The sequence below is a fragment of the Mobula birostris genome, chromosome 7 (genome assembly GCF_030028105.1).
Source record: "Mobula birostris isolate sMobBir1 chromosome 7, sMobBir1.hap1, whole genome shotgun sequence".
NCBI classification, from domain to species: domain Eukaryota; kingdom Metazoa; phylum Chordata; class Chondrichthyes; order Myliobatiformes; family Myliobatidae; genus Mobula; species Mobula birostris.
This window is the reverse complement of record NC_092376.1, coordinates 55,463,351-55,607,529: the sequence shown is the minus strand read 5'-3', so window position 1 is coordinate 55,607,529 and position 144,179 is coordinate 55,463,351. Positions and strand designations below refer to the sequence as shown.

Below are 144,179 nucleotides of genomic sequence, written 5' to 3'. Positions count from 1 at the left end.
GGAGGCCGTGGATAGGCATATCAGAATGGGAATGGGACGTGGAATTAAAATGTGTGGCCACTGGGAGATCTTGCTTTCTTTGGTGGACAGAGCGTAGGTGTTCGGCGAAACGGTCTCCCAGTCTGCGTCGGGTCTCGCTAATATATAGAAGGCGACATAAGGAGCACCGCACTCAGTATATCACCCCAGCTGTCTCACAGGTGAAGTGTCGCCTCACCTGGAAGGACTATCTGGGGCCCTGAATGGTGGTGAGGGAGGAAGTGTAAGGGCATGTGTAGCACTAGTTCCGCTTACAAGGATAAGTGCCGGGAGGGAGATCAGTGGGAAGCGATGGGGGGGCGGGGAACAAATGGACAAGGGAGTCGCATAGGGAGCGATCCCTGCAGGAAGCAGAGGGCGGGGGGAGGGAAAGATGTGCTTAGTGGTGGGATCCCGTTGGAGGTGGTAGAAGTTACGGAGAATTATATGTTGGACCCGGAGGGGTGGTTGGTGAGGACAAGGGGAACCCTATTCCTAGTGGGGTGGCAGGAGGATGGGGTGAGAGTAAGTGTGCTTGAAATGGGAGAGATGAGTTTAAGAGCAGGGTTGATGGTGGAGGAAGGGAAGCCCCTTTCTTTAAAAAAGGAGGACATCTCCTTCGTCCTGGAATAAAAAGCCTCATCCTGAGAGCAGATGCGGCGGAGACGGAGGAATTGCGAAAAGGAGATGGCATTTTTGCAAGAGACAGGGTGGGAAGAGATATTCCAGGTAGCTGTGAGAGTCCGTAGGCTTATAGTAGACATCAGTAGATAAGCTGTCTCCAGAGATAGAGACAGAAAGATCAAGAAAGGGGAGGGAGGTGTCGGAAATGGACCAGGTAAACTTGAGGGCAGGTTGAAAGCTGGAGGCAAAGTTAATGAAGTCAACGATCTCAGCATGCATGCAGGAAGCAGCACCAATGCAGTCGTCGATGTAGCGAAGGAAAAGTGGGGGACAGATACCAGTACAGGCTTGGAACATGGATTGTTCCACAAAGCCATCAAAAAGGCAGGCATAGTTGGGACCCATACGGGTGCCCATGGCTACACCTTTAGTTTGGAGGAAGTGGGAGGAGCCAAAGGAGAAATTATTAAGAGTAAGGACTAATTCCACTAGACAGAGCAGAGTGGTGGTAGAGGGCAACTGGTTAGGTCTGGAATCCAAAAAGAAGCGGAGAGCTTTGAGACCTTCCTGGTGGGGGATGGAGGTATATAGGGACTGGACATCCACCTGAATTGAATTGAATTGACTTTATTACTTGCATCCTTCACATACATGAGGAGTAAAAATCTTTACCTTACCTCTCCATCTAAATGTGCAATGTGCAATTTACAGTAATTTGTAATAAATAGTAAGTACAACAGGACAGTCAATAAAGCATAGCAATACAGTTGTATCAGTGTGAATTAAGCAGTCTGTTGACCTGGTGGAAGTAGCTGTCCAGGAGCCTGTTGCTCCTGGCTTTTATTCTGTGGTACCATTTCCCAGATGATAGCAGCTGGAACAATTTGTAGTTGGGGTGACTCGGGTCCCCAATGATCCTTTGGGCCCTTTTTACACACTTTGTAAATGTCCTGAATAGTGGGAAGTTCAAATGTACAGATGCGCTGGGCTGTACGCACCACTCTCTGCAGAGTCCTGAGATTGAGGCAGACATCCCACCTCTCCCGGAAGTTCCAGGAGTCTCCTGCATATTGGTAGCGGCTCCCTGATGCCCGCAAATTATATACAATATGCCAGAAATCAATTTTTTTGAGAGCAAGCGAGAGGGGGAGAGAGAGACAGACAGACAGACAGAGCAAGTGACAGACGTAGCGAGACAGTGACAGAGCGAGCATCCTGATTGGTCTCTCTTTGTGCTAAGTAGACCTATCAGTTTTCTCTGTGGGCGGGCTTTACAGTCGACCTCCCTCTCTCCTTCATTGTCCATCAGTCAGTTTAGTGCCCTGCAGCGCCATGGCAGAGTGTTCCAAAAAGAGAAAATATAAAACATACTTCAGCCCAGACTACACTAAAGTGTACCCCTGCCTAATAGGGGTCAAAAATAATGACAGTGTTGCTCGCTGCACTGTTTGCAACAGTGACTTTTCTATTGCCCATGGTGGATTAAATGACTGTAAAGTAAAAGACATGTTGCGATGTGTTTAACAGGTGTCATTCGTTCATTAGCATAGCTAATGTTTTTTTTTCTTCCAAAAATACTTTATTCAGAAATGTTACAAAATAAAAATAATTACATACAGGAAAAGAAAACCATTCGTTGACTGTGAGTCCTTATTCAATACAGTTATTAACAATAAAATTTTGCGTTGACTAATGTTATTTAAACTAGCTGGCTAGCTGCTAAGGAGCTACTCTATTGATGTCCTACGTGATGAGGCCAAACTCCCTGTAGACTTTCTTAAAGTTGTAATAGAATTTTTAAAAAATGACTCTATGATAATATAAGTACATATTTTAATGTCACATTTTCTGCAGAAGACAATATAATAAGGATACACCTTTTGCTTTTATTTCTTTTAGGGACCACAACATATTAGGGAGGCTAATTGCAGGGAAGGCTGCTCAAGTATCTCACAGTTCTTTTCAGCAGAAAACCAAAGTCTGACAAAGAAGGTCACGAGAGCTGAGGTGTACTTTACATCTTTCATCGTTGAGCATAACCTGCCATTCCAGGTGTGTAAGCACACAGACAAGCTATTCAGAAAAATGTTTCCTGATTCAGGAATAGCAAAAAACTATGCCTGCTCATCAAAAGAAATGCTGCCAACAAAATACTCAACAAGGAATTATATATATATATAGAGTTTCAATATGTGATCAAATAAATTGTCGTGTTCTTTCATAATCAAATGTCCTGTATACATACACCCTTGGAGTTTGACCTGGGGGGGGGGGACATGGGGTTGTAGGGGGCGGGGGTGGTGGTGCTACCTCCCTGAAATGAGTTTTTGCAGGGTGGGATGTCTGTTGACGGAAGTACAGTTCCCATAACAGGCAGTGATGCAGCCAGCCAGGATGCTCTCAATTGTGCCCCTGCAGAAAGTTATTCGGATTTTAAAATCAATTTTCATTTAATTTATGAGTAAGGCCTATTGTTGCAGCCAATTAAATGATTTTATCAATGTGTGCTCAGGATATTTGCATTTGCAATGCTAAGGATCTCTCATCTGTGTTTCAGTCTCCATCAAAGCCCAGTAGCAGACAAGAGGTTGTTTCTCAAATAGTCATAGTCATACTTTATTGATCCCGAGGGAAATTGGTTTTCGTTACAGTTGCACCATAAATAATTAAATAGTAATAAAATCATAAATAATTAAATAGTAATATGTAAATTATGCCAGGAAATAAGTCCAGGACCAGCCTTTTGGCTCAGGGTGTCTGACCCTCCGAGGGAGGAGTTGTAAAGTTTGATGGCCACAGGCAGGAATGACTTCCTATGACGCTCAGTGTTGCAAGTATCAGTGTATGCAGTGTATCAGGTGGCAGCATCGGGAAGCTTTGGGTAACAGAAACCCAGAGACATTTTCCTTCCTCCTTACTGCTGCCACAGGCTCCAGACAGCCACAACATCTTTAAAAGAAACTTGCAGTTCAAAGGGGAGGCCCTCTCGATGAGGAGATGGGTAAGGCCACAGTGATGGCCTCCTTTACAGCCTTAAAAGCTGACTGTTGCTCAGGACCCCACACAAAACTAAATTTCTTTCTGGTCACAGCGTACAGAAGTTGAAGGAACTTGGACAAGTGGGGTACATGGTGCCACAGGTATCCCAGAAGGCCAACAAAGATTGGGTTCTTGTTTGGTCATAAGGGGAACTATGTCTAGGATCTTATTTATGACACCAGGAATTGTCTTATTCTGTTCCCAGAAAATGAACGGCCATAGCTGGGCCCTGTATTTTATCAGAGTTAATTTCCCATTCCCTCAATTGCATATGATCAATCGAAGTATTAAGGGTGTCAGAAACCTCCTCTTTAGAGGATCCCCACAGTAGCACATCAACTATAGAGTGAGCTACTTTAATGATAGGACACATTCATGCAAATCCTGTGCCACCTCACTATGGCAAATAGTAGGTTTATGGACATATCCTCGTGGAAGCCCTGTAAAGGTGTGTTGAAGGCTATTCCATGTAAAGGCAAACTGATCTTGGAACCGCTCAGCAACAGGGATGCAGAAGAAAGCATTCACCAAATCAATAACAGCTAATAATGTCAGTCCTGCTAGAAAGATCCTCATTCAGGGTCACAACACCTGGACCAGCTATGGCCAGCTGAGGGACAAACCTATTTTCACTCCATCTTCACTTCAAACTTGATCCCTTAGAGGCAGTCACTTATGAGCTGCGACCTTCGCCAGACCTGGCATGTGTCCAGAGAATGCTTTAACTCTTTAGTTCTCAAACGCTCCTGCAACAGCCTCGCTTCATATTCTTCTGAGGCAGATCCAAATACTAGGAGATCATCCAAATACACCTAAACTCCAAACAATTCCACACCCCCTACCATCTTCCTCATGCCCTGCTGGAAAGTTGCAAGGGCTCCGGATATGCCCTGGGGCATCTTTTCGGACTGGAAGAATCCCAGGGGACTTATAACGGCCGTCTTCTCCTTGTCGGCCTCACTCATCGGGATCTGACAACATCCACTCCTCAGATCCCGCACATTAAACCACTTTGCACCACTCAGACAGACCAGCGTGTCTTCAACCCTCGGGACCGCATACTGGTCCGGTACAGTGCACCTGTTCAGGGTCCTATAACCCACACACACGCTGCCTGCGTCCTCTACATCTACAGAGGCCAATTGCCGCAACCCCTCTCTCACCAACGTGTCTTCAGCAGTCAACTCCCCTCCCTCATGGGACATCGGAGCATCCACTAAGAGGGTCTCACCCTCAGATACTTCCCCTGGGCCGTACCACCATGGGATTTCGTTTAAATTTGGTACCGGCCCAATGCTGCTACACACGTCTTCACAAGCAACTCAAAACACTGGGTGCACAGACAATGCCCCCAAACAGCTCTCACCCGCCTCCTCCTGGCAGGCCCCCATGCGCTTCGACGCCAGCAGGGTGTTGGTCCCCTCCAGAATCGAAATGCTGCCCGTCTCAACAGTGTGCAGACACATCAGCACTAATGATTCATGAACCTCAGACGCCCCCACCTTGGCCTCCAAGAACTCCAGTTTCACTGACCAATAATCAACTTCTGAATAATCCCCACCACTGATTGTATACACTGAAATTTAGAAGGATGAGAGGGGATCTGATTGAAACATATAAGATTATTAAGGGATTGGACACGCTAGAGGCAGGAAGCATGTTCCCGATGTTGGGGGAGTCCAGAACCAGAGGCCACAGTTTAAGAATAAGGGGTAGGCCATTTAGAACGGAGTTGAGGAGAAATTTTTTCACACAGAGGGTTGTGGTTCTGTGGAATGCTCTGCCTCAGAAGGCAGTAGAGGCCAATTCTCTGGATTCTTTCAAAAAAGAGTTAGATAGAGCTCTTAAAGATAGTGGAGTGAAGGGATATGGGGAGAAGGCAGGAAAAGGGTACTGATTGTGGATGATCAGCCATGATCACAGTGAATGGTGGTGCTGGCTCGAAGGGCTGAATGGCCTACTCCTGCACCTATTGTCTATTGTCTGATATTCCGAATGGTGTCAAGGGGAAATGCTTCAAATACCGATTGTAAAACAAACTGTACAACTGTACTGACCTGCGCCCCAGTGTCAAGGATTGCCTTAGCATTATTTCCCTCCATCTGTAAGGACTAATTACACTGCAGAGAACATTACCTCATCAGTTAACATGACAGAGAAGCCATTTCATTATTAGCCTTAGCAGGTAATATGAAAGAAGAAACGCTTAAATATTTAACTGGCAATAATCAATGGTCATATGCCATGAACCATCAGGTTTCTAAACTGGCCAGACAGGGCTATTATAAGGGGATGAGACAGGACAGAGAAGCCTCAGGTTTAAAAGGGACTCAACTGTCTCACTTACTTCCTTATGCCATTCCGGGATATGATATTGCTGGGTAGCTACAGGTTCCTATTTTGCCTTTCCAGCCAGAATAGATACCTTCCTAATTCCAAAAGCAAATCTGCCAAAGGGTGTCGTGATAGAAGTTCCTGTTAACAAACCAATTCCCAAGATGTTTTCAAGTATCTGGGAAATAAGTATGGGGACAGACTGAGGAAGTCCCTCGCCAATAGTGAGATGGACCTTTGTTCATACACCATCTGCAACTGATCCCCCATATCCTTGCATAAATACTCACTCCGCTGTATATAAATCCCATGTAATAAGGTAAGCTCAACCTCAGTGCCCACCAGGGCAATTCACTGCTGCTTATTGTCATGTGACTTCCAAAGGGTGCTCAGTACCCATGGCCTCAGGTCTCCCTCTAGAATGCTGGAAGTATGAATTGCCAAAGCAAGTTCTGGAGCCCTGGCCATACCCCTATGCAATAGGTTAACAAGGGTCCAATTCACCCAAGTCCGGATATAACCAGCGAACATCCTGCTTTTTGGGATTAACGTTACATTTCATTGTAGAGACTGGAAGGGTGACCAGTCCCTTTGTCTGGGCTATAGAATGCAACCCTCTTAAGGTATAACACATAAAGAACACCAGTAAGGACACTGTTATTTTTTTCATTATCCAACCCTGCCTTCAACAGGGACAGAAATATTTCCTTTCTATTAGAATGGGAAGAGGGGCTCTTTGATGCCAACTGTGGAAGCACAGTCATCGGGTGCTTTGGGACATTCCTAGTTCTGTACATCATCCATCCAGATTGCCCCTGCTGCTCCGGGATTTAAAAGCAGCCTTAACCTGCACCCATTCCCAATCTACATCTGATCCTTCAGGTCAGCCCAATAGACTTAAAGTCTCTGCAACAGTCCAACCCTCATCTGGCCCTAACAGAGCGAGCAGGACACCACTCCACTGTGAGGGTCCCTGTAGTGGTTAATTAAAAACAAACCAAAACCTCTCTAAGAATAAGCACTATATGACGCGCTATCCAGAATAACAAAGTTAAAACTTTACACGTTCGATCCTTTACTGAGAAACCTGTAAAGACAAACAACCTTGTAGTGATAAAAAACTAACAAAACTAAAACTAGCGATATAATGAAATAAACAGCCTAAGCAGTATTGTTAGCGACCTTAAGTTTAACAGAGAAATTAATGTTCTTACGTTTATTTATGCATCAGCATTAGGGTTCAACAAAATAATATCATTCCAGCTACCTCTCTATTTCTGTCTAGACTAAACTGACCTGAAACAAAGCATGAATACATAACTATACTCATTCGCTTCCACCACAGCCAAATTCGTATAACAATTACCCATAATAAACACACAACACACAATATAGACAGACAGAAAATACATACAGGATTCCTACATCCCAGCTCCCAATTATTACACTATAATAATTACAACTACATTCTACTAAAATTAGGAGACATGAAATCTTCAGGGATAAACATCTTAACGTTTAATTCAAATGTCCTCTTTCTTCTCTTTTCTTCCAGATAAGTCATGCAACAGTCATCTAGGCCAGATTACCAGCACTTAACCCAGTAAAGAGTGATCTTTACTACCACTCTCCATCAAGTCAGTACATCAATTCAAAGTCATAAAGCTTGTAGAGCTATAGCTCCTCAAACCTCTGCCTCCTGTAGAAGACAGGTCTTGGTTATAGGCCAGCCCAGACAGCTGGTCTTGGACTTGATGCATGCCTGCCGTACAAATCCTCTTCTGTCTGGAATTTCTGTTCCCATGTTCCATGAGTTTCGAGGTGTTGTGTCATCAACTATAAGCACAATGTCTCCTAGGAAGAAATTGCATTTTATACCTGACAATTTCTGACATTCCTTTCGCTCTGGTAAATACCCCTTGACTTCCAAAACAAGATTGATATGTATTGGACTTGCTTCCATCTACAATGAGCATAAATATCTTCCTTTTGGAATTCTCTTGGTGGTAAGGAAGTTGAAGTCTTCAGAAACAACAGATTGTTGGGTGTTAATGCTTCCAAATCACTGGGATTGGAAGATACTGTAGTAATTGAACGACCATTGATAATAGCCTCTACTTCACAGGGGACTGTATGGGAATCCATTTTGTCAATATTCTGTACCTTCATGGTGGAATTGAGGTCCTTTCGCACAGACCTGATCAAACTTTCCCATGTTCCTCCATAATGTGAACAGCCAGGTGGGTTAAAAATCTACTTAATTTCTTTCTGAAGAAGGACATCATTGATCCATGAATGATTCCACTTCTCAATGGCTTCTCTCAACTCATGCTCTGCTCTAACAAAGTTTGTTGGATTATCAGAGTGCAGTTCATCATCTTGCTATAAAGCATCAAAGTGCATTAACAAAGAAATCTGTGTCTAAAGAAGATGCCACTTCAATCTAAATGGCATTCATTGTAACATTCCTCTTGACTTCCAGATCATCTGCCAAAAGTTCTCCAGAACAATCGGGATTCACAGGCCATTCACTTTAAGGCTGAAGAAGATACTGAGGCCCTGACACCCATGTTTCGTTCTTCAGGAATACTTTCACCTTCAACCCTCTAGAGGCCATATCTGCTGGGTTGCTTGAAGTGTTTACATACCTCCGTTGAGATGCTTAAGAATTTCTTAAAGTCTGTTAGCAACAAAGGTTCAGAAGTTTCATTCTTGATATACTTCAGCACTTTAGTACGATCAGTCTAAAACATTGAGTCATGAAGCTGCATGTACAACTCCTTCCTCTACAATGTGTCCATATGACTCGCCATCGTAGCAGCGTTGAGCTCCATACGAGGGATGGAAACTGACTTCAATGGAGCTACCCTAGATTTTCTTAAGATAAGATCTCTGTGCACCTGAGAACATGTGTTTTGCAACAATAAGTAGGTCACTGCTCCATAGCCATCTTCGCTTGCATCTGTAAGGTGGTATAACTGTGCAGCAGCAACTTCTCCAAAATCCAAGGGTTTCAAATATCCATCAGCCTTGCAGTCTTCCAACTGATTGAGTTCTTCCAGCCAGCTTATCCACTCATGAGCAACTGATGTTGATATAGTGTAATCCCAGCCAAGTCCTTCCTTACATTGATCTTGTAGGATCTTCTTAGCAGGTTACACCACCGGATTCAAGATTTCTAAATGTTCATAGGTGAACTAACGATGGACAAGATACCCCTTCTGGTAAGTGGTCTATCTTGCATTGTAATCGTAAACTTGAAAGCTTCAGACTGAATGTAGCATTGCATAACCACTGAAGGAATATCTTGATCCAAATCCAAATCCTTCAAGGATTTATTCTTCTGGTATCACAGCTAGCACACTGTATCTGTTGCTTATCCACTCTGTGAGTCGAAAACTGCCTTTAGCACAGATGGATGCAAGATCATGATAGAGAGACACCACTTCTTCCTCAGAAGACACTGATACAAGCCTATCATCAACACAGAAGCAATGCAAAACCTTATCTGCCATCTTGAGGCTGAACTGTTCTTTATGGTCTTCTGCATGTTTCCTAAGAGTGAAATTGGCACAGCTCGGTAATGAAGTTGCTCCGAAGAGATGTACTACCATCCTAGTCCACCATATCTTGGCTGAGGTCACCTTCAAGCCACCCAAGAAACCTCAGCATATCTTCCACTGGTACTTTAACTTGATGAAACATTGATTCAATATCCACCATGATCACCACTGGCTCTTTTCTGAATCTGATTATGACATCAATCAGTGAGCTAGTAAGATCTGGTCCCTGTAAAAGCTGAGCATTAAGTGATATTCCCTGAAAAGTCACTCCACAGTCAAACAAAACATGAAGTTTCCCTTTTCTGGGGTGGTGAACACCATGATGTGGAATATATCAGACCTACCATCACTGTGTACGAGATCCTCTGCTGGTACTCTTTGAGCATAATCCTGGAGATAATATCCTTCACGAAAGCCTTGCTGTCAGTGTGAAATGATAAATCTTTCTTAAATCTCTTCCTTAGACTTAGAGCACGCTGTAATTTGATTTGACATGTTAACTTCCTTCTTTCTCAAAGGTAAACTAATCTGGTAGTGGCCATCCACCTGTTTTGCTGAATTTGCAACCAGCTCCATAAACTTGTGATCTTCTCTTGACAAACCAGGTTGTTCATCCCAAATGCATTCGGGGAAAACTGCCTTGAACTGTTGCTGCCAAAGCTCATCCAAGTTCAAAGCTGAGATCCTGTTAACTGTCATCTCAGGCTGAGCACCATTTCTCCCAACACCATGGTCTCCTTTCATTAGTCCTTTCACAGTCCAACCCAACATTGTTCTGATGTTAGGTAGTTCACTATAGTTTCCACTGTCTAAGCCAGCCACGTCCAATTCTGAAACAATGTAGTTACTCATGATCTTCTCCATTTAAATCCATATAGAGGGGGTATTAGATATGTAAGATCCTCTGCCTGAAGCAGAACTTGAAGTACAAACACTTGATGCACCGTCGCTTGGGTTTACATCATCCCGTGTGTTCTCCGCTTCATGCATAGTCAAAACATGCCTTGGAATTTGAGGAACATTTTCACTTGTTTCAACAACATGACCTTCAATATTGCTTGTTTGGTTTAACTATTGTTTAACATCCCCTATGTTAAAGGATTAACTGCACTAAGGCATTCAATGTTTACAAAACTTTCATATTGTACCTTGCTCGACCTCTGGGAATTAGAGACAACATGTGATGTTGCTTAGCAACAGCTTCACGGAGACTAGTCAAGTCCTCAAAATATTAATGCACTTGTAAGGCATTTTTCTTATTTCACATAAGATCCTTAATTGATGGTATTAAAATTTTAATTTTGTTCATATTTATCTTATATTCCTTTTGAAGACTTTCAATTCTACCCACTAAAGCTTTAAAAGTAAGTTTAACTTCTCTTTTGACAGTCCTGCTATGAGGGTTGCTGACATCAGTTCCAAAATTCGATTCACACGTGTAACTTTTTCTAACTGCGCCACTTGCATTAACTCAGTTGACCTGCAGCACCGACAATACTCCGACTCAATAAACATTGACAGACTGTCCACGCATCTACAGCGCTTAAACCAGACCAGACAAACAGTGTTTAGTTCAAATGCCGGCAACTGAAATACTTTGGCACTTCAATAAAACAAAGAGATGCACCCTCCGGCAAACTGATTGAGCAACAGTCCCCAATGGACAGGCAGTGCTGACCATTCCAAACTGTGTTCAGACCATAAACACACCGCATGAATCAACAAAAGGTTGTTACTTGTTGCAAACTACTCTGGCTTGCGCAGTGTTGCGATTCAATTTTGCCAACAGGTCCGAGGCAATCCTTAGACACGGACTAGAGTTCGTTTGGTACAACTAGTATTTTGTTGACAAAAATGCAGCGGTTACTTGAAAATGAACCAAAACTGTTCAGAGACAAAGCACGGAGGTTGACATTGTATGACACGCTATCCAAGTTCCAAAGTTCAAAGGGTACATACGATCCTTTATTAAGGAACTGGCAAAGACGAACAATCTCATAGCAATAAAAAAAACTAATTAAGCTAAAACTGGTAACACACACAAAATGCTGGCGGAACACAGCAAGCCAGACAGCATCCATAGGAAGAAGCACAATCGACATTCCAAGCCGAGACCCTTCGTCAGGACTAACTGAAAGAAGAGTTAGTAAGAGATTTGAAAGTGGGAGGGGGAGGGGAGATCTGAAATGATAGGAGAAGACAGGATGGGGAGGGATGGAGCTAAGAGCTGGACAGTTGATTGGCAAAAGGGATACAAGGCTGGAGAAGGGAGAGGATCATGGGACAGGAAGCCTAGGGAGAGAGAAAGGGGGATATTTTACGAAATAAGCTGTCTAAGCGGTAGCGTTAGTGATCTTAGCAACCTTAAGCGTTCTTAGGCGTATTTAAGCGCTAGCGTTCAACAAAAAATACCATACGAGCTTCCTCTCTGGTTCTATCTAGACTAAACTGACCTGAAACAAAACGTGAATACGTAAATATTCTCATTCGCTTCTATCAAGCCCCAACCCATGTGACAAATTACCCATAATAAACGTGTACTGTAACACAAAATACAATGCAGGCAGACAGAAAATAGATAGATGGCTCCCACAGTCCCCATTCCATCAATCGGGGGCACATACCAAGGGAAACACAGACAGCCTTGGGACTGTTAAAGGCATTATTATTATAAATAGCAGCTTGTGTTGCTGTATAACAGAGGTGTAAAATAGCCTCCGGGGGAGGGGGGGGGTCGAGTTCCGGGGATGAGGAGACTCATCCCATCCAAAGGGACAGGATAGCAAATACAGAATGCTTGTATGAGCACTCACACAGGGGGCATTCAGCTCTGTCAGCCTGACCGCCCATAATTCAGCCAGGACCAAAGGATCAGTTCATGCACATTAAAAAAATAACAGGTGGGAGGCTCCTAAATCCTACAGGCAGGTGAGCCAACTGGGCAAGGATTACCCTGGCCGCAGACGCAGCTTTTGGCTAAATCCTGTAATTCGGTGGGAGTGTAGTTATGGATAGTGTTCTGAGTGGTAGTAAGGACAGCCGCTGTACGTCAGCATTTCAGCGTTCCTCTTTAACTTTCACAAGTCTGAGGAAGCGAGCCTCGACTACCTTGTTTTTCGCCCCCATCCAAATCATCATCATACCAGATATCCCCGTAAACCGTAGCAACCTGTTTAGGCTCGAGTGTTCAGCGCACTCTGTTTCACTTAAAATAGTGTTCCGAGAACTCAAAGGGGCCTACTCATGTTGCAGTCACTTGTTTTGCTCAGAGAGTTCAGCTGTTTGGATACTCAACTGTTGAAATGCAGTCATAACTATCTACCTTTCTTGAGGCAGAGAATTTTTGTTAGAGGGGAAAGCTATATGTTTAAGGTGTTGAGATGCTACACATGGAAGCATAATGTTAGACAGTTCAGCAAATACCTTCTCTCAACTTCTGGGAAGATCCCATTTACTCAGAACATTACTCAGCAATCCAAAACCCTCAGAGTTATCCATCCTTCCAGAGAGCTGGTAAGTCTGGCGTATAGTATCACTCAACTTGCTTGTCCACTTCCACATTTTCCCAGTCCCTGCTTACAGCATCAAAGTGTAATGGGCTAGGTTGATCAGACTCAAACTTTTCAAGTGTCCAGAAGATGTGGCAATAAGTGTAAGCACACAACAAAATAACTTTAGCCTGATTTATTATCACAAAAAAAAGCACACACAAAATACTACGTAACAAGTCACAAAGATTTCAAGGATCACAATTCTCAGTTACCACCTGATTGTCGCAGTTGTCGGGGGAACTCCAAAGTCCAACTCGCTCATGAAACCACCCCTAGGGGCTAGGCACCGATTACAATTTGTTGAAGTCCAACGAGACCGAGAAAGGCACCACGATACAGTAAATACAAGTTTCACAAGCGCAGTGCAAGGCAACTATGAGACAGACAAACTCATTGATCTTTTGTCTCAACACAGCCTGTCCTTTTTTCAAACATATCCTGTGTCCATTAACACAATGTTCAGCATACCCCTGTAAATCTATTAGATATTGTAATGGTCACTCCTTATCCATTAATCCACCGATGTTTTAGACACATTCCTTGGACTCACAAAAGAATGTTAATATATAAGTGATAAGCCTGGATCCAAAAAAGAATTCATCAAAAACACGACAAAGTCTGCAGATGCTGTAAATCCAAAGCAACAAATGCAAAATATTGGAGGAACTCAGCAGGTCAGGCAGCATCTGTGGAGATGAATAAATAGTCAACGGTCGGGCTGAGATCCTTCTGACCTGAAGGGTCTTGGCCCAAAATCATCGACTGTTTATTCATTTCCATAGATGCAGCCTGACCTGCTGAGTTCCTCTCGCATTTTGTGCAGGCTGCTAAGAATTTATCAATTTTAATAGTACCTGAGATTAAGAAAGAATCCATCTACAGACACTAACTGACTTTAACAGTGTTTAATCTGTACAGACACTTCATAAACATCACTCACCAGTAGGCATACAGACCCCAGATGCTAAGGGCCCAGAAAGAGTTAAATTGTCATTTTGAACCATTCAGACATTCATTCAATGTTTTGCAAAATTTATTACAACAAAACATCCTTGAGAGGTAAAAACTTTTGTTCAAATACATAAGCAAAGAAAATGTACGTTAAGATAAATTCTTTCTCCATCCAAATTATGCTCCTTTCAACTACTGAATATGTTTTCTAATTCCACCAGAGGGCAGATATGTGAACTAAGAACAAAATATTGTTTTTATTGCTTTTCAAACCATGTGTTTACCAGGAACTTGTGAATGTTTATGCCCCGAAATTCTCTGCCTCTTGAAAGTCAGCTCTCAAAAGGGCATTAGCAATTTAACCAACGGAAAATAATTTATGCAGCAATGTGAGTGAAAAGCAGGGTGATGAGACCAAAATAGATTGCTCTGTAAGATTCTGGTAAAACCTAATGGCCCTAATGGGATGTTATAATTTTATGATTCTGTAAATGCAACTTAAGTTCAAAAACCTAGATTTCAAAGTTCGTGCTCTCCTTTTGTGCCTTATCGTGTAGGCTAGCACTTGTTTAATTTTATTTACCCAATACCTGGATAAATAAAAAAAACATACAGTATCACAAATTTATTTTAATAACCAATGCTCTAAAACAATTTTTTTTCTTAGCAAACATTTTTGATGCACAGGTTTGGAAATAGTGAAGTCATGAGAAGACCATAAGACCTGGAGCAGAATGAGGCCATTCATCCCATCAAACCTGTTCCCCATTCCGTCATGGCTGATCCCAGATCCCACTCAACCCCATTCACCTGTCTTCTCGCCATATCTTTTAATGCCTTGACCGATCAGGAAACGATCAACTTCCGCCTTAAGTATACACACGGACTTGGCCTCCACTGCAGTCTGTGGCAGAGCATTCCACAGATTTACTACTCTCTGGCTAAAAAAAAAATTCCTTCTTACCTTTGTTCTAAAGGGCTGGCCCTCAATTTTGAGGCTGTGCCCTCTTGTTCTGGATACCCCCACCATAGGAAACATCTTCTCCACATCCACCTTATCGAGTCCTTTCAACATTTGGTAGGTTTCAAAAAGGTCACACCCCACCTCCATTCTTCTAAATGCCAAAAATGCTATCAAATGCTCCTCATATGTTAACCCCTTCATTCCTGGAATCTTTAAGAACGATATCTTAATGTTGACTTTTGATTTTGTGTAAATATGAATCAAAGTCCCCAAAACCAAGGTTCAGCACTGTGACAGCTTTGAGGACCCAGCAGCCTAACAGCTTCAAATGGCAAAGCCCCAAAAATCTAAATACTATGGCCCTAAGAGGGGAAATTGCTTTGAGGCTCACAAAGCAATATGACTCTATGAATCCCTATAACATTGAGATCAGTGGGAACTTCCATGGAAATATAGACAGCTAAATACAAAATTATGGAAGCAGATCAAGTGAACCTTAATAGAATTTCCAATCACTGATTAAATTGGTCTCAGGCAGACTCTAGTAAAGGTGGCCTGATTAAAACTGATATAATTATATTTTGATATAAACTATTGCTGAGTCATTGCTAAAGCCTTGGTACATGCATATAAAACAATGTATAATTATGCAACAAATAATGCAAACATTGTATTAATAATCTTTGATAATTTCCGGGAACAAATAAAACAAACGGTACCCACAGAGAAATAACATTTACTTAAAAATAATAATGAAATTAAATTTTGTACTTTTGGGCTGAAGATATATCCCACTCCATCTTGGCTTTTCTCCCTCACTAAGTTAAACTATTGTGACAGTTGACATTTAAACAGTCAAAATATAAACTCAAAATTACTAATTGTTATATGTTTCATTCAAAATGTTGCCTATTTGATAGCAACATTGTACAACTGGTAGCATCAATATATGTGGGAGTAAAGTACAAATAACAAACTGTCATGCTGATGCTCAAAGCATCCGTCGTTAGTCCAACCTTGGCAAAATTTATCCCTGGCTGCCAGGCAGTAAATATAACCAGGATACCACAAAACATCAATTGGTATGATCAATGACAGATGGTCAGATTCCAGTGACTGGTTAGTAGGTTGGAATGGAAGCCCAGGCCAAAGGAATCATTTCTCTTTCTCCTGGCTCACGAAGAAACAAAACAAAAACACACGAAGTTTCAGCCCTGCGATCCAGCAATTTAGAATGATTACCTTCCTGATGTCTCTTGTGTTACAGATGTACCTGGGGTCTTCCAACCTGGTAGGTTGTGGCCATTATTCCACAGCAGAGCATGATAAAAGTCATAGGGCCATAGATCTGTACAACACCAAGATATGCCTTTTGATCCATCATGGCCATGATGACCTTTTAGACCGTCAACACAAAACTTATTTTACCTGCAATGGGATCATATTTCTACACCTTGGCTATTTAAGCATCTGTCTAAATGTCTCTTAAATATTGTGATTGTATCTGACTCCACTACCTCTTCAGGCAACAAGTTTCCAGATATCAACTGCCTTCTTTATACAAAGGTTTTCCCCTTAGATCTCCTTCAAAACTTGTACCTCTCACCGTAGACCTATGCCATCTTGTTTTTGATGCACCTCTCATGGGAAAAAAAGAGATTTGGACTGTCTGTCGAGAATCTTCCTCAGAAATATGCACAACTGGCATAGGGAACAGACAACCATGAAGGTTAATGCTCAGGATCAAATTTCAGGTCCAATGTAAAAGGTATCACAGCAGATTGGTCATTTGCCCTGTAATAGATTTCATGGCTACCCAGAGAAGAAGAATTTCAGAGTTGTATACTTTTATAACAAATGAACCTTTAAAACTTTGAATAGATTTCTGGATGGCTGAAGTCACCATCTCAGGTCAGGGATACTAGGTTGAAGAATTTCAGATGCAAACAGCACCTTCCCCTTACAGCTGCAACTCCACCAGTGTCCTTGATGTTCTCTATGACCCACTGGACTGGACAACAGATGCCCAGGCCATAAAGGTACAGTCTGTAACCCAGCACTAGATACTGTAATGAGCTGCTGAAGGTTGCAGTTCTCTCCATTGAAAGGCAAAGGCAATCCAGTTGCCACTTTTACTGTACTACACAAGAGTACAGGTACAAAGGCCTAAATTAAATATGCACTAAGTTCAATAAGAATGTTCAATGTGTTCAATAAGAATTTTTGTGGCAAGACTGAGCAGAAATTGGCTGACAAGGTTGCCCACCCCTCTACATTTCCCTCCTCCTTATTCTCCTTCTTTCAAAGACTGATCCCTCAGAATCTGAGGTTCAGCAGAGTATAATTGGAATATCACAAACCAGACAATGAACTGTCAACCTATAAAATAGTTTATTCATTATTACTTTTTGTACACTACATATAAAAGAGAATTTAAATCCTTTTATTTAAAAAAACAATATAATAAATTGAATCTCAAAGCTAGAATCCAAATGCCTAATTTGATGCTCAAAGGGCAAGAGATCTAAAGAAACTTTAGATCAATAAACTATACTTGGAGCAACATAGTAGTTGTCATAGCAGTCAATAATTTTGAAATAGTACAATTGTTTAAGCAATGTTGTGTAACCATTAGATGATAAAGAACACTTTGCACAGATGAACATCTACCCAAATCAATGATGGTTATTGGGTTCCTTCCTGATCTAAACTCACTGCACAGCATCAAAGCATTTTACTTCAATCGGCTGTAAAAGATGAGCTCAGTGCTCTGTCATATTTAATAAATAAAGCAATTTTTTTTCTGTGGTTTTCATTATAGAATTTTCAAGTCAAACAATTCAATCCACAAGTTACCATGAAGATGACTAACGCCTAATTTAAAAATATATTTTAATTCTATTTGTTGGTTTTCTTTGGCATTAGACTTTGATTTGAGAGTGTACCAAATAACTTGCCTTCAAGCTGGAACTGGCTCCTAGCCGCCTGGAATTTGCATTTAGCCTCTATTTGCCTCCGAATTACTGCAGGAATGAGCCGGAAATCTGCATTCACAAATTTAATTGAGGACAGGAATTCAGAAATCCCAGGCATCATGCCATGTAAAATTGTTCTTCACGGCCAAATGAAATCAAGACTTAAAGAGCTCATACAACTACAGATATGCAAAGATATGTGGGGAATGAAACTTCCAGCATTATAAAACAGACTCATGATAAGCTAACAGACTTCATGTCAGGCCTGCAGACATCCCACCCTGCAAAAACTCATTTCAGGGAGGTCTCAACCGGAAGTCTCAACCTCATAGCAGTCTGTGTCAATGAATTTGTTAATTTTGCAAGACATCAGATTCACAAGCGTTTTGTGAGACAGCTGACTTCTGAATTCTGTCTTAATGTGTCATGTTCACAATAGCTGCTGTCTTGGTTGATGAGCAGGCATAGTTTTTTGCTATTTCTGAATCAAGAAACATTTTCCTGAATAGCTTGTCTGTGTGCTTACACACCTGGAATGGCAGATTATGCTCAACAATGAAAGATGTAAAGTACACCTCAGCTCTCGTGACCTTCTCTGTCAACTTTGGTTTTCTGCTGAAAAGAACTGTGAAGTATTTGAGCAGCTTTCCCTGCCCTTAGCCTCCCTAATATGTTGTGGTCCCTAAAAGAAATAAAAGCATAAGGTGTATCATCATTACAGGTGTACGCCGCTTAATGTCCATTCAGACAACATCCGATCGCATATGTCCGTAGTCACACTCACACACATTGCCTGCAATAGCCGGGATCAGAACTTACTTTTTTACATCGAAATGGGGGATTTTAAATGAGTGATTTAGAAGTTCTGTATCTTCAAGTTCAAGTTTATTGTCATCTGGCTGATTGTCCACAAATGAAACAACCTCTGTCCGGACCACGGTGTAGCCACAATACATATATCACACACACCACATAAAACAATATATTATCATATTATTTAATAAAGAGTAATTCAAAATGCATATCAAGTGCGCAGCACAGGTAAACGGTTCGCTACGAGACCTCGGTGGGGGGGCGGGTATTTATTAAAATCGGTTTTCTTCTGAAAATGGCTGCGCTTAAACCCAGCCCATTGCGGGCTTCGATGTACCTGTAAGTGGAAGTGTTTCAGGAAAAAAAACCCGAAGAATTTGCTTGTTGCAAGTGCGTTTTTAAAGATGTCTTAGCGGACGATTTTGGAATTTCGCTCCAATTTAAACCCTGCTCTAATCCCCTTTAAGACGCCAATGCGCCCCGCCTATATAGGACAGCCTCGCGTAGTCAGGCTGTCACTGCCTGCCTTGGCAATTTCTTCGCCAGGCTTTTGTACTTCATCACCAAGTTGTCCGGATGATTTCAGCGTCATTATAGATGGCAGTAACTGAAATGATGGAATATGGGGGAGAGAGAGAGAAGTTGACTGTAAAGCCCGCGCACAGAGAAAACTGATATGTCTACTTAGCACAAAGAGAGATCAAGCAGGATTCACTCATTTTCTTTCTTTCATTTTTTCCCTCTCCCTCTCTAAAAAAATCGATTTCCGGGATGTTGTATATAATTTGCAGGCATCAGGGAGCCGCTATCGATATGCAGGAGATTCCCGGAACTCCCGGGAGAGGTGGGATGTCTGGGCCTGCACAGGCAGGCACCTCCCAGTCTTCACCCAGCTAACAGGAATCACCTGCTTCTTGTTTCTAACTCATCACCTACAGCCCATTTAAACCCAGCTCTCATCTACAATCCTTGATCACTCATACAAACCAGCCAGCCTCAACCAGTTGCTCCTAGGCTTCAGTTATCTTGTTCCCTTCTCGTGCTAAGTAAGCGTTCTCTCTTGTTTTGTGGCCTCTCGTGGCTTGTTATTTTGCTGTTTATTACGAAAGTAATCACTCGCTGCTAAATTGCATTTCTGTTCTGCATTTAGTTCAAGCCTCCTCTACATTTCCTGCCATGATGGGTGAACTAACAATTGATCAGCAAGGTTTACTCACCTAAAGGAAGTCATGCACTGACAGAAGCACATGACCTCAAAGCAGCAGGAAACCACTCTCAACCAACTCCCCGTCTTGATAAACCAACCCTGCGCCAGTCAGTCTCCTCTCTTAGAGCCCCTGATTCTGGTGCCTGAACAGTTTGGATGCCCCATGTGATGCCACAACTTCCTGTCCCAGTGCATCTTACACTTTAAGCTCCAGCCATCTCTGCATGTTATAGACTGAGCCTAAACTGCTTTCATCATTTCTCTCTTGACAGGGTGAGCTCTGATCTGGGCCGCCATTAAATGAGACAATAAAACCACCATTTGCGATAAATATGAAGACTTTACCACTGAGATGTGCCAAATTTTTGATCATCCAGGAAGTGGACGTGAGGGAGTGAATCAGGTATTTCAGGTGCATCAAGACTTACACTCAGAACTGGATTACACCATGGAATTGAAGACCATCATAGTCCAGTGCTGCGGGAATGCAGAAGCGCTGCTGGCCCATTATCATCACAACCTCTTGGAGTGTTTGGAAGACGAGCTGTCTACCTACAGGATACCCACTGACCTAGAAAGCCTCATCACTCTGGCCTTCTGCACTGACAAGCATTTTATGGAACAGCTCTCCAAATCATCAGCCTGAACCCCAGTTCCATTCCCAGAAGCATTCCACTGCAGGACCCTCATCACCAATGTTTCTGGAACCAGTGCAGTCAGGGGGAGCTCCCTTAACCACCCCCACCCCCCGCCGCAAGAGTGTGAGTGTCAGTGGAGAAACGACTTGTGTGCTTACTGTGGAGCAGCTGATCACCCACGCATCAAATTCCCATTGTGTCTGGGAAAACAGAACCACCAAGCAAAGATGAGGAGCCCTCTATCTGGTAAGCTCTCCCTGGCCTCTCGTCCAGCACCATACCCCAAGTCACTCTCTTTCTGTCCTCTTGCGCATCCTAATCACTCAATGACACAGGAGGCTCTGGTGGATTTGGCGCAGCAGACAACTTTCTGGACTCTGTGTGTGTGCAGCTTGGACTACCTACTGAGCCTATCTCTCACTCCCTCTGCATCAAGACCATTGACAGATATCCCTTAGAGTTAGGATGGTTACAGCATGCACATGGTCTGTGCACATGAGCATCAGGGAGCACCAGGAGTCCATCAGATTCCTTCTTATCGACTCATCCAACACTCCTCTCATTCTGGGTTTTCCCTGGCTCTCCACCCACGACCCACACTTCACCTGGTCGTCTAGGTCACTGCAGATTTGGGGATCCACCTGCCTGCAAATTCCGCTGACTTTCACCCTGTAAATCTGAGGAGACGGATGAATCTCTCAACATCACCAAACTCCCACAGAAATACCACAACTCAGCCCCTCCTTCAGGTAAACGGGAAGCCAGCACCCTACCGCCTCACAGACTAGACATTTATGCTATTGACCTCCTCCAAGGCACCAGCCCTTGGCAAGGTTCTCCCTGTCCCTCTCCTCAGACCCACACCATGAATGACTACATGGCCAAAGTGCTTCAGCATGCCTTCATTTGCCTGTTCCAGTCCCCAGCTGGTGCAGGACTCTTCTTTGTCAAAGAGAAAGACGCAGGTCTCCGTCCCTGCATTGACAACTGCGGACTGAACAAAATCACCATCTAGAACCACTACCCTCCCCCTTTGATGAGAGAAGTGGCTCAGAACACTGAGCGGGCTCCAGATGGTCACCCATACAACCTGACCTGCATCCACCAGGGGAATGAGTGGAAGACAGCACACTTAGCACCCACTGGCTACAACAATACCTAGTGATGCCTTTCACTTTTCAGCTGTGCTCCCTTAAACAGCTACAGCACTTCTTGGGCTTCTCCAACTTCTACTACTGTTTCATCTGGAACAACAACAACATCACTGCTCCTCTTACCTCTCTCATCAAATCATCTAACTCACAGATAACTTGGTCTGATAAGTAGACCATACTTTCAATGAGCTCAAGAGATGCTTCACCACAGCTCCTATTCTCCACTAGCCAAAACCCTCCGGATCTTTTATGGTAGAGGTGGATGCATTGGACATGGGCACCAGAGCCATCCTCAACCAGCAAGGACTGGATAGGAAGTCACACCCTTGTGCCTTCTTCTTACACATTTAATTCTACACAGTGCTGTTATGGAATAGGAGACAGGGAGCTACTTGTTATTAAATGGTCCTTGGAGGAATGGAGACATTGGCTGATGGATAACACTGAGCCCTTCCCGATCTGGACTGATGCCTAGAACCTCATATCCATACAACTGGTCTCAAGCCTTGAGCTCGCCTGCTGCTGCAGACCAGGTGAGAAGACGACGCAGAAGCATTAAAGCATGATGTCCACGTTCGGCTGGGGCCTGACCTCCCGTGTTCAAGCAATGGAATGACAGGCTGGATTCCATGCATCTGTACACTGCCGGGAGACTGTGTCATCCATTGTTGGACATTGTTGCTCTTGCTATTTTGAATGTATTGCACCTTTGCCCCAAAGGAACACTGTCTCGTTCAGTTGTATCTATGTATGGGTTGAATGATAATTAAACTTGATTTGATTTGATTTGATTTGACCTGACCCCCCACTCAACAACATCAGGTTTGCTGAGCCCTCCTCTTCGAGCAATTCAACTTCACCATCTCCTAGAATACTACAACAGACACCCTGTCACAACAGCTTGACCCAGCTGAAACGGAGATTGACCCTCAGCCCACCATTCCATCCTTGCAGGTCCTCGCTCCAATCATCTGGGATCTTGAGAGCCAGATGCACCAGGCCCTGCAGCACAAGCCTGCTCTGGCTGACACATTCTGTGCGCTCTGAAACACTCCAGGGAGCCCATTTCTGGTTATCCAGATGCACAATGGACCCTGGATTTTCTATACACTGGTTCTGGTGGTCCACCATGATCAAAAATGCAAGTCAGTTCGTTGCTGCCTGCCCTCAATGTGCCCAGTCCGATTCCTCCAATCAGTGGGCTCCTGTGGTCTCTACTGACCCCTTGATGACCGTGGTCCCACATGGCCATGATTTCATCACGTGTTTGCCACCTTCCAATGGGGCCACTGTGATCATGACAGTGGTGGACCAGTTCTCCAAAGTGACCCACTTAATAGCTCTCCCCAAACTTCTGTCAGCTGCTGAGATGGCAAACTTGGTTCTCCAACAAGTAATTCGCCTCCTCAGCTTACACCAGGTGTCGGACCGGGACCCACAATAGATCTCTCACTACTGGTGAGCCTTCTCCTCTCTCTTCCACACTTCAGTGAGTTTGTCCTCTGGCTTTCATCTGCAGACCAATGGTCAGTCGGTAAGAACAAATCAGCAAGTTGAGAAGTTTCTATGAACCTTCACCACTTCTAAACTTTCCACCTCATAGAAGAATTATCTGCTCTGGGCCGAATTTTCTACACACCTCCTCTGCCATAGGTATGTCACCCTTTGGAGTGCTTCATGGCTACCAACCCGTTGTTCCCCACGGAAGAGCAGCCAACGGTGGAGTTCCCATCTGCCAGCACCTTGGCTTGCTGATGCCAGAATGATTGGAAGAGGGGACGGAGGGCCATCATAGCTGCCAACCATGCCAACTACTGACAGGCTAACCGCTGTTGGTGCCCAACCAGACCACTCCGGCCCAGGGACCATGTCTGCCCATGCACACTGAATCCTGTAAGTTCTCACTCCTGGTGATTTGTCTCTTTAAGATCACCCATCACATCAAACCAGTCCCTTACTATCTCCAGCTGCCACCATATCTCAGAGCCACACAAAACTTCAACATGTCTTGCCTCAAACCTTTTGTCCACTCAACCCACCTGAGCCTGCACTTCTGGAGCCAAAGATAATGGCCGGTTGTCCAGTATACATGGTTCACTGGTTGATGGGTTTACACTCATCATAGATGGGGTGTGCAGTATCTGGTCGACAGGGAAGGGTACAGCCCAGAGGAGAGGTTTTAGGGGCCGTCGAGTTTCATCTTGGATCCATTGCTCATTGAGAAGTTCCACCAGACCCATCCGGATTGTCTTGGGCCATCAGATGCCAGCCATGGAGGGAAGGGGAGTAGGTGTCCTGTCAGGCCTGCACAGGCAGGCACCTCCCAGTCTCCACCCAACCAACAGGAGTCACCTGCCACTCGCTCACCTGCAGCCCATTTAAACCCAGCTCTCAGCCACAGTCCTTCTTCACCCATACAAACCAGCCACCCTCAACTGGTTGCTCCGAGCCTTCAGTTATTTGTTGCCTTCTCGTGCTAGGTATCTGTTCTCTCTTGTTTTGTCGCCTCTCCTGGCTTGATTATTAACGTTATCACTCAGCGTTAAATCGTCTCCCGTGCTCTGCATTTGGGTCATGTCTCTTCTGCATTTCCTGACACTTTGATTTTGCTTCTAATGAAATTTCTACATGTATTAGAAACACAGAAACATAGAAAAACTACAGCACAATACAGGCCCTTCGGCCCACAAAGCTGTGTCGAACATGTCATTACCTTAGAAATTACCCAGGGTTACACATTGCCCTCTATTTTTCTGAGCTCCATGTACCTGTCTAGGAGTTTTTTAAAAGACCCTATCGTATCCGCCTCCACCACCATCGCCAGCAGCCCATTCCATGCACTCACCACTCTCTGCGTGAAAAACTTACTCCTGATGTCTCCACTGTACCTACTTTTAAGCACCTTAAAATTGTGCCCTCTCGTGCTAACCATTCCATCCCTGGGAAAAAGCCTCCGACTATCCACACAATCAGCGGCTATTCCTGCTGTTCCCCACAGTTTAGATAATATGTACCAATGAAAGAAGCATACACAAGCTGCAATTGAACAAGGGGCTTGATTCTAAAGAAGTCAGAAGAGAACTCAAGAAGGAACTTAGGAGAGCCAGAAGGGGTAATGAAAAGTTCTTGGAGCATAAGATCAATAAGGATCGCAAAGCATTCTACACATGCAAAGAGCAAAGTAGGACAAAGGTAGGACTGCTGACGAGTAAAGGAGAGAGGTAGAGGATGCAGGTGAGATGAGTACACTGTGTCGGTATTTACCCAAGGAGAAGGATATAGAGGATAGTGAGATCAGAGTAGAGCATGCTATGATACCAGGACATTTTGAGATTAGGAAAGAGGTCATGTTAGGTCTCTTAAGAAAACATTAAGGTGGATAATAAACACAAGAGATTCTACAGATGCTGGAAATCCAAGCATCATCGATGGAAATGAATAAACAGTAGGCATTTATTCATTTGACAGTGTGAAATTAATAGTCAAATTTGGAAAACAGCAGCAGAATGACATTGGGCAGAGCTAAATCAATGGGACCTATTAACCCACCTATGCAATGCAAATACTGCTGCTCCCCTTACAATCTTAAACACTTATCTATAATTTTTTTCAAAAATAATGTTATTGCTTTCATTACAGCATTAAATTTATCAAAGTGTGTGATGACATTGTTCATATGTTCATATTCATTTTGGAAAATTTCACAATAAATTACATCATTTTAATGTTATTATTTCTAGTGTCAACTCAGGAGAATTCACATGTTTGCAGTGACAGCAAAACTCATTTCAGAACAGAATATACAGAATATTAAAGCAGCTGCACAGCTGAAAGAAAAGCAAATGAATATTTAACAAAAGACACTGCTGGAAAGAGATGCAGTATGTTTGTGTAAATACAATATTAAAAACACTTTGTCACTACCTGATGTTAGGGTATATTTTGGAGTTATGGAATATAGTAAATATTAATTTCCACAGATCTGAATGTGGACTGTAGATTGAATTTTAAATGCAGCTCAGAACAATGATAATGCTCCCGCTCTTTCCACCATTCCCCATCCCTTCTTCCCTTTCTCACCTTATCTCCTAGCCCGCCCATTGCCTCCCTCTGGTGCTCCTCCCAACTTTTCTTTCTTCCATGGCTTTCTGTTCTCTTTTATCAGACTTGCCCTTCTCCAGCCTTGTATCTCTTTCACCTCTTTCACCAATCAACTTCCCAGTTCTTTACTTCATCCCTCCCCTTTCAGGTTTTACCTATCACCTTGTGTTTCTCTCCCCCCCCCCATCTTTTACATCTACTCCTCAGCTTTTTCTCTCCAGTCCTGCCAAAGAGTCTCAGTCCAAAACATTGACTGTACCCTTTTCCACAGACGTTGCCTGGCCTGCTGAGTTCCTGCAGTATTTTGTGTGTGTTACTTGGATTTTCAGCAACTGAAGATTTTCGCTCCTTTGTGATCAGAACAATGGTCTTCCTAGAACTGCAGACTGGTTTTGTTTGCAAACCAGGAAACACACATTCACCTGAGATGTCTGCATATGCATGATGCAGCTCAGAAACAAGTGATTAACACTCATTTTGGGTGTGTCGGTGTGAAGATCTGGCGTTTCAAATTATATGCAAATCAAATGAAGCATTATGAATGCTGTTTAACTGTAGAAATCGTCCTGTTGTGACCTTTGTTTTTCAAGAGAGTTACCATTATGATGCCAGCTTGTTGTGCGAAATAAGGACTTCTATATATAGAAACCTGGACAACATACCGACGACATCTGAAGGCACTTGAAAAGTTCCATCAACGCTGTCTTCAAAACATCTTAAATATCAGCTGGGAAGATAGAAGAACCAACGTCAGTGTGCTAAATGAAGCAAAAACAACAAGCATTGAAGCCTACGTCATCAAGAACCAACTAAGATGGAGTGGTCATGTTGTTCGGATGAAAGACAAATGTCTGCCGAAACAAATCTTCTACTCCCATTTCACATTCAGAACTGAGATTGTCATTGAGGAAACTGTTAGTGGGATGAATACTTTGTGGTTTGAGACGATATAGTGCAGTATTGACTAATATTTGCAAGGCAGACTTTATGGGAGTATTTTTTTCTCTATATCTGTTTCCGAAACATTTGGTTGATTGGCAGTGCATTAATTCTGGCAGCTGTTTCCTGCTAAGCATCCAGGTCATTACTTCAAACCGGAGGGTGACATGTAGCTCCTCCTCCCAAACCACTCCAGCTCTAAAACTTTCTGAAACCCTGTACCTGCAGAAGATCTTTAAAAATACATTAGAAAATGGAGCAAGCCCCTTCACTTAGTTGTTGTTGATCTACTGTCCAGCCCATCCTGACCCAGTACTACTAAATTCCCTTTCATCTCTGGTAAGAAATTCAGGAGACCAATTTTGAAATTCTATTCAATATTTGTTTCAATACAGAGCATCTTTATTGTGATGGGAAATTTAGCCATTTCATATCTTAGATTCGGCTTCCAGAATTCTCTTTGTTAGGCTGATATGAAGTTCCTTATCTGCTGCAAATTGGAGAGGTGGTTCTGTGTCACAATGACAAACGTACTCTGACGCAAGAAACTGGTTTAAGCAACAGTACAAAGGTGATTTTGAAGAAGTTAAAATAGCATACCCAAATCAGTAGTAAAAATATTTCAAACACTTTGGCTGACCTTTACTCTCATCTGTGGTGTTACAATAAGCATTTGTGTTTTTTTAGTTCTCTAATCAGAAGTGTAGTTCCAGCACATTTGAAATGGACCTTCACAGCTTTAACTGAAAACAAGTCAGTGCTTCTGTGGCATAAAGTGGAAACACGGCTTCATAAATACAGTTGGAATATTTCTGTGGTTTTGCTTTGTTGTTTTCAGGACATTGTGATGCCTGTTTTTACGAGGGGTGATTGATAAGTTTGTGGCCTAAGGTAGAAGGAGTCAATTTTAGAAAACCTAGCACATTTATTTTTCAACATAGTCCCCCCCCCCCTTAGTCCAGTGGTCGTGGTGCATACAGATCCCTTCTTTGTAGAAGTGGTCCACAGCAGGGGTGATTGATATGTTCGTGGCCCACAGTAGAAGGAGATGAGTTATTAACTTCAAACTTTCCGCATTATCATTCAAAGAGCTGAACTGCACGTGCATGTAACGAGAGCGTCTTGGACCTCCCGGTGTCCATAGCAGGGGCGATTGTGGCCTAAGGTAGAAGGAGATGAGTTATACTCCCGTTACATGCACATGCAGTTCAACTCTGCGTGAAAATACAGAAAGTCTGAAATCTCATCTCCTCCTACCTTAAGCCACAAACTTATCAATCACCCCTGCTGTGGACCACTTTCTGGAGTTCCAAGACGCCGACTTCTACAAAGAAGGGATCCATATGTTCCACGACCGCTGGACTAAGTGTGCAAATGTAGAAAAAATAAATGTGCTAGGTTTTCTAAAATTGACTCCTTCCACCTTAGGCCACAAACTTATCAATCACCCCTCAGATGAAGAAAAATAACATTTGCAGAAGCAACCATGTGGACACAATTATTACCTTGCTACGTTCAAAATGCAAAGTTTTGTATCCAAATATTTGGTAGCTTATATATTGTACAGCTTGGTTAAAAATTATACAGGCAAAAGCCAGACATGTATTGTACACATTCAGTGGTTTATTGGTTCTGCAACACCTTCACAGCTCATGAACAGTTTGTGTTAACATAGCATTGTTCATATATTGAAGGCCTTCTACTTCTTTGAAAACAGAACCCATAATCTTCGCCGCAAGACACGGAAGAGCACTTACAGGACTGTCTTTAATCAGTGGAATGGATTGTATTCAGAGATTCATCTTCGGATCTGAATGACTATCTCTCACTTCCATGAGACCTGTGTGGACAATTGATAAAATTTCTAATCCTGAAGGCAGAGGTTCCGGATTCCTATGAAAATCTCTGAACAAGCGAAAAAGTTGAACTTCTCTCATGCTCACTGACATTTAATGCAAACCTTCTGTTGGGCTTGCAGTTTGCCAAAAATCTTCTTTGTATTACCAAATCTGGTCTCCTCCAATCTAGAACATGTGTTATCCATTCTATCTGCCCAGGCAGTTTTCTGTCGTTTTCCTGGTTGTAGTGTACATTCCACCACTGGCACTGGAGGAGCTGAGCACCCTGATCAGTAGTCATGAGACCATGCACCCTGATGCCTTCCCAATCAATGCAGAGGATTTCAAACAGGCCACCTCAAGGAAGTCTCTGACCAACTACCACCAACATCTCACCTATGGAACCAGAGGAGCCAACACACTGTTACAACACCATCAATAATGCTTACCATGCCATCCCACGCCTGAACTCTGGCTTTATTTCTATGCCCAACATACAGACAGAGTCTGAGGACCAGGGCAGCAGTGGTGAGGACTGTGAAGTTATGCTCAAGGGAGGCAGAAGAGCACTTACTTTGAATTGGTGGAATGGACCATATTTTGGGATCCATCTTCAGATTGGAATGAACATACCACAGTTGTCACTCACTTCACCACGATCTGTGTGGATGAGTGTGTGCCTTCAAGAACATACTGGACATACCCAAGCCAGAAACCATGGATGAACCAGGAGATTTTCAGTATGATGACAGTTAGACCTGTGGTGTTCAAGATCAGTTACCCAGAATTATACAAGAAGTCCATGTACGACCTACATAAGGCTTAAGAGTGAATTAGCAATTCTGAATGAAGCTAGAGATGGAATCAAATGCACATCAGCTATAGCAGATTTTGCAGGCTATTACTTCCAACAAGCAGAAACCTATCATCGTAAATTATTGTGATGCTTTAGTCCCTGATGAGCTGAATGCCTTTTATGCACACTTTGAAAGGGAGAATAAAATTATACCTGTGTGAAACCCTGCAGAATCTGGCAACCCTTTAATATCACTCTAAGGCTGAGATCAGAACATCTTTCAACAAAGTGAACCCTTGCAGGGCGTCATCTTCAACGGCATACATGGCGGGGCATTGAAAACCTATACCAACCAAGTGTTCAAGGACATCTTCAACCTCTCACTGCTACAGTCAGAGGTTCCCATATCTTTCAAAAGGTGATTAATCATACCAGAGTCCATGAGGAGCAGGGAGAGCTGCCTCAATGACTGTTGCTGAGTAGTACTCACATCTAACGTGACAAAGTGCTTTGAGAGGTTGGTCATGGTTAGAATTAACTCCTAGCTAAGCAACGATCCTGATCCACTACAATTTGCCTACCGCCACAATGAGTCTACAGTAGATGGAATCTCACCGGCTCTGCACTTGGCCTTGGATCACCTGGACAACAGCAATACCTATGTTAGGCTGATGTTCATTAATTTTAGCTCAGCATTCAACACCGTCGTCCCCTCGAACCAGTAACAAGCTTCAAAATCTGAGCATCTGTACCTCTCTCTGCAATGGATCTTTGGCTTCCTCATTGAGAGACTACAGCCAGTGCAAATCGGAAATAATATGTGTGCCTAGCCTTCTGCTCTGCCCTCTACACTCATGACTGGGTTGCAGGGCTCAAATGCCAATCATACGCAAATCTGCCAACCACAAAACTGCTGATTGCAGATTCCCAGATGGTGACAAGAAAGCATACAGGAGTGAGGTAGATCAGCTGGTTGAGTGGTACCGCAATAACAACCTTGCTCTCAATGTCAGCAAGACCAGGGAAATGATTGTGGGTTTCAGAAGGGGAATTTGGGACGACACGCACCAGTCTTCATTGAGAGGTCAGCAGTGGAAAGGGTGAGGAGCTTCAAGTCCTGGGTGTCAGTACCTCTTAATGATCTATCCTGGGGCCAACACAATGATGCAATTATGAAGAAGGCATGCCAGCAGATACATTTCTACAGATGTACTGAGGAAAGCATTGTAACTGGTTGTCTCATCATCTGATATGGAGGCACCAATGCACAGGACCTGAAAAAACTGCAGAGGGTTGTAAACTCAGCCAGCCCCATCATGAGTACTAGCCTCCGCACCATCAGCGTCATCTTCAATAAGTGTTATTTCAAAGAAGCATCAGTCATTAAGCACCCTCACCATCCAGGACATGCCCTCTTCTCATTACCACTATTGGGGAGGAGGTACAGGAGTCTGAAGACACACATTCAATGTTCTAGGAAGAATTTCTTCCTTTCCACCATCAGATTGCTGAATGGACCATGAATACTACCTCAATTTTTGCACGACGTATTTATTTATTTATTTGTTTGTTTAACTTATTGGTTTGTGTATTGCACTGACTGCTGCTAAAAAACTACAAATCTCACAACATATGTCAGTGATACAGTAATAAACTTGATTCTGATTCAGTCTGTTATCACAGAAACTTCTTGGGAAATGGAATTAATTGATAGGAGTCTTCCTTTCATTTAGAAAAGATATCAATAAGATTGAAAGAGTACAGGGAAAGTTTACAAGGACCTGAGTTATAGGGAAAGATTGAATAGGCTAGGACTTTATTCCTTGGAGTGTAGGAGAATAAGAGGAGATTTGATAAAGGTATATATAATTATGAGGGTTATAGATAAGGTAAATCCAAGCAGGGTTTTTCCACTGAGGCTGGGTGAGACTAAAACTAGAGGTCATGGGTTAAGGGTGGAAGGTGAAATATTTAAGGGGAATAGCACAGAGAGTACAAACCTTGTATAAACCCTGCACCAATTTAAAAGAGCAGAAATTATTTACTCATAATAATTCCAATGTATAATTTCCAGTATTAATCAATTTCTCCTCCTTAATCCTTGAAGGGGAATACCTCAGAGAATTTTTGAATTAATGTTATTGAGGTATTGATGAAAGAACTGCAGTGTATACCAAAAGTTTTTGCAATCTGTTTTGGGGGTTCTCTTCATAACTTCAACACTAACAAATGTGAAATGAGACATACAGATTATCGTTGAAATATGTCTGTAATCACCTACACAGCCCCCATATTTTAGTATCAGAAGCACACTGCTGTCAGTTTCAGAAATCCTGTTATCAAAGGAACTGAATTTGGAAGACAATTAAGATGTGCTTCTGCTGATTTTGTACATATGCCCAAGAATTAAGATTTACTCCAAAATTTCCAAAGAGTAAATGGCTTCTTTATTCTTCCTACTAAAATTGCACCATTTTACTGTCGGTTTTTAAGTCTAATGATTTACAATTATATGGAATTTCTTCAATTTATTATCGGCCTGCATTTTTCGAGTTAATGCCAATAGTCAAAATGGAACAGTAGGCTTTTAGTTGTTTAAGTGAGAAGAATCAAATAAAGAAGTCCATATGTACTGAGAACACAACACAAGATAATAAGAGTAAGAGTGGGCTACTCGAATACTCATGCCTGTTCCAGTATTCAATCTAACTATGGTTGATTTATGTCAACCTTAACTCCTGTGTCAGTTCCCAATAACTCCTCAAAAGTACATATTTATCTAACTCCATCAAAATATGTCTAACGATCTGGACACCGTCATCTTTAGAGACAGAGTTCCAGAAAATCTCTACTCTCTGAGACAAGAAATTTCAGTTTTAAATAAACAACCCTTTCATTTGCAGTTGGCCCCCTTGTTCTCATCAAGCTGAAGATATGAAAGTCTAAAAACAGATACCACCAGATGCAAGGACAGCTCTTATCCCATTGTTACAAGATGGAATGGAATCTAGACCTCACAATCCACCTCATCAGACTTGCACTTTATTGTCCATCTCTACTGCACTTTTTTTTTATAACTTTAACACTAGTCTCTCATTCTTTTGTTGCTTTCCCCTTGTACTACCTCGATGTACTGATGTTATAAAATGTTCTGTGATTTCACTGTACTGCAGTACATCTCATAATAATAAACCAACTACCAATAGCATACACCAGTGGAAATATTTCAACATCCACCCCGTCAAGCTCCCTTAGAGTATTATTAGATCACTCTTCATTCTTCTAAACACCAAGGAATACAAACCCAAACTGTTTAGTATCTCTTGATAGGGCATTCTCATACCAGGAAATTAACTTTGAACAAAGAAATTTGGAACACATGAATTTGTGAAATCTGCTGCTAGATTCCTCTCAAAATTCAACAAGGAGCTAGTAAATCAGTTATTGAATCCCTGGTGCAAGACCCAAGGCCCCATTGAATTCAATGGGATTTATAGAGTGGCATTGAAGAAACCAGAGATGGACATACAAATTTGGACCAGAAATAGGCCACTCAGCACCTCAGCCTACTATGCCTTTTATTTCGATCGCAGTTGATCTGATTGTAATATCTAAACCACATTCCTATCTTTTGTATGTGTGATAACATTTAATCTCCGGGCTTATCATGAATCTATCTATCTCTGCCTTAAAAACATCAAATGATTCTGCTCCTGCAACCCTGCCTACCTTTGTAGAAGATTTCCAAAGACATCAGAGAAAAAGAAATTGATCTCTTACATGCTTAATTACACAAACCCCTTAATTTTAAAAATACAAGAAAACTACAGATGCTGCATTGTCCAAGAGTCACTACTTAAAAATTAAGGCAACACACACAAAATGCTGGAGGAACTCAGTAGGCCAGGCAGCATCTCTGAAAAAGAATAAACAGTTGATGTTTTGGGCCGAGACCCTCCATCAGGTCCTGATGAAGGGTCTTGGCCTGAAACATTGACTGTTTACTCTTTTCCATAAATGTTGCTTGGTCTGCTGAGTTCCTTCAGCATTTTGTGTGTGTTGCCTTAATTTTTAAGTAGTGACTCTTGGACAATGCACATCACGACCTTTTACAGAAGCACAATTGAGAACATGCTGTATCACAGTGTGGTGCAGAAATTGCACTGTGTGGACAGGAGGGATCTACAATGGGTAGCTAAATCTGCCCAGTGCGTCACTGGGACCAGTCCACTCGCCAGCAAGGACACACATACAGAAAGGTGCTGAAAAAGGCCAGCGATATCATGAGGATTCCACCCATCCTGATTATGGACTGTTATCTATCTATTTATTTAGCAATACAGCACGAAACAGGCCGCTCCAGCCTAACAAATCATGCCACCTAGCGATCTACCAATTTAACACTAGCCAAATTACAGGACAACTTACAATGACCAACTTACCTACTAATCAGTACACCTCTGGACTGTGGGAGGAAATCGGACCACCCGGAAGAAACCCACATGGTCACTCCCTACAGATGCCACTGGAATTGATCAATGAACCCCAATGCCCTGACCTGTACTAGTACTACAGTGAATGCTACGTTACCACAGCACCCCATCTCACTCCCATCAAAGAGGCTACACAGCATCCATGCCAGAATCACTAGAGTCAAAAATAGTTACTTCTTCCAAGCCATTAGGCTGATCAACATTAACCCACACCTCCAACTCTACCACCACTGCATCCATATCAGCCCCTCAGCACCTTTCATCCCCCCACCCCATGCACTGCCACTTTACAGTTACTTGTACATTGTATTTTATAGGATTGCTTTTATACATTGTGTTTTTTATGCTGCTTAGGAACTGGCATAACAATCATTTCATTCTCCTTTGCACTTGTTACTGAAGAATGACAATAAACAATCTTGGTTCTAGATTCTCCTACAAGAGGAAACTTCTTTTCCAGAGCCATCCCATCAATACTCCTCAGGATCTTATATATTTCAATCAAGTTCTTTCACATTCTTCTTTAATCCAATGGATAGAAGACGAGCGTAGCTGAACTTTTCTCATAAGAAAGCCCGACTATTGCAGGTATTAGTTTAGTAAACCTTTTGACAGTTTTTAATGCCTACAGAGGAGAGGTTAACACCCTGACACAGTGCTACCAAGATAACAAGCTTTCCCTTAACGTCCAAAAAACAAAAGAGCTGATCTTGGATTACAGGAGGAGTGGAGACAGGCTCGGCCCAATCAACATCAATGGGTCTGCAGTTGAGAGGGTGAATAGTTTAAAGTTCCTCCGTATACACATCACCGAAGATCTCACCTGGACTGCACACAGCGGCTGTGTTGCAAAAAAAAAGCACAGCAGCCTCTCTTCCACCTCAGGCGACTGAAGATGTTCTGCATGAGCCCCTAAATCCTCAAGACCTTTTACAGGGGCACCAGTGAGACCATCCTGACTGGCTGTGTCACCGCCTGGTATGGGAACTGCACCAACCTTGATCGCTGGGCACTGCAGAGGGTGGTACGCATCTGTAGATGTGAACTTCCCTCTACTGAGAACGTTTACAGCAGCAGGTGCAGAAAGAAGGCCTGGAAGATCATCAGAGACACCAGTCATCCCAACCATAAACTGTTTCCGCTGCTTCTGTCTGGCAAACAGTACCACAGCATTAAAGTCAGGACCAACAGGCTATGGACAGCTTCTTTCTACAAGCCATTAGACTCAAGAATTCACGTGTCTGTACATTGCAACGGAGTCATAATGCAAAGATTTTTACTCCCTCTCCTTGTGGGACAGATGTAAGATTTAAACAAATTCAAATTCAAATTAATGTATTAACATTCCTTAAGTTGAGAAAACAATCTTAAATAAGGAGAATAAATAGTGATTTTTGCATCAGCAATGCACTACATGACTAAAGCAAAACTTCTTTATTTTTGTACTTTTCACTTTTCAATAAAGGACAAGATTCTGTTAGTTTTCCTAATTACTTGCTGTACCTGCATACAAGCCATTTGAGAACCAAGTGCTAAGATACCCAGATTCCTCTGCAGCTCAGAGATCTTGAAGTATTTCACTATTTACAAAATATGCTTTTCTTTTTGCTTTCTTTGCTAGTGTACATTTACATATTTCCCATATTTTATTACACTTGCCAGATATTTCCCATTTTCTTAACTTATCCCTTTGAAGCCTTCTTATGTCTGCTTAATCTCTTACTTTACGATCTATCTTGATGTCATCGGTGAACCACACTTTTATAATCAATTCTTTTACTTAAATTGTAAAATGCTGAGGCCCCTATAGCACGTCACTCACTGTGTCTGACTAGGAAGCAGAATTAGGCCATCCAGCCCATCGAGTCTGTTCTACCATTTCATCATAGGTGATCTATTTACCTCAACCCCATTCTCCTGCCTTGTCTCCATAACTTTTCACACCCCGACTAATCAAGAATCTATTAACGTCCAACTTAAGTACACCCAATTACCTGGCTTCCACAGCTGCTTATGGCAACGTATTCCACAGATTTGCCCCCTCTGGCTAAAGAAATTCCCCCTAATCTCTGCTCTAAATGGTTATCCTTCTATTTTGAGTACCCTCTGGTCCCAGACTCCCCCAGTGTAGGAGCCATCCTCTCCATACCCACTCTATCTAGACCTTTAAACATTCTATAGGTTTCAATGCAATCCCCCCCTCACTCTTCTAAATTCCATTGCTATCAAACACTCCTCATACCATAAGCCTTTCATTCCTGGAAGCATTCTTGTGAACCTCTTCTGAACTCTCCTCAATGTCAGCACATCCTTTCTTAAATAATAGGCTCAAAACTGCTTACAATATTCCAGGTGAGGCCTCACCAGTGTCTTATAAAGCCTGAGCACTACATGTTGGCTTGTATGTTCTCATCCTCTCAAAATGAATATTAATGTTGCATTTGCCTTCCTCACCACTGACTCAACCTGAAAATTAACTTTTAGTGAATCCTGCACAAGGACTCCTAAGTCCCTTTGCACCTTGGAATTTTGAGATTTCTCCGTTTAGAAAATAGTCTACACCTTCATTCCTTCTACCGAAGTGCATGACCATACACTTACCAACATTATATTCCATCTGCCACCTCTTTATTGATTCTCCTAATCTGTCTAAATCTTTCTGCAGCCTCCCTGTTTCCTCAACACTACCTGCCCCTCCACCTATCTTTGTATCGTCCGCAAACTTGGCCACAAAGTCATCAATTTTGTCATCCAAATCATTGACGTATACCAGATTATAAACCAATTGCCAATTTGTCAAGTGGCTGGTAGTATTGTTGAAAGCTCAAATCCCACGTTGTGGTAACAGAGAATGGTGGAAACACTTAGCAGGTTAGGCAGCATCTTTGGAGAGAGAAACTGAATGGAGCTGATGTTTCAGGCTGACTTCCTGAATGTTTCCATCATTTTTTGTTTTTATTTTAGGCTTAGTTTTTTTTAATATAATGTTTCAATCATCATCAAGTACTTAGTTTCAGGTCTAATGTAATCAAGACATTCTGAGAATTATCAGAATATTAATCCAGTAAGTTCTGAAAAATACTGAGAGGTCAGGTGGTGTATTTCTGAAAGAGTTCGTTGCAGTGGCTTGGAATCACTACACTGTTTCCTTACACTCCTGTTGTGATCAGGATTGAGGAAATGGAGGGAGATATTGCACACACCAGTCAGGGGTGCTCCCTCAAGGGTTAGAGTCATAGAGCACTACAGCACAGAAACAGGCCCTCAATACCGTCAATATCAGCCCTGTATTTGTACTGTGTCAGAAATCTTTTGGTATTGGCTTTAGTAGTATTGGGGAATATTCTTAAAACATCATACTGGCTATTCTTTATTTATCGATGTTACTACCATAACTGTGGCCTCCCTTACCATAGCAAGATCCATCCCAACAGCTTATTTCATTGATTAACTTATTACCATACCTGTGGAAGTGGCCTGCAGTGTGTCACATCTCTACTAATAGTTGAATCAATAATAATTCATAGGTAGTCTTCCGCATGGGTAAGTGTGGAGGTGGTTTTCCAGTCACCATCATTAATTTCAGAAGCATCAAATCTATTCTTCTATATTTCTGTTTACCAACCAGGATTTGTCTAAGCAGTTACTGGAACTGGGATGCCAGCTGCTAAGACTCACTATTAATAATAATGTTTTAAAAAATAAATGCACCCCATTTCAGTCACTAACTGTGATGATATTTACTGTATTCATTCTGCAGCCCTAAACCTAAGCCAAGACCTTAAGTCTTTTAGTTATAGTTTCTATCCACACTTTAGAGAAATTATACTATGTCAACCTGTAGTTCAAAGTCTAATTTACTTAACTACTTTAGTCTCTTATTGAAGGAGTTTATCTGTCAGTAATCACTATTTTGAGTAGTGAGTCACTTCTCCCAATCTAAAAGAAGATACTTCCAACTAATGAAGTAGATTAAACACAGATATTTTATTTTAGTGGAGAACATGTATTTTGAGGAGTATTTTCTGACAGTGATTATAATTCTACAAATGGTTTTCAAACACAAGTACAACTTTTACAAACTAGATAATCATATCAGTAAATTGCAGACAAACAAATCATCGAATTTAGAGACAAGGCTCTTCATCCAATTCAGAAACAAGGCCCTAGAAAGAGATCCTCCTTGGGTCAAGGCTGAGAAATTGATTCTATGTCTTCATCTCAGTAATTGTCTCCATCCTTACTGCCTTCCAATATTGATAACTATTTTTGTCATTCATCTAGTGACAACTTCATCTGGGAGGAGTTAAAATGACACCAGAGGTTTTTTCAGACCCAGGCAACTTCTTCCAGTTCATCCACAAAACAGCATATTCTTCTCTTTTACGTCTCTTTTTCCTTTTCAAGGTGGCTGAGATCCTGTCGGAGTCCATGATCTACAGCTGCAGCTCAGACAATGGTTTTTCATGGGTGAGGGGTTCTCGCTCGCAGATTTGCCATGCGGCCTGACGTTTTGATATCTCCAGGTGCAGCCTGGAAAATGTGTTCCTTTGGGTGTGGCCCTGTGAACGACCCAAATCCTCGCCGATGTCATCAACTGAAGGGTTGCAAGAGATTGAAACATCAAGACAGCAGGTGGTATACACTGCTTTCAAAAGAAGGCCACTGCGCTCTCTCTCTCTCGATGGTGAGTGAGAGTCTGTTGATCCTCGAACTGGGGAACTTGGACAAGCGACGCAGCAGATTGTAACTTTGAAACAGTGAGCTGGTGGTCTCCACTCTCACTGTTGCAGGAGTGATACCTCTTTCTCCCTCACTAGTGAGAGAGAGAGCCTGTCTGAGATGTTGAAATGTTGGAATGGACAGTAGTTTTTGATGGACTCTAGACCATGGTCTCTTTGGGGGCTGCTTTGCTGTTACTTGCATGGTGGTTGGTGGAAGGGGTGAAGATTTTGCTGGAGCAAGTAGGGGGAGGGGGAAGGGGGGGGTTACTGTTTTCTGTCATTCATTCTTTGTTTTTTTCGTGGATGTCTTTCAACAAATTTTAGGTTGTATACCATATACATTCTCTGATAATAAATTGAACCATTGAACCATTGAAGTGGTTTTTTTCACAACTGCATTGATGAGGTCAAATGGCAGGAGCATCAGGTTAAAGAGATAATGTTGTTTCTTTTGATTAGGTTGCGGTCTCAGTTACGTCAACAACAGGCTTCCTGAGCCTTGACAATATTGTTTCTCAGGAAAATAGGTAAATACTATTAGTTAGAGATTAACAGTAAACATCTTGAACCTTAGACAATTTCTTCTGATGTGCTAAAAAGCTGAGTTTAGCAATAAATCTCCTGACCATGGATAATGCAGTATCTTCTCAACTTTACTCTTTTAGTATGTTATTTCATATTTAGGTGATTAGTCAAATATTTTTCATAAGCGGCGTGATTTAATTTTACAGGAAAACCTTTTTTCAGGAAAGTAGAATTGAAGAACATTTTTCCAGACAAACCACCACATTGTATTTAATTGTTGCTTCCCATCAAGCTACCATCACTTCTGTAAAGGGATTTTTAAAGTACTGTCATTTTGAGGCAAGTACAAGTGTAATATATATCTGCAAACAAGCAAACTCAGGATGTTAAGCATCAGTGGGGAAATGGAATTGTTAATGATTTACATTGAGACCCTACATTGGGATTAAGAGCAGAGATATCTGTTGTAAAGAGGAGAGAGGGAAGAGTGGAATTGGGAGTCAGTGACAAGTGGGTGATAGGTAGAAGCCCTCCAAGTACAAAGGGAAAGAAAAGGCTAATGTAGTCTGCGGGGTGGGGGGCAGAGGTGGAGGAGAGTGAAGGTGGAAAATAGCTGCTGGAGGGAGCACAAAAGCTAACATTGCTGGAATCTGGTAAGGAAGGGAATGTATGGGTAATGGATGGAACAAGGAGGGAAAAGGGGGTGAAAATGTGTGATGGGGGCTGGGGTAGGGGCAGAGTGGGGTTATGGGAAAAGGAACAAAACTGAAGCAGAGAGGAATACACAGGAAGTCCACCAATCATCTCTTGACCCCTTTCCTACCCTTCTCCCTCCTCTTTCTCCTTGTTACTATCTTCCCTCTCGCACCTCAGTCAAACTCTAAGGTCTTGATCCAAAATAGTAATAGTTCTTTTCCTTCCACAGATGCTGCTCAATAAACTATGTTCCTTAGCAGTTTGTGCTTTGTTCCAGATTTCATCATTTCTTGTGCCTCAATCATATACACTTCACATATTACAACTGCCCCTGTAGTTTTAACAACTTAGATTTATATTAAAAATGTACATCTAGTATTGAACTGAAAGAGCTATTGAGAATTGTTAATAGTCACTAAATTTGAAGGGACAGAACTGTTTTACTTCAAATATATTTTATATTCTATTTACTACCATTTCTGTCCCTAAAATACCGTACTTACCTAAAAGGATGAAGCCTTTGAAAGAGGACATTGAAATCCTTTTATCCATTCTTATCATCGAAAGACTTCTTTTATGGTCCAAAACTGGTTATTGTCTCGTACATCGTTACGAAACCTATTAAATATTAAGTTATGAATTTAAACCATTTAAGTTCTTTAAATAGGCCAGGATGTTTAATTGCACTAGGTGGCAGCCTATTCCATAATTTGGCAGCAAAGGACATACGAATTGTCAGGAATAATAAAGTAAAATAATGTAAAGCCAGGCAGAAAATAGTATTATACTATGTCTATCTTTAATTATGGAGTATTTACTGTTTAAAGAATGAAGCAAGTTATAAATTAATTTCAATCTGGGAGCTATATATACTTTTAAGCATAGTCTATATCTAAACCAATTAGTCAGACTTCACATCAATGAGACATGACAGACCTGTATTTTTCAGAGTAGTTTTTGGAACTTTATCCTGCTTCCAAAGCATGTTAGACATTGCACACTCTACTAATGTCGTATCAACAGTTTGTAAATAGTACAACATTCAAGATAACCCTTTTTTTAAACAACAGATATATATATACTTTATTCCAGGTTTTTGGGTTTTGGCCAAGAGCAAATACCTGAATAGAGAATAGGAGAGAAATTAAACTATCACAATTGCCCAGTTGAGCACAGATTAGGGACTGGGACTATTCCAGTTTGCATGACTCATTATCATGTTTTGCAGCGAAAATGCAAGGGAGTTGAAACAAAAAGAAACTTAAAGGTACCATGGCAAAGTTTGCATCTTCTTTTTGTTTTATTTTTCACAGTAGTTTATCACAAACTCTTCATTTCTGGCAGACATCTGCCTTGCTATACTCTCAAACAATAAACATTTCACTCAACTTAAACCTTACTTAATAGGCTGCTGACCATTCCTTTGTTTCTTCACTCACCACATATTACCTTCTTCTTATCATTGTTCAACATGCTTTTATCTTTTGCAATAGTTAGCCAAAACACCTTGACATGGCCCACCTGCTCTCCGAATGGAGGACAGAGGAAAATCTAATCTATCGTGAGAAAGAGAAATAGAATATTGAACAGCATCAGTGTCCATGAATAATTCATAGCAAAGGTGCCTAATCATCCTGGTAACTATCCATCAAGATGGGTCTAATGTAAAGGAAAATTGTATTAATTGAAAATGTTGGCTTTGCTTATGAAAGACGACGAAAGAAATAATTTTCCCTTATTTGTAAGTCATTGTCGCTAATAAGATAAATACTTGTAATTTGAAGATACAATTTGCACATACATTCTGAACTCAACAGAGAACTCTCATTCAGTTTACAAGAAAATGCAATTTCTCATGTAAAGATTCAACTATGATCTCAGAAAATTGTTCTGAAATATTTTTCTCGGGACCACAAATGCTTGGATTTTGGTACAGGAAAAGGATCATTTTACTAATGCAGTATACTGTAGGTGAATACAATTATAACCACATCTTTAAACCTTTCAAGTTCAAGTTTAAATGACATTTCAACCATACATAAAAACCATGAATACCGCCAAACGAAATAGTGTTACTCTGGGGCCAAGGTGCAAAACATAGCACCTACAGTCACACACAGCACAAGGCACATATAAGATAGCAAGCACATATATCAGTAAAGTACAGTCACACAAAGAATATAGTCCCTGACCCTGAGTCCATGAACGTCACATGAGTCTGCGGTCACAATACAACTTGTCTTCTGCCAAGTGAACACTGGGGGCAGCACCAGCTCCAGCTTGGACGCTATGCCACACCACCTCAGGTGCAGCACACTGACTCTCTTGCCTCCCTCCAAGACAGCTAGTTTTTTTTGTATAAATAAACTTTTTATACAACTTCATAACATTTATAATATACACCAAATTAATAAAATCAAAACTAAACCAAATTTAAACAACAGGAATTCTGCAGATGCTGGAAATTCAAGCAACACACATAAAAGTTGCTGGTGAACACAGCAGGCCAGGCAGCATCTCTAGGAAGAGGTACAGTCGACGTCTCAGGCCGAGACCTTATCTATGGTACTGGATGTAAGGCTGAATCCTCAACTAAAAATATCACTGACTAACATGAATGTCTGATCTCTATAACATTGCTGCACCTTTCTCTCTCTCTCTCTCTCTCTCTCTCTCTCTCTCTCTCTCTCTCTCTCTCTCTCTCACTCACACACACACACTTTCAGTTAATATTGCTCTCAATCACTTCCCCTCCTTTTCTGGTTTATGTTCTTCCTTTCTTTCCCTCTCTTTATGTTTGTCTCCTTCCCTCCTTCTTCCAATTCCGTTTTCAGAATTTCTAGTACCTCACTGAGTTTCATTGACACTAGTCCAATTTTCAAAGTTTAAGGTAAATTTATCATCAAAGTACATGTATGTCACCATATACAACCCCAGGATTCATATTATTGCAGGCGTTCACAGTAAATACAAAGAAACACAATAGAATCAATTAAAAACACAAAAATATGGACAAACAACAAATGTGCAAAAGACAACAAACTGTGCAAGTTAAAAAAAGAGGAAAAAAAGTAATAAATATCAAAAGCATGAGTTGTAGAGTCCTTGAAAGTGAGTCCAGAGGTTGTGCAATCAGTTAAGTGTTTGGGTGAGTGAAGTTACCCCTCTGGTTCAAGAGCCTGGTAGTTGAGGGGATAAAACCATTCCTGAACATGGTGATGTGGGACCTAAGGCTCCTGTACCTCCTTCCTGATGGCAGCAGTGAGAAGAGAACATGTGATGTTAGATGATGATGGATAATGCTATCCTGTGACACCGGTCCTTTTAGATGTGCCAATCACATTTACTTAACCTGTTCACAATTTCCTTTAACTGCATCCTGTTCTTCCACCAATTCAATCTCATTTTAAACATTGACATAACTTCTGCCTTGCACTAGTTTTGAAAATAAATTTCACAGATCATTATGCCCCTGTAAAGAACTTTATTCTGCTGTTTCACATACCTAAATTGTCATTCTTTCTAAATAATACTTCTTGTGTTTCTGTAACAAACTACGTTGATTTCAACTACTTCCACCTGCATAACATCAGTCATTTATAACATAATCAGACTGTAATGGCATCTAATCCTTCACTGTTTCTTCATATTATCCAAATATCTTGTCCCATTTATCTGCATTTATATCCTGGTTTCCTTATATTCCTTTCTGTTCTTTTGATGTTACCAGTATAAAATTTTCATGCTCCTATTTTAATTCCATTCAACATGCCTTAGTGGCCTCTGTGGAAATTCAACTGGATAAATTCAAGCTGTAAGAAAAATGGGGATGACAATTCATTTTACTGGATATTTGAATGGAAAGGGATGATTCACGTGAGCCAGTATTTAGTAAAGTCACAGTAGGAAATTCAAGTAGAGGGATATAATAAGACATAGTTTCTGCACGTGACCTTGTCTGCCATCATAAAAGGCTGCATTAACCAAAAATATAGCACTTCAGAAACAAGGTTCTAAGGAAACTTCTTTTGAGTATGTTGCAGTATTGGTTTGAATAGTAGCACATTATATTAGACTTTTTGTCCTTTAAAATATTAGGCCATTGGAGTTCTTAAGAATTAGTATTTCCATTGAAAATGGGAAAGGAAAACCAGTGATTCCTTCACCTGTGTTGTAACAGTCCGTAAATAACACAAGTATAACAACAGGTCAAGGTTTTATGACCATGTTCTTGATGGTCATAGAAACAAGTGCTAACAAAACAAGAGCAAAAGGAGGATGGGATACATATAGATTCAAATAATTTGCAAAATGAATAATGTTTTAAACTTGAACAAAGTTATAAAAATACTACCTATTTACCACTATTCCAACTCACAAAATAACTAAAGTGAATATAGTTTCTAAATTATTTTATTTGGTTTTAATCAATTTTATGAATTAATATGTAAAAAGTAAACGAAGTGCATAATACCAAAAATAAGCTCCATTTCTAGATGTGGAGGAGCCATTAATTTGCAGGTTAGTATCATGACCACTTAATAATAATGCTGCAATCACGTTAGTTCACCATGTACATTTGACGCACAATTACTTTTTGATCACTTAGCAGATGACAGGGAAGTTCAATACTGGTTGGCAATTGAAAAGTCACTTTGCCAGCCTTTGAATTTACTGGATCATTAACTTTACTGATGCAGTATTTTCAGCATTTTGTTTTTATGCCAACAAAAGTAATTATGTCAACTTCTGATTACTGACTTGCAACTGCTTTTATGTTGTTTGTTGAAATTCGTAATTCTGGCTGCAGGATATCTACCTGGTTTGCAATTTTCTTTAGCTACCAAAGAAACCTGGAAATCTAAGTGAAGTGTTTTATTATTTCTTATCAATATCATAAACTGTTTTACAAAACATTAGCTCACATAAGGGAGCAGGAAAAATGTGTCTTGCCCCAAGCAAAATGACATTCACATGTAGATGTCCTTCTATTGTTTTCATTAGCCGAAAAAGATTCGCTGTGAACCACTTTGGTGATCTAATATTATAACAAATAATTGAGTGACTGGCTCAATTATTGTTCTTCTACATAAAAATTCTAAATCTAAGCACTACTGTAACAGGATTTAGCTTCCTAAAAGAATCCCACCCATAATCTGTGCTTTAATAAAACTACTTTTCAGGTTCAGTTGTACTGCAATTCAGTGCAATAGTAGGAAATCATCTTCTTAATATTTTGAGTGGGCAGGTATATTATTATACTGCATTAATAATTTTTACTATTAGCTTTGCTCAGAGATTGCATTCTGATTTAGGAGATTGTGAATTCACGTCCAAACCAAACTACCTTGGTGGCAATTCAAGAAATACTAACATGCCTGAAGTCTCATATTTCAGGTAGAATATTAAACTTTTTGCAGTGCAATGTTGTTCCAATAAATCCCATTTGACAATCTGAAAGGAAGTAGAGAACTCCTTTAGTGCTTTAGCCAGGCTCTACCCCTTAATTAAGGTCACTCAATACAGATAATTTGAACATACATTTTATTGTTGTTTGTAAGTTAAAAATTGGTTTATTTGTTTGTCAACAGAGTCTGAACTTCCAAAATGGATTTCCATTGGCTGGGTAGCATTTTGTTGCATCTCAATGATGTGAAAGACATTGTAAATTATTTCTTTCAAAACAAAATACAGTTAGTGGAAATACAAAACTGAATCACTTCCATTGGCAAAACCTTCAGAAATGAAACCCAAAAGACTAGCAATCTCCTTTGAGAAGAGAAAAGGAAGAGGGAGTAAAACAAACAACAAAAAATCCAAGTCAAAGCCAAAGCCAATTACTTTCCAAAGGCATAAAGACAAATCAGAAAGCTGTTAAACAAAATGAACAACATCTCTATGTGATAATCAGAGGCATTGCAAGAACAGAAGAACATGAAAAGAACTAATATAATGAGCAGAACAGGAAGAACATAAGGGATAAAATGAAAATAGAATTTTAGAAATGTGGTCCAGCAATTTTAAAAATGTAAAAAATTAAAGGTCATAGATATAATTATTCTGCTGAGTGGATTTTGACATGGATCAAATGGACCAAATTGCCTCCTTCAATAGTTGTTAAGTAAGTCAAACATTTCGGAGTGGAAACACATATGACTGTATATTGATAGTCTACATGGAATTTCACGTGGCTTCTATTCAAGAAGTATTCAAGCTCATTCCACATGTTGCTTAATTGGGTGAAAATAATTCTACAAAGTTGTATTTGACCTTCATTTTCACTTGATGACCCCAAAATCATTGAAATTTCCAAGAATGTTAGAGGTACTTTTTCATGATAAAACAAAAGCAACTTATTAAAAATATTGAATATATTAAATAAAATAGACACTCAAACAACAGATCAGCCACCAGTGAGTCACTTTTCTCTCTCCATTCATGCTGCTTTACTACTGGATGTTTTCAACATTTTGTGGTGTATTTCAGTTTTCCTGCATCTGCAGTAATTTGCTTTTAGATTTAGAGAGATAGATACTTTGTTGTTCCCAAAGGAGATTACAGTGATATAGTAGCATAACAAGTGCACAGATATACATATTAGAAGTAGAAAGAATAAAAAATAAGCACCTCAAACAGTCTAACAGGAGGGGGTCTTCACTTTCCTGGCTATAGGTTGACTCATTATAAAGCTTAATGGCCAAGGTAAGAATGATTTCAAAAGGTGCTCTTTGGAGTAGCGCAGTTCTCTTAGTCTACTACTAGAAGTGTTCCTCTGTTCAGCCAAGGTGGCATGCAGAGGGTGAGAAACATTGTCTGGAATTGCTAGGATTTCCTGTGGGGTCCTTTGTTCTACCACAGCCTCTGATGTGTCTAGTTTGACTCCTATAATAGAGACAGTCTTTCTAATTAGTTTATTAAGCCTTTTGGCATTACCCATGTTGATGCTATTGTCCCAGCACACCAGATTGTACCAGCAACAACAGTGAACACGTGAAGGGGAGGCCTGCATACTCCAAAGGACCCCCATCTCTTCAGGAAGTAGAAGTGACTCTGGCCCTTCTTGTACACAGCCTCTATGTTGGTATCTTCTCAACCTTATTGTCTAATCTTATGTTTTCAAGACTTTATGTCTTCCAGGTATAGCCATTTGTACTAGATTATACAAGTATTACAAACATTTGTCTTTGGTGTCTGACTGATAAGGGACTGAATCTTTCATAACATTGTTTCGTCACAGTGAAGATTGCAATTCAGTTCTTGGAATATTTATTATAAATTACTATAATTGCACATTTGAATGGAGATGTAATGTAAAGATTTTTACTCATGTATTTGAAGGATGTAAGTAATAAAGTCAATTCAATAAAGTCTATATTGACCTAAAATAGTGAGATGATTCTGCTACTTAAATCAACTGCAAGATTAATAGACTTTGTTAAGCAAGCATGTTAAGAGTCACAGAACCAGGAGTTAAGATACAGATCAGCCACTAACAGCAGGCAACATTGAATGCTGTTCTCATGTTCCACAAGCATAGCAGGTGATTCACCTAACCACTAAATTGAATTGGTTTACACTTTAATATTTAATTTGTTCAAAAGTTCCTGTAGCTCTGGAAAAAAATACCATTATAGTATGTAACAAAATAGTGAAAATCTTTCCTGCTGGGTATTAATTGTGCATTAATTAAGCAGTTTTCATAATTGTAAAAAAAGTCTTAAGTAATTTATTGTGCAGAATATTAGCTTAGGTTTGTTATTAACTATCTTAGCTAGTACATCGAAAACTAAAAAAAAAGTCACTATCTATCAGTATTATTGACGTGGAGGCCCACTACAATGTTTAAAGAGCTGTCAAAATGCCATGTGAGAATATGGGATCCTGTAAAAGGGGAGGTAGGAAGAAACCAAATACCATTCTCACATTGTTGATGAAAATCCTTAGTTTTTGCTGAAACGCGCTTGCTGTAAGTTACCAGGACGAAGAGACTCAGCTCGGCAGACAGAGAGCGGCCACACCGCCACTCTCCCTTTTGTTCCGATCCCTTCCCTGGCATCTCGTGGCGGTGGGGAACGGGACGGCCGGCGCCTGCGCAGTTGCGTGGTTCCTGGCGCAGGCCATTTGACCTCATCCCTGGAGTAGGAGTAGGAGGGAAGCGGAACCGGGATTCGTGGGATTGGCCGCTCCGGCAGCGGGAAGGGAGGTAGAGAAGACGGAGCAACGAGGGAGTGGGAGGCAGCGAGTCGGAGCGGAGCCGTTGAGGCAGAGGTGAGTGGCGCCGGCGGCAATGTGGAAGATGGGCACCCGGTGCCTCTGCGGCCTCTTTGCTCCAGGGCCCGTTCCCCGGGGCTCGACACTACTAGATACCGAGTCTCGAGTGATTGTCAGCGGGGAAATCGGCAGTGCCCTCTCCCTTCCTTCGCTACCAGAGAGTAGGGAAGTTGAGTAGAAAGGCGCAGCCCTGCGATAAGGGACAAAAGCATCACGGTACCACGAAGTGCAACATTGCTTTACGTTTAGCTTTCCTTTCCTTCAATTCTAATGTTGAAGTTGAGGTTTAATCTTTGTAACACTCATTTGGAAAACGGTACCAAGGATGTAGTAAAAGCCATTCATGTTTTTTTCAGATGTGTTGCCTAAGTGACAAAACTACCGGCAGAGTTCCCAGAATTTGATCATTTTAAACCCATGTCCCTTTTTGTTCAGCCTTTCTCCCTTTAACTTCCTTTCAATTTCCTGTTTGTAAATTATGCTGAGTTCTCGGCTGCTTTGCGAGTGCCAGAAGGCCTCCGGAAATGTTCCTAGAATTTGACTGCTGGCAAGGTGTTGAATGTTAAGGCACACTACAGTACAGAATGCCTTCACCTGGATCCATGAAAACTTAACATTTGGTGGATTGGGAGCCAATTTAAGATAACGATCATTAGGTGAAGGTTAATGTCTGGGGTAAGATTATAGACTGCAGAAATGGAAGATTCAGGTATGGATATAATCCAAGTAAAGATGAGTATTTCAGGGACAAATAGACTGAAGAAAGATTACTGAAGTGAATGTAGATGTGCTTTTGATGGGGAATGTTATGGAGTTGGAAACAATTCCTAATTAAAACGTATGCATTGTTAATAATTAGAGAGCAAACTAGAATTTAGCAACTTTGGGGAAAACATAGGCAGTGGTTTTAATTTCCCCAATGTTTAACAGGAGAAATTCACACTTAGAGTTGAGGTTGAGAGCAAGAGTTTCCAATTTCTTTTTTTAAGCTAAGACCTGAGAACATCTGGTCAATGGGGGCAAGTTTTACAATACTTGATGTCTTTATGATAAGTATGATGGACACTCTGCTCTTGTTCTGCAAGTCAGTGAAATATATAAATAGATTTGCCTGCCTAGATCCAGCACACACAAATAAATTGCTTCAAATGTTATTGAAATCCACTGAGTACATACCAGTGAATTAAAAAAAATTCTGAAAGGAATAATACTTTACAATTGGAAATACTTTTGCGCTTTTAAGTTGTTGAATATCTCTTCAGTTATATTATATCTAACATTTCTTACTAGAGGTTTTTGGACTCATTTAATGTAGCTTTTTTCTCGTTGGGGTTGGAAAATTAACATTGAAACTACTTTGTACTATAAATGGTTCTGTACAGAATTTTCTACTTAAATCTCAACAGTTAGAAGTATTGCATCCAAAAGTTAACAGCTGTTCAGAACTGTATATTTTCGATCATGAAGTTGTATGCAAGTATCTCTTTGCAATTTCATTCTGCTTTGCAAAATCCTAGATTATTAAGAGCACTGGATGTCATATTGTTCTTCACTTGTACTAAATGTGGATAACTAGTTCACTTGGAACAGAAACTTATCAAGAAATGCTTATGCATAATTGAGACATCAGAATTTGAAATTATTACTTTCTCTGTGTTCATATCAAGATACTTTGAGATTTCACTCCTTGGGTTTGTGAATCTTGCTGCAAATGTTGTTTTTTTGCCAAGAAAAAAATGTGACCTGATAGATACTGAACTAGAGTGAACATTTGGGGTGGGGGGGGGGGGGAAGTATAATGCTTCATTTATAAAAGTAAATAAGAGCCAAAATGTATGATTTGGCTTCCGTTTTGCCATTGTTCACCAGATAATTTTGCCAGAAAGGAAACTCATCTTGGTGAATTTCCAAAAGTTGAAAAATGCAAGATGTGGCTTTTGACTTTGCTTTCCTGTGTTCTTAGTTGGTAGTTCAAAGGACAGATAAAGTGTGAAGCAAAAAAATGTCAAAATGAATTCATAATTGCTTTTATGTATTCTGGTACTGGATATTTACAGAAACATTTATGATATCATGGCTTTATTCCCGATTGTATCAATATTCACAAGAAGTGTGCAACAGCTGAAACCTGTTTGCTTTTATTTGAAATATTAGAACAAATTTTGTATTATATTTACTGTATAGACTGGTAGCTTTTGGAGGAAATTTGGTGCTGGCTATTTCATTGCTGGCACAGGGCATGCTGTGATGATTAGACAGACATTAATGTTATTACATTTTCAGGCAATATTGATTTTTGTATGCCTCTGAAGAAATGCCATGATCAAATACTGGAGTTTTATCAACAATAAGTAGGCAGCTTTTTTTTTTGAAAATAACCTGCAAGAGCGATGGAAATCCCATGTTTCTCTTGATGTAGTTTTCTTCTGAACTCTGTTCCATGGTTAAATTAATTCATATATGAGATTTTTACCAAATGTACACACTTTCGGGACATGTTCTCAGTCATGAAGTCCCTGTATCTTGTAGTGGAGCAAAGGTGTTTCAAAAGTTCCCATAGGATGGAAACTAGCTATAGCACTATTTGTTTTACCTAAAGCTATTTGTATTCAGCAAAAGAATTAAACTGATAGTGAACCCCATAATTGACTTGCTTTGAATACCATCTCGGTTCAATGTAAATATACTTTCCGGAATTGAATTTCCTCTGAACTTTAAACTTGAAATAACTTGAAACACCATTGTGCTTATTTTGTCTATATTAAGTATTAAGTATTCCATTCAATCTCGAGATAAATAGTTATTTATATCTACAGAATCCAAGTATTTCTACCTAACAGCACTTAACTCTACACCTCCATCACATCCTGGGACTAGGTTGGTTGGTCATTAACACAATGGCACATTTCACTCTTTCAAGGTACATGTGACAGAAAAAGCTAATGTCTCATTAACTACCTTTCAAATACATACTGGAGAGCTTATGATCAGGATTCTTAATATAAAGAGTAGTCAATGGTATTTGGGTTTTTTGAGCATGAGATATGCAAGAATATCTGATTGAAATACACAGTGCTATTGAGAACTGTGGTGATATAAAAATGGTTAGTTTTGTAACTAGGTGAAGGACTGTTGGCAGGATATGAGAGATCATTGCATAAGTGATCTGCTTACTTTCCAAAATTACAGAATTTTAAATCATGACTGCAGCTTTCACACATGTGAACTGAGGTATCAGGCAATGAGTGGCCTACAAAATAATGCCATGCAGCAAATGTATGCTGTAACTGAAAAACGAGATGATTTTACATTATATTCCAACAACATCAGCTTGTGCATGTTTACTAATAACATTATTTAAAGTTAATGGTATATTTTACATAGCATGCAATTATTGTACTTGTTTGTCTTGAGAACCAGTGCCATAATGAATTCAGCCTAGTGTTGGCAATGCTGATGTTGTATGTTATCAACCAGAATCAAGTTAGCTTGTGAAACAATAGTTTCTAAGCTTTTGAAATTATAATCCAAATTGAGATAAACCATTAAAAAAAGGTTTGATTCAGTATCCTTGCTGTTTCTAGTAGTGTACTCTTCTGGACCAAGATCTCTGATTTTGTTCCCATGATTTGTTGGAGCTACTCTCCCAATCCAGGTGTCACAGCTCCAAGTGCTCCTCTCACCACTGGGATTACTCTGGTTTTAAGTTTCCACATCTTTTCTGTCTGCTCTTTCAAGCCCTGTTACTACTTCAGTTTCTCATATTCTTGCTGATGTTACTGTCATCAGATTGCCACATCTATTACTGTTTTCTTATGTTCCTTGTCCAGTATTACTGTGTCTGGTTGGTTGGCCAGTACCTACTAATCAGTCTGTATTTTGAAGTCCCACATGATCTTAGCTCTGTTATCCTCCACTGCCTTCTTAGATCTTTCCCATTTGTTCTTTGGAGTGTCCAATCCGTACTCAGCACAGATGTTCCTGTACACAATTCCTGCAATTTGATTGCGCTGTTCAGTGTATGCTGTCCCTGCCTGCATCTTGCACCCTGTGCTGGATGGTTTCAACCGATTCCTTGCACAGTCTGCATCTTGGGTATTGTCTCGTGTGGTAGACCCCTGCTATTTTTCTTGCGCTCCGCACCTATATATAATGTATAGTTAAGTAATATTTGCATAAACTGCAACACTAAATAATTTATTACTAAGGTTTTGAGTTTCAACATTGGAATAAAATTAACTGCAAGATAAATATTGAGTTTAGTTCTGAAATTGGGTACTGATGTTAAAAATCATTTATTATAATTTTGAATTTTTTTTTAAACTGCAGTGTAAAAGTATTGAGTGATTTCTGTCAGGTGTAAGAGAATTCAACTGAACCACAACTGATAGCAATTCCTTAAAACTTTGATCCTCCTTAAGGAATATTTTCAGATGCTGAAACCTGGGGCCACAATTGCTGCTAGCATGTTCAGGCCAGCAATTCATTATCTCACAGACTACTCTGGGTGTATGTATAAATCAAAATATATGTGATGTTTATTCTATGTCATTAATGCAAAGTTATCCCTTACCTGTAGCAAAAAGGATCTTGTATACATCTTAACATTGAGGCAGGGCTAGCACTTTGCTGAACACTTCATTCTGTTCACAAGTGTGATCCTGAGATTTTGGTTGATTTTCATGTAAGTTGCACTGTCTGTGTTACAGGTTTCTGGATTCAATGTTGAATTTGCTGATTTCAAAAACTAATCGTTCTTGCATGCTGTCTCACATTTCCAGATCTCTGTTCCTTTTGGTATTTTGAGGATTCATTTGTCTCCTGTTCATACCTCTCATCTGCATGCCTTTTGTAAATCATGAACTTTCAGTATATTTTAGCCACTACCAGCATAATGCTACAGAACCAGCATTTAGTTTGTTTCTGGCCTTCATCCTATCATAAATTTTCTCTCTTCCACTCCCCAAACCCCAGCACCCCTGACTGTCAACTTTAAATTTTTAAACTCCTGGTCTCCCAATTCTGAGGAAGGCTCAGAAATCTGAAACATTAAGTATTTATCTTTCTGTAAATACTGCTTACCCCACTTTCCATTTCTATTTTTTTTTACAGCATTTCTTTTTTGTTGAAAAAAAGTAATTCCTCTCCATTAAATTAAATGGTACAGATCAGAGAGCAGATTTCCTGGAGCTGGACAACTCCAGGAAGTTAGTCTTCTATCACTGGTCTCCATGATGTATACAAAATTAATAGTAGCAAGGATGGGTCAGGAAGTTCAGATTTCCAGTTTTCTGAAAACTTCTGTCAGAGCTCCAAACATTCTTGTATTTATAAGGTATGTGGAGATGCAGATAAAACTTGTGCTTTTCAGAGAAACTTGGACTATCAACTCCACAATGACACTGTACAATATTTAGATGTCGCAGATCAAATAAATGGAACGCTAGATGTGAAATTTCACTTCAGAATATGAAGTGGTATGCTTGGTGACAATTTGCATTAAACATGAATGTATACACAAGACTGCAGATACTGGGAACAGATCCTTTGTCTGGACTGAAAGAGTAGAAGATAGATGGCCAGCGTATATGGGTGAGGAGAAGGGGGTGGGACGAGCTGATGGGTGCAGATGGTGGGGTGTTTGACAGGTAGAGGAGAAGGGGGTGGGACGAGCTGATGGGTGCAGATGGTGGGGTGTTTGACAGGTAGGGGAGAAGGGGGTGGACAAGCTGATGGGTGCAGATGGTGGGGTGTTTGACAGGTAGGGGAGAAGGGGGTGGGCGAGCTGATGGGTACAGATGGTGGGGTGTTTGACAGGTAAGGGAGAAAAGGTGGAATGAGCTGATGACTACAGATGGTGGGGTGTTTGACAGGTAGAGGAGAAGGGCGTGGGATGTACTGATGGGTACAGATGGTGGGCTGTTTGATAGGTAGAGGAGGATAGGTGGGACGAGCTGATGGGTACAGATGGTGGGGTGTTTGACAGTTAGAGGAGAAAAGGTGGGATGAGCTGATGGGTACAGATGGTGGGGTGTTTTGACAGGTAGAGGAGAAGGGGGTGGAATGTACTGATGGGTACAGATGGTGGGCTGTTTGATAGGTAGAGGAGGATAGGTGGGACGAGCTGATGGGTACAGATGGTGGGGTGTTTGACAGGTAGAGGAGAAGGGGGTGGGACCAGCTGATGGGTGCAGATGGTGGGGTGTTTGACAGGTAGAGGAGAAGGGGGTGGACGAGCTGATGGGTACAGATGGTGGGGTGTTTGACAGGTAGAGGAGAAGGGGGTGGATGAGCTGATGGGTACAGATGGTGGGGTGTTTGACAGGTAGGGGAGAAAAGGTGGGATGAGCTGATGGGTACAGATGGGGTGTTTGACAGGTAGAGGAGGATGGGGTGGGATGAGCTGATGGGTGCAGATAGGGTGTTTGACAGGTAGAGGAGAAGGGGGTGGACGAGCTGATGGGTACAGATGGTGGGGTGTTTGACAGGTAGAGGAGAAGGGAGTGGACGAGCTGATGGGTACAGATGGTGGTGTGTTTGACAGGTAGAGGAGGGATGGATGAAGTAAGGGTAAACTGGGAGGTGATTGATGGAGGCACAAAGGGCTGTAGACGATGGAATCCAGTAGGAGCAGAAGTTGGAGCATGGACCCAAATAAAGGAGGTGGGATGGGCAGATGGCAGCAGTGGGATGAGACCAAGTGGAAGGAGCATATGCGTGATGAGTAGATAGAAGAGGGGAAAGAACCTGTGTGATACAGGGCTGGGGTGGTTGGATGTGTGTGGGAGGAACTAGGTAAGTCAAGTGGAGAGAAAGCAGATTACCTGTATTTAGAGAATTTGGTGTTTGTGCTGTTGGGTTGTGGATTACCAGGCCACATATAAGGTGTTATTTCTCTGGTTTGTATTTGGACTCCCCTTGGCAGTGCAAGAGGCTGAAGGCAGGCATGTTGGTGTAGAAATGAGGGAAATTTAAATGTCTCGCAGCCAGGAACTCCAGATGGAGTGCAAATGCATGCCAAAGCAGTTGTCCATTCTATAGAGAAGACCACATTAGCAGCACTAAATTAACAGCAATAAAGAAGTTCAAAGAACTTGCATATGAATTTCACCTCATTTGGAAGGCATTTTGGGGTCCTGGATGGTGTTGCAGGGTAGGGATGGGTGTTGCACCTTGAGTAGTTGCAAGGGAAGTGTCTAGAAGGAATGGTGAGGGATAAGTGAAGCAGGGAGTCAATGTGAGAGTGAGCTCTGTAGTAAGCAGATGGGGTAGGGAGAGGAAGAGGTGGCTTGTGGTGAAACCATGCTGTAGCTGACAGAAACGTCATAAGAATGATGTGCTGGATGCATAAAGGTGGTGGAGCGAAAGATGAAGATGAGGGGAGCTCTTCTGTGTCTGGGGGGAAGTGGAGTGACAGCGAAGCATGGATAATGGAGGAGACATGGATGAAGGCTCCCTTAACCACAGAGCAGTATAGCCCTAATTCAAAAAGGAAGCAGACATCTCCAATGTCCTGGAGTGGATGATTTCATCTTGAGAAGATCTGTAGTGGAGGTGGCTAAATTGAAAGGAGTGGCACCTTTAGAATGAACAGGATAGGAGGAGGTATATTCTGAGTAGCTGTGCAAGTTGGTGGCTTTGTTGTGGATAGTTTGACACCTGAGATGGAGACATCAGGAAAAGAGGTAAGTATCAGAAATGGTCCAAGCAAATACGGGGCGGGGTAGAAGTTAGTAAGGAAGTTGAACTGTCTCCATTTTCAGTTCAATCCACACACGGATGGCTCCTGGATTTACTTAACATTGCTTTTAATGGCATATTTGTCTAAAGTCAAAAGCAGTGGGTAACTGCAAGATCCCTTCTTAGGTATATAACACCTGGATTTAAAACACTCCCAATCATTTGTTGTTATTGAATCAAAATTCTGGAACACATTCACCACAAGCTTTGCAGCATTTCAAGAAGACATTTTCTTTTGAGGGCACATATGAATGGGTGTTAAATGCTGACCTTAATGGCAACACTCACATCCCTAGCATGAATGGGGGGGGGGGGGGGGGGGAGAAATAAATACTGCTAAAACATGATTGAAAGTTAAAGAAATTGATGGAACTTTGATTAGATTCATGTAACTACCAAATGTTTTTGGCATCGATTGCACAGAAAAATATCATCGAAGGGATCTACTCCTGACTGAGAGTTGAAAAGAAAAATGAGAATTGTTATCGAAAATGTTCTATAGTGGTAGAATTTGTGCTATTTCATAGAATGGTGCAAAGCTCTCAGTTCTAGAAATGTTTAAGTATTTTGACATTCCGTTTTTTCTAAAACCTCAAACAGTTTGTTTTAATTTCCAGAGTCAATCTTAGCTGAAATTATTATTGACCCAAGGAAGTGATGTGAATGTTTAACTTCCTATTTTTGCCATAACTTAGTGTCTGGAAAGAATTGCCAACAAAAGTGTATGCAAAAGAGTTCTGAAGTTCTAACACTGTAGTAAAATATTTAATTTTATCATAACTTGTGAATAACTTCTTGATTTGCTAATTAACAGATCATGTTTAATATTGAAAGGTACAAATTTTAAGGAATAGCCATCTTTAAGGAGCATTTTTGATTTTGCAAGGCAAATTTTAAAAAAAGTATAAATTGAGCAGCTCAATGATTTTCAATTTGTTTTTAGAACCTGAATTATTCTGCCTACTGATGCATGCTTTAATGATAGTCATACAATAAGACTACAGTAATGGTCCCATTCCCATTCCAACATGTCAATCCATGTCCTCCTCTATTGTCGCAATCAGAAATCGATGTTCATGCCATCAGGTTGGAAGAACAACACCTTGTATTCTGTCCGATGGCATGAACATGGATTTTTTTCAAATTTCTGGTAATGCCCCCCCACCACCATTCCCCATCCCTTTTTCCCCCTCTCACCTATCTCCTTGCCTGTCCATCACCTCCCTTTGGTGCTCCTTCATCCCACCTCCTTTTTTTTCTTCTATGGCTTTCTGTCCCCTCTGATTAGATTCCCTCTTCTCCAACCCTGTATCTCTTTCACCAATCAGCTTCCAGCTCTTTACTTCACCCCTCCCCCTCCCAGTTTCACCTACCCCTTTATGCTTCTCCCTCCCCTTCCCCCACCTTTTAAGTCTATTCATTTTTTTTTCCTCCAGTCCTGCTGAAGGGTCTTGGTCTGAAACATTGACTGTACTCTTTTTCCGTAAATGCTGAGTTCTTCCAGCACTTTGTGTGTGTGTGTTGCTTCGATTTCCTACATCTGCAGATTTGCTTTTGTTAATATTGGTCTGCAGTCACTTTGACCATTTCATTAAAGTACTTTTGGTAAATCGCATTATATACTGTAGTTTCCCTTTAAGCTTGTCTGGTAACTTTGGAAACAAGCTGCAGTTTTTGGCTTGTACATTCAATAGCCCATGATTTCCTCCCATTCATTTTAATTGACAGGAAATTGCGGGCTGACAAGCACACAGTGGAAAATGTTTGACATGGTTTCTTGTGAGCAGGTCTCATATTTTTCAGGATCTCATGCTCCATTACATCAAAGAGCAAGTTTAGTTTTGAATATTAATTTAATAATGTCTCAGTTGTGTATTATAAATGAATCCCCGGGATTAATATAAGGAATAAACTGTGAATGGTTCACATAAGCCAAAATCTTCCTCTTATTTCCCGGTCTTCCCAGTTGTGCACTGAAACTGAAGAAAGAAAATGACAAGAAATGGGCTATCTTCCTCATGAGGAATTTAATGCCATTTAAGGTCAATTTCATCTCAGGTACCAAATTGTTCATGAGGAGAGTTTGCTTGTATAAATTGCTCATAAGCCCAAGTTAAATCAAATGTGGGTCTGATTTGAACCATATCAAGTTACTGACCGAAATAGCTAGAAAGTCCAGGGAGTGTTGCAAAAAATACTACTTTGATTGCTATCCAAATACACTGTAGTTCTGATTCCACAGCACCTGTGCCCTTTTTCATGAAGTGATGGTGTACTGGAACTACAATTAAATAATATAGCCTTGCCTGTATTACACTTCAATTATTCAATGGCTGTAATTAAATATGTTACAGATGTTGAAAGCAGTATGGCTCTTGTTTCAGATGTTTTGGTGAGTGTTATCCAAGGGCATTTTTAAAAACACTAGGTGAAATGGAAGACCTGCTGCAAAATTCAGATATTTAAATTTATTAGTGTATTAATGCTTTTGTTAGGTTAACGTTGAATCTCCCTGGGCTTGTTCTATAATGTTTTGATAGTTTTAGTATTTTTGTTCACAATGGAATCTATAATTCAATCATTAAAGAGTTTATCATTTAGGTTTACAAAATCTGGAGATGATAAAATAGTCCAAAACCATTGTTCAGAAAATCACCATTTTTTTAAAAAGAAAAGTACAAGATCTTGGGTGAGAAATTAGACCATGGTTCCTTCCCACCAGATGCATGAAAGTAATCTGAGGTTCTCCTCAAACGTTGTCACTTCATTACCTCCTGCTGGAGATGAGCAGCTGGTTGCTCAAGGTGGCGCTGAAATTAGTATTAGTTTGTTTATTGTCATCTGACAACATATTTACAACCAAACGAAACAATGTTCCTCCGGACCATAGTGTACCCACACAACATATTTTACAGAAATCACATAAACCAAAACATTATACTATAAATAAGTTAAGAAAATATAATTCAAAATGCATGTGGTAAAGCTCAGCATAGGTTGACTACAGTAAACAGCTTGCTGTGTTCATAGCAAGACCTCAGATGGTGACAGGATATTCATTAGTGTCACAGCCTGAGGGAAGAAGTTGTTACCCAGAAGTCCTGATGCTTCTGTACTTCCTTCCTCACGGTAGTGGGTCAAAGAGTTTCTGGGATGGGTGGTAGGAATCCTTAACGATGCTTTAAGCCCTTTGTCTGCAAAGCTCTTGGTAAATGTCATAAATAGGGGGGAAGGAGACTCCCGATGTTCCTCTCAGTGGTTTTTACTATGCTCTATAGGTTCTTGCGGTCTGATGTCTTGCAGCTTCTGTACCACACAATGATGTAGCCAGACAGGACACTCTCAATGGAAAGTTGTTGGAATAGGAACAGGGAACCTTGCACGCCCCAATCTCCTCAGAAAGTGTAGACACTGCTCTGCCTTCCTGAGTAGCAAGGAGGTTATGGGTCCAGGATAAATAGTCCATTATGTGCACACAAGAACTTTATGCTTTTTATTTCCTCCACTGCAAAGCCATTGATGTGCAATGGAGAGCGTTCGACCTGTGCCTTCCTGAGGCCCACAATCATCTTTTGATTTACCCATGTTGAGACTCGGGTTGTGCTCAGAGCATTTGACAATCCTCTCTACCTTGCCTCTGTATGCCAACTCATCACTGTTGCTGATGAAGCCAACCACAGTAGTATCATCAGCGAATTTCAGCTGAATCTGGCAGTGTAATCGTGAATCAGGAATGTGAACAGCAGAAGACAGCACACAACCTGTGGGGGCCACCAGTGTTCAGTGCTATAGGATGTTGTGTTGGCACCTGGCCGAGTGGTTAAGGCGTCGGTCTAGTGATCCGAAGGTTGCTAGTTCGATCCTCAGCTGAGGCAGCGTGTTGTGCCCTTGAGCAAGGCACTTAACTACACATTGCTCTGTGACGACACCGGTGCCAAGCTGTACGGGTCCTCGTGCCCTTCCCTTGGACAACATCGGTGGCGTGGAGAAGGGAGACTTGCAGCATGGGCAACTGCTGGTCTTCCGTACACCCTTGCCCAGGCCTGTGCCCTGGAAACCTTCCAAGGCACAAATCCATGGTCTCACGAGACTAATGGATGCCTATGGTATGTATCATGTTAACTTGGACTGATTGTGGTCTTTCCGTTTAGAAGTCAGAGATCCAGTTACAGAGTGGGGTGTTGAGGCCCAATGAGGATAGTTTACCCAGCAAACTCAGAGATTGACTTCAGCTCAGCATTTAGCACAATGAACAACATCCTGGCATACAAAGCATCTTTTTATAGGTGGGACAGCATGGAGTGGAAGGCTGAGGCTATGAATCATCAGTGGACTGGTTTGAGTAGTAGGTGAACTGGAAAGGCTCCAATGTAGCTGGAAGGTGGGATTTTATATGATTCACTACCAGTCAATTACTCAAAGCTCTTCATGATTGTTGAAGTCAGTGCGGCTGGGCATATTCATCAATGTTAATGTGATGATCGTAGGTAGCCACCTCCCTCAACATGCTTCAGTCCATGCTTTCAGAGCAGTCCTGCAGCACAGAGGTGGCACCTTCTGGCCAGATGCTGATCTCCCTGTGAAACAATTTGACTTGTTTAACCAGTGATCTGTAGGCAAGGATTAGCAATGTTGTGTTTTTACTGTTTTATTTTTGGTTCTTTGGCATGATTTTGGGGGCAGAGGGGGGAATAGGGATCAGTTTACTGTTTAGGGACAAGGATGTAGGGGAATTAGAGGACAGGCTGGAGTGTTGAGTCTCCCTTCCACTTTCAGTGACACTGATGTGGGGATCTGCATACTGGGCCAGGATGTCAGACTGATGACAAATATGGACGAAGGCTGGTGGCTTCCCCAGGATCAACGAGTCGCCCGCATGTTCCGGAGTCAGAGTTCCATGCAGACAGGAGGAATGAGCTCCAATGATGCCCTTGGTTCACATATTGGTGAGGCCAGAGCTCAACACCCCTGCCATCATCAAGCTTGGTGATTGATGTTTGACCTATGGTGAATGCCCAGGATTGAGACCTGAGGGTTGAATCGAAAGTTGAGACCTGTTGGCTGGAGCCCTGGGTTTGCGAATCTGAGTTTGTGGGGTAGTTGACTGCCCTATGTCTGCATATCTGAGTCCATTCCATCACCATTGATGTTGCTCTCACCTGTATCTTCTCCATTTTCTGCACGTCTTCCATCATCCCATCCTCCTATAGTCATAACAGGGATAGGGTTCCCTTTCCTTATCTACCACCTTAAGCTGCAGATAATTCTGCTCACACCATGTTTGGTAGAGTCATCTGAAAACCTCTGAAGATGACAAGACTCTGTGCAGTAGTTGAAGTCCGATGTGTAAATGGTGAAGAGAAAAGGAGACAAGACAGTCCCCTGTGGAGCCCCAGTGCTGCTGATCACTCTGTCAGACACACAGTGTTGCAAGCACACATACTGTGGTCTGCCAGTCAGGTAGTCAAGAATCCATGATACCAGGGAAGCATCCACCTGCATCACTGTCAGCTTCTCCCCCAGCAGAGCAGGGTGGATGGTGTTGAATGCACTGGAGAAGTCAAAAAACATGACCCTCACAGTGGTCACTGGCTTGTCCAGGTGGGCGTAGACATGGTTCAGCAGGTAGGTGATGGCATCCTCAACTCCTAGTCAGGACTGGTAGGCGAACTGGAGGGGATCTAAGTGTGGCCTGACCATAGGCTGGAGCAGCTCCAGATCAAGTCTCTCCAGGGTCTTCATGATGTGGGGGGGTCAATGCCACTGGTCTGTAGTCATTGAGGCCGCTGGGGCGCGGCGTCTTCGGCACAGGGACGAGGCAGGACGTCTTCCACAGTACAGGAACCGTCTGTAGCCTCAGGCTCAGGTTGAATACATGGCGAAGTACTCCACATAGCTGAGGGGCACAGGCTTTGATCACCCTGGTACTGACACCATCCGGTCCTGCAGCCTTGCTTGGGTTGAGACATTTGAGTTGTTTTCTCACCTGTTCAGCTGTGAAGCCCACCGTGGTGGTTTCGTGTGGGGAAGGGGTATAGTCATGAGAGCAGGGTGGGGGACTGTGAGGAGGGGTAGGAGGGGAGAGTGGAATATGTGTTGGTTGGGGGCCGACAACAGATGGCTCATGTCGGGGATGGGCAGGGGCCACAATGTCAAATCTGTTAGATGAAGGGTCTAAACCTGAAACCCATCCTCCTGTGTGTATTGCACAAGGTTTCCAGCATCTGCAGAATCTCATGTCTACAACAGCTGATGACATGTAGCTCCAGTTCACAATCTGTTTATATACACAGTATGTATACAGTTAAGAGCTTTGTTGTTGCAAAGAAAGTGTGAACAGAACATTAGCATTCTCAGAAACAATTAGACTTACTGAACTTCCCTATAGGAGCCTAGCAAGCCTTTCATGAGCATATCTCAAGCTTAATGGTACAGTGCAGCAAGCTGCACAACCTTACCATTTGATGATACAGTTCTTTAGGTGTACCTTTTCAATGAGAAATCGTGCAACTGTGTGCTTGTTTTTTGTGTTATGTGATTGGATTCAAGCTTATCTTATCAGTCTCTCTGATTACTGCACTGTCATCTTGTCCAGAATTCAAGGTAACGCATTCCTAACCAACTGAATGGCATATATTATGCTCTACTACATGAAAGCATAATTGTTCACCTTTTATGCTTTCCCTTCTTTGTCTTCTCCAAGTGTTGCATGCTGATTCTGTAGTAATACAATGTAAATCAGAATCAGGTTTATTATCACCAGCATGTGACATGAAATTTGTTAACTTGGCAGCAGCAGTACAATGCAATACATATCTAGCAGAGAGAGAGAGAGAAAAAAAACAAAATAAAACATAAACAAGTAAATCAATTAGGTATATTGAATAGATTATTAAAAAATGTGCAAAAACAGAAATACTGTATATTTTTTAAAAAATGAGGTAGTGTCCAAAGCTTCAAAGTCCATTCAGGAATTGGATGGCAGAGGGGAAGAAGCTGTTCCTGATAAAGACGGCAGATTTTCGTTGCAACTCCTTCAGGTAAACTTTGAAAATGATCTTGAACCCTTCTTGCCCTTGAGTTTAGCTTCAGAATGTACTATTTTGGTAAGATTAGTAAGAGGTTGGGCTGGTTGGACAATAGGCAGTAGAGAGATGACAAATAGTGTCATCTTGAAGCAGACGTAAATTCACCTGCTCACTGCCAGAATTTGTCTGCTCTGCTGCAGTTCAGAGTAGCTGGAGTTCAGATTACTGTGACGGACTCAGTGCCCTTTCAATTTTGATGTTCAGAATCATTGTGGGAGCAATTTAAGCTTTCGCAGAAAATTTTGGTGAAAGCTAGTTGTACTGCAATAGAAGCTGAGCTATTGGCCGATAGACACTACTTGGGCCTCCACATTGGATATAGTGGGCTCAGACTGAAGAATTAGAGTAAATTTATGGTGTAGAAGTGAGCTATTTGGAAAAAATAAGGATCTCGCTGAATGCCACCTTGCAGCATTAAACTCATAGCCCTATAGTCACGTAAATCTGATGATCTACTATCCCATCCCAATCACAGGTGTTAAAGTCCTGCTGTCCCTTGAAACTTGCCAGAATCACTGGAAAGTTTATAATATGGATAACATTTTAATACAATGTGAATTGAATTACAACTGGTAGTGTTAGTAAAATAACATTCAGTAGTTCTGAAAATCTGCTAGTTCTGAGCAGTCAGATTATCAAACTTTTACTGTACCTATCCAGATACTTTTTAAATAGTGGTGAGTTCTGACTTAATCACAATTGCACTTCTGTGGCGGGGCAGAAGATAGAACAGCGAGAGGAAATAGTTGTATGAGTACTTAATACTGATGTCCAATCCCATTTAAGTTTCATGGCAACAGATTAAACACGAGGGAGTATGCTGACTGTGGATCTCTTCTTAGCTGATAAATCAGTGCTCCTGCATATTGAACAAGAAGGACTTCCAAGTAGCAAAGCCACAGGATTTACTCCTGTGACTTCAGTGTACATCACAAAGAAAAGGATGTAGCATTTCTGGAACTCAGCTGGCAGAGTCCTGAAGGACATAGCTGCCAGACTGGTCAACAGCAGGCAGTGGGCCAACAGATACAAGATATAAACCTTACACAGTCTTCCTCTGTGGTCAAGGTGCAAAACACAGAAGCAGCAGTCACACACCACATATATAATAGCAGAAAAACAGTTGCCTGCTTACCTATTGTATGATGGCATTAGTAGAATTGACTAGCGCCAGTCCTGTAAGGGTGGAGAATGTGCTGTTTTCACATCGTGGATTCCTTCCAAGTTGTGCGATACTGCAGTTGTGCTAAATTATGTTACATCATGCGTGACTTGGAGCAGACTTGACTTGATAGTGAGGGAGCTGGACTTGTTGTACAGTGTTGTAGTTGTCATTGGTGGTCTACGATCCAACGGATGCTGCAAGGTGTTCCTGTTGTGATCGCAAGGCCCTGTTGGACCTTGGTAATACATAGAACACTGCAAGTCCGATTCTCTGGTTCATTGGCGAAACTGGTAGGGGTGGTGTGGACCAGGTTCCCCTCCGTGCCTCAGGGTTGCCGGTTGTAGCTACTGAAAAAGGTGGTGCAGGAGTTGGCTGTGTCCCTCTGGATTCCGCGCTGGGTTGGAGGCTGGGCCCTCCTGAAAGTGTTGGCCCGGTGGGAGACAAGCTGGATTGCCTTTGTCTGCCGTTGCAATGTGCAATATGAGGAACTGGTATCGACCGTTCATTCAGAAATGTGGCTCCAGGAGAAAATCCATGTATCATCAATCTACAGGCTAGGACACTCAGAGGCTTGGGTTATATTATTAATTTATTTCTCTTTCTAACTGTTTTTCTGCTATTATATATGTGGTGTGTGACTGCTGTTTCTGTGTTTTGCACCTTGACCACAGAGGAAGACTGTGTTTCATTTGGCTGTATCCGTGTGCATAGTTGAATGACAATTGAACTTGAATTAAACCAAGTGCTGATTGGGTTTTGTGACATATCAATAGCAGCCAAATTGTGCACTACCACAGTCTCTACCCCCACTTGTGTTTTTGTTTCTCACTTCTACTGTTCCAACCAGGCCAGTCAATCTATTCCCATTCAATGTGGAATGAAGCAGGCCGTGTGAGGAGCATGGTCAGGGATACCTAAAGACGATATATCAGACTGGGTAGCGTGTTTGCTAAACAGCTATTATATGTGGAGCTAGAAAATCTTACAAACTACAAATCAGATTAAGTATTTCTAACATGCCACAGTGAACAGGTTCATGTATCTTGACAACATTGTTACTGATGATCATCCAAGCAAGTATATGTAGCCTTCGGCAGGCTTACTAATGTTTAGAACAGAAGAGGCACAAGTCTACTGACGAAGCTGAAGGTGTGAAGGGCCATAGTACTTTCCATTCTGCTTTACACCTACGAAATATGAACAGAGTACCAACAACAAGCCAAGAAACGGAACCATTTCCAGTCTTTCCAGTTTGAACCACGTGAGTTTCTTAAATGGCTTTAATGTATCTGTCTTTACCACCACCCCAGAGAACGTCCCATCCGCTCACCACTCTGTGTAAAGGATTTGCCTATAACAACTCCCTATACTTTCCTCCACTCACCTTGTAATTGTACTCCCTAGTACTAGCAATTTCTGCTTTGTTTTTGTTGATAGGTTGCTTATGTAATGACTTGTAACCAGTTATGGCGTTGAAGGATTTATTTGCTAATCTTTGGTACTGATAGGAGATCCCTAAATGACTAGTAACAATACCTAGGTCTGTGGAGCTACACAGATCTCTCTGGCATTCTTATTCCATTCAATAGACATTCATCGTGGTCTTGTAAATTTACAGGATATTTTTCAACTTGATTCTACCACCTTCATTATTGTCTCCATTGCATCGTTGCAATTCAGAGTGCTTTCTCAGATCAGATTTGTCTTTTGCTTTTCTATTACACCTCAAGGAATGCATTCTAGCTTTAAGCACACCAGTTTAAGTATTGCAGCCAGTCCTTTTGGGAACTGTTCAGTAGCTTTGCAGTTTTTTTTAACCTAAACTTAAGATCAGTAGGCCTTATTGACCGGAAAGGAAACCAATGCCGTCCTATTTGGGAATTGTTGAAGGACAAGTCAACAATAACAACTTTAAGGTGCAGATATACTTGGTTAGAAGTCTTCACCTTTTAACAGCTAAAGTAAAATGGAAAAAGTTAATGGAAAGCCAAGGCAGCCAGGGTACAAATGGGACAAGGTCCAGAGCTTATCTTTTTGAAAGGTAAGGTTACCTCACCATTTATTTCTGTATTACAAGGAACACATGAATGAACTTAATGTAGTTCTGTTGTTATACCATTTGGATTATGTTGTAATGAAATTGGTAGGCGTGAGCAGTCTTGAATGTAATGTGCCCAGACTACTTACAAGTGGCATCTTGTTCTTGGATATCAGTGCAGATCCATGATTAGTAATCATCATGATTTCTATTGTGCCAAAAGAAAGGAACCATTTAAATGGGAAAAAAAAGAGAAAATCTGCAGATGCTGAAGATCAAAGTAATACACACAAAATACTGGAGGAACTCTGCAGGCCAGGCAGCATCCAAGGAAAAGACTAAACAGTCGAGGTTTCGGGCTGAAACCCTTCATCAGGACTGGGAGAAAGAGATGAGAAGTCAGAGTAAGAAGGTGGGGGGAGGGGAGGGGGTACAAAGTAGTAAGTGATAGGCGAAACCGGGGAGGGGAGAAGTAGAGAGCTGGGGAGTTGATTGGTGAAAGAGAAAAGGCTGGAGAAGGGGGAATCTGATAGGAGGGGACAGAAGGCCATGGAGGAAAGGGAAGAGGGAGGAGCATCAGAAGGAGGTGATGGGCAGGTAAGGAGATAAGTTGAGAGAGGGAAATGGGGAATAGTGAAGTGGGGGAAAGGCAATTACCGAAAGTTTGAGAATTCGATGATTATGTCATCAGGTTGAAGGCTACCCAGATGAAATGTAAGGTGTTACTCCTCCAACCTGAGTGTGGTCTCATCGCAGCAGTAGAGGTGACCATGGAATGTGAAGTCGAATTGAAATGGGTGACCACAGGGAGATTCTGCTTTTTCTAGCGGACGGAGCATGGGTGTCAGATCTATGTCAAGCCCAATCTATGTCAGATCTCACCAATATACAGGCTTGCAGTGAAATGTTCCTTCACCTGGAGGACTATTTGGGGCCCTTAATGGTAGTTAGGGAGGTGGTGTAGGGGCAGGTGTGGCACTTCTTCCATTTGCACAGATAAGTGCCCGGAAGGGACATCAGTGGGGAGGAAAGAATGGACAAGAGTGTCACATAAGGGAAGATCCCTGTGGAAAGTGGGAGGGAGGGAAAGATGTGCTTAGTGGTGGGATCCTGTTGGAAATGGCGGAAGTTACAGAGAGTCATGTGCTGGATGCGGAGGTGATGTGCTGGATGAGGACAAGAGGAAACCTATCCATGGTGAATGGGATGAAGGCATATGTGTGTGAAATGGAAGAGATGCAGTTGAGGGCAGCATTGATGATTGAGGAAGGAAAAGCCCCTTTCTTTGAAGGAGAACATTTTATTAGTTCTGGAATGAAAAGCCTCATCCTGAGAGCAGATGCCGTAGAGACAGAGGAATTGAGAGAAGGAGATGGCATTTTTACAAGTGACAAGGTGGCAAGAAGTATAATCCAGATAGCTGTGAGAATCAGTAGGCTTATAAAATATCAGTGGATCTCCAGAGCTAGAGACAGAGGTACTGAGAAAGGGAAGGGAGGTGTCAGAAATGGACCAGGGAATTTTGAGGGCAGGGTAGATGTTGGAGACAAAGCTTAGTGAAGTTGGTGAGCTCAATATGGGTGCAGGGAGCAGCACCAGTGCAGTCGTTGATGTAGCATAGGAAGAGTTGGGCAGTGAAACTGGTGTAGGCTTAGAACATTGTTCCACGTAACCGACAAAAAGACAGGCTTAGCTGGGACTCATACGAGTGCCCATGGTTACACCATTTGTTTGAAGGTAGTGGGAGGAGACAAAAGAGAAATTATTGAGAATGAGGACTAGTTCTGCCAGATGAACAAGAGGGGTGGTGGAGGGGAACCGTTTGGGTCTGGTGTCAAGAGAAGCGTTTGAATGAAATTCAGTTTGAATACTCTGGAGGTTGAAATGTAAGGGTTTCTTGGAATCATTGGCATTACTTGTAACTGGGGAGTTCTACTGGTTGAGTCAACATTTTATACCTCAAGCTAAGTATTGATATTAATTGATAATGTATCTTGAATGCAATGTGTACGATTGTAAATGTATAAAAGGTGATGCCTCAAAAAAGCAGCATCTGTCATTAAGAACCCTCATCACCCAGGATATGCCCTCTTCTCTTTACTATTGTGAAGGTGGTGGTACAGGAGCCAGAAGACTCACTCTCAACATTTTAGAAACAGCTTCTTCCCCCCCATCAGATTTCTCAACAGGCAGTTAAACCTATATACACTAACTCAATTTTATTTTCCTTTGCTCTCTTTGTACTACATTTAATTTAAAAATATATATTTTCATATTGCAATTTATAGTTTTTATGTATTGCAGTGTACTGCTGCCACAAAACAACATATCTCACGACATTTGCCTGTGATAGTAAATTGAATTCAGATTCTGCATTCTCTCAAGATTATTTGTAATTATGGCTATGGTAATGAGATTGTAAATTGTGCTGAGGGCAGTAGCTTTTAGAAAATGAAAGTTGAAAAAAGTAGAATTTATAGTATTTCTGAACATCCCAAAGTACTTTACAGCCACTAAAGTACTTGCAGTGTGGGGGGAATGCAAACTCCTATAATCAGCTGTGCAATTTTGATATCTAATCTGTTTTAGTGATGTTGATTGGATCTGAGGAAAGTACAGTGAGATTGCTTACAGCAATCTAGTAGATGGGCCATAATGTAAAATCATATGCATGTTCAGGTGTTTTTGAGGTAGAACAGCATGAGAGTTTGCCTTTTCTATGGTAATTGAAATAAATCTGTAGTTGCTGGAAAGTTTCTGGAAGGGGTTACCACATGAAACATTAACTTTCTGTTTCTAATCTGCCAAATATTTCCAGTATTTCTGTTTTTTTAAATACACAATTTCTGTCTATTGGGGTTCGCAAGAGATGTAGACAAAGCAGTACAATACTTCAGTTCATGCCTGTGCCAATTCAATACTAAATTAAACTAAATTCCTTCTGTCTGTACATTATTCATATCTGTCCATTCCCTGCATATTCATGTGTTTATCTAGCAAACTCTTAAATGCCACTGTTGTTTCTGTTTCCTCCTTTATACCAGCAGCCCATTCCAAGCACCTACCAGTTTGTGTATATAAAAACAAACTTGCCCAACATATCTCCTTAAACTTTGCTCCACTCACCTTAAATGCATGTCCTCTAGTACTTGACCTTTCTGCCTGGGGGTGGGGGAGGGAGAGAATCTGTGTAACCTATCCATGCCTCTCATCATTTTATAAGCTTCTATCAGTTCCCCACTTAGCTTCTGATGCTTCAGATAAACAACTCAAGTTAGTTCAACTTTGCATTATAGCTGAAGCCCATCTTAGTAATTCTCTTCTGTACCCTTTCGAACCATCTGCGTCCTTCCTGTAATGGGGCAACCAGAATTGTACACAATACTTCAAGTGCTCCTTAACCGAAGTTTCTTACAGCTGCAATGTTTCCTCACTCTTAAATTCATTGCATATGCCCCCTTCCACAGTATCTGTTTGCATAGCCACTTCTGGGCCTGCAAGATCCCTTTGTATATCAACTGTTAAGCATCCTGTACTAACTGTATACTGTCGCCTTGCATTTGATTACCAACAGTGTAACGCCTCACACTTAACCAGATCAAACTCCATCTACCATTTCTCAGGCTATATCTGAAACAGATCTATATCCTGCTGTATCATTTGACAGCCCTCTACACTAAGCACACCTCCACCAATCTGTGTCATCTGCAAACTTACTGACCATTCTACATTTTCATCCAAGTTATTTATATGTCACAAATGACAGAGGCCCCACCACTGATCTCTTTGGAACACCACTGGTGAACTCCAGTCAGAATAACTCTTCTACCATACTCGTGTCTTCTATGGCCAAGTGAGTTTTGAATCCAGACTGCCTGGTTACTGTGGATTCCATGCATCCTCATGTTCTTGATCAGTCCACTACTAGATATAATCTGCCTGGTACAAAGCCATGTTGGCTGTCCCTGAACAGGCCGTGTTTTTCCAAATGTGAGTAAATCCTAACCTGAAAGATCCACTGCATTATCTTCCCTACCACTGATGTGAGACTAACTGGCCTATCACTTTCGGGATTATCCTTATTTCCCTTCTTGAACAAAGGGACAGCACTGACTACACTCTAGTCTTCTGGGATCTTATCTGCTGCTTGTAAGAATCTTTTCCAATGTCCCACCAAATCTCCTCTCATGCCTCCTTCAGTAACCTGGGATATATCCCTGCAGGCCAATCAAAATTAATTTATGTGTGTTAGGGGGGAGCTTTTTTCATTACATGTTTTAATAGTTTTGCACTCAGGAGGAAATCAAAATTAGGACAGTTGTTTAATACTTAGTAATATAGTCATAAATTTATTGTAATACGTAAGTGACCGTCTGACCACTTGAATGTGATTGCTCTTTGTTAAGTAGTCGAGCCACTGCTATTATAACAACATGAAAGGAGACCATTAGGTCACCATGCTGCCTTCTAGGGGAATAATCCAGTTAATCGCATTACATCTTATTCCTTGCAACCCTGTAACTTATTTTTTGCCTACCAATTCTGTTTTGCCCTAGAGATTCTCCATTCACATTTTCAGACTAAACTACTCGGCAGATGCTTTTTCAAGTCACCCCAGGTTCTTTTGCTTATCATTTAAACTTGGGTCATTTGGTCCTTGAGTGATAACAGCTTCTGTCTACGTGCCTGATCAAAACACGATTCATTGCATCTCTTTAATTTCTACATGACCTCTAAAGAATACATCACCAGACTTTCCTGTAAATCTTCTCAGCCAAAATCTCTATTTTTGAAATGTACCAGTAGTTGTTTTTAATGTATCATGTTGAAACCTTCTTTGCATTCCAGAGAGTGCTGTCTAGAATTGTCAGAATTAGGTTTATTATCACAGACTTAAATGACATGAAAATTTGCTTCGTGGCAGCAGTACAGTGCAAATACATAAAAAAAAAAGTTCAAATTACAAAGTGCAAAAACAATAATAATAAGGTAAATAATAAAGCCATCAGTTAATCTTGCAAGACCATGGATCTGCGCCTGGAAAGTCTTCAGTCTCCAGGGCGCAGGCTTGGGCAAGGTTGTATGGAAGACCAGCAGTTGCCCATGCTGCAAGTCTCCCCTCTTCACGACACCAATGTTGTCCAAGGGAAGGGCATTAGGACCCGTACAGCTTGGCACCAGTGTCGTCGTGGAGCAATGTGTGCCTCACTCAAGGACACAACACATGTTGCCTCAGCTGGGGCTGGAACTCATGACCTTCAGGTTGCTAGTCCAGTGCCTTAACCACTTGGCCACATGTGTTCATGTATACTCTAGTTGTTTCCAAACCACTGTTTTATAGAAGTACAACATCTCCACTTCTTTACGCTTGTCATATGAAGCCCAAGGCTACATGCAAGACCCACAGTATTCTCTTAAAAAGCCATCTTCAAAGATTTATGTACTTAACTAGGAAATATTTGCCAGTATAACATTCTTTTGTTTACAGATTTATTTAAAGTTCATTATTTATTTGTCTGTGATTAAGCATTTGCATTTCTGGTACCGAAAGGGATCTGTGGGATGTTTGTTTATGACCTAAATACTCCTACAAATTTAGTGTTAATAGTTCAAATGAGGAGAGAGGTGTTAAATAAGATTTTCTTTAAAAATAAAACTCCAGTAGTGAATGATGCTGTTCCCATCCATAGATTGTTGATTTGTTCTTATGTATTTTTGTAAAACTGGAAATATGGCATGATGCAATGACCAGCACACAAATTTGTGAGTATTGTGTGCAGTTTTGGTAACCTACCTACAGTAAAGTTATCAAAAAGATTGAAAAAGTACGAGAGAAAATTTACAAGTATGTTGCCAGGACTTGCGATCTGAGTCACAGAGAATGGTGGAATAAGTTACGACTTTATTCCCTGGAAGATAGGAGAATGAGAGGAGATTTGATAAGGGATACAAAATTGAGGGTTAATGCAAGCTAGCTTTTCCCATTGAGGTTGGGTGAGACTAGAACTAGATGTCATAGGTCAAGGGTGAAAGGTGAAGTGGTTAAGAGGAACTGAGGGTGAACTTCACTACCATAGTGGTCTGAGTGTGGAATGAGCTGCAGGTGGATGTGGGTTTGATTTCAACTTTTAAGAGAAGTTTGGATAAGTACAAACGTATATGGATGGACTGGAGGGCTATGGTCCAGCTGTGAGTTAATGGGACTGTGCAGAATAACAGTATGGTGCATATTCAGGGGCGCAAAGGGCTTGGTTCTGTGCTGTAATGCTCTGACTCTAAGGGGCTAATAGACTATTGCTACTTTATTTCATAGTTCTCATGTTTGTACTGCTTTTGGACTCTATGGTGAGAGCTGTGTTATTTGTTTACCTTGCCACTTCTAACAATCTGTGATGCCATCAGAAGCCATGTGGTAAAGTAAATATGCTTTCGGTGATACTATTTGCAGATTATATGGTAACAAGCTCTACAACAAAAGCATTTCTGTAACTGTAATACATAGTGGGAAGGTCCAGTCTGAAAAGATCTTGTACTTTTGCAAAGACATTTGGTAATTTGTAACATGGAGTAGAGGTGTATGATTGTTGGGCTATTTGCCACCCAAGAATAGCTTTGCTTTTTTTTTTGCTGAAGTGATTAATCATGCATCATTGTATAATAGCTGGTTACTTACATTTGATCATGTACTATATTTCATAAAGTCCAAGTAAGTGTTTTTATTTATAAACTACGGAAAAATTGCTGTATACTGACTCTAGTCATATAGGTGGGATTCAACAGAAGATCAGATCAGCATGAACTCGATGGTTTGAAGGGCCTGCTTCCATGTCATAGAACTCTGACTCTACAATTGGAGTTGAAAGTAATATCTAGTCAAAACACGACTTCAGAAAGAATTGGGAAGTAATCAGTATTGTGAAATGCTTTAGTTGCAAATAATTAACAGAATGACTGGTAATGGGAATGTGAAACTATGCATTTGTTTGGAATAGTGACTTCATCACTTATAAATTCTGACTAGTATTGCAAAGCAGTCAAAAGCTGCTGAATGTTAGAGCATGATGCAAGGCAACAGACTATATGTACTGTACATCATTAATGCTGGGTTACTAAAATGTACAGGTTAGAATATATTTTGAATATTGCATTGTGTTCTGGTTAGTTTTACAGAGGTTTAACAGAAGAACAACATGGCAGACAGTGTGTAAAAAGAATAGTTTTAGGAAACGAGATGTTACTGATGTGCAAATCATTGAAAAATACAGATGGATAAAGCCAGAGGATTTGGTTCTCTTTAAGGCAGGAAAGTAGTATGGGGAATACATTAAATTGCTAGGAAAACTAATGTTTATTTTGAAGATCTTAATTCCTTAGCATGGGAGATGAAACAATTTACAGGCAACGAAAAATTTGCTTGCTTTTTAAACAAGTATGATTATTAAGTTAAATTAGTAGAGATAATCCAAAAAAATAGACACTCATGGAAAGTTATAATTTTATGCCTTCCACTGATTTGTTTGGAAGTACCAGGAAGTTGTAGTCAAATAATGGCATGGCTTCTGGCTTTCTTGTGCATTCACTTGTCTTAGTATAATGCAGTTTATCTTGTTATGGGGTGGGAATTGAGGTTTCCAAAGTAAAAGATGAACTGCATTGTATTTTAAGGGTGGTAACCATTTTTTAAAAAAATTGGTCTTTTGTAATTGTCTCTTTACATGGACAATTTTAACGTGTTGAAAGTCAGTTTTTGCCTGAATTGCTAATGCATCTGCAGCAAGAGAAACAATTGATGTTTTTGGTTGATGACCCTTTGTCAGAACAGGAAAGGAGATAAAAGAAGGTTGTTAAGCTGTGGGGAGGATAGACTAAAATTTTGGTGACCAAGGGGATAGACTGTAAACAAGGTTATCTGGTCAGTGAGGGAATGAGAGCAGAGAGTTCATCAGAGTCAAAAGAATATAGGAAATGTGGAATGCAGAGCAGGAAGACTTGCCTGACAAGTCACACATCTTCCATTCTCAGAGAAATAACACGAAAAACAGGAAACAAATGAGCTGAGTCAGTAACAAGTGGCTGATTCATAAACATAGACATTGAGTTACCTGAAATTGCAGAATTCAATATCAAGCCTAGAAGCCTACAATACATCTAGAAGAACAAGAGTCTTCAAGTATGCCCCAAATTGTGAGTGGGATGGAATATTTAAAGTGGCAGGTAATGTGAAGCACAAGGGTTCCCCTGTGGACTGAATACAGATGTGCAAAATGGTCACTCAATATCTGCATTTGTTTTTTCCCATGTAGAGGAAATTTATATCACAAGTACTTAATGCCTTGGGCTAGATAGGAGGGAGTGCAAGTAAATTGCTGGTTCACTTGGAAAGACCTTTTGAATCCCTGTCATCCGCTTTCAGCATTTCACAGGGATCATTCCCTTTGACTCTAGTCTTTTGTTTGCATTGGCTGACCCCCTACTCATGGTACTTCCCTGGGATACCACAGGTATTTGACCTTTCAGTTCTTCCCACCATCCAGAGACTAAGGATGGAAGGTAGCAATTTTGTAGACCTTGAACTTTTGTGTTTATTTTTAAAAGATGCCTGATTTGGAATTGATAAATATTTGAAGGTAGGAAATGTAGTCATAGTCGTAGTAGTCATAGTCATACTTTATTGATCCCGGGGGAAATTGGTTTTCATTACAGTTGCACCATAAATAATTAAATAGTAATAAAACCATAAATAGTTAAATAGTAATATGTAAATTATGCCAGGAAATAAGTCCAGGACCAGCCTATTGGCTCTGGGTGTCTGACCCTCCAAGGGAGGAGTTGTAAAGTTTGATGGCCACAGGCAGGAATGACTTCCTATGACACTCTGTGTTGCATCTCGGTGGAATGAGCCTCTGGCTGAAAGTACTCCTGTGCCCAACCAGTACATTATGTAGTGGATATGAGACATTGTCCAAGATGGCATGCAACTTGGACAGCATCCTCTTTTCAGACACCACCGTGAGAGAGTCCAGTTCCATCCCCACAACATCACTGGCCTTACGAATGAGTTTCTCTAGGAAGAGATACAGTCGACGTTTCAGGCCGAGACCCTCCATCAGGACCTGACGAAGGGTCTCGGCCCGAAACGTCGACTGTACCTCTTCCTAGAGATGCTGCCTGGCCTGCTGTGTTCACCAGCAACTTTGATGTGTTGATGTGTGTTGCTTGAATTTCCAGCATCTGCAGAATTCCTGTTGTCTATGAATGAGTTTGTTGATTCTGTTGGTGTCTGCTACCCTCGGCCTGCTGCTCCAGCACACAACGGCAAACATGATCGCACTGGCCACCACAGACTCATAGAACATCCTCAGCATCATCCAGCAGATGTTAAAGGACCTCCGTCTCCTCAGGAAATAGAGACGGCTCTGACCCTTCTTGTAGACAGCCTCAGTGTTCTTTGACCAATCCAGTTTATTGTCCAATTCGTATCCCCAGGTATTTGTAATCCTCCACCATGTCCACACTGACCCCCTGGATGGAAACAGGGGTCACCGGTGCCTTAGCTCTCCTCAGGTCTACCACCAGCTCCTTAGTCTTTTTCACATTAAGCTGCAGATAATTCTGCTCACACCATGTGATAAAGTCTCTACCGTAGCCATGTACTCAGCCTCATCTCCCTTGCTGATGCATCCAACTATGGCAGAAGGTAGAAAAGGATATTTGGAACATTGAGCTAAATGGTCCCATTGTGTGTTTCATCATTCTACAAGGGAAGCTAGCATGAGTTCAGCTTATGGGGTGACATATTTGTTGCTGGAAAAACTTCAAGTGAATCAATTAGTGTATATTCCAATGAATAAAAGTCTCCGTTTGACATTGTACCAAACTGACAATGCTTGAATGGCAGAGTTGAAATGCCACATTGATATATTGCAGAGTAATTGTCTGTAGAAGGCAGAAAATTAATAGCCTAACAAATAATGTGTGATTTTGTGATATTTTCAAAGAGTAGTTTTGGAGGTTTGTTGGGATATGGGGAACACTATGAAAAGTACCATACTGATGAAATATTTAAGGATTATGTTTTGAAGCAATGGTTATAGATTTAAAATAAACATCAAGGGCACAGATTCACAGTGTTGCCTGAATTACAGGGCTTGTGTTTGAGGGTATAGGCTCCAAAGGGAGGAGTTTTAAAGGGGATACAGGTGATGGCACGTTTTGTTTTAGAAGTTGGTCACTATCTGGAACATGGTGTCTGAAATAGTGGAATTGGATACAATTAATACAGTTAACAAACACTTAGTCACATAAATTGATAGGAATAAAAGGCTATGGTCCTTTTACAGGCAATTAGGATTGTAGATGTGCAAAAAGTCGGGGCCTGTTTCTGTGCTGTATAACTGACTATGAATGATAAAACATTTTAGCTCATCTTGACAGAAAAGAGCTTAGCCTACCCATTTTGGAGGTTATAAGTTGTAGATACTCAGCAGGTTATCATCAAGGGAGGTTAGAGACAGGCTGGCATTCAGATTTTTTAAATTGAAGGCTGCAAGAGGCATCTTTTGCTGAGCTCAAAGAAAATGCACAAGGTCATGAGAAGTTGTTTTGTTTTTGTTAGGTTATAGGATTCACTGATGTGGACCATGAAATGCTCTATGTTTATTATTTCGTCTTGAAATGATACAGGATGTTCTAGCTTAAACAAGCCCAGTCGTAACTTTTGTTCTGTATTTTCAAATGTTGTGAAATAAAGTAGTTTGTAACGATTTTCATCTAGTGCTGGATACTAAGTGTTTTATTTGGCTTTTGGAAAGACAAATGAATGTCCATTATGGCAGTTCAAAATTGACCAGATTAAGCATTATCCAGAGGAATTGTTGAGAAATTCAATTTCTGAATGGGGGGGGGGAATATTTCTTTAATCTTTAAATCAATCATAAAAAAAGTCAATATTTGAAATTGTTAACCATTAGATTTCGTTTTCTCAAAATATTGTGAGCATAAGAGGAAAAGTCCCAGAAAGTGAGTCCATAGGTTGTGGAAACAGTTCAGTGTTGGGGTGACTAAAGTTGAATGAAGTTATCCCCTTCGGCTCAGGAGCTTCACGGTTGAGGGTTTAATAAACTCTTCCTGAACCTGGTAGCGTGGGTTCTGAGGATCCTGTCCACCTTCCTGATGGCAGGAGGGAGAGGGAGAGCATGGTATGGATGGTGGGCATCTCTGGATGCTGCTTTCTTGTAACAGAACTCCATGTAGATGTGCTCAATGGTGGGGAGGGCTTTACCTCTGATAGACTGGGCTGCATCCACAACCTTTTGTAGGCGTTTCCATTCCAGGGCATTTCCATAATGCAACCAGTCAGTATACTCTCCACCACACATCTATAGAAGTTTGTCAAAGTTTTAGGTGACATGCCAACTCTTCACACTCTTTTACGTAGAGGCACTGCCATGCTTTCTTTGTAATGACACTTGCGTGCTGGACCCAGGGCAGATCCTCTGAAATGATAACTCCAAGGAATTTAAAGTTGCTGACCCTTGCCACCTCTGATGCCTGATGAGGACTGGATCGTGGTCTTCTGGTTTCCCCCCTCCTGAAATCAATGATCAGCTCCTTGGTCTTACTGACACTGAGTGAGAGATTGTTGTGGCACACAAGTCAGATTTTCAATCTCCCTTCTATATGCTATTCTATAGGATTCAGCCAACAACAATGGTGTCATCAGCAAACTTAAATATGGCATTGGAGCTGAGTTTAGTCTCAGTCATGGGATAAAGCGACTAGGGCAGAGAGCAAAGCACACAGCCTTCTGGTGCACTGTGCTGATGGTGATTGTGGAGGAGATGTTGCCAATCCATATTGTCTGGGGATGCAGAAAGGGGAAGTTGAAAAGATGTACACTTGCTTATCCTGTTCATTTGAGTCCCAGATCCTGGCAGAAGGTCTTGTGCAAAAATGGTTTTCCCCAATTATGCTAAATGTGAGGGCACAGGTATGAAAAATTGCTCATGCCATTTATTTCCCTCAGCACAGATTTTTTTTTTATCATTTGAGTGCCTTATCCTAATCTTTTTAACTCTAACAATTGTTCTTTGCACTCTTCTTCCTTCAATCCACCTTGTTAATTTTTGGATCTTGGTGCCATAACATCTGGCTTGCAGAATAGTTCTTGCTCGTGTCCCATAATGAGTAGGGAGACGCCATGCTTAGCTATCCTTTCCATGTGCTTACCTGTATTCTGTATGTGTAAGATGCCAAAGTGGTTGTTGTTTTTCAGACAAACACCAAAGGTCCTGGAGTATGGGGGCAGTTCTAGGGACAAGAGGGTCAACAGCCACTGTAAATCAGTGAAATAATCTTGGATATGGGCATAATAAAGTGAGAGTAGTGTAAATGGGTAGTTGCACATATTCTGTTAGCCAAAAAGACTGTTTCCCTGTTCGATGACTGTGAGACGCAGTAAGTTCAAGGTATGTTTACATTATGCATCCGTGAGATTTGACTCCTTACAGGCAGCCATAGACCAAAGAAACTCTTTAAATAAGACAGTCAAACACCCAGTGCACAGAGAGGAGGGAAAGTCGTGCAAACAATAAAAGTAAACAAATAGCGTTCAGAACTGAAGTTTTATGAAAGACAGGAAGCCAGGCGTCACTGCAACTGGAACAGGCCACAATCTCAGTTCAATGCAGGACTGAGTAAACGACTCGGAGCAGCAAACAGAACTGACCTACCCCTCGCCTCTGGTCCCGACACCCCTGACATTTCTAATCTGGCCCAGCACTTAGATGTTCCAAACATCAGGTCATTCTTTGCTGTCGGACAGCTCTGGGGCCTGGGCTCTGGGCCCTGCCGCCCATTCCTGACCTTTCTAAGTCAGCCTGGTGCTTAAATCGATCAGACATCCTGACATTCCTTGCTCCCGCCTCCGCTTGTTTCTGCCATGCCTTGCTTTCGCCTCTGCTTGTTCAGTCTCTGCATGCCTCTCCATTGTTAGGGGTGATCGTTAGTAATAAAGTGTCAAGCAGTTTTCTTGGTTTTGAATTTTGCTCCCAGTAAGTAGTTGCTGGGCATCACCAATTTCATCTTAAACTAAGTCTTCGTATTTGTTGCTTAATCTGTGAGCCTTACAAGATTTATTGCCAGTTGAACTGTGCACTAGCATTCAAAGGTAAAATCAATATCTGTTTAATGATTAAATCATTAAGGGCCTTCACCATCTGGGACATGTCCTATTATTACTACTGTCAAGAAGGAGCTGCAGGAGCCTGAGGAGCCACATTCAATGATTCAGAAACAGCTCTTCCGTATTATCAAATTTCTGAACAGTCCATGAGCACTGTTATTCATTTATTTGCACTATTTATTTTGTAATTTATAGTAATTTTGTCTTTGCACCGTACTGCTGCCGCAAAACAGCAAATTTCATGCCCTATCAGATAATAATGGTATCAGTGATAATAAACCTGATTCTGATTCCATTTTTTAAAAATTCCAAGTTGTAATAATATTAAAATACTTAGTACTCAAATAGTTACAAGTTTCTAAATACATACAAGTAAATTTGTCAGCTCAATTTTTTTAAAAAAAGTAACTTTATACTTGCCCCTTTGTCTCTGGACTATTCATTTCCATTAAAATGAATAAATTAAATCATTAAACCTACCCAAGACTAGGCTGGCTCTTGTTAAGGCCCAGATTTCCCTAACAAAACTGCAGCAAAATTGCAAGAATTGGTACCACCTTGAGAAACTCAATATTGGAGTGCAGCTAAAATGACAAAATGGCGTTGCAACTTGATGGGACAATGAGAATGACCTACTAGGAAACTTGAGAGGTCTGCTTTCATGAGTGGTTCCCAGAAATGTTTCAGATTGTTAATTTGACTTTCCCACCACAAAGCATTGTCGTATCTATTTTAGCTACTTGGTCTAGAACTTGCTGAAGAAATAACAATGAGAGAGCAGACTGAAAATGATCTCATACATTATCTATTAAATTCATGAAAGTTTGTATAGCACATAGAACAGTACAGCTCTTTGGCTAACCTAAGCCCAAAATCAGGTTTAGTATAACTGATATACGTTTTGAAATTTATTGTTTTGCGACAGCAGTACAGTGCAATACATCTTAAAACTATAAATTACGATAAGAAATATTACAATAAGAAATTAAATAATAAGCATGAGATTCTGCACTGCTGGAAATCAAAAGCAACACACGCAAAACACTGGAGGAATTCAGCAGGTCGGGCAGTATCTGTAGAAGTGATTAACCAGTGGACGTTTTGGGCCAAGTCCCTTCATCGGGACTGTATTGCATTGAATAAGTAGTGCAAAAATAGTGAGGTATTTATTGTCCATTCAGAAATCTGATGATGGAGGGGGCGAAGTTGTTTGCAAAACATTGTGTATCTTTAGGCTCCTGTACCTCCTGTCTGGTAGTAATGTCTTGGGAGATAGAGTTCTGAATGACAGATTCCACCTTTTATGAGGCATCATCTTTTGAAGATGTCCTTAGTGCTGGGAGGCTGGTGCTCATGATGGAGCTGACTGAGTTTGCCATGCTGTGCATCTTTTTCAGATCCTGTGCAATGGCCCCTCCTTACCAGACAGTAGTGCAAACTGGTTAGAATGCTCTCCATGGTATATCTGTAGAACTTCACTAGTCTTGTCAAATGGCTAATGAGATATAGCTGCTGACATGCCTCCTTCATAATTACATCTGTAAATTGGGCCCAGGATAGATCTTCAGAGATGTTAGTACCCAGGAACTTAAAGCTGCTTACCCTTTCCACTTCTGATCCCTCAGTGAGGACTGGTGTCTGTTCCCTCAACTTCCCCTTCTTGAAGTCAACAAACATTTCCATGCTCTTACTGATATTGAGTATAAAGGTGTTGTTCTGACACCGCTCAACCAGCCAGCCTATCTCAAAGAAAATATAAAGACCTATATAAACCTACTCCATGATCAATCTAAATCTTCCCTCCTACCTTTGACATCTTCCCTGAATCTTTCTCCACTCACCTTAAATTGATGTCCTCTGGCATTGGAAATAGGTGTTGGCTGTCCATTTCTATGCCTCTCATAATCTTGTACATCCTCTCAGGTCGCCTCTCATCCTCTTGTCAGTCCAAGGAGGAAAGGCCCACCTTGATCAACCTTTCTTCACATAACACTGTTGTTGACAGTATTTTCATATGTGGGTTATAAAGTTCAAAGTAAATTTATTATCAAAGTACATGTGTGGCACCATATACAACCCTAAGATTCATTTTCTTGTGGGAATTCACAGTAGAGAAGAGCAAACATAATATAATCAATGAAAGACTGCACCCAAATAAACAGCCTATGTGTAGAAGACAACACACTGCAAAAATATAGAAGTAATAATTAATAAGCAACAAATTATCTTGAACATGAGTAGGAGAGTCCTTTAAAGTGAGTCTATAGGTTGTTGGATCAGTTTAGTGTTGGGGTGAGCAAAGTTATCCCATCTAGTTTGAGCCTGATGGTTGAGAGGTAGCAACTGTTCCTGAACCTGGTGGCATGAGTCCTAAGGCTCCTGTATCACCACCTTGATGGTAGCAGGGAGAAGAGAGCAGCCTGAATGGTGGGGGTCCCTGATGATGAATGCTGCTTTCCTGTGACGGTGCTCTGTGTGGATGTGCTCAATGGTGGGATGGGCTTTACCTGCAATGAACTGGGCCATATCCACTACTTTTTGTAGGATTTTAGTGTTGAAGCAAAAATGCAAATTGTCCAGAAAATTTGAAGGATTGGTATATCAGGAGTTTAAAACTTGGTCGTCCTATTTTTTTTAAAGAAATTACTCTCTAAACTTGATACAGAGTCTACCTTTACCTTTTTATCAATGAGATAATGATTAATTAATGATTAACATTCATTGGTTTCCTTGCTTTTGCAAACTAAGAGTTTACAATATGGAGACTCGTTCCTTCAGGCAATTAATTTCTGTGGAAGTTTATTTTAAAAATCTTCCTAACTTTTTCTGTCTTCCTCCCTACTCAATTCTTTCCCTCCTATTTTTCCTTTGGCACTTGTTCTGGCACTTCATCTATTCCAGTCCATCAATTATTCCTGTTTACTTCAGTCATTGAGAAAGATCACACGCACCAAGACAGACAATCAGTGTGCAAAAGACAATAAATTGCAAATACCAAAAAAAACAAATAATAAGTATCAAGAACATGAGACGAAGAGTCCTACAGTACTCTGAAAGGTAACCCTTCTGGGGCAGATGCTTTCCATGGAGTCAGCCTCAAAGACTGTAATCACAGGGTCGTCGGGGGCTGTGGGAATTTGTGAAGATGCCTCCATGTTTTTCTTTTGGTCAAACTGAGCATAAAAAGCACTACTACTATCGGGCAGGATGTGCTGGAGTCTTGGGTCCCACGCTGCCAGGTTCGGGAGCAAATGTTGCCCTGCAGTCATTATGCTCCTAAACAAGCTTCACTCACAGGCGCTGAACAGCCTGTGGACTCACTGTCGGATCTCTGCGGCTCAAGTTCTCAATACTTGCTTACTTCATTATTTGGACAGTTTGCAAAAGAATATCCTGCTTTGGATGTTTGTCTGACTTCGATTTTTCGTGAATTATATTGCATTGTGTTTCTTTATTTTCCTGTGGGTTCCTGCAAGGAAATGAATCTTAAGGTATACACATAATAAGTTTGCTTTGAACTTTGAGTTACCCATTTTCAAATTAATCTTTTCCCCCTTGCCTAAGTTATTGGTGTACACACGCTTGAATTGACTAGAGATTGTAGTGTTAAACAGCAGCTACTGTACAGTCACATCGTACAATTTTGAATACAGTCGACCTTCGCTAATCCGACAACCTGTAATCCGGTTCCTTCGATAATCTGGCACTGATTATGCTTAATGTGATCCTTCTGTAATTCGGCATTTTCACTAATCCGGCACTCCTCAGGTCCCAATGGTGCTGGATTAGTGAAGATCAACCTGTACTACTGTTCAATTCTGTTGAATAGAAATTGAACAGTAGTCAAAATTCATCATTAAAACATTGACGTAAAATATATTCTTTAACTATAATTTTGAAGTAAATTGTTGCATTGCATTTATTAAATGTTGGGATTCAAAATTGACTGTTCATCTGGTTGCTACTCAGTTGTTAAGGAAAACACTGATTTCTTTCATTAGGCACTCATTGGAATTCACAAGCTTTAGATTATTAATTTTTGAATATATTTATAAATGCAATCCTACCTTTGCCCATTGCTCTAATTATAAAGTTGATGTATAATTCTGTATACTATTAAAGAAATTATTATCTGCTCTATATTTTTAACATTTTCCTTACTGGATCTAGAAGAGCATTTAGTCCATTGAGTACCTGCTGGTTCCCAGCAAAGCAATCCATTGTCTTCCACTGGCACATTTTTTGAGACGGAGGAGGGAAGCTGGAACATTCGGAAGTCTATCCAATCCGCACACTCCATACAACACTGCCCGAGTTTCGGATTGAACTCTGGTCCCTGGAGCTGTGAAGAACTTGTACAATTACAGCACTGTCATACTACCCTGCTTTTTTTTGTCTGCAATGGCAAAAGGTTCGTACAAATACATAATTTCAGTGAATGGGAAAATCCAAATTTAAAGGTCCTCAATTCCATTTGGACTACAACAAAATTAGGTAAATTTCTGTGAAGTTTAACATCGATAATGAGCTCCGTCAACCTCCGTATCCCTTGATGTTCTGACCAATCAAGAATCTATCAACCGCTGGCTAAAATATATCCAATGATTTGGCTTCCATAGCTGCCTGTGGCAACAAATTTCACAGATTCACCACCCTTTGGCTAAAGAAATTCCTCCTCGTCTGTTCTAGAAGGATGTCCCTCTATTCTGAGGCTGTGTCCCCTGGTCTTAGACATCCACTCTAGCAAGGCCTTTCACCATTCTATCGGTCTCATTGAGGGCACCTAACATTCTTCATGTTAAACTATCCACATATTCATTTAAGAAGCCCTCCTGAATGCACCTAACAAAAGCTGCCCCATCTTTAAAAAAAAACACTTGCACTGAAGTGGTGCAACTTTATATTAGGGAAATTGAAACCCTTCATGACAGCAAGCCTATTGTTTTGCACCTCAATCTGCCTGCATATCTGTTTTTCAATGTCCCAGTGGCTATTTGAAAGTCTGTAGTACAATCCTATCAGAGTGCACCCTTCCTATTTTTGAGATCGACCCATGTAGTCTCAGTGGATGAGCCCTCCATTTTGTCCTGTCTGATTGCAGCTGTGATATTATTGTCCCTGCTTAGTGGTGCAACTCCTCACTCTTTTACCTCCCTCTCTATCTTCTCTGAAACATTGAAACACTGGGAGATTAAACATCTTTTCCTGTCTCCATCTCAACTGTCTCTAATGGCTACTGCATCGTAGCTCCAAATACTCACCCATGCTCTAAGTTCATCACCTTTACCCATAATATTCCTAGCATTAAAATATACAAGCTTCAAGCTATCCATCTCATTGTATCTATTACTTTGCATTTGCCTGTTTTCACTGGCCTTGCCATCTACCTTCCTCTCCATTCCTCCACTTTCTGACTTGATGCTCTTGTTGTCACCCCCCTGCTAATCTAATTTAAGCCCAGAAGGCTACTTTAAGAGCGTTAAAACAATACTGGTTGAAGTTAGAGATGGAACTGGATGCCTGTCAGCTCTGGCAGGCCAGTAAGGTGAAACCTAGCATCAGGAATGACTACGATGCTTTGTTGCCAGGTGAGCTAAATGTTTTTTATGCATGCTTTGAAAGAGAGAATAAACGTCAGGCCCTGAATGTGTACCTGGTAGAGAACTGTCAACCAACTGACTGGATATCTTCAATCTTTCACTGTCGCAGTCAGAGGTTCCCACCTGCTTCAAAAGGGCAACCATACCCGTGCCCAAGAAGAGCAGGGGTAGCTGCCTCAATGTCTTATCAACTAGGTGCACTCATATCTACTCTGATGAAGTGCTTTGAGAGGTTGGTCATAGCCGGAATCAATTCCTGCCTAAGCAAGGACAGGGATCCGCTGAAATTTCATGACATATACCAGCAATATTAAACCTGATTCTGATTTGCCTATCACCACAATAGTCTACAGCCAATGCAACCTCACTGTCTCTCCACTCGTCCTTGGATCACCTAGACGATATTAATACCTTATGTCAGTTTGCTGTTTTTTGACAGTAGCTTGGGGTTCAACATAACCATACCCTCAGTTTTAATCAGCAAACTCCAAAACTTGTGCATCTGTACCTCCCTCTGCATTTGTATCCTTGACTTCCTCATCGGGAGACCACCGTCAGTGCAAATAGGAAATAACATCTCCTCACTGACAATTAACATTAGCGTACCTGAAGGATACATGCTTAGCCCACTGTTCTTCTCTCTACACCCATGACTCTGTGGCCTTGGCATAGCTCAAATGTCATCTATAAATTTGCCAATGACACAACTATTGTTAGCAGAATTTCAGATGGTGACAAAGAGGTGTACAGGAATGAGACGTATCAGCTGGTTGAGTGGTGTCGCAGCAACAACCTTGCACTCTGTTGTGTATGTGGCCTGGTTACACAACAATGCTAATGATAAAAATGCTGGAGACGGGAGCTAAGGTTCATGGTTCTTTACTGGCAGAAACCGAACTCGGCACACAGATACAGAGCAATACGTGCCTAATAGCACATGTTCAATATGCGCCTAATAGCACATTCAACGATGTGTTACTAAAACATAAGGTAGTCCCTTATTATACTGTAGGCTGTATGGTACACTCCTCCCCTTTTATTTTAATAGTGTATCAACTTTTTTTTCTGGGGCACTATGCTAAACAAATATGCTTACCCTTAACATACAAACACCTACCATTTGTTTACTTAGTAACTTAATAATATCAAATTATAACAAGGCTTTTCTTTAAACTTTTGGTCTAAGACCCATTTATAACTCAAGTCTCTGGGGGGATCTTCTCTGCCTCTCTGGGTAACGTCTGTCAATAAACTTGTTTGTCTTAATACAGATTTCCATATAAATGTCATGAAAAGTTTACCTCTGAGCGTAGGGAGTTAAGAGGATGTGCGCCTCCAACTTGCTAAGAGTTCTAGGCAGCAGATCGTCTCCGTATAATGAAGACTCCTCTGTGCAGCTGTCCTAGATATATACGCATCTTTGTGCTATCACTTGTCTTCCTTACCCATATCTCATTTGTTCCAACTAAGCTAATTACACAGCCAATCTTCGTATTCTCCTTAGATTCCAAATAGATAGCCTGACCTTTGATACCATCGCTTATCATAAAAAAACTTTCCATCTTCTATTCGTGCTTCATATCTTTGTGCTGGTGATTCAGCAGGAGTGCTGGGAAGATGTTCAGGAGAAGACGGAAATGCTGGTCTTTTCGGAGATTTAAGCTTATTGAGAGTTCACAGATCTTCCATTATCTGTTCATCTGTTAACAAGTAATTTAACTGCACAGGTGCAGGTTTTCATCTTTTGTCTGTAATTGGAGCAGGGTCATTAGGTCTCCTTAGTTTCCTAGTCATTATTGGCTTTAGCTCCATAGAATCTTCTGTGAGTTCCATTGTTAGCCTCTCATTCTCAATCATCTTTTCCTTTTCTTCTAACTCAATCTTGTTATTTTCAAATTCTTTCACTGCTGCTTTCTTCTCATTAATGTAATTCCTTTCCACTTGTTTGTTCTGTCTCCAGTTGTAGAATAAGCTCTGCATTTCGCATTCTTTCCTTGAATTGTTGATCTAGTTTCTTCATCCTTTTCTGATACTCCTGCAAAGTGCCTTCCTGTAGCTGCTGTAGCTGTCTTTTGAGAGATGTCAATTTCTCCTAGTACATCGGCTCTTTTACTTCCAGGTAGTCTTCATCATCCTGATTATTGGCAATATCTGTCTCCCTTGCATCCTCTGTATCTTCATCCGAGTTGTGGCCACGGATACTGCATTTGTCCTCATCGTCGATGCTGTCTAGCTCCTCCTTGTCGTTGTAATAGTCGACAATGGGTGAGGGGAGAGCTGTGGACATCTTCCCCGCCAAGCTGCCCTCCTTTATTGACACATCTAGTGCCTTGATGGTGTGCCAATCCAACTGGATTTTCCTGAGCCTCTCACGTCCCAGCAACGGTGGTCCTGGTGGTTCAGTACATAAAGGTTCAGCTGCTGTGTTTTGACTCCGTAAGTCATTGTCACTTTAATTTTACCTTTGGGACGCACTTTCTGTCCTATGTAAGTCTTTAGCAGTAGTTTAGTTGGTTTCAGAGGTATGTGAGTAAACAGTCGTTTGTAGTTGTGTACAGAGATCACTGTTAAAGCTGAGCCTGTGTCCGACTCCATTTTCAGTCTCACGCCTGCCACTTGTGGAGTGATCCTTATTACTCTTCAATCATCTGTCTCTTTCAAGTCAAGTCGCTTTTATTGTTGTTTCAACCATACACAGTACATATACAGTACACAGTAAAAACAAAACAACGATCCTCCAGGACCATGGTGCTACATGAAACAACACAAAACTACACTAGACTACGTGAAACAACACAAAACTACATTAGACTTCAGGCCTACATGGAACTACGTAAAGTGCACATGCTGTGAAGTCGCAGACAAGACAACTTTCATCTGAATCATTTTCATCGGATGCTTTCTTCCATCTTGTGTACATTGTATTTTCCTTTCTGGGATTTCTTGTTTCTCTGTATTTTGTCCTTTTTCTGCTGTTTACTAGCTTTGCATACTCTGCCAATGTGGCCATGTTTGCCACAGTTTCTGCATTCTTTGTCTTTAAACCAGCAGTCATCCAGGTCATGTGACCGTGGCCCACAGCAGTGACATTTCTTTCCTTCATTTCTGTTGAGTGACATTTTATTTGTCGCATTCCAGAGATTTTTGTTGTATCTCAGAAGCACCCCATACCACTGTTTCCGTTGATATTACAATGTTTAGCGCTTTCTCAAATGTAAGGTCTCTTTCACACAGAAGCTTCTTCTGTGTGGTTCCACAGTGCATGCCACACACTAACCTGTCCCTCAATGCGTCTGATAGACCAGCTCCAAATTGACAATGTTCTGATAATTTGTGCAATTCAGCACAATATTCAGAAGTGCTTTCATTTTTGCTCTGATTCCAATTGTGAAATTTAAATCTTTCATCAATGACCAGTGGTTTGGGGTTTAAATGCTGTTGGAGAGAGTCTACTATTTGCTTGAACGTTTTGTCAGCTGGCTTTTCAGGGGTTAACAAGCTCCATAGCCAGCTGTATGTTTTTGCTCCCATAATACTGAGTAAGGCGCTGGCTTTCTTTTCATCCTTAACAGCGTTAGCTTCACAATATAACTCCACTCCTTCAATGCAAGTTGCCCAGTCTTCAGTGCCACGATCAAATGCTGTAATGGTTCCAATCATCGCCATCTTTGTTATGTTAATTTAGCGCTGTTTTCCCCTTGTTTTCTTTTTTTTTGACTCGCGTGTCCTTTTTGCTAGCGCCATGAGCGCACTCCATCTAGGTACGTGCATTGCTCCTTTTTATCTCCCTTCTGGGGCAGGCAGACCCTCAGCCCCTTGGGGTTAGCTCTGGCTGCGGTCTCGCCTGGACGTGCTGCGGCTCCGACTGTGTCTCTTCGTCTCCCAACGTTCCCGACCACGGCTGTGCTCCCGCTTCCTAGTCATAGTCATACTTTATTGATCCTGGGGGAAATTGGTTAAATTGGTTCCTTTCAGACTTGCGGCCTCGCTCTGCCTTCTTCTCCCGCTCCTTGGCGCCTTCCTTATGCTCTTCTTCCAAGTGTCGTTATCAATTAAAACACGCCATTCCTGTATGATGTAGGTTCATTAACCTCATCGCCAATTTGTTGTGTATGTGGCCTGGTTACACAACAATGCTATTAATAAAAATGCTGGAGACGGGAGGTAAGGTTCATGGTTCTTTACTGGCAGAAACCGAACTTGGCACAGAGATGAATACGTGCCTAATAGCGCATTCATCGGTCTGTTACTAATACATAAAGTAGTCCCTTATTATATTGTAGGCTATACAGTACACACTCAATGCCAGTAAGTAATGAATTAATTGTGGACTTGAGGGGAAAGTCGAGGGAACACACACCAGTTTTCATCATCAAGGGATCAGCACTGAAAAAGTTGAGCAGTTTCAAGTTCCTGGGTGTCAACGTCTGAAGGTCTATCCTGTGCCCAACATACTGATAGGCATAGGATAGATCTTGTGCCTATCAGTAGGCATGACAGCAACTCTTTCATTCGGAGTTTGACTTGATGTGTCACCAAAGACACACACATTTTTCTGTTGATTCTACAAATGAACTGTGGAGAGCATTCTAAATGGTTGCATCATTGTCTGATATGGAGGGACAACTGCACAAAATTAGAAAATGCTGCAGAAAGTAATGAACTCGGCCAGCACCATCATGGTCACTAGCCTCCCCTGCATCGAGGATATCTTCAATAAGTGCTACCTCAAAAAAGACGGCATCTGTCATTAAGGACTCCCGTCATGCTTGATATATCGTATTCTTATTGCTACCATTGAGGATGAAATATAGGGGCCTGAAGGCACACACTCAATGTTTTAGAAAAAGCTTTTTGCACCCCCCCTCACCCCCACCCTACATCAGATTTCTGAATGGGCAATGAAACCATGTTTTTATTTCTTTGCTGTCTTTGCGCTAATTATTACTAACAGCAACCTCTCACTCAATATCAGCAAGACGAAGCAGCTGATATTTGACTTCAAGAGAAGGAAGGCAGAGGTCTATGTGCCAGTCCTCCTCAGAGGATCAGAGGTGGAGAGGGTCAGCAATTTTAAATTCCTCTGTGTTATTGTTCTGGAGGAACTGTCCTGGGCCAAGCAAGTAAGAGCAATTACGAAGAAAGCATGGCAGCGCCTCAACTTCCTTAGGAGTTTGGGGAGATTCAGCATGACACCTAAAACTTCGACAAACTTCTATAGATGTGTTAAGGAGAGTATATTGTCTGGCTATATCACAGCTTGGTATGGAATCACCAATACCCTTGAACAGAAAATCTTACAAAAACTTGTGAATATGGCCCAGTCTATCATGAGTAAAGCGCCCTCCACCATTAAGCACATCCTACATGAAATGCTGTCGCAGAGAAGCAGCATCCATCATCAGGGACCCCCACCACCCAGGTCATGCTCTGTTCTCACTGGTGCTATCAGGAAAAGGGTACAGGAGCCTCGGGACTCACACCAGGTTTAGGAAAAATTACTACCCTCAACCATCAGGCCCTTGAACCAAATGAGATAACTTTACTCAACTTCCACTTGCCCCATCATTAAACTGGTCCTACAACCAATGGACTCACTTTCAAGAACATTTCATCTCATGTTCTCAATATTTATTGTTTATTTATATATTATTATTATTTCTTTAATTTTGTGATTGCAGTTTGTTGTCTTTTGCACACTGGTTGTACACACACATTGATTCTGTTATGGTTATTATTCTTCAGGTTTATTGAGTATGCCTGTAAGAAAATGAATCTTTAGCGTTGTATATGGTGACATATGTACTTTGATAATTCACTTTGAACTTTGAGCCCCCCCCCCCCATTGGGTCCATTCCTTTATTATCATATTTCCTACCACTGTTGCCCTTAAACTCTTGCTCTGTTGAGTCACCCATAATGTTGTGGGCAACTTAGCTCACATTGGACTCCATGGAGCAGGGGTCCCCAACGTTTTTTATACCATGGACCTCTACCATTAATTGAGAGATCCATAGACCCCAGGTTGGGAATCCCTGCTCTTGAGGATCATTACGCCTAATCATCTTGGAACACAGATAATTGGTTCTGATATGTGATGTATTGAGGTTTGCGTAAGCTATGGGTGTGACCATCCTTGAACTTCTGTTATCTACTTAACCATAGTGCATCCAACTGGTACTCGGCGTCGAAATCAGTGTTCAAGCTTTGAACATTGGCCAACTGAAAAGTGACTGTCCTCAGGATTTGGATTTACTTTTCTGCAAATCCATTTAAATTGTCTGTTTTTTTTTTGTATGATAATGCATAGCTTTGAGATTGCAGAAGCAATATAAAGTCATGGATATTCACAAATTATTGCTTTTATAGTTTTTATTTCAGTAATCCATGAAGAGGAAGAGGGTTTTTTTTTGCTTCTATGGTCATATTACACATTAACTCTTTTGAGAAAGGAACGCTCTTAATGACGTTCAAAGGTTGATTTTATTGTTAAAGTATGCACGTGCAATACAACTTTAATATTTGTCTACTCTTGTAGCCATTACATACAGAAAGACCATGCATGTTGGCGAAACACAACTTCAACTCCTCCGCCCCCCCCCCCCTCCCCCAGCACCACCAGCACAGCACTGGCACTTAAAAGAAAAAAAACAAAACTCAGACCCCAAAATCCTCTCCTCACCTGCAGTAAAAATAAAACAGCCACAGTAACAATTAAGAATCCTCTATGCATAACAATCCTTGACCCCCCTCACTCACAGAAAAGAACAGTGACAATAGCACCAAACTCCCCAACACCGCCCACACAAAAAAAATTAACAGATCACCCACCACCCAATCATCCACAAGAAAATACCAAAAAGCTGAAGGAAACCAATGTAAAGTACAGTGCAATAATCGCATAAATCTCAGAATATGGAAAACGTTTTTTCACTGCGTACATGGAGAGCAACCGTATGAACTCAGTCCTCTGTAAAGAGTAACCACCCACTCGGGGCTGAACACACCAATCCGGCTGCTGACTGTCTTCATGCCAAGTCATCATTGACAGCCTCCACATTCACCTCTGCTTCAATCTTCCCCACTGCTTGGAGATGGAGTCATTATTGTCCCAGCACCTCGTCTCTGATCTTTTCCATGAGTCAGCTTGTGTTCTCAGACCTTCTTGGGGCCTCCCCGTCTCTGATCTCCACAAGGTAGCTCTCCCTACACAGCGGAGCACTGTATGCTTCTGTTGAGATTCAAGCTGTATGTTGGAGGCTCCAGCAGTTTCTGTAATGCAAAGACAAAATGAACAAGCAGAAGGTGTCAAAAGAGTGAAATATTGAGAAGATTTGCTATCTGAAAGATGTCACCTGAGGAATCGTCGTTCGGTGTTAGCATCTTGACTGGAAGTATCAAGATGCTGCGGCCTTTTGATCCAGACGTGTACCATATAATTTATATTTTACTATTCTGTTTGGCCTGTATCTTGGATTGAAATAGTTCTTTGGGATTAGAAAGTAGCTAATGATACTTCATTAGCAATTTTGACTCTCTGAACTTTGTCCAGAGAGCATCAAATTCAAAACTGCATGAGTTCACCCACGTGTGCTCGTAAGTAAATTCCAAGTTGGCACTGGAGTGGATCATGCAAGGAAGAAAAAACTGCTGAGTTTCTCCTCAATTAAATTTTCAAGGCTAGAAGCTAATTTTAAAAACAAGATATATATCACGAGATTTGGAAAGTAGGCACTATTACTTTTTGCTACCGGACTTTTTCAGGAACAGTGCCAGTATGTTTGTTTTTCATGCTTATACCTTGCAATGAAAAAGCTGTTTATTTAACAATGGAATTAATTCCTTTAAGTTGCAATGCAAACATGAGGAAATCTGCAGATGCTGGAATTTCAAGCAACACACATAAAAATTGCCAGTGAATGCAGCAGGCCAGGCAACATCTATCGGAAGAGGTACAGTCGAAATTTTGGGCCGAGACCCTTCGTCAGGACTAACTGAAAGAAGAATTAGTAAGAGATTTGAAAGTGGGACAGGGAGGGGGAGATCCAAAATGATAGGAGAAGAAAGGAGGGGGAGTGATGGGGCCAAGAGCTGGACAGTTGATTGGCAAAAGGGATATGAGAGGTTCATGGGACAGGAGGCCTAGGGAGAAAGAAAGAGGGAAGGGGGAATCCCAGAGGATGGGCTTAGGAGTATAGTGAGAGAGACAGAGGGAGAAAAAGAAAGAGAAAAATAATATATATATATATATATAATAAAATAAATAAATAACGGATGGGGTACGAAGGAGAGGTGGGGCATTGGCGGAAGTCAGGGAAGTCAATGTTCATGCCATCAGGTTGGAGGCTACCCAGACAGAATATAAGGTGTTGTTCCTCCAACCTGAGTGTGGCTTCATCTTTACAGTAGAGGAGGCCGTGGATAGACATATCAGAATGGGAATGGGACATGGAATTAAAATCTGTGGCCACTGGGAGATCCTGCTTTCTCTGGCGAACAGAGCGTAGGTGTTTAGCGAAACGGTCTCCCAGCCTGCGTCGGGTGTTGCCAATATATAGAAGGCTGCATCGGGAGCACCAGACGCAGTATATCACCCCAGCCGACTGGCAGGTGAAGTGTCGCCTCACCTGGAAGGACTGTCTGGGGCCCTGAATGGTGGTAAGGGAGGAAGTGTAAGGGCATGTGTAGCACTTGTTCTGCTTACAAGGATAAGTCCCGGGAGGGAGATTGGTGGGAAGGGATGGGGGGACGAATGGACAATGGAGTTGCGTAGGGAGCGATCTCTGCAGAAAGCAGAGAGAGTGGAGGAGGGAAAGATGTGCTTAGTGGTGGGATCCCGTTGGAGGTGGCGGAGGTTATGGAGAATTGTATGTTGCACCCGGAGGCTGGTGGGGTGGTAGGTGAGGACAAGGGGAACCCTATTCCTAGTGGGGTGGCAGGAGGATGGAGTGAGAGCAGGTGTGCGTGAAATGGGAGAGATACGTTTGAGAGCAGAGTTGATGGTGGAGGAAGGGAAGCCCCTTTCTTTTAAAAAGGAGGACACCTTCTTCGTCCTGGAATGAAAAGCCTCATCCTGAGAGCAGATGCAGTGGAGACGGAGGAACTGAGAGAAAGGGATGGCATTTTTGCAAGAGACAGGGTGAGAAGAGGAATAGTCCAGGTAGCTGTGAGAGTCCGTAGGCTTATAGTAGACATCAGTAGATAAGCTGTCTCCAGAGATAGAGACAGAAAGATCCAGAAAGGGGAGGGAGGTGTTGGAAATGGGCCAGGTAAACTTGAGGGCAGGGTGAAAGTTGGAGGCAAAGTTAATAAAGTCAACGAGCTCAGCATGCATGCAGGAAGCAGTGCCAATACAGTCGTTGATGTAGCAAAGGAGAAGTGGGGGACAGATACCAGTATGGGCTTGGAACATGGATTGTTCCACAAAGCCAACAAAAAGACAAGCATAGCTGGGACCCATACGCGTGCCCATGGCTCCACCTTTAGTTTGGAGGAAGTGGGAGGAGCCAAAGGAGAAATTATTAAGAGTAAGGACTAATTCCACTAGACGGAGCAGTGTGGTTGTAGAGGGGAACTGGTTAGGTCTGGAATCCAAAAAGAAGTGGAGAGTTTTGAGACCTTCCTGGTGGGTGATGCAAGTATATAGGGACTGAACATCCATGGTGAAAATAAAGCGGTGGGGGCCAGGGAACTTAAAATCATCGAAAAATTTCAGAGCGTGAGAAGTGTCACGAACATAGGAAGGGATTGAACAAGGGGGGTTAAAGCAGTGTCGAGGTATGCAGAAATGAGTTCGGTGAAGCAGGAGCAAGCTGAGACAATGGGTCTACCTGGATAGGCAGGTTTGTGGATTTTGGGTAGGAGGTAGAAATGGGAAGTGCCGGTTGTGGGAACTACAAGGTTCGTAGCAGTGGAGATCCCCTAGCAGATAAAGTTGGTGATGGTGTGGGAGACAATGGCCTGGTGCTCCTTAGTGGGGTCATGACTGAGGGGTAAATAAGAGGAGGTATCCGCGAGTTGACGCTGTGCCTCGGCAGGGTAGAGGTCAGTATGCCAGACTACAACAGCACCTCCCTTATTGGTGGGTTTTATAGTAAGGTTAGGATTAGTGCAGAGGGAGTGGAGAGCAGAGCGTTCGAAAGGAGTGAGGTTGGAATTGGAACAAGGTGTGGTGAAGGATGTCCTGTCTTCTATCATTTTGGATCTCCCCCTCCCCCTCCCACTTTCAAATCTCTTACTATCTCTTCTTTCTGTTAGTCCTGACGAAGGGTCTTGGCCCGAAACATCGACTGTACCTCTTCCTATTGGTGCTGCCTGGCCTGGTGTGTTCACCAGCAATTTTTATGTGTGTTCCTTTAAGTTGTAAGTTTCTTTTGCTGGTTCTTTTAGTTCTGCTAACCAGCGAGCATAGCCAAGCCAATCTTCACCCTAAAGAGCTCATTTAGAAATTCCTTGATTCCAGATATTTTTTTAAAAAACTATTTGAAATTCTCTGCTCAGGGAAAAAAGGGTTTTAATGCAGTTGTAAAAATTGATTTAATTAACATAGTCCTGGAACTGTTTATGTAACTGTCTCATTTAGGTTATCAAAATTATGGGCAAGTCAAGATTTTTGCATATCATAAACTGATACATGATGCAGAATTTATATATACTATATCTTGTTCCCTAATTGTGCTGAAAATTGTTATAAAGCTATTTATTCTGACACTTATGATTAAGCTCTATGTATATTTAAAAAATCAATCAAAAACACATTGCCATATATATTTGGCTATCATGTGCAGTATAATTACTGTAATTTCTGCAGTTTTAATTGCAGGTTGGTATTTATTTTATCCAGCATGTGATTTCTTTTGAACATCTTGGAAAAGTCGTACAGTCCAAAGCATTTCCACCCTAATAAGAAATATTGTGTTTCATTCCTGGTGTGTTCTGAATCAGCTGACATTGAAATACATAGAATATCCAATCTGAAAGCCTGTCATTTGACTCATCTGTTCCATGCATACATATATTTCCATTTAATCCTTCCATGTATATGTCTTAGCAGCATAATCCTTCATTAATAATTTTCTGCCTCGTTTGCTTTTTCCAATTTCCTTTCAATCCACTTAAGCTAATTGCCTCAACCTTGCAGTAGTGATTTTCCGATTCTTACCAGTCACTAATAGGGAAGCCTCTTTTCAATTTCCTAACTCATTTTTTTTTTTTTTTGGTCCCCAACTAGTATGAATATCTTTCTCTCCCTCTCCCTCCTTGTATTCCCCATTCTGACCTCTTGCCTCTCCTCACCTGCCCATCACCTCCCCCGGTGCCTGCTCCTCCTTTCCTTTCTCCTGTTGTCCTATCAGATTTCGTCCTCTCCTACCCTTTACCTTACATACCCACATGGCTTCACCTATCACTTTCTAGCCATCCTCCTTCCCCTCCCCCACCTTTTTATTCTGAAGTATTCCCTCTTCCTTTCCAGTCCTGAAGAAGGATGTTGGCCCAAAACATCTGTTTATTTCCATGGATGCTGCCTGACTTGAAATCTCCAGTTCATAGTATTAATACACTTCAGTTGCATATTGATCAGAGTGCTTTACTGAACATATGGAAATTAGTTAGCTTTATGAATAAACATGTCAACAAACGTGTACCAAATATGAGCCCCTCCCTGTCGCTGAATAGGTCATACTCCATTTCAACTTTAGCCTTGTAAAGTAATTTGCAGTGTGTCATTAGTGCAGTTATCATATGAGGATTACTTTGAGATACCAACTTGCACGTTTTGTCCTATCGATGGGGCTCTGAGATGAGCACACTTTTCTTTGTCTAGTCTAGCTAACTCATTTCATTTTCCCAAAGAACTGGATGTAAAAGTATATATGAGGGAAACCAGGAGGACAAAAAAGGGACATGAGATAGCTTTGGCAGATAAGGTAAAGTAGGGTCCAAAAAGATTCTATAAGTATATTAAGAGTAAAAGAGTAAAATGGAAGAAGGTCTTTTTAAGGATCAATGTGGTCATCTGTGCAGCCCCAGGAAATGGATAAGTTCTTAAATTAATATTTCTCATCTGCACATGGAAGCTAGGGAAATCAAGGAAGAGAACAGTGATGTCTTGAAAGATGTCCACAATACAAAAGAGGTTCTGGCTGTCTTGTAGCTCATAAAAGTTAATATTTGCAGGGCCTAACCAGGTATATCTGAGGACATTGTGGGAAGCCAGGGAAGAAATTGCACTGGCTGAGATATTTGCATCATCTTTAGCCATGGGTGAGATACTGAAAGATCTTTTATTTAAGAAGAGCTACAAAGACAAGCCAAGGAACTACGGACCAGTGGTGGGGAAAGTTACTGGAGGGGTGTCTGAAATGCAGCATTTGTTTGCAAGACAAGCTACTGTCTAGTTTGTTTTAAGCATGCAATGCTAAACTCTGCCTTAGCCTAATCCATGTGTGTCTGATACTCTGTCCATTAATAACTCAGTAGGTGCTCGAATGGATGTTGGAACCTCAGTCACAATTTTGTGTTGTTATCTTTTTCAATGCAGGTCAGACTAGGAAAAGTGTACTTTCTGCCAAACTTAAACTGAAATTGTGCTGTGTGTACACATTTAATTTCATTCCTGCTGAGAAATTTGACAGATTCAGCACTTTGCAAGGTGCTTCCATTATCAATCATAAAAAAAACTGATAGCGTAAGTCAATCCCAATTTTCAAATTTTCTTGAGCTTTAGCCTTGTGCAAAAAAAAGTAACATCTATCCACTCGGAACACACATCTACTTGATACCATTTCCCCATAAATAGCCTGGCAAAATCCATGCATCTCCTCAACCATGGCATGTTCAGCCAGGACTCTGGATTGATCGGGTGGAGTCTTGTGTTGCTGATATTGTAAACATTATTATGCATTCCTGGCCTTTCCAGGCCATGAAGTATAACTCCTGAGTGTAACTTGCTCAGTTTGCAATGTACCCAGTAATTATTTTAGAATAATTGATGTTGCTTGTAATGGATCAACAACTACAATTCCCCTAAAAAGCTGTAACATTCTGGTTGATTGTGTGTGTGCACGTGGCCAAGTGGTCAAGGCATTCGACTAGCGATCTGAGGGTCATGAGTTCGAGCCCCAGCCAAGGCAGCGTGTTGTGTCCTTGAGCAAGGCACTTCATCACACATTGCTCTGCGACGGCACCAGTGCCAAGCTGTATCGGCCCTAGTGCCCTTCCCTTGGACAACATCGGTGTTGTGGAGAGGGGAGACTTGCAGCATGAGCAACTGCTGGTCTTCCACACAACCTTGCCCAGGCCTGTGCCCTGGAGAGTGAAGACTTTCCAGGCGCAGATCCATGGTCTCGCAAGACTAACGGATGCCTTCTGCTTGATTATGCCATACCCTTTTCTCCAAAGTGGTAACAATGATTTTTTTTTCTTTTCCCTATCCACAGTGGATGTGGTTGTACACTCACAAAGGGCTGAGGTCATATCTCTTTGTGGTAGGAATACTATCCTACATCCAGACAGTACAGTACACAAGTACTGATACATCACATTCAAATTGCGCTGTCCACTCTTGTACTTCAAAATGTAATTGTATGCTGATGATGTTAATGCTCATCTCTGTACTTCAGTTAAAGTTATCAAAGGTATTCCATTGAATTCCCCAACTTAACTGACAGACTGATACAGTCCATGAAAATTGTGGACTTCCAGCTTTATGAATACATGAAGCATCTTTGCTCTGTAGATAGCCTAGCTGCTTTTCTTTTCAGTGTGAATAACATTGCTGTGGTCTCATTTTGCACTGGGCTCTCCTTTCAATCACTTGTCTCCATTCTATGTAGAGTATGATAAAACCAATTCCCTGCTTTAAAGTGATGGTAGCAATGACTTTATTGGATCATAATAATGTTCATTATCTCTATGGTAATACAGGAATTGATAAAGGAGGATGTAAAATGGTGCTTAGAGTTGACATTCTTGGAGGAATTTTCCATTGAGGTCCTATCACTAGAGCTTGGAAACAAGAAGGGGAGGGTCACTCTAGTGGGGTTGTATTATAGACATCACCCCGCCCCCCCATAGTCAGTGGAAACTTGAACTAGTGAGAAGGGAAGTTGTTAATAGTTATACAAATAGGGTTGTTATTAGTAAGAGATTTTAATTTCCCTGATATTGACTGGGCCACTCAGTTGAGAGTTGAGGGCCTGGATGGGGTGGAATTCGTGAAATGTGTCCAGGAAAGTTTCCTGAGAGAGTCCTTTTGGGAGGATGCAATACTGGACTGCCTTGTGGGACAAGACAGGGCAAGTACTTGAAATGGCAGTCAGGGAGCGCACTAGCTCTGGTGATTATAATCCTATTAGTTTTAATATAGTGATAGAAAAGGCTCAGAGAGGTCCATTGATTAGGGTCCTAAACTGGAGCAGGATTAATTTTGAGGGATTGGGTAGGATCTAGCAGAAGTCTAATGTTTAAAAGGGAAAAAAATGAATAGCAAGTCGGTGGCCTTTAAGAGTGAAAGCAAGTGTCAAAGAACAGCGTGTTCATGTTAACATGAAGGGTAAAGCTGGCAAGTTTATGGAATCCTGACTAATAAGAGATAATCGAGTCTCTGGTCAAAAAAAAAAGGAAGCATGTATTGAAAGTGGGTTGGGACAAGAGAATTCCTTGATCATAAAAAGATTAAAAATAAACTTAAGAAGGAAGTCAGTGCAAGGATGGTATGATATGGATCCAGCAGGTATGGTTAAAGAAAATTCCAAGATGTTTTCTAGCTATATTAAGAGTAAAATGGTGGCTGGCAAGAGTAGGTGCCTCAGACTTTGTGGGAGGTAGAGAAGAAATAAGAGGTTCTTGTGAAGATATTTGCTTTTTTTAAGCCACTGCAAAATTCACAAAGACTAGAAGGTGGCTAATGTTGGTCTATTTAAGAAGAATAGCACGAACAAGCTAGGGAACAACAGACTGGTCAGCCTGACATCAGTTGTGGGGAAGTTACTGGAGGGAGTTCTGAGGGACAAGATGTACCAGCAGATTTATGGCTTTGTGAGGAAAGTCGTGCTTGAACAATCCTTCAGTTTTTTTGAAAGGTAACCAGAAGCATGGAGCGGTTTTTAGACTTTAGCAAGACCTTCAACATGATCCCATGCCACAGGCTGGTTTGGAAGGTTAGGTCCTGTGGAATCCAGGGAGAGTTAATTAGAGGGAATCAAAATTGGCTTAGAGATAGAAAGCAGGGGTGGTGATTTAAGGGTGTTTTCTTGAGATGGCTGTCAGTGACCAATGGTGTGCCACAGGAGTCAGTGTTGGGGCTCTTATTATTCATTATTTATATAAATAATTTGGATGCAAATGCACAAGGCTTGATCAGTAAGCTTGCTAATAAGCTTAGCCACACAGTCATGAGCATAGAGCAGTGAGCTAAATGCTGATTCTTGAGGTGTGCTTGTGTTGATTGTCAGCAAGGGATGGTGATAACATCTCCATACTGAATGTGGTCACTTGATGAGGACTTTGAGGATCCAGAGAAGGGAAAAGATTGACAAGAGACCTATGGTTTAACATAGAGGGTGGTGATTATATGAATGAGCTGACAGTTGGGATGGAATAGTTAGGTTATAGGGCCTGTATCCATGCTATATTGCTCTAGAACTCTTGTCCAAATGTACATATATACAGAGACACACACACACACACACACACACACACACACACACACTCACTCTTCACCTCTAATTTCTTAAAGTTTGCGTAAATTCGGCATGTCATTTAAAATTTTAACAAACTTGTATGGATAAACAGTGGAGAGTATCCTGACTGGTGAGGAAACAACAGTGCACAGGAATAGAAAAGTCTACAGGAAGTGGTGGATACAGCCCAGTCCATCACGTGTAAAGCTCTCCTCTCCATTGACAACATTTATAAGGAGTGCTGCTACACGAAAGAATTGATCGACAAGGACCCCCACCATCCAAGTCATGCACTCTTCTCGCTGCTACTGTCAGACTGGATGTACTGGAGCCTTCGGTCCCATCCCACCACTCATGAACAGTTACTACCCTTCAACGAACAGGTGCCTTGAACCAGCATAGGTAACTTCACTCACCTCAACTCTGAACTGATTTCACAGCCTACAAATTCACTTTCAAGGACTCTGCAACTCATTTTTGCTGCATTATTTATTTTTTGTACGTTGGTTGTCAGTTTATGTTTAATTTTCATAAATTTATTGCATTTCTTTATTCTGTAAATATCTGCACGAAAATGAATCACAGTAGTATATGGTGATATACATGTATTTTGATAAATTTATTTTGGCTTTGTAGGTTGTCTGCAGAAGTGAGCTCTTGATAAGGCTCTTCTTCATCCTGTTTTCTGTTTCAATTTTTTTTGTCTTAATCCCAATGGCTTATACATGGCAATGTTGATGTCTGTCATTATGTGCTTGATTTAGACTCTCGATTAAGACTTTATCCTGTAATTTCTAGGAAACGCCATCCTATAGAGCTTCGTCAAGCTTGATGCAAGATTTTCCTTCGAGTAGGTGGTCATTTGGTGTAGATAATGTTGCTCAAGTTCTTGTCTTTTCTAGTTCCCCCTGTAGCCGAGAACTTTTGATTCTTTTGGTACATCTTTCTAATATTTCCCCCCTATATCTACTGCATTTCTTTAGTGCTTCCTGACCCAGAATGTCTGGCTTTTGGTGGAATGGCAATATGTTTCTGCCTTTTTTCCTCTCCTTTTTAAACTGCTTATTTGTTCCTTTAATATTTTGTATTTAACTGTAATATGCTCAGGTATATGCAACTTGTTCCTTTTTTTAAGTAAAAAAGTTTTCACTGCTGAACAAATAGTTTTTTTTTAAAGCATGTATTTGGATATCTAGGTCTTGATTGTTTGTTATTCTCCTTTAGTTGGCATTTATTTGCCTCTCATGGAATATTTGAGATAGAGCCCTTTGTTTTTAAACAGAATCATTGTTCATTTCATATTATACTTGGAGAAAGCTATTTAGCCCATCAAGTCAATGCTGGTTCTCATGTACTTATGAAATTCTCTGTTAAAGCATTTTGATCTTTCTCATTTCTGACTTTACCAATGTCTCTTAATAATGTTTTGCTTGTATGGTTATCCATGCTACAGTCCTTTTTGAGTTGCTGATTATTCCTGTTATCTGTATCTGCTTGTAATAAGGGCTCCCTTTTTATGAGTTCCAACTAAAACAGAGCATACTTGTCTTATTTTCGCACAGAAGTGCCCTGGCCTTGCACGGAGGCTCACAGGCTTACTTTGTTGGACTTGTCTAGAAAGTCAAGTTCTTGACAAATTACTATCCCAGCATCCTTTTGTTCAGTTACCTCTGACCTAAATTCTGCCATATTAATTAGGTTTTATGATGCTACAGCTTGAATTGTGAGGCAGAGTAAAGGTTAGTGTTCCTTGTGGAGATCAAAAGTTGTGAATTTTGAAGCTCCTTTCTACAAAGTGCCCTTTCTTTCCTGCAGTACCAAAAAGACTTTGGAAACATAGAGCAACATAGAGAAAACACTAGAGGAACTTAATGGGTCAGGCAGCATTTATGGAGGGAAATGAGCAGTCTCCATTTGGACTGAGACTCTTTATCAGGACTTGGAAATGTAATTCCCTTTCCATTCCTTTAACTATGAGAATAGTGTTATGTTTTTAGAGATGCAGTGTGGTAATAAGTCCTTCTCACCCAATGAGCCTGTTCTGCTCTATTACTCCCTTGTGACCAATTAACCTACGTCTTTGGAATGTGCGAGAAAACTAGAGTACCCAGAGAAAACCCATGCAGCCACAGGGAGATTGCCAAAATTCATGCTTTTCCTTGGACTACATGCACAGGATTTGCAAAGATCATTTCGGTATAGTATGTTTGCCAGATTTTTTTTTTGCAGCTAGACCACTGCTCATGTCAAAGCTCTGAGTCCAAGTTAAATTGTGCCACTTCCCTATGGGCTTTCAATTGAAAGTAACAAACATGTTATTCCATCAATGGGAATGGAGAGAAATCCCTGTGTTGCCAGATTACAGCCCAGTGAAATTTTCCATCCTCAGCCTGCCATAATCTCAGTTTACCCATTTGCATGCTTTTGGAACACACCAAAAGTCACATTACTCTTCAACGTGATTAATGCCAAAATAAAATCTTGTAAAATGCAGCTGAGTTTGGATGGGTAAATGCTGACTTCCTCCTTCCCTTCCAAGTGCTGTGAACTCTTAGTAACCATGTAGCAAAAGTGAATTTTAATAAATGGTATTTAATGTTCTCTACTTTCCACTGTAGCCCATGGAACCTTTGATAGATTTTATTCTTTGAAAGTAATATTTTAGAAGTCCCAGATATGCATTTTTTAAAAAAACTTTCCTCTTGAAACATGCAATTCAAAATTGAGATAATCAGGAAATTATAGGCTGGTTAGTCTCATGTCAGTGGGAGGAAGGCTATTGCAGAGGATTCACATGGATATGATTTATGAGCATTTGTTAAAACATGATTTGATATGGGTCAGTCAGCATGGCTTTCTGCAGACCAGGTCATGTCCTATAAGCTGGAGGAGTTTTTTTTCCGGAAAAAAGGTTTTGAGGGTGGCTGTTGTCTACATGGATTTAATAAAGCAACTGACCAGGTTCCTTGTGGCAGGCTGATCCAGGAGATCAGTATGCATGTGATCCATGTGACTTGATGGTTGGACTCAGTTTATATGAAAGTAGCTTGATCTAACATCCAAATGTTCTATAATTTCCATGTCTTGTCTGTGTGGGGGATGTGGTAAGAAAGAACAAAAAGTCCTGATGCGTGACTTGCGGCTTTTCAAGTGGATTTGTTTTCAGTGTGCACTATGATCAATTTGTATTCTGAACAATTTGAAAACAATACTTTCTTTCAGAAATTATTGTATCATTTGACTAGATAATCATTCTAAATTTAACCTGGCTTAAATGTAAATTTGAGGCTGTTTATATTTGAAGTGTTCAAAGAAAGAAATGTACATTGCAACATTTTTAACAAATTGCTGCTTGTTTGTTAATTGGGCAAGTTGTTTTAGATTTATAAAGCATATATGTAAAATTAAATAATGATATTGCAGAAATTGTTCCTAGCCAAACTGGAACTGATTCTAGGTTGGAACAGCACCTTTCCTTAATTATAAACTTTAACCTTTTCTGTTCAGACCACATCTGTGAATAATTAGATCGAAAGGGAGGAAAGAATTATTTTAATAAAAAAGCGCTTGCGTTTCTTTTTATTTTACTATATTAAAGATATACATAAATGCAAGGTAAAATTTCAATCACTTGCTAGTAATTGGGTTTCAACATTCAGCAAATGTGATGTTCTTTTAATGCTAAGTTGTCTTCTCTCTGATAGGAAGGACTCGATGAAAGATGACAGAAGAAGTTATTGTTATTGCAAAATGGGATTACACAGCACAGCAGGATCAAGAACTTGACATCAAGAAAAATGAGCGATTATGGCTGCTGGATGATTCTAAAACTTGGTGGAGAGTGAGAAATACATCAAACAAAACTGGTTATGTTCCATCAAACTATGTAGAAAGAAAGAACAGCTTAAAAAAGGGGTCACTGGTGAAGAACATTAAAGATACATTAGGCAAGTAAACACTTTAGTAAGATTCTTTAATATGATTTTAAAATGGAGAGTTGCGTGTTTCTTTTGATCCTTCAAAGTGTAGTGTTCTGTCTCATTTGCATGAAGATTTAGGTACTGTCTTGTCCAGTCCTCCAAATGGGGTAGAAGGGACAAACTTTGGTTTCCTTAACCATCGGAATGCATTTTAATGACTTATGGATGGTCTGTCATCAAATTAGAAAGATTTTTCTGTGCAGCAGTTGTTTTTCATATCTCAGTGTTCTAATATTTCAGTTAGAGTGCCTATAAAAAGTATTCACCACCCGCCCCAGAAGTTTTCATGTGTTATTGTTTTATAACATTGAATCTCAGTGAATTTAATTGGCTTTTTTTGACACTGATTAACAGAAAAAGACTCTTTCATGTCAAAATGAAAACAGATCTCTACAAAATGATCTAAATTCGAACATAGAACATAGAAATCTACAGCACATTACAGGCTCTTTGGCCAACAATGTTGTGCTGAACATGTAATCTCTAGAAACTGCCTAGAATTTCCCTAGCACATAACCCTCTATTTTTCCAAGCTCCATGTTCCTATCTAGGAGGTTCTTAAAGACCCTATTGTATCCGATTCCACCATCATCACTGGCAGTGCATTCCACGCATCCACCACTCTCTGTGTGAAAAACACAGACACCCCCTTGGTACCTATTACCAAGCACCTTAAAACTGTGCCCCCTCATGTTAGCCACTTCAGCCACTTCTAAAAGTCTCTGGCTATCCACATGATCAATGCCCCTCAGATGAACACACTGAAACAGTGGCATTGCCACCTACGGACGAAGTGTTTGTAAATAGATGGTATTGAGTACTAGAACGGGCTCGGTGGCCCGAACTGCTGTTTGATCAACAGCCTTTGAATTGCCTTCTCTCTAAACCCATGGCCATGTGGCTAACAACATCTCAAATGTCAACTATAGTTGCTGATAATATAATCATTGTTTGCAGAATTTTAGTGGGTGAGGAAAGGGCATAAGGGAGCGAGATATACCAGTTAGTTGGGTGGACCCACAGCAACAAATTTGCACTCAACGTTGCAAGATCAAAGTGCTGACTGTGGAATTCAGGAAAGGTTAGGACGAGCAAGCAAAACCAAGCGTCATAGACAGGTCAGGATTGGATAGAAAGGGCAATTTAGAGTACCTGTGTGTCAATATCAGGGACCAGTTGTATTCCTCAGGGATCTGTTCTGGGATCCCTACTCTTCATGATTTTTATAAGTGACCTGGATGAGGAAGTGGAAAGGATGGGTTCGTAAATTTACTGATGACACGAAGTTTGGGGGTGTTGTGGATTGTGTGGAGGGTGTCAGAGGTTACAGCAGGACATCGATAGGATGCAAAACTGGCCTGAGAAGTGGCAGATGGAGTTCATCCCAGATAAGTGTGAGGTATTCATTTTGGTATGTCAGATATGATGGCAGGATATAGTATTAATTGTAAGATCCTTGGCAGTGTGGAGGATCAGAGGGATCTTGGTGTCTGAGTCTATCGGGCACTCAAAGTTGCTACGCATGTTGACTCTGTGGTTAAGAATTCATACACGTCAGTCGTAGGATTGAGTTTAGGAGCCGACAGGTAATGTTGCAGCGATATAGGACCCTGGTCAGACTCCACTTGGAGTACTGTGCTCAGTTCTGGTCGCCTCACTACCGGAAGGATGTGGAAAACATAGAAAAGATGCAGAGCAGATTTGCAAGAATGTTCCCTGGTTTGTGGAGCTTGCCTTATGAGAATAGACCGTAAGATATAGGAGCAGAAGTAGGCCAGTCATCCAGATCTTCCAGTCATCCCCACTCCTCTCCCCTCACCACATACCCTTTGATGCCCTGGCTAATCAAGAACCTGTCTACCTCTGTCTTAAATACACCCAATGACTTGGTTTCCACAGCCACTCGTGGCAACAAATTCCACAGATTTCCCATCCTCTGACTAAAGTAATCTCTCTACATTTCAGTTCTAAAAGGATGTCCTTCAATCCTCTTGTCCTAGAATCTCCTACCATAAGAAATAACTTTGCCATATCTAATCTGTTCAGGCCTTTTAACATTGGTAATGTTTCTATGAGATCCCCTCTCATTCTCCTGAGCTCCAAGAGCTGCCATACATTCCTCATACTGTAACCCGTTCATTCCTGGAATCATTCTCGTGAATCTTCACTGAACCCTCTCCAACGTCAGTATATCCTTTCTAAAATAAAGTTGGATGAACTCGGCCTTTTGTCCTTGGAGTGACGGAGGATGAGAAGTGTGGATAGTGAGAGGCTTTTTCCCAGGGCTGAAATGGCTGACATGAGAGTGCACAGTTTTAAGGTGCTTGGAAGTAGGTATAGAGCAGATGTCAGGGGTAAGTATTTTTACGTAAAGAGTGGTGAGCGTGTGGAATTGGCTGCTGGCGACAGTGGTGGAGGTGGATACAATAGGGTCTTTTAAGAGACTCCTGGATAGGTACATGGAGCTTAGAATAATCGAGGGTTATGGGTAATTTTAGGTAATTTCTAAAGTAAGCACATGTTCGGCACAGATTTGTGGGCCGAAGGGCCTGTATTGTGCTGTAGACTTTCAATGTTTCTATCATCTTATACACCTCCATCAGGTCACCTCTCATCCTCCATTGCTCACTCAACCTACTCTCATAAGGTACACCCTCCAATCCAGGCAACGTCCTTGTAAATCTCCTTGTATATTAATTACAAGTATAAAATACAAAATAGTTAATTGCATAAGTATTCACCCACTTCAAGTCAGTATTTAGTAGATGCACCTTTGGCAGCAATTACAGGCTTGAGGCTGTGTGAATAGGTCATTAGCTTTGCACATCTAGGCACTGTAATTTTTTCCTGTTCTTCTTTACAAAACTGCTCAGGCCCTGTCAGATTGCATGGGATTGTGAGTGAACAGCCCTTTTTAAATCCAGCCACAAATTCTCAGTTGGGTTGAGGTCTGGACTCTGACTTGGTCATTCCAGGACATTAAATTTTTTTTTAAGACATTCCTGTCTAACTTGGATTTTATGTTTGGGTCATTGTCTTGCTGGAAAACAAATCCTGTCCCAAGTTGGAGTTCTCTTGCAAACTGCATCAGGTTTTCATCCAGGAACTCCCTGTATTTTGCTGCATTTTACCCTCTACCTTCGCAAGCCTTCCAGGGCCTGCTACAGTGAAGCACCTCCACAGCGTAATGCAGCCACCACCATGCTGCACAGTAGGGGTGGTGTGTTTCTGGATGTGCGGTGTTTGGCTTACACTAAAAATAGCATTCAGTCTGGCCAATTTTGGTTTCCTCAGACAACAGAGCCTTCTTCCAGCTGACTTCAGAGTCTCCCACATGCCTTCTGGCAAACTCTAGCTTAGATTTCATGTGAGTTTTTTTTCAAGTGGCTTTCTCTTTGCCACTCTCCCATAAAGCTGCAACTGGTGAAGCACCCAGGCAACAGTTGTATGTGCAGTTTCTCCCATCTCAGCCACTGAAGCTTGTGACTCCTTCAGAGTTGTCATGGGTCTCTTGGTGGCCTCCCTCACTAGTCCCCATTTTTCATGGTCACTCAGTTTTTGAGGATGGCCTGTTCTAGGCAGATTTACAGCTGTGCCATATTCTTTCCATTTCTTGATGATTGACTTAACTGTACTCCAAGGGATATTCAGTAACTTGGAAATTTTCTTGTATCTATCTCCTGACTTGTGCTTTTCAATAACCTTTTTTGTGGAGTTGCTTGTGGTGTTCTTTTGTCGTCTTGGCGTAGTTTTTGCCAGGATACTGACAACTATCGGAGAGCAGAGAATTAATGTTTTCTCAAGAAAGGCAACTGCGATGTTAACATTCATTTACAGAATATAAAAGCAAGGATGTAATGCTGAGACTTTATAAGGCATTGGTCAGACTACATTTGGAAATTTGTGAGCATTTTTAGGCCTCTTTTAAAAGAGGATGTGCTGGCATGGGAGAGGTTCCAGAGGAGATGTACAAGAATGATCTTGGGAATGAAAACGGTTAATGTATGAGGAGCATTTCTTGGCTCTGGGCCTCTACTCACTGGATTTTAAAAGAATGAAGAGGGATATCTTTGAAGCCTACCAAATATTAAAAGGCCTAGATAGAGTGGATGTGCAGAGGATATTTCCAGGACCAAAGGGCATAGCCTCAGAAACAGGAGCAGAGATGAGGAGGAAGTTCTTTAGCCAGAGCGTGGTGTATCTGTGGAATTCATTGCCATAGGTGGCTTTGGAGGCCAGTCTTTGAGTATATTTAAAGTGGAGGTTGATTAGTAAAGGCATCAAAGGTTACAAGGAGAAAGGTTGAGGGGGAAAATAGATCAACCACGATTGAATAGCATAGCAGACTCTGGGCAGAATGGCCTAATTCTGCTCCTCTATTTTATGATCCAACTTTTGACAGTACAGTGCTTCTTCAGAATTGCAGTGAGTTTCATGCCCAAATATTCTACTGAAGTCATTAACATGAGATTTTGCACATGCTGGAAATACAGAGCAACACACACAAAATACTGGAGATTGCAGATTGCGTCACCTCTGATCTGGGCAGACATTTACGTGCCAGGCGGCACTTAATTAATTAGCTTGTTTATTTCGGCTTTTTTCTTAAAGATGTGCTGAGTGCGTTCCGACTACCGCTGCACCCCTGCATTCTTCACAGCAATGTATCGGTCCATGGCCTGGAGGTTGGGGACCACTGGCTTAGAGGCTATAAGGTGTTGGTCCTCCCTGAGAATGGCCTCATCATGGCAAAAGAGCCAAGCAACAAAAGTGCTGCACCTGCCCATTCACCACCTCCTTTACCTCCATTCACGGTCCCTCATGGTCCCAAACGGTCATTCCAAGTGAGGTAACAGTTCACCTACAAATCTTTTGGGGTTGTTTATTGTATCCAGTGCTCCCAAAGTAGCCTCCTTTACATTCGCGAGACCCAACATAAATTGGGGGACCACTTTGTCAAGCACCTCCGTTTCATCTGCCAAAAGCGGGATTTCCCCAGTGGCCAACCATTTTAATTCCTATCCATCTTCCCGTTCTGACATATTAGTCCACGGCCGCCTCTTTTGCCGTTGAAACTGGTCTTCTGTATTCTCATGGCATTTAGACCTGAGGTTCTCAGTGCTATTCTGAATGTTGCAACCACTTGGAATGATGATTGGTCTGAGATTCACAGGCTAAAGTGGAGATGTTCCAATTTTTAATGGATGCTTTGATAGACAGCATTGTTAATCTGTTCAAATGTCCACAGGTTAGTCACTTGCTGAAGCAGTTTGGAATTGGATGCCTGTTTCAGAAGTCTGAACATGTGATTGGCAATGCCTACCCAGTTGAGCTGACTGAATATATCGAAGGCCTCAATGCTGGGGATTTTTTCTGGGAGAGGGCACTGATGTTGGTTTGCATAACCTTCCAGTACATTTGGAGTACTTAGCAGTGACAATGGTGGTATATTTCTCAGGTCTTGAGGTGCTTGTTAAAGATGGTTCAAATCTCAGAAGCAAATGGAAGGATAGTGATTACCGGTGTCTGCTTGACTATAAATTTTTGTGCCAGTTTTGAGATTTTGGTATTCAAACACCTGTTTACTCTGGTAACCAAGGGATGTTCTGGCAGACTGAGAGCTGTGGTGAATATTATCATAAATGTCTGTCTTTAGGAGTTGGGTTCCATAATATGGGGAGTAATCTGAGGTTTCTATTAAGTACAAGTAAGTCACCACCCTATGTATGATACTCCTACATGTATGTACTGCTGGCCTCTCCCTTCTCCTCACCTTCATACTGGCTGTCTACCTTCTGCACTCTCAGTCCTGCTGCAGAGACATTGACATATTCCGTCTGGGTAGCCTCCAACCTGATGGCATGAACATCAACTTCTCTAACTTCCGCTAATACCCCACCTCCCCCTCGTACCCCATCCGTTATTTATTTTTATACACATTCTTTCTCTCACTCTCCTTTTTCTCCCTCTGTCCCTCTGAATATACCCCTTGCCCATCCTCTGGGTTCCCCCCCTCTCCCCCTGTCTTTCTTCCCGGACCTCCTGTCCCATGATCCTCTCGTATCCCTTTTGCCTATCACCTGTCCAGCTCTTGGCTCCATCCCTCCCCCTCCTGTCTTCTCCTATCATTTTGGATCTCCCCTCCCCCTCCAACTTTCAAATTCCTTACTCACTCTTCCTTCAGTTAGTCCTGACGAAGGGTCTCGGCCTGAAATGTCGACTGCACCTCTTCCTAGAGATGCTGCCTGGCCTGGTGCGTTCACCAGCAACTTTGATGTGTGTTGCTTGAATTTCCAGCATCTGCAGAATTCCTGTTGTTTGCAAAGACATTGATAGTTTCTTTCCAAACTATAGGTGCTTGACCTGCTGACTGAGTTCCTCCTAGAAAATTATCTTTATTCACTCCAAACTTCAGCAACTGCAGTCTCTTGCACCTTGAAGCAGTGAATGTCAGTTAATAAGTTTAAATTTGAGATTTCTTGATAGCTTTGTAATTTGGGAAGAAGCTGAGGCAATGGACATTTTTGGGGTACGAATGATAGTGACATCATTGAATTTATATAGGCATCCGTTAGTCTCATGAGATCATGGATTTGCACCTTGGAAGGCTTCCAGGGCGCAGACCTGGGCAAGGTTGTATGGAAGACTAGCAGTTGCCCATGCTGCAAGTCTCCCCTCTCCACGCCACCGATGTTGTCCAAGGAAAGGGCATTAGGACCCATACAGCTTGGTACCGGTGTCGTCACAGAGCAATATGTAGTTAAGTGCCTTGCTCAAGGAAACAACAGGTTGCCTCAGCCAAGGCTCGAACTAGCGACCTTCAGATCACTAGACGAATGCCTTAACCACTTGGCCAATGGCAGAATGGAATTAAGGGACCAAATGGTTTGGCTTTTTCCTATATACCTACATTAGATGTACTCTCCCTTTATTTATTCCAACATATGGGGAGTTGCAGTTAATTGAAAAATTTTCATTGCAGTTACTGAATACAACATAAATACAAATGAAGTAAGCTCAAATTAGCATTCCCCAACTTGCTGGTAGATGCTGGCAATTTCAAATATCATTTTTCCTTGTAAGTATAATAAGAATAAGACAAGTTGTATTTAATTAATTACATTTGCTTTCATGTTTCAATTACAAACGTAGTTTCTAAATGTGTTAATTGGTTTTTAATACTTGGAATTGTGAAAGTCTGGACCATCAAGTAGCATTTAGAAAAACTTGATAACTTTGTCTTTGCAAGCTCTTACATTTTTCCTGCATTTTTGAGGGTCAAGCTTGTTTTGGCCTTTCATGTAACTGCATTATGTCATGAAAAGCCTGCCAAGCCCTGCTCTACCCAATTATGTAACTAAGCACAGCTCAAGCACCATCTATAAATTTGGCAGAATTTCAGATGTTGACGAGCAAGTGTACAGGAGTGAGGTAGTTCAGTTTGTTGAGTGGTGTTGCAACAATAACCTTGCACACATCAGTAAAACCAGAAAATTGATTCTGGACTTCAGAAAGGGGAAAGCATCACCGTCTGTTATGGAGGGACCATTGCAAAGGATGCTCCATCATGGGTACTAGCCGCCCCAGCATCCAAGATGCCTCAGAGGTGATCCATCCATCATTAAGGACCCCCATTACTCAGGATATGCCCTATTATTGCTACCATCAAGGTGGTGGTACAGGAGCTTGAAGACAAGCTCAGAGTTTCAGGAACAGCTTCTTCCCCTTTGCCATGAATATGAACACTACCTCACTCTTTTTTCCTCCCTTTTTGCACTACTTATTTAATTTATAAATAGGGATTTATAGTTTTATTATTATGTATTGCAATATACTGCTGCCACAAACAATGAATTTCACAACATACACCAGTGATAGTAAATTTGATTCTGAAGTAGCTCTCCCCATTTTGGATCTTTCCATATTTCTTTATAACATAGGAGACTATTTGGCCCATTGGATATATGCTGGATCTTGGCAACCTTCAGCAGGTTTTCATTTTCTTTGCATAACTCAACGGTGAGCGGAAGTCATGTGCTGTATCACAGGTATGTAAGTTCTAGGCCATTGATCTGACTTATTTCCAGTACAAAACTCAGAGGCAAATTTTACATTAGGACCCTTACAGGCTAAAATTAGGTGGAAATAGTATAGAGTGATTGGAATCTGAATCATACGGTTTGTGTTGGTGGTAGAAGTAGTTAGTCTTACTAGTTAGTATCTAAGGAATGCAGTGCCTTTATTTAAGAAAGGTGACAAAGAAAAATCTGGGAACTATAGACCAGTAAGTCTAATATCTGTGGTAGGCAAGTAACTGGAGAGGATTCTCAGGGATAAAATATATGTATATCTTGAAGGGCAGGTTGATTGGGAGTCATCAGCATGACTTTGTGCATACGATACAGGTTTCCCCCACCATCCGAAGGTAGAGCATTCCCATGAAACGGTTCGTAAGCCAGAATGTTGTAAAGTGAAGAAGCAATTACCATTTATTTATATGGGAAAATTTTGTGAGCGTTCGCAGACCCAAAAATAACCTACCAAATCATGCCAAATAACACATAAAACCTAAAATAACAGTAACATATAGTAAAAGCAGGAATGATATGATAAATACACAGCTTATATAAAGTAGAAATACTTTTCCACAATCATTGCCTGGACTGTTCTCCGTGGCGAAAATCTCACGCAAGCGCTCTCGACAAAAACACGCGCAAGCACTCTCCAGTGACCTTTAAGCTATGAAGCAGCCAAATCATACCAAGTAACACGTAAAAATACACAGCCGGTATAAAGTAGAAATAATGTATGTACAATGTAGTATCACTTACCGGAATTGGGAAAGCGCGGAGCACACAACTTACCCCTGACATCTCCTCTATACCTGCTTCCAAGCACCTTAAAACTATGCCCTCTCGTGCTAGCCATTTTAGCCCTGGGAAAAGCCTCTGACTATCCACACGATCAATGCCTCTCATTATCTTGTATACCTCTATCAAGTTACCACTCATCCTCCGTCACTCCAAGGAAAAAAGACCGAGTTCACTCAACCTATTCTCATAAGGCATGCTCCCCAATCCAGGCAACATCCTTGTAAATCTCCTCTGCACCCTTTCTATGGTTTCCACGTCCTTCCTATAGTGAGGTGACCAGAATTGAGCACAGTACTCCCAAGTGGGGTCTGACCAGGGTCCTAGATAGCTGCAACATTATCTCTCTGCTCTTAAACTCAATCCCACAATTGATGAAGGCCAATGCACTGTATGCCGCCTTAACCATAGAGTCAACCTACGTAGCAGCTTTGAGTGTCCTATGGACTCGGACCCCAGGATCCCTCTGATCCTCCACACTGCCAAGAGTCTTAACATTAATACTATATTCTGTCATCATATTTGACCTACCAAAATGAACCACCTCACACTTATCTGAGTTGAACTTCGTCGCCACTTCTCAGCCCAGTTTTGCTGTAGCCTCTGACCTGCTGTAACCTCTGACAGCCCTCCACACTATCCACAACATCCCCAACCTTTGTGTCATCGGCAAATTTACTAACCCATCCCTCCACTTCCTCATCCAGGTAATTTATAAAAATCACAAAGAGTAGGGGTCCCGGAACAGATCCCTGAGGCACACTGCTGGTCACCAACCTCCATGCAGAAGATGACCCACCTACAACCACTCTTTGCCTTCTGTGGACAAGCCAGTTCTGGATCCACAAAGCAATGTCCCCTTGGATCCCAAGCTGCCTTACTTTCTCAATAAGCCTTGTATGGGGTACCTTATCAAATGCTTTGCTGAAGTCCATATACACTACCATCTACTGATCTACCTTCATCAATGTGCTAGTCACATCCTCAAAAAATTCATTCAGGCTCGTAAGGCACGACCTGTCTTTGACAAAGCCATGCTGACTATTCCTAATCATATTATGCCTCTCCAAATGTTCCTAAATCCTGCCTCTCAGGATCTTCTTCATCAACTTACCAACCACTAAAGTAAGACTCACTGGCCTATAATTTCCTGAGCTATCCCTACTCTCTTTCTTGAATAAGGGAACAACATCCACAACCCTCCAATCCTTCGGAACCTGTCCCATCCTCATTGATGCAAAGATCGTTGCCAGAGGCTCAGCAATCTCCTCCCTCGCTTCCCACAGTAGCCTGGGGTACATCCCGTCCAGTCCCGGTGACTTATCCAACTTGATGCTTTCCAAAAGCTCCAACACATCCTCTTAATATCTAGATTCTCAAGCTTTTCAGTCCATTGCAAGTCATCCCTACAATTGCCAAGATCCTTTTCTGCAGTGAATACTGAAGCAAAGTATCCATTAAGTACCTCCACTATTTCCTCCGGTTCCGTACACACTTTTCCATTGTCACACTTGATTGGTCCTATTCTCTCATGTCTTATCCTCTTTCTCCTCACATACTTGTAGAATGCCTTGGGGTTTTCCTTAATCCTGTCCGCCAAGGCCTTCTCATGGCCCCTTCCGGCTCTCCTAATTGCATTCTTAAGCTCTTTCCTGCTAGCCTTATAATCTTCCAGATTCATATCATTACCTAGTTTTTTTGAACCTTTTGTAAGCCCTTCTTTTCTTGACTAGATTTACAACAGCCTTTGTGCACCACGGATCTTGCACCCTACCATCCTTTCCATGTCTCATTGGAACGTACCTACTCGGAAAGGTACGTCGCATCTGGAGTTTCTCCGGTTAGTAGACAATTTCCCTCCATGCCTCTCTGATGTAGTGGGGAACCGCGTACGAGGCAAGTTACAGCAGTGGTTTACCATTGCATTCTGCCGGGTGAATTTCCAAAGAGATCACCAGCTCACTCCGAACCCCATGCAAATATCCCCTGAACATTTGCCACATTTCTTCGGTACGTTTCCCTGAGGACATCTGTTTCCAATTTATGCTTCTAAGTTCCTGCCTGATAGACTCATAGTTCCCCTTACTCCGATTAAACATTTCCCAAACTTGTCTGTTCCTATCCCTCTCCAATACTATGGTAAAGGAGATGGTGATCACAATTTATCTCCAAAAATGCTCTCCCACTGAGAGACCTGACACAATTTCCCAATACCAAATCAAGTACAGCCTCTCCTCTTGTAGGCTTATGTACATATTGTGTAAGAAACCTTCCTGAACACTCCTAACAAACTGCAGCCATCTAAACCCCTCACTCTAGGGAGATAATCATAGTCATACTTTATTGATCCCGGGGGAAGTTGGTTTTCCTTATGCCAATCAGTATTTGGGAAATTAAAATCTCCCACCACAACAACCCTGTTGTTATTACTCATTTTCAGAATCTGTCTCCTTATCTGCTCCTCGATGTCCCTGTTACTCTTGGGTGGTCTATGAAAAAAAACACCCAGTAGAGTTATTGACCCATTCCTGTTCCTAACTTCCACACACGGAGACTCCGTAGACAACCCCTCCATGACATCCACCTTTTCTGCAGCCGTGACACTATCTCTGATCAACAGTGCCATGCCCCCATCTCTTTTGCCTCCCTCCCTATCCTTTTTGAAACATCTAAAGCCTGGCACCTGAAGTAGCCATTCCTGCCCCTACACCGTTCAAATCTCTGTAATGGCCACAACATCATAGCTCCAAGTACTGATCCACGCTCTAAGCTCATCCACTTTGTTCATGATACTCCTCACATTAAAATAGACACATCTCAAACTATCAGACTGAGCGCACCCCTTCTCTATCACCTGCCTATCCTCCCTTTTGCACTGTCTCCAAACTTCCTCTCTCTGTGAGCCAACCTCCCTTTCCTCCATCACTTCAGTTTGGTTCCCACCCCCCAGTGATTCTAGTTTAAACTCTCCCCAATAGCCTTAGCAAACCTTCCCACCAAGATATTGGTCCCCCTCGGATTCAAGTGCAACCCATCCTTTTTGTACAGGTCACACCTGCCCCAGAAGAGGTCCCAATGATCCAGAAATCTGAATCCCTGCCCCCACACTAATCCCTCAGCCACGCATTTATCCTCCACCTCATTCTATTCCTATACTCACTGTCACGTGGCACAGGCAGTAATCCTGAGATTACTACCTTTGAGGTTCTGCTTCTCAACTTCTTTCTTAACAACCTGTAGTCTTTTTTCAGGACCACCTGCCTTTTCCTACCTATGTCGTTGGTACCGATATGTACCACGACCTCTGGTTGTTCTCCTTCCCACTTCAAGATATCGTGGATACAATCAGAAACATCCCAGACCCTGGCACCTGGGAGGCAAACTACCATCCACGTTTCTTTCCTGCGTCCATAGAGTCACCTATCTGACCCCCTAACTATAGAGTCCCCTAACACTGCTGCCATCCTCTTCCTTTCCCTACCCATCTGAGCCACAGGGCCAGACTCTGTGCCAGAGGCACGACCACTGTTGCTTACCCCAGGTAGGCCATCCCCCCCCCAACAGTACTCAAGCAGGAATACTTATTGTTAAAGGGGACAATAAGTATTCGTGCTTGAGTACTGTTGAGTACTCTCTAGTACTCTCTACTTCTTGCCCTTCCTTCTGCTGACTGTTACCCACTTCTCTGTCTCCTGTGGTCCCGGGGTGACTACCTGCCTATATCTCGTCTCTATCACCTCTTCACTCTCCCTGACTAGATGAAGGTCATCGAGCTGCAGCTCCAGTTCCCTAATGCCATCTCTAAGGAGCTACAGCTCGACGCATCTGGTGCAGAAGTGGTCTGGGAGGCCAGGAGTCTCTAGGACTTCCCACACCTGACACCGAGCACAGAAAACCGACCTCTCATACACACCCTCTGTCTTTATTTTAAACAGATAACCTACCTGGCCTCGACACCTTATCGCCTAAGCCCCATTGAGCCAAAGCCTTCCTACTCTGTCTCCCGCTCTGTAAATCTGTCTTCCTTTTAAACTCTTCCCGCTGTTCTCACTGGCTGACCTCCAAGCGCTTGCTCCGTCGTGCCCCGTTCAAACTACCAAAGAAATAATTGCATGTTCATTTATTACTTCCTGGAAGAATTAAATAAATCTAACTCACTCCAACAAGGAAAGTGTAGGAGCAGAGAATTCTTGAAATTAATGTAGGAGCACCGGGAGTAAATTATCAGCCCTGAAATCTGTGCAATGGTAACATATAGGACAATTTGTCGTCAAAAGGGTGGAATACTTGCACAGGTTGCAGTTGGTAACAGATGAATAATATAGAGCAGGTTCATTACCACCCTAGAGCAATGAAAGTGAAATAACATACACCAAAGGTGTGAGTCTTAACACTGGATTAGAAAGTAGTTCAGTATTGGGTGTGTGTGAGAGTCTGGTTTAGAATTCAAGTGTGGAAACACATAGATCGTAGCAAATAAGGGTGAAGGGCAGGCATAAATAGTTTTCTGGGAATATATTCTGGTAGTAACTGAAACATGGTATCAAAAATTAATAGCAGCTATTCAATATTTCTAGATGCGTGGTGCTCAGAAAAGATACAGCAAAATAAGATAGTGGAACGGCAAACCTGATCAAGGTTGGAGATGAATAGTACAGCACAGTACAGGCCCTTCGACCCACATGTTGTGCCGACCCTCAAACCCTGCCCCCCATATAAGCTCCCACCTTAGATTCCTCCATATACCTGTCTAGTAGTCTCTTAAACTTCACTAGTGTATCTGCCTCCACCACTGACTCAGGCAGGGCATTCCACACACCGACCACTCTCTGAGTAAAAAACCTTCCTCTAATATCCCCCTTGAACTTCCCACCCCTTACCTTAAAGCCATGTCCTCTTGTATTGAGCCGTGGTGCCCTGGGGAAGAGGTGCTGGCTGTCCACTCTATCTATTCCTCTTATTATCTTGTACACCTCTAACATGTCTCCTCTCATCCTCCTTCTCTCCAAAGAGTAAAGCCCTAGCTCCCTTAATTTCTGATCATAATGCATACTCTCTAAACCATGCAGCATCCTGGTAAATCTCCCCTGTACCCTTTCCAATGCTTCCACATCCTTCCTATAGTGAAGTGACCAGAACTGGACACAGTACTCCAAGTGTGGCCTAACCAGAGTTTTATAGAGCTGCATCATTACATCACGGCTCTTAAACTCTATCCCTTGACTTATGAAAGCTAACACCCCATAAGCTTTCTTAACTACCCTATCTACCTGTGAGGCAACTTTCAGGGATCTGTGGACATGTACTCCCAGATCCCTCTGCTCCTCCACACTACCAAGTATCCCACCATTTACTTTGTACTCTGCCTTGGAGTTTGTCCTTCCAAAGTGTACCACCTCACACTTCTCCGGGTTGAACTCCATCTGCCACTTCTCAGCCTACTTCTGCATCCTATCAATGTCTCTCTACAATTTTCGACAATCTTCTACACTATCTACAACACCACCAACCTTTTTGTCGTCTGCAAACTTGCCAATCCATCCTTCTACCCCAACATCCAGGTCGTTAATAAAAATCATGAAAAGTAGAGGTCCCAGAACAGATCCTTGTGGGACACCACTAGTCACAATCCTCCAATCTGAAAGTACTCCCTCTGCCTTCTGCAGGCAAGCCAATTCTGAATCCACCTGGCCAAACTTCCCGGGATCCCATGCCTTCTGACTTTCTGAATAAGCCTACTGTGTGGAACCTTGTCAAATGCCTTACTAAAATCCATATAGATCACATCCACTGCACTACCCTCATCTATATGCTTGGTCACCTCCTCAAAGAACTCTATCAGGCTTGTTAGACATGATCTGCCCTTCACAAAGCCATGCTGACTGTCCCTGATCAGTCCATGATTCTCTAAATGCCCATAGATCCTATCTCTAAGAATATCTTCCAACAGCTTTCCCACCACAGGCGTAAGGCTCACTGGTCTATAATTACCCAGACTATCCCTACTACCTTTTTTGAACAAGGGGACAACATTCGCCTCCCTCCAATCCTCCGGTACCATTCCCATGGACAACGAGGACATGAAGATCCTAGCCAGAAGCTCAGCAATCTCTTCCCTCACCTGGTGGAGCAGCGTGGGGAATATTCCGTCAGGCCCCAGGGACTTATCCATCCTAATGTATTTTAACAACTCCAACACCACCTCTCCCTTAATATCAACATGCTCCAAAACTCCAACCTCACTCATATTGTCCTCACCATCATCAAGTTCCCTCTCATTGGTGAATACCAAAGAGAAGTATTCATTGAGGACCTCGCTCACTTCCATAGCCTCCAGGCACATCTTCCCACCTTTATCTCTAATCGGTCCTGCCTTCACTCCTGTCATCCTTTTTTCTTCACATAATTGAAGAATGCCTTGGGGTTTTCCTTTACCCTACTCACCAAGGCCTTCTCATGCCCCCTTCTTGCTCTTCTCAGCCTCTTCTTAAGCTCCTTTCTTGCTTCCCTATATTCCTCAATAGACCCATCTGATCCTTGCTTCCTAAACCTCATGTATGCTGCCTTCTTCCACCTGACTAGATTTTCCACCTCACTTGTCACCCATGGTTCCTTCACCCTACCATTCTTTATCTTCCTCACCGGGACAAATTTATCCCTAACATCCTGCAAGAGATCTCTAAACATCGACCACATGTCCATAGTACATTTCCCTGCAAAAACATCATCCCAATTCACACCCGCAAGTTCTAGCCTTATAGCCTCATAATTTGCCCTTCCCCAATTAAAAATTTTCCTGTCCTCTCTGATTCTATCCTTTTCCATGACAATGCTAAAGGCCAGGGAGTGGTGGTCACTGTCCCCCAGATGCTCACCCACTGAGAGATCTGTGACCTGACCCAGTTCATTACCTAGTACTAGATCTAGTATGGCATTTCCCCTAGTTGGCCTGTCCACATATTGTGACAGGAAATTGTCCTGAACACACTTAACAAACTCTGCCCCATCTAAACCCTTGGAACTAATCAGGTGCCAATCAATATTAGGGAAGTTAAAGTCACCCATGATAACAATCCTGTTATTTTTGCACCTTTCCAAAATCTGCCTCCCAATCTGCTCCTCTGTATCTCTGCTGCTACCAGGGGGCCTATAGAGGACCCCCGATAGAGTAACTGCTCCCTTTCTGTTCCTGACTTCCACCCATACTGACTCAAAAGAGGATCCTGCTACATTACCCACCCTTTCTGTAGCTGTAATAGTATTCCTGACCAGTAATGCTACCCCTCCTCCCCTCTTTCCCTCCTCTCTGTCCCCTTTAAAGCACTGAAATCCAGGAATATTGAGAATCCATTCCTGCCCTGATGCCAGCCAAGTCTCTGTAATCACCACTACATCATAATTCCATGTATGTATCCAAGCTCCCAGTTCATCACCTTTGTTCCTGATGGTTCTTGCATTGAAGTACATGCACTTTAGCCCTTCTACCTTACTACCTTTACACCCTTTATTCTGCTTCTCTTTCCTCAAAGCCTCTCTATATGTTAGATCTGGCTTTACTCCATGAACTTCTTTCATTGCTCTATCGCTCCGGGTCCCATCCCCATTGCAAAATAGTTTAAACCCTCTCGAACCATGCTAGCAAACCTACCTGCAAGGATATTGCTCCCCCTCGAGTTCAGGTGCAACCCATCCAATCTGTGCAGGTCCCAGCTTCCCCAGAAGAGATCCCAATGATCCAAAAATCTAAAACCCTGCCCCCTGCATCAGCTCCTCAGCCACGCATTCAACTTCCATCTCCTCCAATTCTCACCATCACTGTCACGTAGCACTGGCAGCAATCCTGAGAACGCCACCCTTGAGGTCCTGTTCTTCGGCCTTCTGCCTAGTTCCCGAAACTCACACTTCAGGACCTCATCCCTCTTCCTGCCTATGTCGTTGGTACCAACATGTATCCTCAAACTTTCATAAACGTGCTAAGAAGCAAGAAGAGGTTATATTGCTGGAAAAATTCTGAGCCACCACTGAATGAGCAAGTTTGTAGGTAAGTTTGAAGATGTTCAAGAAGTGTACTCTTCTGTATTTGGGGACAATTACCGTAATATTGCTTATGATGTTTGAGCAAAGGTGAGAAATGCGAGACTGACCTTTAATGTGTTTTTGCAGAAGTATTAGCATCCATCATCAAAGATCCCCACCTTCCAGGCTATGCCCACTTCTCACACTATCATCAAGCAGGAGATGCAGAAGTCTTGGGTCAAACACCACCAGGTTCAGGGATAGTTATTACCTTACCCACCATCAGTCTCCTGAACCCATGGGTTTAACTTCATTCACTGCTACTCTGAATTGATTCCATGATCCACCGACTCACTTTCAAGGACTATTTGTATTAATGTTCTCAGCATTTTGTCGTTTGCAAAGTTTGTTGCATTTTGCACATTGGGGTTTGTCAGTCTTTATGTACGTTTCATTTGTATTCTATTGTATTTTTTCCCTATAAGTGTCTGCAAGAAAACATATCCATACTTCGATAATGAATTTACTTTGAACTTTGAAGTAAATAAATTTTGGTGGAGAGTAATACAGACCTAATGAACAAACAAGAGGCAGATAAAATTTAGTACAGAGAAATGCCAAGTTATACATTTTAACAGAAAGAACAAGGAAAAGTGATATAGACTAAATGGTACAGTTTTTAAGAATGTATGGAAGCTGAGACTTGAATATATATGTTTATGAATCTTTTAAAATAGCAAATATTGTAAGACAGCTTTTAATGTACTTGGGATCATGGGTTTTATAAATGCAATAGCAGGAGGTCTTGCTAATTTGTATGAAACATTAGTTAGTATCAACAGGAGAATAATGTCCAATTTTGGTCATAATACTAGGAAGAATGTTACTGTTCTTGACAGCATGCAGGAAATAATCCCTGGGATATTCCTTGTGTTGAGGGATCTCAGCAGCAGCTGGCTTTCTCTTTGGACCAAAAAAATGTTGTGGATTATACAAGATCATGAGGCTTAAATTTGGAAAAACAAACTTTTCATGGATATAGTTTCATTATAGGGGAAAAAGAGATAATAATGAAATATTTTTTACATATTAGAACAGAAGAGCAAAGGAACAGCCCCTTAAGCCTACAGTATCTGTGCCAAGAATGTTGTCAAATTAAACAAATACCTTCGATCTACACATGATCCATATCCCTTTATTCCCTGCACATGCATACCAGCCCTGACAGCATGTTCCAGGCACTGACCTCTATCTTTTTGCCCCACCCATCCCCTTTAAACTTCCTCCCTCTCACCTTAAAGCTGTGCCCTGTAGCATTTGACATTTTTACTCTTGGTTGACGGGGAAGCTGCTGGCTGTTTGTTACAATCATCTTTGAGCCTTCCCCTTGGCCTCCAGTGCTCCAGAGAAAACAATCCAAGTTTGTCTATCCTCTCATTATAACTAATATCCTCTAATCCTGGCAGCATTCTGGTAAACCTCTTCATAATTCCCTCCAAAGCCTTCATGTCACCCCTGTAACTGGTGACCAGAATTGAATGTAATGCTTCCTGTGTAGCTAAATCAAGGTTTTATACAACTGCATCGTCTCGAGACTCTGTAGTCTAGGTCCCTAATGATGAAGGCAAACATGATGTATGCCACCTTTACCAATCTACTTGCATTGCTGTTTTCTGGGAGGTATGCATTTGGACCCTGAGATCTTCTGTATATCAGTGCCATTAAGCATCTCCAAAGTAATAACACCTTTCAATTGTCCTGATTAAACTCCATTGGCCATTTCTCTGCCAAATCTATAACTGATCTATGTCCTGCTGAATCCTTTGACCACCTTCACTGTTCAGAATTCCACCAACTTTGTATCATCTGCAAATTTACAAGTCAACCCGTCTATATTTTTATCCAAGTCCATTTTAATATAGTTTACGAAATTCTATGTGGACAACATTCACTGCTACCCTCCTCAATCACCTTGATTACCTTAAAAAATCCCACTCAGATTTGTAAGATGTGGCCTGCTCTGCACAAAGCTGTGCTGGCTGTTCTAAATGAGTTCTTGTTTTTCCAAATATGAGTAAATCCTCTATCTAATTATGCTCTCCAGTAGCTGCCCTGCCATTGATATGAGGCAGACAGGCCTCTCATTTCCTGGATTACCTTTCTTTCCTTAAGCAAAGGAACAGTATTGTCTACTCCAGTAGCTTTGATTTGATGCTTATTTTACAGGCTTATGTGAAAAGAGTGATTGTTGAAACGACTGGATTGCTTTACATGGAACAAATAATACTATAAAATTCTGATTAATGCATTAAAGGACTTATAAGTAAAATTGCCCCTTATTGTTGTATTCTGTGCTTTTTTCTATGGTTTTAATAGCGATTTTTGATTTGTATCTTGCACTTCTCTTTAGATAATTGTTACCATGTTCTTTAGACTATTTTAGCATGATTTCCAATAATTATATTTGAAGCAACATTATTCATGTTTTTATGCTGTTCAATGCAACCATAAGTTAGTGCCAACAATCTAGTTAGAAGACAATGAAAAAGTGCAAAATCATATGAAGACTAGTTTTCAATGGAATAAAATGCAAAACCACTAATGCAGTCTGGCTGCTAACAGCACAACATTGAGGAAGTTTGGTAAGATGGCATTTTTATGTAACACACATACTCAAATCATCTTCTATAGTAGTGTTGGTAGCTTTTCATATTTCTGGTTGTCTTAAAATCTTTATATCTTTGTTTTCATGATTTTATTAAAGGTGTTAATGCCAGAAATGCAAGGAAAATGAAGCCTTTTTTATGTACTGTAGAATATAAATGTGCTTGATGGTAGCTTTGTCAATCTGGAGTACCTTAGATCCTTGCAATATTAATATAACTTACCTCTTCAATTTAAGTTGAATGATGGACAAATTGAGTGGACTGGAGGTATGAAAAAGGAGAGAGCAAATTCTACTGGTAAAGCAACTGAACACGGGCTTCTGCTTAAAGGCCAAGAAAGCCAATATTTTGCAGGAAAATAAGGCTTTTGCAGGAAATGCCTGAAAAATTACTTTGTAGAATTATTAAGAAAATAACTGACCAAAATATTAATATTCAATTCTTGAAACGAAGTTTTGGAGTGTACTTTGAATTGCTATTGGGTCGTGAGAAGCTAAAATCATATCTGAAGAATATGACAATTTAATCTGGAAAAAATTTAAATAATATTACTTACTGATATGACATTTTGCAATGAAGCATGCATTTCAGTGCTTCTATATTTGAAAGTGTAGTGGTTGCTAAGCAAGTAGACATTTGCCTTTAAATGCTTTCTGCTAAACAAAGATTGAATATTAAAAAAAAGTAAAATCCTGGTCTTTCATTGCTCTTTTAATAATGTTTATTGCATTTTATACATTACAGTTTTTTTAAATCTTTTGTATTTTCCACACAGGTTTGGGTAAAGCAAGAAGGAAGACGAGTGCAAGAGATGCTTCCCCTACACCAAGCACAGATGCAGAGTTTTCAACAAATGGTGGAAGTTCGGACCGTATATATGATTTGAATATACCAGCGTATGTCAAATTTGCTTATGTGCCGGAGAGAGATGATGAGTTATCGCTTGTGAAGGGATCACGTGTTACTGTTATGGAAAAATGTAGCGATGGTTGGTGGAGAGGTGGCTACAATGGACAAGTTGGTTGGTTTCCATCTAATTATGTTGTAGAAGAAGTTGACGAGGCCACTGCTGATTCACCCAGTTTTTTCTCATCTAGACTGGGAGCAGCAGTGAGTAATGGGCAAACCACAAAAGTACTTCATGTGGTACAGACTCTTTACCCATTCAGCTCTGTCACAGAGGAAGAACTAAATTTTGAAAAGGGTGAGATTATGGATGTCATTGAGAAACCAGAGAACGATCCAGAATGGTGGAAGTGTCAAAATTCTAAAGGACAAATTGGTCTTGTTCCCAAAAACTATGTAGTTATCTTAAATGATGGACCTCCTATGGGCAGCTCACATGCTTCTCAGATTAGCTATACTGGCCCATCTTCAACAGGAAAGTTCGCTGGAAAGGAATGGTACTATGGTAATGTCACACGGCATCAGGCTGAAATGGTTCTAAATGAGAAGGGAATTGATGGCGACTTTCTTGTTAGAGATAGTGAGTCATCGGTGAGTATCATGCTGCCCTAGTCAGCAAATTGATGTTTTTGTATAGCTTGACAGTTTTTGAGATTGTATGAGAATGAATTAACATACAACTGTTGAGAGTAGTTTCTGGCAAGATCAATGGTTTAATCTGTTATCAGAATGCTAGTTATTTTTTTTGTTTACTCAGAAAACAATTTCATGCCAAGTGTATTTTTTAAAGTGCCCTGCACACGTTGCACTATTTGCCAGTTTTGCAAACACATCGGCTTCTTTCACTCAGCAGAAATGAAAAATATAATTGTGATGCCTGAAATATTAATACATCTAGGATAAGTTTTTCTTTAGCATTTGCTTGAACATGCTTCAGTCATTGTGTATGCTTTTTGTTTTGACTTGCATGCCATGACTTACTGTTGATTAAAGTTTTTTAAGCTCAAAGCAATGGAAATTTCAATAGCTAATAAAATAGATAGTTTTATTTTTAGTATAACAGGCCAGAATTTCACAGAAACAGGAAAATCTGGACTAATATCAGTTATCACTAGCTCCTATTTGTACAATGAACAAACATGAAGGTGAAACTGGCTTCAGATATATTGGCATAGGTTATTTTGTTATGTTAGGTTATCTTCTCTTCCAAGTTTAAAATTAGTTTCTTCCCTGGTACAAGGCAATAATCCTAAATTTCTCTAGATCAACTGCAAATCATTTTTGTTATGTGGGCTTCAGGATTATACATAAACTACCATATAGTTATTTTCACATTTGTTTCTGGCCAGTAGTTTTCAGCAAATTTGGATATAAAACCTTCTGAATTTATTTTTAAAGGGGGAATGTTTAGTAGTCAGCTTTTAAGCCAACAGGTGGCACTGTTGGTATATATGAATATATGAATCTACATGCTATAGTGTTATTAAATTTGCAGTTTTGAGCAAAATGGTTTCCCATTTTTCCCTATTCTTGGTTCTAATGTTCCTGCCTGCCTTCCATGTTTCAACCTGCACTTTCCCATATCACAGATGTGGAATGTTGGTACAACAGCTAGTGATATTGCTTATAGTTTTGGGGAACTGGGTTCTGTCCTGAATTTAGGTACTCTCTGTAGACTTTGTATGTTCTTTCTGTGACCTTAGGTTTCCATCATATGCTTCAGTTTCCTCACATGTCCTAAAGACACATTGATAGGTTAATTGGCTACTGCAAATTGCCCATAGTGAAGGTAGGTGGCAGAAGAATTAATGGGGAGTTATGTATTGAACTGTGTATTGTAAATGCTAAGTAATACATAAATATTTAACTGCTCCTGTGAAACCTTCCATTATTCCATTTAATGGAATCATTATTCATCCCAATAAATCTATGCTAGCTATTTAAGAGCTTTACTGCTTTCTATTCATTAGCCTTTTACTGCATTCCTTTAAATCATTCGTACATATAAAACAGGAAAGTATGAAGTAAGCTGAAGAGCATTTTTTCATTTGCAGTCCCCGCCCCACCAACATCTGGAATAGAAAGCTTAATTATAGTTGCTGCTCCTCTGACTCATTTTTAAGACCCTAAAACCTGCTATTATACATTAGATGCTCACACTTTTCTGCTATGGAAATTGTATCCTTTATATCCATGACAGGTTGACTTAATCTGGTGAGAAATTGTAGCTTCTGATTTTACAGTTTGCCATTAATACAGAATTTAACCACTCATCCAGTATGGCATCAAAAAAAAAATACTGCCTGCTTGGATTTTCTGTTTGAGTTTCTGTGTAATAATATTTTTAGTGAGATTGAAGGAAGAAGTAAGGAAGAGGAAAATGTATTTTGTTAGATACCAGATGGTTCTGATTACTGTCAGCATTAGCTATATATCCTTGTCAATGCCTCCTAAAATATACATTCTTCCTTTTTAAAGTTGTTAGACTGTTTGTCCACACGCTTTCCTGGTTTCCCTTCGTTTAAAGACGAGAACATTGTATCTGTATGCCATCTTTCAGTTTGTTAACACTGATTCTTTGGAATCATTTCAACAGGAAATTAAGATAATTTTAATTTAATTCCATATCTTTTCTATGACAGAATTTTATTTGCTAATATTTTGGTGTACAAAGGACTAGCTATATTTTTTAAACTTTAGTTTTCTGTAGTGTTAAATTTTTATGAATAATTGTTTTTTGATCTGTACATTCCATTAGTTTTTCATCATTAACAAGAGAAAATCTGCAGATGCTGGAAATCCAAGCAACACGTGCAAAATGCTGGAGGAACTCAGCAGGCCAGGCAGCATCGATGGAAAAGAGTACAGTCAATGTTTTGGGCCAAGGCCCTTCATCAGGATGTCCATTTCCTCCAGAATTTTGTGTGTGTTGCTTCAATTTTTCATCATTGTCTAGTTTTGTTGTTGTTGAGTGCTGTTGAGTTGGCCTCGACTCATGGCAACCCTGTGGATGGTGTAATTGTCCATAGGGTTTTCATGGCAAGATGTGTCAGGCCTTTCTTCCGCACAGATACTGCTGCTGCCCAAGTTGGGATCTGGCCAGATTTGAACTCGGGACCATCTGCCTCAAAGTCCAGTGCTGATGCCACTGCATCACTGGCTGGTGTCAAGTGTCTAGTTTTACCCTTTGTAAAATAGAACAACAAATTTGTACATCAGTGAAACTCTTAAGGCTATAAAACTTAAAATATTACAGAAGAGTACAGGCCTTTTGGCCATGATGTTGTGCTGACCTTTTAAATTGCTGTAAGATCATTTAATCCTTCCGTCCTACATAGCCCTCAATTTTCCTATTATCCACGTGCCTATCTAAGAATTTCCGAAAATTCCTCGTGTGTCTGCCTCTACCACCTCTCTCGGCAGGTCATTTCACGTACCCACCATTTTCTGTGTAAAGAACTTGCATCTGAAATTCTTCCTATACTTTCCTCCACTCACCTTAAATCATGCCCTCTTATTTTTTTTTGCTCTGGGGGAAAAGTCTCTGATTATCTACTCAATCTAGGTCTTTTATCATCTTGTACACCTCTATCAAGTCATCTCTTATCCTGCACTCTAAAACAAAAAACCAAGCTCACTCAACCTATCTTCATAAGACACGCCCTCTAGTCCAGGCAGCATCCTGATAAATCTCCTTTGCACCTTCTTTAAAGCTTCCACATTCTTCCTATAATGAAGCTATTGAACTGAGCACAATACACCAAGTGTCTTCTAACTAGGGTTTTGTAGAGCTGCAACTTTATCTCACAGCTCTTGAGATCTCTCAATTCCCCCAACTAATGATAACCAACATACCATATGCCTTCTTAACAACCCTATTAACTTGTTGTTGGAATTAAATTGAAACGATTTATATCAGAATGAGGGCTCAGCTACAACTAGGGATATTGATATCTTTGTGCTCTGGATTGAATTCCCAGAATTAGGAGCAAAAATGCATTCCTTGTAGTATTAACATTTTGGGGAACCTGGTTGAGGGTGTGGCCCTCCATTGATAATTTCACATAAATGTAATGGTTAAAGTCTGACAGCCAAGGCAATAATATAGTAGCTACCTGTAAGGACTTGTATTGGGAAAGCTGGACTATATCTTGGCTTGCTTGGTTACTGGGGATTGTTCCTGGAACTGATAGCAGCTCCTGTCTGGTGAGATCACAGCTGTTTGGCTGGGAACACAGCTGATGACAATATTTTGCATGAGGATTGCAGGACGGCAAAGTGCATTACACAGCCAGAGAGAACATATTTATTTTAAAGCACAGGTGGGAGATGGGGCACATACTTGTGGCTGTTTGGACACCAGCACCAAGTGCTCTAATTTGAATTGGCACTCTCAAGGTGATATTAAGAAAATCAAGTGGGGTACCAGTGCATAATGGTTTAAGATACCAGTCAATATTTCAACAGTTGTACTTAGTAATTTGTATAATTTTGACAGCTAGAATATTCTACCTCTCATTGCTCTCCTCATATTACCTCATTAGGTATGCAGCATGAGTGTGAATAGATTAAGTCAGAAAGCTTGGTACAAATGAAAATGAAGAAATTTATTGTCCTGTTCTCCACCCACAGCCCAATCTGTTACTGGTGTAAAATGATGTAATTCTGTGAAAATGATTAACTCTGAAGTGCCTAGCAGCTTTTTCTTCAATCGTCAGTTCTTCCAGCCATTTGCAAGTTACTTTCACATCAGTTCTGTGAGTTAATTGGAGGTTAACAACTTAGTACATCCATTTTGTTTGCATAACTTAATCAAGATATATATGAAATTCAGGAGAATCTCCCAGAACTTGACTTTGTAACTTGATTTCTGATGAAGTTGCAACCTGCCATTTGATTCATTGTATCTGATCAGTTTCCTAAATGTGTATGGTAAAATTAATTAATGCATTAATGAATTAATGGGACATTAATTTTATTTCAGTACGTTCTTGGTCTAGAAACGCACTGTTCAACCATAAAGGACACAATCTAATGAGATGGTGTGAAAGTGTTAATTTAATCAGATAATTTTGCTAGAGTAAATGTTTGAAGGTTGGTGTTATGCAAACAGTATAATCAGAGCCAATTATTTTTCTCTTTCAGCCAAGTGACCTGTCAATATCATTAAAAGCATCAGGAAAAAACAAACATTTCAAGGTCCAGCTAGTAAATGGAGTGTATTGTATTGGGCAACGTCGATTTAACACAATGGATGAATTGGTAGAACACTACAAAAAGGCACCTATCTTCACAAGTGAACATGGAGACAAGTTGTATCTAATCAAACCCCTGCAGTGATAAAGGCTACAGACCTGGTGGTGACCAGGTTTAGCAAAGTCTTAGGTCTGAACAATTATAAAGAATAAAGATGTTAAGAGATTCTGATACTTTGTTCTCTATGGATTTGCCTCTTTGAGTGTCATTAATTATATTTTTCTTTTGTATTTTATATATTTTCCCTGTTCATTTGCCTGCTTGTCTTTAATTCTATTAAACATGTTGCCTTCCAAAGGTTATGTTGAACCTCTTCACTTTCTTAGTGTTCACTTTTGTACTCGCTTGGTCTAGATTTTCCCAAATGTACACTTAATTAGCTAGAAAATGGATGATTAGAAGATGCTGTCCTTGAAACTGCAGTGTTAATTAATCCAATTAAAACATTCACTAATTATATTCTTTTTGAGAAAACTATCGGGCACAGTTTAAATGCACTGAAGCTACAGCTAATTAAGAGAAAATAGATATAACAAATGTGGCACCAAGTACTATACCTTTTGCTTATGAAGTAGTTACTGAGATTTCCTAGAATCTAGAAGTGCTTTACACTGTACTCTATATAATTTTAATTTCACATAAAGATTATATCAATAGAATTGTCAACACTTAACTTGCTAGACTACAAAGGAAAATTGTAGAAATAAGTGTAACAAATTTTGATCTGTAATTTGCATTTAGTGGAAAGTACACGCTTAGGATTAATGGAAATCAGGTGTCTGTAATGTAAGAATCTGAACGGCAATGTTATCTGTGCTTTCAGCTGTGCCACTCACTCTCATTATGCTTGTTTCAAGTAAATAATACGTATTTAATTGTCACCATAATATGTAGCAGGTTGTTGACACTAATAAGTGAGATTAATAAAACTGATCATTTTGGGGGTTACTAGCATGAGATGTGTAGTTTGTGATTTTTTTTTACACTTTACACATTTTAGTTCTGTTTAACATATCATTTTAGAAGCATAGTTTTAGTACTATAGTTGTGTAGTCAACCCAAAATGAACTTTAAAATTATTGCATATCATCCCCTTAAGCATTTGTCACATTTTTCTATGACACAATATGTTTTTATTTATGCTAAACAAAGTTATTCATAGTTTCTCTTGGAGAAATCTACTTTTGTATTTTTCAGTTTATGAAAATGTGTCTAAATGAAAACAATGATTTCAAGTTATCACTGACATAAAAATTAAGTAAAAAAAATAATAACACTAATTAGTCTAGTATGCTAAATAGTTTAGAAAGTACTTTCCAATGTATTCCCATTTGTAAAGGGGTGTCAATTACATATTACAAAATTAACATTAGACTGGACCAAATTCTAGAACAACTTAGACAAAATGTTTTTAGCTACCTTCATACCAGTTTCACTAAACACTTTCTGTAACTTTATCATGCAATCATTGTTTTGCATACAGACAAAACCTTGCAAGTTGCTGTTGCACATGGTTTTGGCCATTATTTTCTATGTATTGAATGTTCATTTTTTTGGGGAGAAGAATTCACTCTTCAGTCCCTGACAATTTACATGTGCAGCTTAATAATTTCTTTTTTTTCAGGTCTGGCTGTCCTGTCTTGGGAAGTTGGTTGATTTGTTTCTTTGTGTAAATGTGTGTTCTTAGTTTAGAATTAAATATAAATGAAGTGATGCCACATGTAAACATAAATGAATTGTTTCTTGAACAATAATTTTTCCCATCAGCACGAGATACAGAAATATTTGCAATTGTACATAAAATTTTGTCACATTTTGAATATATTTTCTATCATTTACATGAATTATTAATTAAAAATGAGTTATAAAAACTATTTCACAGAACCATTCAGCTTACTGACCAGCACCCTACACTAGTTGAATTATATTCTTGCCATATTCCTATGAACTACCCCAATTTCTACCTGACATTTGTTCACTTGCAGCAATTTACAGTAGCCGATTAACCTACTAATCCATATGTCTTAGGGCTGTGGAGGGGGTGGATCAAGAGTGCAAATTCCACTCAGGTGGTACTGGATAACCGGATTGAACTCTAGTCACTGCAGCTCTGTTCTACTGGATGTGCAACTCCAGCTCCATTTGACACAAACCCACCCTGAAGGCCATTATTAAAGCCAGCTTTGAAAGTCTGAGAATGGCACTTTATATTTGATACTATTTTATTCGCTCTTTGAACAATCAAAGTCTTTACAATTTTGTAATATGTCACAGGACAAAACTGAATGGAGTTTTCCACATGTAGACTTACAAAAATACATTACAATTTTCAATGTGCTTTCTCTGCTGAAAGTAACCTTCTGCATAGATAACCTTATAGAGAATTGTTAAGATTCATATCAAAATCTGTTACTATAACAATCCATGTACTGATCTATATTGTACTCTTGACAATTCCTGTTTTTTTTACAGAAGTTTGTTCTATCTAGTCCTAAAACATGGATTTTTCACACCCACAGAGTCTTGGGCCAAAGTGCACTTTTTAAGTCATTATCTTTTGCTAATGTTATTGCACTCGATTCTTAACTAGCATGCAAATTATTCCAAGGAGAAAGTGTTATTAATGGTTATCGGAATGTACTCAGTGCTGAATATATGGCAGTAGAAGGCATAGCCTCAGAATAAAAGGATGTTACTTTAGAACAAAGATGAGGAGGAATGTCTTTAGCCAGAGGATGGTAAATCTGAAATTCATTGCCACAGATGGTTGTGGTTATGAAGTCCTTGGTTATATTTAAAGAGGAGGTTGATAGGTTCTTGATTTGTAAGGACGCTAAAGGTTCTGGAGAGCAGGCAAGAGAATCGAGTTGAGAGGGATAATAAATCAGCCGTGATCAAATGGTGGAGAAGACTTGATGAGCTGAATGAACTAATTCTTCTATGTCTTGTGGTCTAATTCCTCGCATTAACTGCAAAAGGGCCTATCTTGCAGAGTAACATTCAGATGGATAAGGCTTTGAGAAGAGCTAAGTAGACCTCCGAGTTATTTACAAATATTAACCAATTTCTTCAGAAAAGGCAACAATCCGGATTAAGAAGTTGTAGAAGCTGGGCCTCTGTACCTCCCTCTGTAATTGGATCCTCGACTTCCTAAGCGGAAGACCACAGTTTGTGCAGATTGGTGATAACATTTTCTTGGTGGCAATCAACACTGGTGCACCTCAGGGGTGTGTGCTTAGCCCACTGGTCTGCTCTCTATATATCCATGACTGTGTGGCTAGGCATGGCTCAAATACCATATATAAATTTTCTGATGATACAACCATTGTTGGTAGAATCTCGGATGGTGACGAGAAGGTGTACAGGAGCTAGATGTGCCAACTAGTGGAGTGGTGTCACAGCAACAACCTGGCACTCAATGTCAGTAAGACGAAAGAGCTGATTGTGGACTTCGGGAAGGGTAAGATGAAGGAACAGATCCCAAGGAATCAGAAGTGGGGAGATTGAGCAGTTTCAAGTTCCTGGGTGTCAAGATCTCTGAGGACCTTACCTGGTCCCAACATATCGATGCAGCTATAAAGAAGGCAGGACAGCGACTATACTTTATTAGGAGTTTGAAGAGATTTGGTATGTCAATAAAAACACTCAAAAACCTCTATAAATGTACTGTGGAGAGCATTCTGACAGACTGCATCACTGTCTGTTAAGGGTGGGGTCTACTGCACAGGACTGGAAGAAGCTGCAGAGGATTATAAATTTAGTCGGCTCCATCTTGGGTACTAGCCTACAAAGTACTCAAGACATCTTCAAGGAACTGTGTCTCAGAAAGGCGGCTTCCATTATTAAACACCTCCAGCACCCAGGACATGCCCTTTTCTAACTGTTCCCATCAAGCGATACAGAAGCCTGAAGGCATAAACTCAGCGATTCAGGAACAGTGTTTTCCCCCCTGCCATCTGATTCCTAAATGGACATTGAACCCTTAGACACTACCTCACTTTTTAAATGTATATTATTTCTGGTTTTTTGCATGATTTTTAATCTATTCAATATGCATATACTGTGATTGATCTACTTACTATTTTTTCTCTTCCTCTATGCATTACATTGAACTGCTGCTGCTAAGTTAACAAATTTCACGACACATGCCGGTGATACATCCGATTCTGATTCTAAAATACAAAAGAGATGTATTTTATATATAGCTTTGTTTTTAATTTCATTTATTCCTTCAATCATCTACTATATACTTTAGATTAATGAGTTCTACCTTATCAGCATTTTTGAAAGGGAGAATTTCAGAAGCAGCCTCACTGTAATAGAATGATCACACAACTTATAGGAGCAGTTTTTGAACTGGGCATGCAAAACACATCCCTCAATATATGTCAATATATCATGGTCCAGTGGTCTGATCTTAAAGTTTTCTTTATTGTTCCTTTAATCGCAGTTCATTTCACAATTTATTGTATAAAACCAAATAATGATTTAAATACTGCAACGCTTAAGGCTTCAGTTCAATTAGACTCCCAAAGCCAATTTTATTTAGCCAGTGCAGTTTATGGTCCTTTGACTAATAGCTAACAAGTGGGTAGAAGTATTCATTGTATACTTATATCTTAGGTCTGTAGCAGAGCAAAATTAGTCCCCTGGAAGATCAATGTGGTAATCTATGTGTGAAACTGAAAGAGATGGGTGAACCAAAACAGCAGTGAGGTCATGGACCCTATACAGATTACAGAGGAAGACGAGATTGCTGTCTTGAGGCAGATTAGGCTGGATAAATCCCCAGGGCCTGACAAGGTGTTCCTTCAGACCCTATGGGAGGCAATTGCAGGGGCCTTAGCAGAGGTATTTAAAACATCCTTAGCCACAGTGAGGTACCAGAGGTTTGGAGGATTGCTAATCTTCCATTGTTTAAGAACAGCTCTAAAAATAAGCCAGGAAATTATAGGCTAGTGAGCCTGACATCAGTAGTGGGAAAGTTATTGGAAGGTATTAAGGACAGGATATAAAAATGTTTGGATAGAAGGGGACTGATTAGGAATAGGCAACGTGGTTTTGTGCCTGGTAGATGGATGTCTAAACCAGTTAGTTTTTCAAGAAAATTGATAAAGGCAAAGCAGTGGATGTTTTGTATATGGACTTTAGCAAGGCATTTGACAAGGTCTTGCATGGGAGGTTGGTCAAGAAGGTTCAGTCACTTGGCATTTAAGTTGAGGAGGTAAATTAAATTAGACATTGTCTTCATGGGAGAAGCCAGACAGTAGTAGTGGATAGTTGCTCCTCTGGAGGCCTACGACAAGAGCTGTGCCACAGGGATTGATGCTGGGTCCATTGTTGTTTTTCATCCAGATCATTGATGTAGGTGTTAATGTGGCTAATTTGCAGATGGCACCAGGATTGGGGGTATAGTGGACAGCGAAAAAGGCCATCATAATTTGCAATGGGATCTGCATCAGCTAGAAAAATGGCAGATGGAATTTAATACAGACAGGTGAGGTATTGAATGTTGGTAGGACCAACTAGGATATGTCTTACACAGTGAATGGTTGGGCACTGAAGAGTGTGGTAGAACAAACGGATCTGGGAATGCAGGTCCATAATTCATTGAAAGTGATGTCACAACTGGAAAGGATTGTAAAGAAAGCTTCTAAGACATTGGCCTTCATAATGTATTGAGTACAGGAGATGGGATATTGTGTTGAAGTTGTATAAGATGGAGAGGCCTTATTTGGAATAATGTGTGCAGTTCTGAAGGGTTATAGTCTGGGTGCTGGCTGATGGGAATAGGCAGAATAATGGTTTGGCACAGGTTAGATGGACCAAAGGGCTTGCTTCTGCTGTAGTGTTGTATGACTATGTAAATTAGTGCAGAAAGAAAGGGAAAAAATAATGACATAGTGTTCATGAGTTCATGGTCCATTCAGAAATTTGACGACAGAGGAAGAAGCTGTTCGTGAAACGTTAAGTGTGTGTCTTCTGGCTCCCGTGGCACTTGACTGCAGCAATGAGAAGAGGGCATGTCCTGGGTGATGGGGTTCCTTAATGATGGATGCCAGCTTTTGAGGGATCATTTTTTTAAAGGTGTTCTGGATATTGCGGAGGTTAGTGCCCATGATGGAGCCGGCTAAGTTACAACTTTCTGCAGCTTTTTTTCCCAGCCCTGTGCAGTGGCCCCTTCATACCAACAGTGATGCAACCAGTTAGGATGCTCTTTGTGGTACATCTGTAGAAATTTGCAAGTGTCTTTGTGACATACCAATTCTCCTCAAACTCCTAATGAAATATAGCCACTATCATGCCTTTTTTGTAACTGCATCAATATGTTGGGACTGGGGTTAATCCTCCAATACTGACACCCAGGAACTTGCAACTGCTCACCCTTTCCACTGCTGATCGCTCAATGAAGACTGTGTCTGTTCCCTCAACTTCTCCTTTCTGAAGTCCACAAATAATTCCTTAGTCTTATTGACATTAAGTGCAAGGTTGTTGCTGTAACACACCTCAACCAGCTGATCTATATTACTACTTTATATCTCTTTGTCACCATCTGAAATTCTGCCAACAATAATTGTGCCTTTGGCAAATTTATAGCTGGTGTTTATGCCTAGCCACAATCATGGGTGTAGAGCAGTGGGCTAAGCACACATCTTTGAGGTGTTGACTGTCAGCAAGGGGAAGATGTTATTTCTGATCCACACAGACTATGGTCTCCTGTTGAGGAAGTCAAGGATCCAGGTACAGAGGCCCATGTTTTAGATCCTGTTGATTAAAACTGAGGGTATGGTTATGTTGAATGTTGACCTGTAGTCAATTAACAGCTACCTGACATGAGTATTACTATTGTCTAGGTGATCCAAGGACAAGTGGAGAGCCAGTGAGATTGCATCTGCTGTCGACTTATGACGATAGGCCAAATTGCAGTGGGTTTAGGTCCTTGCTTAGGAGTTAATTCTAGCCATGACCAACCTCTCAAAGCACTTCATCACAGTTCGTGTGAGTGTCGCTGGGAAATGGTCACTAGGCAGCTTACTGTGATCTTGGGTACTGGTATGATTGTCACCCTTTTGAAACAGGTGGGAACCCCTGACTGCAGCAGTGAGAGATTGAAGATGTCCAGAACACTCCCGCCAGTTGGTTGGCGTAGATTTTCAGTGCCCTACCAGGTACACCATCGGGACTTGACACCTTGTGAAGGTTCATCCTCTTAAAAGATGTTCTGATGGCATTCTCCAAGATGGAGATCACAGGGTCACCAGATGCTGCAGTGATTCACACAGGTGTAGTTTTATTCTCCCTTTCAAAGTGTGCATAAGAGATGTTCAGCTCATCTGGGAGTGAAGCGTCGTATTAGATTTTGCTTTGTAGGAAGCATTGGCCTCATTGGTCCTCACCACTGGTGCTGTGGTCTTCAGTCGTTGTCAATATGTTGGGAGTAGAAGTGCAGCCAGGTGATTAGACTTTCCAAAGTGGGGGTGTGGGACATCACAGTAAGTGTTCTTGGTGGTGGTATAACTATGGTCAAGTGTGCTGGCTTCTCTTGTTCCATTGGTGATAGTTGTTCAGAGACCTCTTCAAGCCGACCCGGTTAAAATATCCTGCATTGATAGGGGAGGCATCAGGTTGCAGAGTTTCATACCTGCTGATTATGTTGCTCAGCTCCTCCAGTGCCCTACTGATATTAGCCAGAGGTGGAATGTGCACCACTATCAGGATGATGGTAGAACACTCAGTCAGCAGATATGATGGACAATATTTGACTGCTAGATGTTCCAGGTCAGGTGAGCAGGACTGAAACAGAACTGCCATGTGTATGCACCATGGTGAGTTAATCATACTACACCTATTCTGCCTTTAAAAGACCAAGCTGTTCTTTGCAGAGAATGGTGAAGCCCTTGGGCTGCTGTGCTGCATCCAAAATGGTAGGTGTGAGCCAGTTGTCCATGAAGGAAACTACACAGCAGTCCCTGATGTCCCTCATACAGCAATCTTACTGAGGTCTTCAGTTTTATTTTTCAGAGACTGTACAGTTGCAAGAAAAGGTTTATGAACCCTTTGCAATTATCCGTGTTAATTGCTCATAAAATATGGTCTGATCCCTATCTAAGTCACAATAATAGACTAGCACAATCTGTATAAAAACTAATAACACTCAAACGATTGTACTTCTTGTCAATACTGAGTACACCAGTATTAAACAATCACATTTTAGCTTCTAAAAAGTATTGGAGATGTGGGTTGTAGAGGTGCTCTGCTGTATAAATATATATCAAAAATACAAAAAGTCAGGTTACTACCAGCCTGCTTTTCTCTAGAAAGATCTGTTTTTATGCACCATGCCTCGATCAAAGTAACTTTCCAAGAATCTTGCAAGAAGAATTGTAGAGATGCAGGAAGCTAGAAAAGGCTTCAAAAGCATTTCTAAAGACCTGTGTGTTCATCAGTCCACAGTAAGAGAAATTGTCTACGAATGGAGGAAATTCAGTCCTGTTGCTACTCTCCCTAAGAGTGGACATCCCGCAATGATCACACCAAGAGCACAATGTGCAATGCTGAAGGAGATGAAAAAGAACCCAAGGGTAACTGCAGAAGTCTCTAGAACTTGCTGAAGTCTGTTTTTGTGTTCACTTTAAGAAAAACACTGAACAATAGTGGTGTTCATGGAAGGACACCACGGAGGAAAGCTCTGCTCTCCAAAACAAGTCATTGCTGCACATCTCAAGTATGCAAAAGACTACCTGAATGTTCCACAATGCTTCTGGGGCAATGTTCTCCGTACAGAAGAGACAGAAGCTGAACTTTTTGGGAGAAGTGCACACCACTATGTCAGGAGGAAAAAGGGCACTGCACACCAAAACCAAAACCTCATCCCATCTGTGAAAGGTGGTGTGAGGAGCAACCTGGTTTGCTCCCTCAGGGCCTAGACGGCTTGCAATCCTTGAGGAAACAATTATTTCAATATTCTATCAAGACATTATACAGGAGAATGTCAGGATAACATTCTGATTTCTTAGTGTCCAGTTTCCAACACTATTCGAACAGAATGAAAGAGTAGACCAACTTTGTAGTTCTTTGTTCTTTGTAATTTCAAGTAATCAGCCTTTATTGTTTGTATCAGAAATTGGGGCTTTCAAACTTCTGGTAATTATATCCTCCCCTTCACCATTTCCCATCCCTGTCTTCCCTCTCTCATCTTATCTCCTTACCCGCTCATCATCTCCCTCTGGTACTCCTCTCCCCTCCCTTATTTCCATTGTCTTCTATGCTCGCCTGTCAGATCCACCTCCTCCAGCCCTTTATCTTTTTCAGCAATCAACTTCCCAGCTCTTTACTTCACCCCTCCCTCTCTCCCAGTTTCGCTTACCACCTTGTACTTCTTCCTCTCTATCCCACCTTCCTACTCTGACCTCTCCCCTTTCCAGTCCTGATGAAGGGCCTCAGCCCAAAACTTCAACTATTTACTCTTTTCCATAGATGCTGCCTGGCCTGCTGAGTTCCTCCAGCATTTTGTGTGTGTTGTTTTGGATTTTCAGCATCTGCAGATTTTCTTGTGTTTGGCATTCTGATATCAGCTTAGTTACCATCAGCTCTGTACCATTAGCTCAGTTTTTCTCTATCCTTACTTGCCATCTGTCTTCTAAATATTTCTAGCAACTGCAGTTTTTTTGTCCTATGATTTAACCTTTTTATTATAAACCAGAATAATTTCAGATACATTATTGAAATTGTACCGGTTCCAATTCTGGTGAAGTGATTATCTGATTTGGTCCAAATTCTGTTTCACTATTTTTTTGTGTTGGGGAGGTGGGGAATATTCCCTTCACAGCACAGGGTGGCTAATTACAACAGTATTTGCAAATGCGCACTGCCCGAGATCATCAATCAAAAATTAAATCTGTTCCAATTGAAAATAAGAGTAGTTTATCTGTGGTTGCATATCACATGATTGAGTTGATTCCTTGGTGATAGTCTGCAGCAGTTCAAGAAGATGACTCACCATATAGTTCAAGAGCAGTAAATTTATGACCTTGGCAGTAGTGCTAATGTCAACTACCCCTCCAAAAAAAGGAATGAAAAATAAATTAATGCCAAGCCATGAATTTTGGTAAGAAATGAACACTAGCAACAGATTCAAGCTTTTCCCACAAATCAAGTATTTTCTTCATTTTTATTTCTAATTTTATTTTTTTATATATATTCCAAATCTAGTATCACTAAGTGTGTGCTTTTGAAGTGAAAACAAGCTAAAGAAAGATAACTTGTAATATGTAGTAATAGTATTTCTGACAATATACTAAATTTCACATGTATTTGCTGCATATGTTCTTTTACTTCAGATGCTTTCATCAAAAGAGAAGCACTACATTTTTTAAATGTAAGCGCGTGTTTGGTAGTGGCAGCATGGGAAGGCATTAGTGGACAATGGTTCTGTCTGGTGGTGAGTGAGCAAGAGGAATAATTTGTGAATGTGGAGCCATGGCCTGACATATTTCTTTGGTTGCCTTGGTATTCCGATTCAGTGCTCCCTGTAATTGCAGCCAAGCTGGTGAAAGACCACTAGCTTTCGATGCCAATGTCCCTGAAGAATGATCCTGGAATGCTAGGCTTAGAACCTGCAGCTTCCAAATCCCTTTCACTATAAGGAGCAGAAGTCTGGACTGACCTGCTGATGGGTAACAGTAACATATGGGTAAGGAAGCTTACTTTTAGTTTACTGGATTAAGCATGAGTTCTCATGGCAGTTGGGGGACTTTAATTCGACCAATGACATCTGGAGTTTTAATCTTTAAAAAAAATCATTGATCTCGGTAATGGTTCCTATAAATCCATAGGATTATTATAACCCAACTCCTTACCTTTGGATACTGCAATGCCCCAATGTAGTTGACTCTTAACTACCACCAGCAATATCAGTGTTGTCAACATCCAATGGCCAAATAAATGACTTTAAAAGAGTATCAGTGGAGTTAACGTTTGTCATACTGTAAATACTATTACCCTGAAAGAAGTATTTGTGCTGAACAGGCTGCCACATCAACAATCCTGGTGTTCTACTGAGCAAATTTGAGGAGTTGCTGGTCATAGGCATCATTGTGAAAACAATATGTATTTATAATCTTGGTTCAGGGTAATTACCTGGCTGGGTGGAAATACTTGGGTATTTGCAAGGAGAAAAGGGACCAGAGTGGGGTTTAATAGAGGGGGAAGTTATTAGTGCATGCTGAGAGCACCTGCAGATTGTAAATCAGAACAGGTTGCAGAATGATTGGGAAACATTACATTAAGATAACATCCAGACTTGAGCATTTTGTTATATTCAATAGCTTTCATTCTCTTAGCCCGGTGCTGGCTGTCAACTTTGAAAAGACTTTACCTCCTCTCAGCCAATTGTTTGAAGTTTGTTTCAACTCTATTTCAGGGGCTGATGAGGTTGTTGGGATCCAAATGTAGATCAGGAAGTGCTTGATCATACTCATAGTCATACTTTATTGATCCCGGGGGAAATTGGTTAAAAAAATACAACAAATAACTAAGTTAAAAAGTTTAAAAGTAAGAAACTACAGAGCAACTGTAACAGGCTGCATGCACGACCGGCACATGCACACTACTTGATGGGATGAGTAGGTAGGTCAGGGAGAGGAGAGATGCTGGTGCACTTTTCACTGAACTTGCAATGTCTTCCCCGCAAAGCTTTCCTGAATGCTCTTTTTTTAAAATTGATATCACTCCAACAAATACCCAAAATTGGTGAGGGTGTTTCTTTTGTAAGAGTCTTTTTGGGCATTCTTAAAGTATTTACTCTTTCTTTTGTTGTGATGGAGATCAGAGTCGAATGATTCTGATGTCAGACGTGAAGAATATGGACTACCCATCGGAGTTGGCTGATGGAATTTAGAAGCTCTGTAGAGGATTTTTAGTCTGGGAGAGGTATACTTTATCCTGCTAACAGATTTGGAGGATTGGTTATATTTCTCCACATCTTTGTGCTGTCTGCTGTAGGTCATCCATCATGGGGCAGCCGGGATCATTCGCTGGATGGGTAATGAACTTTGTGCTCTGTGTCTTAATCTTCCATCTTTTCCTTCGAATAGCCAAAGGCCTTGCTGGCACACTTTAGACGTGGTGTCAAAGTTTCATCATGGATGTGTTTTGTGCTTTGAAAGGAAGATTATCAGAAGCCCTTTCGTGCCGCCCAGTGAAGAGTCAGCAGTGACTTGGATCTTGGTCTCTTGACTGCATGTAGCCTTTGACTCTACGAAGTGAGAGGGACTACTAAGAGTATTTCATCACCATGCTATGTCAGCAACATGGTGCATGCAAGTAGAATTCCAGCCAATGGATCTGCCTACGGCTAGATGGTGGAGGAAGGTTCTGCATTGTTCTAATATTGCATCTCATTCCCAGCAAACTTATTGCTGGATTGGAACTAATCTTCAAAGCAATTAAATTAACCAATGACTGCTGCCTTTACTCCAGAGCCAAGATCACTCCAGCATCTGTAATAGCGCTACAATACATGTAACGTTTGGAGTTGTGCCCAGTTTGAGGCTGATCTCCAATTCTCTCAGGCATTCCTTCAAGTTTGAGGTTGACTTGCTTCGACACCTGTCTGTAGAAGTAAAAGATTTTTGTGCCGGTTCTATTAAAAAGGGGCGGCTGTTGCTATCCAATTTTGTAGAAGAGCAGGTTGGTCTCGTGGAAAAGGAATCCAACATTGAGAAAATGTTCTGCTGCATGGACATGGTTATGCATGTGGTTGAACAAAATTGGTTAAACATGGAAAGCAGGCACAAATGGGCTCTGGCCACATGTTCTTTCTCTGCCTCCTTGATCATCCCTTCTGCACACCCGGCTGCCCCCTTTTCCATTTCCCTCCTGCCCTACCATTCTATTCCTCCATCCCCCCCACCCCATCAACAATGCCAACATCTCACACTCTCCTGGGGTGAGACCATTCCACCACCCTGCCGCTTGTTCACCCTGAGACCGCCAGTTACTTCTCTCCAAGGTTACAAATACCATGCAACCAAAGGATTCAGCTCAGCCCAGACCCTGTGTCCTCCCTTGAAAATCCTTGGGAGAGACATTAGTTCCTCTCTCAATGCTGCCTGTTATCTGTGGCCTCTTGGTGCTCTGCAGTTCGGTGGGTCTCAGCATATGATTTGCTGGTTGAGGGAGGCAGATCTGTTCTGCAGGAGTTTCTCACTCAGCTAGTGTCATTCGGTGTGTAGAATGACCAGAAACCTATAGAGCCTCAGAATCAGCCCAATAATGACTGGAAAACTTTACGTGATTGTCAAGCTAAAAGGGAGGTGCATATCCCTTCCTACCAGAAAGGTGCTGGTAATCAGCAGAATCTGGATGGTAATGATGAATCACTGAAAATTATGCAGGCTCAGGAAGAAATTAGGAAGGCAAACATTGAAATTGCATTTTTTTTAACAGTGGTAGCCATGTCCTGTTCTAATTATACCAGAGCCTGGTGAAACTACATTTGGAATATTATATAGATAATTGTTTATATATTGAATTCAAGCTTGCATTGCTTTAAAATAGACCCTAATTAATTTCCAAAATGTGCTTTTGTACGTGGAATCTTGTTTACCATATGTTATTCTATATTCAGTTCCCAAGGTATTCATCTAAGGTTCAGATTGAACTTATTATGAACATGTGCTTTTATCATTTCTTATTCTCTTCCAGCTAATCTGGCATATGCATCCACTGCTCGATTAAATGCAATTTACTAATTGCTAAGGCAGATTAAGGC

The 144,179-nt window shown here is 41.1% G+C and overlaps 1 protein-coding gene across 3 annotated transcripts; it reads left to right on the top strand.

Moving 5' to 3' along the window:
• Positions 1–48,051: 48,051 nt before the first annotated feature.
• Positions 48,052–131,359, top strand: LOC140200215 (cytoplasmic protein NCK2). Of its 3 annotated transcripts, XR_011886576.1 has the most exons (6): positions 48,052–48,211; positions 104,416–104,658; positions 125,019–125,740; positions 127,908–128,073; positions 129,782–129,906; positions 130,295–130,383. XR_011886576.1 is itself a non-coding variant. In XM_072263206.1 (5 exons), exons 2-5 carry the CDS (start codon positions 104,433–104,435, stop codon positions 130,300–130,302), a joined length of 1,122 nt encoding a protein of 373 aa, XP_072119307.1. In that variant the 5' UTR covers positions 48,052–48,211; positions 104,416–104,432; the 3' UTR covers positions 130,303–130,383. The 3 variants fall into 3 exon arrangements, 2 of the variants coding, with proteins under 2 accessions (XP_072119307.1, XP_072119305.1); XM_072263206.1 differs by lacking the exon at positions 129,782–129,906; XM_072263204.1 differs by lacking the exons at positions 127,908–128,073; positions 129,782–129,906 and having other exon boundaries at positions 130,295–131,359.
• Positions 131,360–144,179: the final 12,820 nt, after the last annotated feature.

What these genes read in the sequence shown, in the direction of transcription:
- LOC140200215 (XM_072263204.1), top strand. Translation starts at nt 104,433, where the DNA reads ATGACAGAAGAAGTTATTGTTATTGCAAAATGGGATTACACAGCACAG. An exon ending in GAACATTAAAGATACATTAG is followed by an intron (nt 104,659 to 125,018) that starts GCAAGTAAACAC and finishes TTTTCCACACAG; the next exon opens with GTTTGGGTAAAGCAAGAAGG. An exon ending in TTAGAGATAGTGAGTCATCG is followed by an intron (nt 125,741 to 130,294) that starts GTGAGTATCATG and finishes TTTCTCTTTCAG; the next exon opens with CCAAGTGACCTGTCAATATC.